The 130433-nt window shown below is 44.7% G+C and overlaps 6 protein-coding genes across 10 annotated transcripts in view; 1 reads left to right on the top strand and 5 right to left on the bottom strand.

The window, feature by feature from the left end:
* Positions 1-10031, bottom strand: part of INTS3 (integrator complex subunit 3) — an 81213-nt gene extending 71182 nt beyond the window's left edge. Inside the window, exon 1 of the mRNA XM_042439271.1 lies at positions 8647-10031. Coding sequence (XP_042295205.1) covers positions 8647-8802 — 156 coding nt within the window. The 5' untranslated portion in view covers positions 8803-10031. The remainder of the gene's footprint in view (positions 1-8646) is intronic.
* Positions 10032-17040: 7009 nt separating this feature from the next.
* Positions 17041-61502, bottom strand: NPR1 (natriuretic peptide receptor 1). 3 transcript variants are annotated; one of them, XM_042439269.1, is made up of 22 exons: positions 59089-61497; positions 45187-45386; positions 43805-43918; positions 41031-41166; positions 40353-40444; positions 38080-38215; positions 37158-37242; positions 35972-36092; positions 34640-34714; positions 32485-32562; positions 29386-29490; positions 26716-26787; positions 25574-25733; positions 23963-24118; positions 22932-23100; positions 22653-22799; positions 22341-22464; positions 20688-20756; positions 20337-20511; positions 19621-19719; positions 18516-18607; positions 17041-17574 (listed from the first exon to the last, which is right to left on the bottom strand). In XM_042439269.1, the coding sequence occupies exons 1-22, from the start codon at positions 59954-59956 to the stop codon at positions 17512-17514; spliced, it is 3336 nt and encodes a 1111-aa protein (XP_042295203.1). In that variant the 5' UTR covers positions 59957-61497; the 3' UTR covers positions 17041-17511. The 3 variants fall into 3 exon arrangements, 2 of the variants coding, with proteins under 2 accessions (XP_042295203.1, XP_042295204.1); XM_042439270.1 differs by lacking the exon at positions 59089-61497 and adding an exon at positions 47518-47622 and having other exon boundaries at positions 17042-17574; XR_006100676.1 differs by having other exon boundaries at positions 17540-17574; positions 19580-19719; positions 59089-61502.
* A 6171-nt stretch (positions 61503-67673) lies between these two features.
* Positions 67674-78618, top strand: ILF2 (interleukin enhancer binding factor 2). The gene is made up of 14 exons (XM_042441029.1): positions 67674-67696; positions 73069-73111; positions 73236-73340; positions 73517-73594; positions 73737-73839; positions 73929-73994; positions 74304-74420; positions 74637-74715; positions 75643-75730; positions 75914-75975; positions 76237-76351; positions 77471-77561; positions 77912-78080; positions 78480-78618. Exons 1-13 carry the CDS (start codon positions 67692-67694, stop codon positions 78070-78072), a joined length of 1113 nt encoding a protein of 370 aa, XP_042296963.1. The 5' UTR covers positions 67674-67691; the 3' UTR covers positions 78073-78080; positions 78480-78618.
* Positions 78619-78856: 238 nt separating this feature from the next.
* Positions 78857-82967, bottom strand: SNAPIN (SNAP associated protein). Its single transcript, XM_042440258.1, is given in 8 exon segments — positions 78857-79307; positions 80352-80411; positions 80414-80472; positions 81228-81244; positions 81246-81272; positions 82782-82806; positions 82809-82853; positions 82856-82967. Coding segments are annotated over 8 exon segments (450 nt in total). The 3' UTR covers positions 78857-79202.
* A 2635-nt stretch (positions 82968-85602) lies between these two features.
* LOC121915822 (chromatin target of PRMT1) lies at positions 85603-95766 on the bottom strand. 2 transcript variants are annotated; one of them, XM_042440363.1, is made up of 6 exons: positions 95497-95766; positions 93738-93818; positions 91129-91279; positions 88935-89121; positions 87980-88114; positions 85603-86681 (listed from the first exon to the last, which is right to left on the bottom strand). In XM_042440363.1, the coding sequence occupies exons 2-6, from the start codon at positions 93800-93802 to the stop codon at positions 86479-86481; spliced, it is 741 nt and encodes a 246-aa protein (XP_042296297.1). In that variant the 5' UTR covers positions 93803-93818; positions 95497-95766; the 3' UTR covers positions 85603-86478. The 2 variants fall into 2 exon arrangements, with proteins under 2 accessions (XP_042296297.1, XP_042296298.1); XM_042440364.1 differs by having other exon boundaries at positions 88935-89118; positions 95497-95765.
* A 1289-nt stretch (positions 95767-97055) lies between these two features.
* S100A1 (S100 calcium binding protein A1) lies at positions 97056-113004 on the bottom strand. 2 transcript variants are annotated; one of them, XM_042440304.1, is made up of 3 exons: positions 112887-113004; positions 101559-101739; positions 97056-97405 (listed from the first exon to the last, which is right to left on the bottom strand). In XM_042440304.1, exons 2-3 carry the CDS (start codon positions 101697-101699, stop codon positions 97262-97264), a joined length of 285 nt encoding a protein of 94 aa, XP_042296238.1. In that variant the 5' UTR covers positions 101700-101739; positions 112887-113004; the 3' UTR covers positions 97056-97261. The 2 variants fall into 2 exon arrangements, with proteins under 2 accessions (XP_042296238.1, XP_042296236.1); XM_042440302.1 differs by lacking the exon at positions 112887-113004 and adding an exon at positions 102438-102660.
* Between the last annotated feature and the right edge of the window lie 17429 nt (positions 113005-130433).

Raw genomic sequence — 130433 nt, 5'->3', positions numbered from 1 at the left:
CTCCCTACCGTCCCTGAACCAAAGATGCTCACCATGGTTGCTTCCAAAATATCATGTGTTTCAATGGTGGCAATGTTCAGAATTTACATATGACATATATGTAGTTTATATAATTAATATGAACATTATGTTAATTTTGCAGAGAAACACATGACTTAAGTTAACTGAAATCAACAATTTCATTTGGTATTTTAGCAGAATGTGAACATATTAATAGCTATTTCCTGACTGTCAATTGCACATGTCATACTGCTATTTTGCAATATGTCCCATATGACAATGTTCCCCATGACATTGTTGCAAACAAGCTTGGAAAATGTGGGCTAGATAAAGTAACTGTTACATATATTTGTAATTGGTTGACCAGCTGAACCCAAAGGGTGCTCAACGATGGCTCCTTTTCATCCTGGAAAGAAGTGACCAGTGGAGTCCCACAGGGCTCTGTCTTGGGCCCAGTACTGTTCAACATCTTTATCAATGACTTGGAGGACAGAATTGGGAGCATACTAATCAAATTTGCAGATGACACCAAATTAGGAGGAGTAGCTAATACTCCAGAGAAAGGATCAAAATTCAAGATGACCTGAATAGACTAGAAAGCTGGGACAAAGCTCTGTTTAAATATTTGAAGGGATGTCATACTGAAGAGGGAGCAAGCTTGTTTTCTGCTGCTCCAGAGGCTAGAACTGGAACAATGGATGCAAGCTCCAGGAAAAGAGATTCCAGCTCAACATTTGGAGGAACTTCCTAAGAGTAAGGGCTGTTTGACAATGGAACACACTTGAGTCTCCTTCCTCTGAGGTCTTTAAACAGAGGTCAGATGGCCATCTGTCGGGGATGCTTTGGTTGACAGTTCCTGCATGGCAGAAGGGGATTGGGCTGGATGGCCCTTGGGGTCTCTTCCAACTCTATGATTCTATGATTCTATATTGCTATTTTGAACACCTGACAATGCAGTGGGTCCTAGGTATCTGCTGAGATTTAGTTCCAAGACCTCCGTGGATAACAAAATCAATGGATGCTCAAGTCCCATTAACTACAATGGCACAGGAAAAGGGTGTCCCTGATATAAAATGTCAAAATGAAGTCTTGCCTTTTGGAATTTATACATTTTTAAAATATTTCCAAACTGCGGCTGTTCGAATCCATGGATTAAAATCCGTCGATACCGAGGGCTGACTGTATTAATGTATACATAGACATAGGGGATACTAAGGCTTGGGGCCTTACAGGGGCCAGAGGCCACACTTTTGCCACCCCGATATAAATACAATGGTGCCTCCACATTCACTGGATTTAGGGGTGAAGGAACCCCATAAATGTGGAAAGCCCACAAATAAAAAAACCCACTGTTCTTTTTACCTAAGAGAACACCGCTCTAGGAATTTCCAGGTCCTCCGGTGCAACTCTCTGGCCAACATCTGACAGACGCCGATCATAGAATCATGCTGGAGGACCTACCAATGCTTAGAGAAGTGTTCTAGATTCTCCAGCACAACTCTATGGTCAACTTCTGACAGAGTTGCACCGGAGGACCTAGAGATTCCTAGAGAGAACATACTAATGAAAACCTCAAATAATCAAATCTGTAAAAGTCAAAGTCGTAAATGTGGAGGGCCAACTGTAATGCCAAAATAAGACTTTACCTCTGTTCCATATATGATCAAACAAAGGTAATATGCACACAGAATTTACCATAATATGGTGTATCAAATATTCCTCTGTGGGCAGCCTAGCACTTAACTGGTGCCCAAAGGGAAGGCCCAGCATGAAAAAGAGAGGCTTCTGTTCTCCCTGAAATAGCCATGGCTTAGGTCTCCTTTGATCGCAGGGAGTTTGGCGGAAGGGGAAATTCCACAGAGACAGACATAACATCAGCCCCCTCCCTAACATGGAGTAGTTTATCTCTCTGCCCCTGAAATTCTCCTGGCCCCTGACCCAAGATCTATCAAGTTGTCTCCAAACATCTGGGTAACTTTCCACCCTGGTGGAAGGGAGGTTGTTCTGGCCTTGGACTGTCTCTGGAGTGGCACTGGTTGGCTATCTTGGCCCTGGGCTCACGTTTCCAGCCAGGCTTTTAGAACTTCAGAGGGATGGGGGGCCTTGAAATGTCACCAAGGAGGCACTCCTAGCTTGCAGTGGTGGGAAGATCTCCATGGGCTCTGCTGCGGCCTCCAGCTCTCCTGAGCCAGTTCAGCTGCTGAGTGCTGGGCTGATATAAAGAGGATGTTGAATTGAAGGTGTTCGATTGGGATTTAGCATTTGCATACAGTCGCAGTGGGGAAGGTGCAGCCCATGGTGACAATGCCACCATCACCACTACCTCCTTCTCCTTCCTTTTCAGCTCTTTCTCCTTCCTTTCACCCTTTCCCTCCTCTTCTTCCATCATCTTCTTCTTCCCTTCCCTTTCTCTTCCTCCTTCCTCATGGAGCATGTCCAGAGTGTGACCAAAATGGTGAAGGATCTGGAAACCATGCCTTACAAAGAGAGACTTAGGGAGCTGGGGATGTTTAGCCTGGAGAAGAGAAGGTTAAGAGGTGATATGATAGCCCTGCTTAGATATCTGAAGAGGTGCCACGTGTCATCCTTGGGCCTGGTATGAGGTACTGAGCCCATGGAGCAAGTTTGTTTTCTGCAGCTCCAGAGAATAGGACCTGGAGCAATGGGTGGAAGCTACCGGAAAAGAGATTTCACCTAAACATTAGGAGGAACTTCCTGACAGTAAGAGCTTTTCAACGGTGGAACACACTCCCTCGAAAAGTGGTAGAGTCTCCTTCTTTGGAGGTCTTTAAAGAAAGGCTGGATGGCCATCTGTCGGGGGGGTGCTTTGATTCTGTGTTCCTGCATGGCAAAATGGGTTCGGACTGGATGGCCCAGTGCGGATACACCCAAGATCTCAACACAACCCATCAAGATCTCAACACATCCCACTTATCAAGCTAGCTTGCTTGTGAATATAAACCAACCTTCCTGCTACTGTATATCTCAAAACACTTACTGGCACACAAAGCCCATCCGTTACAAGACAGCGACAACAGAGGCCCTGGCAACTGAAATGGTTCAAATTACATCAATTTCCATTTTTACGGTTCTTGTTTCTATTTCAGGAACAAAATGTGCTGTACTCTGGACTGGTTTTGCTTTCGTAATGTATGACAAACAATCTTCCCACTACAAATATTCTCAAAATACTTTTGTGGGAAGGGGGAAATCCTTAGACAACAATGCTTATACTTAACAACACAGTCATTTAAAAATTAAATCCCAATGAGAATTATTCTCAGGCCAACCTATATAAGATACCATGCTAAAACATTTGTCAGAGCCAGTATGACTAGAGGTTTGAGTGTTGGACTACGACTCTGGAGACCAGGGTTCAATCCCCTGCTCAGCCATGAAACCTGTTGGGTGACCTTCGACAAGTCACAGATTCTCAGCTTCAGGGGATCTCCTCTGAACAAACCTTGCCAAGAAAACTCCATGAAAGGCTCTCCATAGCTTGGAAACAACTTGAAGGCACACAACAACAAACATGAAGCTGGCCCTGTCTCCTGCAAATTACCAACATTGACGGTTGAAATGCCCAGTATTCTGACATGCTTCAGGTCTCTAATCTTCCCTTTCCACAGAGAAGGGTCTCTCTGCAATGGGGAGCTATTTGATCCAGAGATACAAGATCTAAGAAGATAAATATTAGGTTAGGAAATTCAATAGGAAATTGACAAAGGAAAAATGGTGGCTAGGAAGATGTATTTCTGTGAAGAAACGTGATAGAAAGAAAATCAATGCATAGCAATACCAAGAGCAAGAGTGGGAATCCAGTGGCCCTCCAGATGTTGTTGGACTGCAAGGCCCAGCTTCCTAACCAGTATGGTACATGCTGAGAAATACTGGAAAACACTGTCAAACACTATCTAAGCCAGCAGTTCTCAACCTGTGAGTCACAACCCCTTTGGAGGTTGAACGATCCTTTCACAGAGGTCGCCTAAGACCATCGGAAAACACATATTTCCGATGGTTTTAGGAACCGAGACACCACTCGGTTTTATAGTTGGGGGTCACCACAACATGAGGAACTGTATTAAAGGGTTGCGGCATTAGGAAGGTTGAGAACCACTAAGCCAGTGATGGCGAACCTATGGCACCTGTGCCAGAGGTGGCACACTCAGAGCCCTCTCTGTCGGCACATGTGCCGTTGCTCCGGCACAGAATTTGCCAGATTACTAGAAAGCCAGAGGGACATGGCACTTTGCAATAAATAAGTGGATTTTGAGTTGCAGGTTGGGCACTCGGCCTCTAAAAGGTTCACCATCACTGCACTAAGCCATGATTCCCACCTCTGACAGATATACTGCCTCCAGAAAGTTCTGGGACAGACCGGTCCAGCATTATGAATAGACAGAATTCATACTCCAGGGTTAAAGGGAGACAGGCAAGACTCTTTACCAATTGCGATTGTGTTTGAACTTAGAGATAACAGAAGTTGATGTAGAGCTGGGAAATGATATCTTCTATTTCAGAGGTAGGCAAATGGTGACTCATGGGCTGCATGTGGCCCTGGAGCCCAGTTTTGTGCCCCCGCAAAGCTGAGAACATCACAGACTTGCAACAACTACTAAGGAAGATCAAGAAGGAAAGTGCAAAGGCAGGCTTACTGTTGAACATAAAGAAAACAGAACTAATGACCATGGAGAATTTACACAGATTCCACCTAGATAATGAGGAAATAGTAAAAGATCTTTCATACCTGGGATCAAATATTGATCAGAGTGGGGACTGCAGTCAAGAAATCATAAGAAGGCTAAGAATGAGAGCTATGAGAGAACTAGAAAATATCCTAAAATGTAAAGACATGCAACTGAGCACAAAAGTTAGAATCATAGAATCATAGCATTAGAAGAGTCCACAAGGCCATGCAAGCCATTGTATTCCCTATTACTATGTATGGATGCAAGATCTGGACAGTTAAGAAAGCGGATAGGAAGGGAATAAATTCATTTGAGATGTGGTGCTGGAGAAGAGTGCTGAGGTTACCATGGACAGCCAAGAGGTCAAATAAATGGGGTCCTAGAGCAGATCAAGCCAGAAGTTTCTCTGGGAGCCAAGATGACCAAACTGAGGCTGTTGTACTTCGGACATATTATGAGAAGGGAGGACTCATTGGAGAAAACAATAATGCTAGGAAAGATGGAAGGACATAGGAAGTGAGGAAGACCACAGGCAAGATGGATGGACTCTATTAAGGAGGTCATGGGTATGAATTTGCAGGAGCAGTGGAGGACAGGGAGTCTTGGAGATATCTCATCTACAGGGTCGCCATGGGTCAAGATTGACTCAAGGCAGGATAACAAGAACAACAAAAAGGCCTACATCAGTCCCTCAAAGTCCCACAAGCCTACATTTTTAGAAAGCATTTCAGCCCCTTAAAAAGGGGGCACACTTTGTGCTCCTGAATCATGTAGGCAACCCCTGCAAAGATATCCCCACTCAACCCCACAAGTTCTCCAGAACCCCATATTACCTTGCCCAGGATCTTCATTTTCCTTTGTTGTCCTTTTCAGAATGAAAAGAAGAAGTGGCACAATTTTGCTTCCTGCAGTGGCATCACTAGAGTAGGTCTCGCCCAGTGCTCATGGTGTCCCATCCCTCACCACTGACCACTTCCTATACCACATTATACAGGACCCTCGGTAATGTTTTTTTTTTTTTGTACTAATGTTACTCTGGAGAAAGTCGGTAGAAAGAAATTAAACTCATTTGAGATGTGGTGTTGGAGAAGGGTGCCAAGGATACCATGGACGGACAAGAAGACAAACAGCTGGATCCTAGGAACAGATCAAGCCGGAACTCTCCCTGGAAGCCAAAAGGACTAAATTCAGGCGGTCATATTTTGGTCACATCATGAGAAGGCACAAATCATTAGAAAAGACAGTGATGCTAGGAAAGGTAGAAGGGTGTAGAAAGAGAGGAAGACAGTTGGCCAGATGGTTAGACTGAATGAAGGAGGCTATGGCTAGGAGCCTGAAGGAACTATGGGGAGTGGTTGAGGACAGGGGGTCTTGGCAATGTCACCATGAGCCGAGATCTTCCACAGTTCCACCAAAACCCAGCAGATACTAAGGGCCAGCAATAATAATAATACAATAATATACTCTATTGTATATAATGGGACTTGAGCATCCATGGATTTTGTTATCCATGGGGAGTCTGGGAACCAAAATCCAGCAGATACCAAGGGCCCACTGTGCATCCATCATAACTAGTTGCTAGCTACTGATAGTCAGTCAGTCTCCACTTGAGGTCTCTTCCAACGCTATGACTCTATGAATATCTCCTTGTCATGCCAACCAAGAAAGAGGCTACCACATGTGCAATGCTGAATTCCACAACGGTACAAAGCGAGGATTGTCCAAACCATGCTATTTCCAATCACCATGTACAGATGCGAGAGCTGAACCATTAAGAAAGCGGACAGAAAGAAAACCAACTCATTGGAGACGCCATGCTGGCGAAGAATGCTGAAGATACCGTGGACAACCAAAATGACAAACAAATGGGGCCTTGAACGGATCAAGCTAGAACTCTCATTATACGCCAAGATGACTAAACTGAGGCTGCCATACTTTGAGCACATCATGAGAAGGCATGAATACTTGCAAAAGACAATAATGCTAGGAAAGGTAGAAGACAGAAGAAAGAGAGGAAGACCACATGCCAGATGGCTAGACTCAAACAGGGAGGTCATGGGCTTGACCCTGTGATGGCACTCAGAGTCCTCTCTGTGGGCACATGTGCCATAATCCCAGCACAGAGTTTGTTACTAGAAAGCCAGAGGGACATGGCACTTTGCAATAAATAAGTGGGTTTTGGGTTGCAGTTTGGGCACTCGGCCTCTAAAAGGTTCACCATCACAGCTGTAGGATCTGAGAAGAGTGGCTGAAGATAGGGAGACTTGGAAATGTCTCATCCACAGGGTCGCCATGAGCAGAGGTCAACTCAGTGGCAGTTACCAACAACGTGAAGGTGTATCTCCAAAAGAAAGAATCCCATTTGCAAAATTCATGTTTAGCACTAGAATATAAGTGACCACCTTCAAGGCTGCCGTTCTTTCACTTCTGAGAGAAACACATCTTCCTGCATTTTCACTGGGCACTAAGGCACCGGGAGTCCAAGATGTTCCCATTCAGGACAGTCCTATGCTGCGCATTTGCCTGACCCAAGTTGTAAAATGAAAACCATACCCTCTTCTCTTGCCGAGGAGCAGTAAAGATTTGAAAACCGTCTGCTCATTTCCATTATTGTGAGCGCTGAATGAATTAATATTGCAAGCTGAGCCTTCCTTATCCGAAATGTTTGGGACCAGGAGTGTTTTGGATTTCGGATGTTTTTCAGATGTTGGAATACTTGCATATACGTAATGAGATATCGTGGAGATGGGACCCCCCCAAGTCTAACTATTAAATTATGTTTCATATATACATAGCCTGAAGGTAATTGAATACACAATTTATAAAGTATTTTGTGCGTGAAAACAAAGTTTGTGTACACTGAACCATCAGTCTGGGTCACCTTATGGAGGCCATAAGTCAGAAACGACTTGAAGGCACACAACCAGAACAACAAACTGGGACTCAAGGAGGCCTCCATGACCAAAACCATAAAGCACTTCAGGAGCAGCCCATTGAGAACATCCATTCTCCATACAACAAGTGCCACACTTGTCTCATGCGATCGTGTCTCGGTGGCTACACAGTTGGTAACTACGCAATGTTGCCTTTGCATAGCCGCAAGATGTCAGGGCTCCCACTCAGGTTATGCACAACGCACCACCACAACCTGTGGGGAACAAATGCAAACTTTCCAAGCCGCATGAAACAAAGCCACCAGGAAGCAAAAGTGTCACTACCTCAGCTATCCATGCAGACCATTTTGTATTTTGCAATGTTATGGAATTTTGGATAAGGGCAACCTGCAACCTGTATCATCATCACCACCATCATCACCAGGACTTATACCTTCTCTTTCCCCAAAACTAGGTAGCAAGCTGAGTAATGATAGAATTCATAGATATAGCTGAGTTACTCTGTAGAATAGTATGTAGAAGGATCTTGCAGAGCCTTTGAGATTAACTAACGAAAGAAGTTGGCAGCATGTTAGCCTTGTTTAAATATATGGAGGGGTGACACTGAGGATGGATCAAGCTTGTTTTCTGCTGCTCCAGAGAATAGGACATGGAGTTCCTCCTAATGTTGAGGTGGAATCTCTATTCCTGGAGCTGCATCCATTGCTCCATTGTGTCCCATTCTCTGGAGCAGCAGAAAACAAGCTTGCTCCTTCCTCAATATGACATCCCTTTAAATATTTAAACAGGGCTATCATATCACTTCTTAACCGTCTCTTCTCCAGGCTAAACATCCCCAGCTCCCTAAGATGTTCCTCATAGGGGATCTTGACCCATGCGTTGGCTATGCAATGTCGCCATTGCGTAGCCACCAGAGGTCAAAGGGCACCACCAAGACCTGTGGGGCCAAATGCGGACTTTCAGGAGGCCTTTGGCTGGTGATGGGCCATCGACGACGGCGACAAAGGAGGCCCACTTTTGTCAAAGCGCCTTCCATCCATTGGAGCCTCCACCACTGGACCTACCTCCTCTAACTCATCCTTGGCATCCAAGCTGGTGTAGATGAACAACTTCCCTCCTGAGCCGCTTCCTCCTCCACCTCCACCTCCACCGCCTCCTCCTCCTCCTCCTCCACCACTTGCTGCGGCTGCTGCACCCCCTTTCCCCTTCTGCATCTCCATGGCGGGCAGTTGGGGGTCCGGCGGGTGGGCCAGGGCACCCCTTCGCTCCCTCTTCCGCGACAACACGCCTCCTTGTTGTTGTCGTGGGGGGTGAGATCTATGGGGAAGCCCCACACTCACCCCCCTAAGCTCTCTTCAGGGGACTATGAGGAGGGGGTTTGTGGGGGGCAAAGGGGGAAGGTTTTGGGGGAGAAGGGGGATATTTAATACCTCCTAAGCCCCCTTCACCTTCCCTGAAATGGTTCCCCACACCTCACCCTCTTTATGGGGACCAGTTATGGGGAGGAGGAAAGTGAGGCCTCCCTCAAATAAAGGTAGGGGGATTTTGTCCCCACCAAATTAGTGAGAAGGTCCCTATTTCGGGGAGCAGGGGGATTTAGGAGGCAAGAAGACCCCTATTGTGGGGAGAATAGGGTTTTAGGGGGTGGGAAGGGCCCTATTTTGGGGTGGAGAGGGATTTGGGGGATGAGAAGAGACCTATTTGGGGGGGAGCAGAGGGATTTGGGGGTGAAAAGATCTCTATTGGGGGAGGGGGATTTAAGGGGTGAGGAGGCCCTTATTTTTTGGGGGGGGGGAGGGGTTTAGTTCCCTATTTTGGGGAGCAGAGAGATTTAGGAGGTGAGGATGTCTTATTTTTGGGTGGAGATGGATTAGGGATTGAGATCCCTATTTTGGGGGGGGAGAAGGATTTGAGGGAGAGGTAAGAAGATCCCTATTCTGGGGTAGGGATGGATGGGGGGGTTTCAGAAGGTCTCTATTTTGGGGGGCTCAAGGTTTTGGTGGTTCAGAAGATCCCTATTTTGGGGGTAGGGATGGATTGAGGGGTTGAGAAGCCCCCTATCTTGGGGGGCTAGAGGGATTTAAGGGGTCAGGATGCCCCTGTTTTGGGGGGCAGAGGTCCCAATTCCAGGGGTCCAATTCTGGGGCAGACTGTGCTTGACTGGGGAGGCTCTTGGGGGCGGGGCCTGAGGCGTGGGGGGCTCCTGGGGGCGTGGCTTCGTCCCCAGGGGGCGGGGCTTGGGCTCCTGAGGGCGGAGGCGTGCCTCTGAGCCCCTCCAAGGACCATTCGAGGGCCCCAGTGTGTGGACAGATGGGCCTCTGGGGCTCTAAGCCGGCGGGGCTAGCGAGGGGGCGCCTGCTTGGCCTCCTGGCCCCCCACCCGCCGCCCAGCCGCACAACACCGGAAGTGGGTGCTTGGGGATGAGCGAGTGTGCCAGGGAGGAGGCAGGACGGGCACCGGAAGCGGCCACGACCGGAAAAACCCACCTTTCCCAGCCCGTTTCCATTTCCATCAATCAGAATCCAGGGACGGCCATGAGTGACAGGGGGGAGGCGGGACTTTCTGTGGACCATAGATGTATGAAAAGTATAGAGTTTGGAAATGAGGCCTTTTCCTTCTCCTCTTCCTCTCGCCGTCGGAGCCCCGTTGTGCTTAATGTGAAACGAATCCCAGTTTTGACTCCGCTTTCACAGTCATGGCTCCACGCTGTGGCATTCTGGGAATGTAATTCCCTGCTATTCCCAGAATGCTATGACAAGGAAAGCGGGGTTAAATTGTATTCGTTGTACAGCAATGTTGCAGCCCTAGTTTTCCCTCCGTCCCTCCCAAGTTGAACTCAGCCCACAAAAAAAGAAGTTCTGGGCCTAAAATAGTGAGGGAAGGGCTAAGGAATGAACCCGGAAGTAGAGCTGGGTGAGAGGCGTCTTGACTTTTTCGTAGCTCTATGGCAGAAAGGGGCGGGGCGAAAGGCCACTTCAATCGAACGGCCGCGAGACTCGCGTGGAGGCCTGGCGCGCATGCGCTCTGCGAATTTTGAAGCTGGCCCTTTTGTGGGCACCTTTTTTAACCCATTCATTCCTTCCAAGGAAGAAGTCATAGACTTTAAATATCCCCCCTCTTTTTTAATGTTGTTTAAACTTTCCCAGACATATAAAAGCAACATAACAATAATATCTAATACTGTAGAGAAAGATATATAGAATAATATTCAGGGGTAGCTGTGTTGGCCATTTAACAAACACAAACAAAAACCCACCAGTGATACCTTTATTGACCAATCAAAATGCACAATATATATGCGTATATTGTGCATTTCGGTTGGTCGATAAAGGTATCACTGATGGGTTTTTGTTTGCATCGTTATATAAATCAATACAAATAAACCTGGCTTAGAAGGGAAGGGACCAACGTATCCTGAGGAGAAGAGGGTCAATCCAGTTTGATTTTAAGTCTCTACTGCAGAAATAATGCAGTTTGACACCGCTTTAACCGCCATGGCTCAATGTTACGTAATTAGGGGATTTGTAATTGGTTGGATTATGACTGGAGACCAGGGTTTGATAAAAATAATAATAATAATAATAATAATAATTTATGCCCTGCTCTTCAGCCAAAAGGCAATCGGAGCAGCTTACAAATTGTTAATTAGATATTAGACAATGTCCAATTAGACAATGAACAGATATAGGATATGGGGGACACCTGACTGAATGAGAGACTTATATGTGTGAAAGGGATCTAGGAGTCCGAGTAGACCATAAGCTGAACCTGATTTCACCGTTGTGATGCGGCAGCTAAAAAGGCCAATATAGCTTCAGGCTGCATGAATAGAGTTGGTGTCTAGATCAAGGGGAGTCATAGTTCCCACTCTATCTGCCTTTGGAATAACACTGTGTCCAGTTTTGGGCACCACAGCTCAAAAAGGCCTTGAGAAGCTGGAGCCATGTGTCCAAAGGGGTGACCAAAAGGTGAAGGTTCTAGAAACCATGCCCTATGAGGAGGACTTAGGGAGCTGGGATGTTAGCCTGTGAGAAGAGACGAAGGTAAGAGGTGATTGACGCCCTGTTTAAATAGTTAAAGGGATGCCATTTGAGGAGGGAGTGCTCCGAGAGAAAAGGCCCGGAACAATGGTTACAGCTCCAGGAAAGGCACTCCACCCAAACATTAGGAGGAACTTCCTGACAGTGGAACACACTTCTTCTCGGAGTGTAGTGGAATCTCCCTTCTTGGGAGTCTTTAAGCAGAGGCTGGATGGCCAACTGTCGGGGATGCTTTGACTGAGAGTTCCTGCATGGAGAACTGAGAAATGGGGATGGACTGGATGGCCTTGAGGGTATCTTCCAACTCTAGGTTCTTGCTTTCCTTGGCCGTGAAACCCAATGGTGACCTTGGTCAGTCACACTCTCTCAGCCTCACGGAAAGGCAATGGCAAACCTCCTCCGAACAAACCTTGCCGAGCAAACCCCATGACAGGCTTGCCTTCAGGATCCCCTTTGGCAGCTGAAAGGCATTTATATGGGAGGGAACGAACATTGAATTTACTTTATATTGCAATATATGCCAAAGCCCCTACCAAGAATCCTTATAGAATGAAGAAATTGAAACCCCATAATAAGATTTGAGAATGAGCTTGGCTTGCATCCATTTCGGTGGCTTCAAGAGTGTGTCCCTTGGGATCTATAGCCTGTCGCTAAGGATGCAGTTGGCCCTCTTATCCATGTGGATGTAATATTTCAAAGGGAGGCGGCGTGGCGGCAGTGGATTAGCATGGACTACGACTCTGGAGACCAGGGTTCGTTCCCAGCTCGGCCATTAAACCCATTGGGTGACCACTGTCCAACAGCCAATCTGCAAGGTGCATCCTTAACTATGTGTATCTGCCGTGCCTTCAAGTCACCTGTCCAACTTATGTGACCCTATTTGGGCAAGTCACCTCTCTCCGCCTCAGGGAAGGCATGACAAACCTCCTCCGAACCATCCTGCCAAGAACCCCAGGTGGTTCGCCGTAGGGTTGCCATAAATCAGAAATGACTTGAAATAAAACAACAACATAGTTCTTTGTGGGTTTTTCAGGCGATGTTGCCATGTTCTAAAAAGTTTTTCCTGGTTTCGCCAGCATCTGAGTGGCATCTTCAGAGGTGCTGGCATGGAAGTGAGTGGGGTATATAGACTGTGCCCTTCACTTCCATGCCACCATTCTCTGAAGATGCCAGCCACAGATGCTGGGAAACATCAGGAATAACTCTTCTAGAACATGGCCGCATCGCCCGGAAAAACCCACAAAAAACTTGGGTGCCGGCCATGAAAGCCTTCAACCTCACAACAACAACAGTGTCCCCTTTAGTATCCCTTGCCTAAGAAAACCTGTGAAATGCATGGTTGTCTGTGTATGTGTGTGCCTTCAATTCATTTCCGACTTATGGCAACCTAAAGTGAACCTTTCCTGGGGTTCTTGGCAATTGGTTCAGAAGAGGTTTGCCAAATGGCATTGCCTTCCCTGAGGCTGAGAGGTTGGTGACTTTCCCAAATAGGGCCACTATAAATTGACAGCTGACTGACACACAGTTGACGGATGATGCACCTGGCGGTTTGCCTCTCTCCGTTGCGTTTTTCCCATTTGATGCCTCTTCTAAGCCCTACGCATCCTTTCCATTTCCCTTTCAACTTTGTTCCAGTCCCTCCATTTTTACTTCTTGCAAGGCAGGGTTTGGAAGCAAAGACTTAAGCAGAATTGGCAAATGAGTGTTGACCAAATTAGCAAAATGTTGTGCTGCGCACTTAAATCCCTTAAAAAGCTTTAGTATGGTTGGCTTTTACTATTGTGTGTATGCGTTACATTTCATATTTTATATTATATTTTTACCTTTTTATGACTTATATTACATTTATATTCTTTTTACTCTTGTCTAGTGTATGTATCTTACTAATGTCATAGAGCATGTATGCATTTTTATATTCATCTGAATTGGGAATATGGTTATTTTGGGGGTATATTTTTTATTTTCCTTGTTGCCTTTACTTGTAATCTGCCTTGATTCCGCAAGGAAACGGCGGAATATAAATAAATCGTATTATTCTTATATTATTATTATTATATCATCATACATATATCATTTTGGTCATGGGCCGCAAATAAATGATTGATTGAATTGACAAATGCATCCTTTTCTTTTTAGCCTCATTTCAAGACAGATGACTTGTGATGTTTTTTAAAAGACCTGTTGGCATTTCGTTCGCTTATCTGCACAGACCTCTAGACGCTTTTGGGGAAGGCTCCAGGTCCCTCCCAATTAATTATTATTATTATTATTATTATTATAACACATTGAAGACATGATCTCTGAATCCCTTGAATCGCTTGCATCCCTTGAAAGTACAAGTATCCTATCGAGAAAGGAACGGATTGATTGAAAAACAACCGCCGGCTGCCGATTTGAAATGTGCCAAGAGCATCCTTTAAAAAGCCAAAGCACTGAGGCATGGAGACTCAAAGCAGCCCGTTAAATATAGAAGAGTCTGTTTTCTCTTGCAGCCCTCATTTGCGATTCATGATTCGAAGATGGCGTTTTTGAGTTTCTATCCCTCCCTCCTCCTCCTCCAAACGAGAGAAACAAATTTAATGCCGACGTACCAAGTAATACGAGTCGCAGGGCCCCAAGAAATGAAAGGCCAATCTGTTAATACCCTTCGCTTCGCATAGAAACGCCTCCGGCTTGTTGGAAATAATAGGCAGGAGTTAAAAGGAAGAGAAAAATGTCATTCTCTTCCCTTCCAGATCCACACAGGAGAGAGAGAGAGAGAGATACCACCATACCAAGCAACTGTTGACGCAAATAAGTGGTTCCTTGAACAATAAAATCACATTGACCGCTTAGCGCTTTATGAGAAAACAGCGTGGCGCAGTGGTTGGAGTGTTGGACTAACTATGACCCCGGCGACCAGGGTTGATCCCACCTTGGCCACAGAAACCTTAGGTGATCCTGGACAAGTCATCGATCATAGGAACTTTGTCACCGGGGGCAATCGGAACGGAAGCCATCTTTGAGTCTGAGAAAGTGGTCTTGCACAAAGTTTTAACTTGCTTATCCCAAGCTTTCTGGAACTTCTCCGCCCCACGTTTAGGAGAAAGCAGGTTGGCCTGCACTGCTGTTGATGAATGGAACCGACATCCTTGTAGATCCATCATGGTCATCCAGAGCCTATCCATAGATCTCTGTCCCTTCAAGAGAGTGATTTTCTGGCCTACAACCTAAGGAGGCCATAGACCCAAGAGCCAGGAGAAGAAGGCCTTCCAAAAGGGGGAAAGGGACAAGAATGAAATATTAACCAAAAACGTAAAGGAGAACAAGACGAGACAAAAGCAAGACCGACTCTGAAAACTCGCTCGGTGCAAAAGATTAGATTCTCAACAATGGTGGCAGGCCAAAAGGAAATTGATGCAAATAGGCAGGAAGGAGCCGCAAAGGCGCAGCATTACTGGAAGCAGGGCTACTGCCAAAAAGGACACGCACTCGAAAATGTTTCTTCGGATGCAGCTGCACGAGAGCAGGCTTGGACGCATGTCTGTGGTCACGAAAGAGACCACAAGGAAGAACCTGATCTACAATCTTGCCCATCTATCTTCCTTCTTGCCCATCTTAGTGGCATTGCCATTACAGGCAGTATTTTCCCCCCCAGTTCAAGCTGGGGAGATCTTTGGGAGTCCTAGTCTAAGTTTGATTCCCCCTCCATCATTCTTGTGACTGTTGCAGCTCATGCTGAAAAAATGGCACATGGATGGTTGGATGTTGCCCACCATTGGATTCAGATGGGCAAATGCTGAAGTCACAATTGCATTTCATAGAATCACAGGTTGGAAGAGACTCCAAGGGCCATCCAGTCCAACCCCATTCTGGCCATGCAGGAACTTTCAATCAAAGACAACAAAACAGATGGCCATCCAGCTGTTTAAACAACCTCCAAAGAAGTGAGGACTCCACCACTTTCCGAGGCAACTGTGTTGTCTCCATACCTGTCAGGAAACTTCTCCTAATGTTGAGGGGTGGAGGAATCTCTTTTCCTCTAGTTTTAATCCATAGTTCAGGATCCTATTCTTGTAGCTGCAGAAAAACAAGCTTGCTCCCTCCTCAATATAACACCCCTTCAAATCTTAAATGGATGTTAAACAAAGGCTATATTGTTTCACTCAGCCATGGAAACCCACAAGGGAACCAAATCACACTCTCTCGGCCTCATAGGAATGCAAGGGCAAACCCCCTCTGAACAAATCTTGCCAAGAAACCCCTGCGATAGGGTGTACCTTAGAGTCGCCATAAGTCAAAAATGACGTGAAGTCACCACAATGTTGTGTGTGGGGTGGGTTTGCCATATAGTGGTTGGGATCAAGGCATTTTCTAGGGGGATGCAGATGCACAGGTGGCACCTTAAAGGGAGAGTCTGATTGTGGTTGTGAAGTGTTACTATAAGCATCTTTGCAGTGACTGGGACTCCTGGGAGACTGAACAGTCCTGAGAAGGGCCCTATCCATGTGTCGCAAGCAGCAAGGTTGCCAGCTGGACCTTGTTGGCATGCTGCCATGAACTCTTGGGAGGACTCTCCCATTACTTTATGGTGCTTGGACCCCTTCAGGTACTGGGAGGTAAGACCAATAGACCAGAACAAGCCACGGACAACTGACAGTTCTCTTTGGGTAGACCACCAGCCAGTGGGTTCAAGTAGACTAGAGGACTTTCTCTTCCACAGCGGTCCTGTTCTATTCTGTGGGAACCCTTGACCTGGTGACTCCATGTCTAGGGGTGACAGCATGAGGGGTTGACATGCTCATGGGGGTGACACATTGAGTTGACATTGGGGTGACACTAACCCTATTGGTGCCACTGAGAGGTGTGCTGAGATTGCAACTCCAGACTTTGGAGGGTGCAGCAAGTCCAGATGAAGAAGCACTGGACACCCCTTTGCAGGATGAAGCTCCATCCTGGTTGGCCTTGCTGGTTGGGCATAAGGTCAGGGTAGGGCATCTTTGAACAAACATCCTTCTTTCTTACACACACGATTTCAGCCACAGATCAATGCCGAAGTCTGTGTTTACACACCTGGGTACATGAGGTGGCTGGAAAAGTGTCTTTGAACACATACAGAGGGACATCTCTCCACTGACAGAATAATTACAACAGATCGTACATTAATGTTGGATCAAAAGGATGAATGCCCAAGGCAGTGTGTGACTTCTTGGCTGTTACAGACAGCCAAATAAAGCTGCTTCGAGTCAAAGTGGGAAGATATGGTGTTTCAATGATGCATGCGTCCTAAGAGTTCCAGAACTCACACCAAAGCCATGCTCCAGCCTAAGGACTGGAGCATGGCTTTGGTGAGGCTTCTGGACTCTTAGGAGCCTGCATCATGTGAAAACCCATATCCATGTGACTCGAAGCAGCTTTATTTTTGCTGTCTGTACAGGCCTCTGTTTGAGATTCATGCAAAGCATCCGGTGATATTTCCATTTTATTATAAAATCTAAAATGTCCTGGGAACAAGAAGGGCGTGGGGTGTATGCACAGGAGATAACGGCGCGGTCCAAAGAGATGCTCAGTGTCTAAGCCATTTCTGATGCCCAGCCCTTAGCGGGACAATGAGAGTATGGCAGTCCAGAGTGCATTAGGTGCAGGTGAGAAGAATACCATAGTTCCCTTAAGTCTTTGGAGCTCGCAAAGTAGATCTGAGTCAGATTTTGAGGGGCATCTTGTGCTCAAAAATCCCATGGTAAAAACAGGGGGACCCAGAGCAGTGGTATCCTGGGGGCTCAGTCCGGGATTCCCCCCGAACCTCAGGCTGAGGCTTCATTGAAGAGAACCTCTGCTGGTACAGAAGATGCCCTTGAAGTCAGGAAGAGGACAAAGCCTCCTGCCTTCAAAGTGGAGGACCTTTTCTCCTCATCCCCGGGTGCTGCTGACCCGTTCGCCCACCAACCAGTAGGTCCGCAGTTTTCCCTTGCCCTGCAAGGAGGAAAAATCACAGCTGGTCAATCTAGACAAGGCAGAAAGTGCAGCCTGTAGCTCCTAGCCCTGCTTCTGAAGTCCCTCAAACCCTCCCAAGGTTGTCATAGATCAGTGGTGGCGAACCTATGGCACGCGTGCCAGAGGTGTCACTCGGAGCCCTTTCTGTGGGCACATCCACCATCGTCCCAACACAGAGTTCACTAGAAAATCCTTGTTTATCTCACAAGGATTACCGTTCAGTGAAGTGATAGACAAGAATGATGATTAAGCTTGGCCCCATACAGACAGACCAAAATAAAGCTGCTTTGGGTCACTTTGGAGGTACACTGTTTAAATGATGCATGCGTCCTAAGAGTCTGGAAGCTGCGCCAAAGCCACAATCCATTTCTAAGGACTGGAGCCCAGCTTCTGTATTCTTAGGACGCATGCATCATTTAAACAGCATACCTCCAAAGTGACCCAAAGCAGCTTTATTCTGGCCTGTCTGTTCAGACTCATAGAAAATATTACTAAGGATGGTGTGGCATGGGAGAAGGTCAGTGAGGGGGGTGACACCATGTTACTGCACTGCCAACCCTAGTGACACCACTGGGCACTATAATGCCAGGCAATAAATGTCTCTCTGCACTCGAGACATGAAACTTTTGCAGTCCTGATATTGTTGTGTTTCTATTAACACCACCTGCACTTTCCTCCTGTACTTCCGTTGTGTCAGATTGCAACACTTGGTGCTTTTTTCCCCCTGCATGGAAACTTGTGAGTATCTTGGTACATACTTTTTAAATGTCTTAAAGTGGAATTGCCTAAGATGATTTGAAGGAAACAGGGAGGCTTGTACAGAAAGTCCTTGAGATACTCCCATAGCATTCTAGCCTTGAATGATAAGGAGGCGAGCAGTTAACAGAAATGGTAAAACACTCCCTAGGTTCCCTGCTCACCTTCATCTCCACATCTCCTCGAAGCTCCAATTCGAAGCAGCCAAACTCTTCCAAAATGGATTTGGTGGCACAGGACAAGTGAATCTTCAGAGCTGGAATGTCCAAACAATCATTAGCGCCTTCGCATAATGGTTGATTTATTTCAAGCATTCTCAGCACATTCTTAGTTTAGCCCCAAAGGCTGCCAGATAAGACCTTATAAAGATCCGCACTAAAATGGTCCCTGACCCCAGGCTTCCCATCTAAAAGCCTTAAATACACCTTGACCCTTCTGCTTCCTTCTCCTAAGCCAGAACCAAACCAAAGAGCGGACAGTAAAACAGCAGAATTTCTAAAGGGTTCCACTGTAGGGTTAGTATTCCCTCTTGCCCTGTGGGTTTGCCATTTGACAATCCATGGGGAGAAGTGGGTAAAAAATAGAGGAAGATGATGATGGCAGTGGTGATGATTATGATCCCATAACTCTCATCAACGCATCCACTTATCCTTCAACCATAGATACACAACTGCTAGGGGTTGCAGCCCCATGGGACCTAGGAGAACTACACTGGCCTTCTGGGTTTTGCATTTTAATTTCCAACTTTCCTCCCAGAAATTCAAAACGTTCCCTCTCTTGGGCTTAAAACCCCGAGAGAAAGAGGGATGTTGCAAAACTACACTCTACACCTTCTAGGAGGGCAGGGGAGAAATGTTAGTACAAAACCTTAGTGAACTTATCCATGGGTCAATGTAAGCATTGTACTTTAACTGTACTGCTGGGATTTTGTAACTTCTCTGACATTGCTTTGCTTTCCTTTCCTTCATCCTTTAGATCCTTTGTTATATGACCCTAAGTTTTACCCTCAACTTAGCCATGGGTCATATTAAAATCCATAATTCAGACCCCAAAACTTGCCCTCAACTTATCCATGAGGTTAACTTCTAGTTGAGTATATACAGTAAATTTTAGAAGGGTTAGAGGACCTTGAAAATAGCCTTGTGGGGCTACAAGGGGTCCATGGGCTACATTTTCCCCACTCCTTCTCTAAGTGTTATATATATGTAGGAAATTCTCCTGTCAACACCTTCAGTCTTGGTCAAACTCCCTCCCGCAATATGTGCTGACCTTCTCCATTGGATTCCATGCGCGAGGCTGTGTTGACAGTGTCCCCAAAGAGGCAATAGCGAGGCATTTTTAGGCCCACAACCCCTGCACAGACTGGACCTGAACATAGTGGAAGAGAAAGACAGGTTATGGGGCCTGGCTAGGTACTTCTCAGCTCCTATCTTATTGCTTTGGCTGCCAGGATCATCAGGCCCTCTATATTCCCAAAATGAACGCACCCAGACCTAACAATAAAACAGGAATTGCTGTGGATTTGGCATGGGGCTCCCTCCCACGTTCATGACAGGCATCCACACAAGTAAATCTAACACCAATGCAGATCCCTAGGGTTGATCCAGGTGCGATGCCAAGGTTTGCTTTTTGCTAACTGTAGTTTAGGCTCCACGTTTGTATTCTAGATGGATAGGTAAAGCATCGTTTTGTGGATTTCTTTGCCTTCCCTGAAAATCCCTGGAATCTACATCAGCGGAGCAAAACCCTAAGCCACTCTTGGTCTGTATGGTTGCAACTGCCACACCTGGCTTGCCCAAACCACAGTTTGCAAACCACCTTGATTGTTCGCAAACCATGGTTTGTCAGATCATGATGTTGATCCAGGCACCACAGTAAATTGTGATTTGGTGTTCAGCCTGAATTGCATTTCTGAATGGCTCTAAAAGAGAACAACCTCTTTCCTCTTTGACACACTCCGGATGCAAGTTATCTTGATTTCTCACCACTGTGGATCCCGATCCGCAGTTTGAGCTGCTGATCGGGCCGGTGGCGGATCTTGAAGTTACGGACGGCCTCAAGGAGTGCTAGTGACATGCGGGAGACTTCGCGGGCATGCAGCCTGCCATTGCGAACTGGCAGGCCCGATACCACCATGTACGCATCTCCAATGGTCTCTACCTGGACAGAGAAGATAGGAAGAGATGCAGATGGCAAGGAGTTGCTGAGCACCATGCATGAACCTAACACCTTCCTTCCACTGATCAAACCCACCTATCCAACCTATCTTTTAATCCCACAGTCAAACCCACTACTGGCTTTTCACTCTTTAGACATCCAAGCCAAGAACCTCTCACCTTGTAGACGTCAAAGTTATCTATGATTGCATCGAAGCAGGTATACAAATCATTGAGCAGAGCCACCACCTAGGAAAGCAAAAACGAAAGGGAATCCTGTTGACATACTGGGCTGAATCAAGGAACTGAGATTCTGAGACAGAAATATTCCTTATTCTCTAAGTAGCACATATTATGCAAATTAAATATATTAAAGAATATAATTTTAATTAAGCTCAATTGCTCTTGCAGACTACATCCACTGTGGTTGATCTGGAGACTCACAAGAGGAATCCCGTTGCTGCTAAACATGCAGAGATTCACTTTGTATTTCCCTCGTTCCCTTCCAACCATACTCTTGTCACGTGACTGTAAATACTCATGTACTGTATAAGTCTAGAAATTTAGGTCAAAAAATTGACCAAAAAACCCTGAGCTGACTTATCCATGGGTCAATGTTAAGTATTGTATCTTAACTCTTATTTACAAGTAGGGACCATCTCCTGGTGAAAAGCAAGAGTATAATATGTAAAGCACCGAGCCCCTCTCATCCATCCAATCTTAAGAATAAACACAAAGAGTTATGTCTGCTGGAATTTTGTAAGCTCTTTGACATTGTTTTGCTTTGCTTTATCCTTTACATCCTTTGCTATATGCCCCTAATTTTTACTTACCCTCGACTTATCCACAGTTCATAGCAAAATCCATAATTTTGGCCCCCAAACTTGCCCTCAACTTATACATAAAGTAGATTTAAAGTCAAGCATATATAGTAAATACCATATACCTGTTCTTTATAAAATAAACAGACCAAATAGGACCGGAAATTCTTTGTAACTCATCAGTCCCAGACACACTTTGGCTGGCATGCCCTTTCTCTGATCATCCCAATTACAGTGGGCCCTTGGTATCCACTGCGGTTTGGTTCCAGGACCCCCCCATGGATACCAAAATCCATTGGATGCTCAAGTTCCATTAAATACAGTGGCATAGTAACATGGTCCCCCTAATATAAAATGGCAAAATCAAGGGGCCCATACAGACAGGCCAAAATAAAGCTGCTTCAGGTCACTTTGAAGGTATGCTGTTTAAATGATGCATGCGTTTTAAGATGCTGGTAGCTGTGCCAAAGCCACGCTCCATTCCGAAGGACTGGAGCGCGGCTTTGGTGCAGCTTCCAGTCTCTTAAAATGTGTGTGTCATTTAAACAGCATACCTCCAAATAGACCCAGAAGCAGCTTTATTTTGGTAGTCTGTAACAGGCCAAGGTTTGCTTCTGGGAATTTATATGTTTTTTGGAATATTTTCAAACCACAGATGCTTGACTCCATGGATAAAGAATCTGCAGATATGGAGAGCTAACTGTACTTGAAAGGTGTATATTTATGGCCATTGTTGATTCATGTATGAGACACTTGTTTCCTGTACTGAAAAATTTTCTGCACCTCTTACCTCACTTCTAGTATTTATATCAGAAGAAACACAGAAGCCAGGCAGCCAACATTGGCGCCTACTTTTTCACACACTTGGAACCCAAGTGGAAACCCTGCCAAACAGATCAACCCAAGAGGTTCTGGGTTCAAGGACCCAGTGTCCCTGGTAGGCTAGGACAGCAGGTCATGTACCTTCCTCTGGGCTTTGACATCCCAGCTGGCTCACCCCTAGTCCAGTTACCTGCATGGGGGTACTCTCCGCTGACAAGGCGGTGAACCCCACAATGTCACTGAAATAAATGGTGACGCTGTCAAATGCCTCCGCTTGCACTGTCTCCCCCCGTTTCAGCTGCTCTGCCACTGAGCTGTAAAGAAAGGAAAGCAAGTCCTTTTCACATAACCATAAATGAGAACAGACTGCTGTTATTGTTAACTAGAATCATAGAATCGAGGGTGCTTTGTAATTTCCTGCATGGCAGGTGGTTGGACTGGATGGCCCTTGGGGTCTCTTCCAACCCTATGATTCTATCATTCTAGGAAGGAACATACTCACTGGGGCAAAATCTGGTAAAGCAGGACCTCTGCCTTGCGCTTCTCCTCCAGGTAGGCTTGCGTCCGCTCTTCCACCAGTTCCTCCAGGTTGTTGGCATACTGCTCCATACGCGACAGCAACGAATCCAGGAGATTGCAGCTGTTTTCCCTGCCAGAGAGACATTCAACATGTTGGAGATACCAAAGCTATAGCTGCCTACCCTGCTAGGAAGCGTTGATTGAAAAGCGACTCCAACACCAAGCTCCTGGAAGTCATGCAAGGTTTGGGTTGGATGCATACCTGTCGAACTTCCGCAACATGGCCTTGATGTGATGGAAGTCGGGGCGCTCCTGGGGGTCTTCAGCCCAGCACCGCTGCATGAGGAGCACCACCTCCTCAAGGTTGGGGGGCAAGTTGACCGAAGGGCGGAAAGGCGGGTGCTCACCCCTCTTCACTCGCTCAATGATCTCTGAAAGCAACAAGAGGGCGGGCGGAAACATGGATCAAACTGTCAGAGCTAAGAAAATGTAGGCTTTGGGAATGATGGATCTTTTCATGGGGGTATGTGTGTTGTGCTTCTGTTTTTAAAGTTTTAAATGCATTCTTTGACACAGCTTTTAACCCGTCTTTTTTTAACCAACAGAAATTTGGTTTAACATTTGGATTACAGTCGGCCCTTCTTATACACTGATTTTTTATAGATGGATTCAAGCATTCACAGTTTTAAAATGTTCAAAAAAAGTACACATTTCAAATATCAAATCTTGGTTTTCCATTTTATATATGAGGCACCATTTTGCTATGTCATTATATTTAATGGGACTTGAGCATCCATGGATTTTGTTATCCAGGGGGATCTTGGAACCAAACCCCAGAGTATAACAAGGGTCCACTGTAATGGTTTTTGTTTTAGTTGTATTAGGTTTTTAAATGGTTGTAAGTCACCGCGACTCCTGCGCTGGGAAAAAGATGAAATATTAGAGAGACAGAAGCTCCCAGCCAGTTGTCAGCAGAAATGGGAGGGAGACAATATTAGAAACTCCACCACCAATATCTAAAATCAAGAGATGCTGTATCCATAAGATGTATGAGAAAGAAAAGCTTTAATAGCCACATCTTGATTTGACAGCTAGTGGCTAGTACCAAAATTGTATTTTTTTTCTTTATTTAGTCACACTAAACTATCTTGTTTGTTCATCTATATAGATTTGTCATTTGGGAAACATTTTAATTCTAATAACATTTTTAAAAATTGAGGGGGGGGGAATAGAAATGGGAAATGGTGCCCATCCCCTGTTTTTTCCTTGTTTCCCTCATACACTGCCTCTCACCTTTGGGGCTCAGGTCCATGCCGTCCACATAGAAGACGCTATTCCGCAGAGCAATCTCTTGCAGAATAATCCCAAAGCTATAGACATCACCTTTTTGGGTCCCTGCTGGGGGTGCCACCTCCATACGCAAGAGCTCAGGGGCCGTCCACAGTTTCTCTGGGAGGAATAGAGAAATGGGGGATTAGACTGTGCTGAAGAACCTGAAAACTGGAAGGGGCAGAAGGCCAAAGGAAGCCAAGGAGCAACAGGGTACCAAATAAGACAAATCTGGTGAGCACCCACGGAACACCATGGCATCGTGGCCCAACTCTGGTCAACTTGCTGACTACACACAAAGTATCTATGCTTATCACATTACCACTTTGGAAACCCAGCTTCCAGAAATTCCCTGATTCTTACTACAAGGGAATCAAAGTCCAAAGCCAGGAACCTTTCCAAGCTCAGATAAAGACTTTGCATGACATTTATTTGACAAACCTTATAACCGAGTCAGTCAATATCATTTAGCGGTCAGCGACTGGTTTTGGACTCCGAAGATAGTCGTCTTTCCACTACCATTGCTATCTACTGTATTTACTACCTACAGTTTCCACAACCTGTTTACTGTATTGCTGCAATCACGAATGTATTGACTATTGTCTATGGACATTTGGGAATAATATTTCGGGGAGAAATGTTGTGAAGACCTGAGAAAGCAAATTATACTTTCATCTTCTACCTATCTACCACTTGTGGAAATTGTTTTGCTGGAACATTTTGCCTGTGGAAATCCTCTTACTGGAACAGAGGTGGTTAGGACCAGAGGAAGCACAGTGGATACATATAGTTCTCTATAGCGCTTTGTATTGTGTATTCTGTGACTTGCAGTACTACTGCAATGCGGTTGCTTACATATAAATATATGAACGTTGTGTATATGGTAGAGTTGTGGTTTCATTCTTTTGGGGCATTGTTGTAACAGTTCATTACATTGTCAGTTTCTCCCTGCTCCTCTTTTTGTAAAACCCTCCCGTTGCGTGTTTTCTGGATTCTGGGTGTTGTCATTCAAAAAAAGTAACTTCCTCAAGTGATGGCCTCAGGGCCCCAAACTAGTGTTGTCAGAATAAAAACAAGTATCTTTAATGGTTGTGTAGAAGAAGGCATTTCAGCAGGTGCTATTTGTTGGGACACACAGCCGAGATAACAGAAATGTCCTTTTTCTACACAATCATGACAGGTGAAGCCCTCTCCATTTTCACTCTACCGCAAAATGATTATTTAGGCAGAAGAAGATCTACCACTACCATCATTTTGGCCTAAATATGCATGCACCCTACATTGTCTAGGAGTTGCCGGTAATGCAACCACAAGGTTGTGAGTTCGATTCCAGGGCTCCAAGGTTGACTCAGCCTTCCATCCTTTTGTATGTCAGTAAAATGAGTACCCAGCTTGTTGGGGGCAATCAACTTACAGATCGTAAACTGCTTAGAGAGTGCTGAGTTCACTATTAAGCAGTATAGACATGTAAATGCTATTGCTATTGTACTCCAAGGGAAATGACCAAACCCTGGACAAGCCACCACAATGAACAATATGAGCAGATACTACTTCTATCCCGGCGCCATCTCTCACTGGCAAAGAGGGCATGTGAGTCATCTGTTTCAGGGGCCTGGCGGAAGCTCGCCAGTCCGTAGTCTGTGATCTTCAGCACGAAGCGGCTGTCCACGACGCAATTGGAGGACTTCAGACTGCCATGAGAGCAGATAGCGCTGTTGTGGAGGAAGAGCATGCCCTGGTGGGAGGAGAAGGGAGACAGTTAGGAGGCATGGAAGAGAAGGGACAAAGGGCCATTGTGATGAGAATGGGCATCCTCTAGGCTAGGAACGGAACGTGAACCTTCCAAATCTGCTTGGTCTATAAATCCCATGGTTGGCTGTTCAGACTAGGGCTGGTGAAAACTCCCATCCAGCAACAAACAGGTAGTATGTCTTCCACAGCCCTGCACTAGTTCCATCCCAAAGAGAGTCGGGCAATGTCTGAGATTTAAGACTCTCCACGCTAGTCATGACCCACCAGGACCTATAAAACCTTAGCAAGTGAGCTGTCCCATTGATAAGTCACCTGTCTAGAAGGTGAAATGGTTCTGCACATGCCCTCATCGGAATGAATGCTGCCTTGTCAAAATTAGGTATATTTTTGTCCTGTTTTTCTTTCCGTAATCCCAAGGTGGGGTACAATACTCTCCTCCCCCCCCCCACTTTAGCCTTAACAACAATTTTGTAAGGCAGGCCAGATTGAGAAAAGGAAGAGTGGGCCAAGATCATTGGTCCTGAACCTCTCACACTTCCCAACCATTACACCACAATGGTTCTCCGTGGTCCCATCATCATAATGTCTTCACAACAACCCTGTTAGATGGATCAGGTTGGGGACATTTGTCTTGCCCAGGTCACCCAGTAAACATCATGGCTATGGGGAGACTTGAAGGTGGATCTCCAGAATCCCAAATCTAATACTCTAACCGCTACATCAGTCTGCTTTTTGCCCCTCCAATCTATTAGTGCTGCCTTGGGCCCTGACCTCCTGCTTTTGGTCCTCATCTGTGTGAATCTGTGGTCATGTTGGCTGCCCTTTATGAGACACCTAAATCCTTCCTATGGCTAGGCCTATATTTACTGGAGGCAATGGGATGTACACCTGTATGAAATGGGATCATGGACTAGATGACCCTTAGCACCTGGCTATAGCAAGGCTATTCTTCCATTCTTAGTTACCTTGACAATATCACTGGTGAGCGAATAGCGGAACATCCAATCTAAGGTGATGCTGTCATTCTCCAGGATATCCTGAAAGAAGGAGAGGATCAATCAATGAATCATTTTATTGTGGTCAGTGACCACATTCCCAAATTCACATGGGTACATAAAATACATACATATTATGAACATCAATAAGATACATACACCTACGCACATTATATGACTATAAATGTAAACATAAGTCATAAAGAATATAAAATACAGACATAAAATTTAATACACAAATAGAAAAGCTTGTTGCATCCTCAATGTGACATCTCTTCACATACTTATGGAATGATAATAGATGATCTCTTAACCATCTCTTTTCCATGCTAAACATACCCAGCTCCCTAAGTCTTTCCACATAAGCCATGGTTTCCAGGACCTTCACCATTTTGGTGGTCCTCCTTTGGACACGCTCCAGTTTCTCAATGTCCTTTTTAAATTGTGGAGCCCAGAACTGGACACACTATTCCAGGTGGGGCCTGACCAAAGCAGAATAGAGTGGCACTATTACTTCCCTTGATCTAGACACTATACTTCTATTGATGCAGCCAAAAATAGCATTGCAGGACATGTAAACGGTCACCCTGCATCACAACAGAGGGCTCAGGATCTTTGGGGAAGATCTGGAGCTAAAAGAGAATTTTTAAAATTTGCTATAAGAGGGATATGCCTTAGGTTTGGTGCTCAATGGACTAGAATCTCCTCTTCCCACTTTCCCTCTTTGATTTCAATTTAATTCAGTCCCTGAAAACTGAGCTTGAAGTACAAAAGGAGTTTGCACTCAACAAAGATGTGAAGAATCTTGCCCTTCCCAGTAGGCTCAGGCCAAAGCAAACTGCTGCAGCCCCATGTAGCTTGTGCATCCTTCCTCACTGAGAACTTTCTCCATTGTGACCACACACTGGTGTTGCTTGGCCACACGTGTCGTACTTTTTAATCTATGAAATGTTGGAGGGCATGCACCACACCACTGTGCACCATTTCCCTTGTTGGCATTGGATTCCACCCTAGTCAGCTGCATTGTCTGTCCATCCACCCTGGTTTTATTCTTTCTTTCTTTCCTTCCTTCCTCCCACTCCACCTCTCCCGCCTCCCCCTGTCTGTCTCTCATCTCTTTTATAAGAGGAAATGCTTATCTTCAGGAGGCAGCCAGGAATCTAGGGCTGTCGAAATTGCTGCTCTCTCCCCTGATCCCACTCGCTTGTCCTGCTATAAATCATCCCACTTGGAATTGGCTTCCTGGAGTTCTTCTCTCTTTGTGTGTGTGCGCAGAGAAAAACTGCAGTGCCCTGGCTGTCCTTTTAATTAAAAACTCTTGCCTGCCCCCACCACGAGCCTTTGCAGGACTGAAGTTGAGGCAAAGAGTCTTAAAAATTATATATATATATATGCATGCTTATTTTGACATCAGAGAGCTCTGGTGACACAACAAGCCATAGTGCCCTGGCTGTCCTTTTAATTCAAAACTCTTACCTGCTCCTGCCTTGGCCCTTTGAATGACTGCAGTTGAGGCAAAGAATCTTTAAAACTATACACACATAGACATACACACACCAATATGAACACATACAATGGGCCCTTCCCTTATGCAGGGGATCCCCCCACGTAAGGGAAATTCTGCATATGCTCACGCCCCATTGGAAACAATGGGGTGCGTGCTTGCGGTGCATGCACCATTTGTTTAATGGTTGCACGGCTTCAGTGTAAGCTTGAAGCCACGTGTGGTGAACCTGCATACGGCGCGGGCGCACTCTCTATATAAACAGAAATCCATCAGTGATACCTTTATTGGCTAACCACAATGCACAATATACTTGTTGCAAGCTTGTATTGTGCCAATAAAGGTATCGCTGATGGATTTTTGTTTGTATGTGTTAAATGGCTACCCCTGAATTATATATATATATGCTTGTTTTGGCATCAGAGAGCTCTGGTGCCACAACAAACCATAGTGCCCTGGCTGTCCTTTCAATTCAAAACTCTTGCATGCTCCCGCCTTGGCCCTTTACACGACTGTAGTTGAGGCAAAGAGTCTTAAATTTTTTAATACATACATACATACATACATATAATCATAGAACTATATATATACACGCACGCATATACGCAGATAGATGGATAGATAGATAGATAGATAGATAGATAGATAGATAGATAGATAGATAGAGATATAGTCCCAATAAAGGTGTGGTGTAATGTCTTGGAAAAGAAGGTCCCATCATCTGATTTCCAGTTCATAGATGAAAAGGCCATATAATATCTGGCATCATGTTGGTCCGTCACTAGAAGAGACCCATTCAATGCACTGTTGAATGGGGAGTCAATACTAAATGATAAATTCCTTTAGCCCATAGGTCTACTCTGATCAGGACTAACAACAAGACTTCAGCCACAGATTGCCACATGTGAAAGCCATAGCTGCACATGTAGCTGGCTGGCAAGTACAGGTGCCAGCAAGGTTTTGGTCCCTGCTTGGCAACACTAAAGGCTGCATTCACACTGCAGAATTTATGCAGTTTGACAGTGCTTTAACTGCCATGGCTCAATGCTATGGAATGCTGGGATCTGTCATTTGGTGAGATATTTGGCCTTCTCTTTGCAAAAGCTCTGGTGCACAACAAACTGCCCCATCGATACCTGGAGACTCCCACGAGTGCAGTACTCTGTCAGGATGCAAATATTTGGGGGATCGATGCAGGCTCCGATGAAACGCGTCAGGTGCTTGTTTTGAACGTCCCGCATCTGGAAAGGAGAGGAAGGTGCAAAGAAAGCACATATTTTGTCAAGATGCTGAAAGCGCAAGCGACAGCCTACATAACTCTGAAGATCAGAATAGCCACTTATCCATTACTCGCAAATATAATCTGCATTGTGGAAGGAGAGAGATGTTCTTGGCTGCCATTGAAGATAACAGTCTTCACCTATCTGATTGTTAAAGCACATAAAGTATTATGAATCCTAGAAGTGCATGGGAAGTCAGAAAGAGACGTCGGGACATTTTAAAAGCAGCTGGAAAAGTGGAACAATAGAGCATTAACTGCACTGTTCCTGATAAACTGACAATCGGAGGGTATGGTATGGCCGCAGAAGTTCGGGGAAGTAGTGTAAAATGGCAATGTGAAGTTGAAGGATTTCATAGCTGGCATCCATAGTTTTTTGTGGGTTTTTTGGGCGATGTGGCCATGTCTTAGAAGAGCTTATTCCTGACATTTCGCCAACATCTGTGGCTGCCATCTTCAGAGAATGCTGCCATGGAAGTGAACAGGGTATATATATTATGTGATCCCACTCTCTTCCATGCCAGCATCTGTGGCTGGCAATGTTTTCAAGCTTTGAGAAGGGTAGCTTTATTCTGATAAGGCTTGCCAGTGGCTATGCTGGCATGGGGATACTGGGCGCTTTAATCCAAACAAGTAACTTTCCCAAACTTTGAGTCTTATTAGGTTTTTAAAAGGCTGGGGAGAAGTTGGAGAAAGGAGGGTGACTAAAATGGTGAAGGGTCTGGAAACCATGCCCTAATATGGAGCGACGTAGGAAGCTGAGTATATTTAGCCTGGAGAAGATAAAGTTAAGGGGTGATAGGATAGCCCTGTTTAAGTATTTGAAGGGACATCATATTGAGGATGGAGCAAGCTTGTTTTCTGCTGCTCCAGTGAATAGGATCTGGAAGCTTCTTTTTGCAGCATTGGCATTGGGAGGATGGTGAAGGAAGACCGCAGATATTCAGTGTTGGATTGCAACAGTGTGTTTGCAGGATGCCAGTCACAGATGCTGGCAAAACGATATGATAGCCCTGATTGTATTTAATTGTATTTTATTGTGGATGGCTGGGTTTCGGAGGGTTGGGATATAATGATGATAACTGTTTTGTTGTGTTTTAGGGGTGTTTTATTATTGTTAGCTGCCTTGAACTGTTTGTAGAGGTGGGATACAAGGAAATTTTATTATTATTATTATTATTATTATTATTACAACAACAAAAGAGTCGCCTTAGGGTTGCCGTAAGTCGGAAACGACTCAAAGGCACAGTACAACAGCAAAAGGGTCGCCTTAGGGTTGTCATAAGTGGGAAACGACATGAACGCACACTACAATGACAACAACAAATCCAAAAGAGGCAACGTTTGCAGCGCACTAAACATCCGTCCCCTTTCTACCCACCGATGTCACAGTCCTGGCTCTTATCTGTGCTTGTTCAGGTGCCCCTTTTGAGATTCCTGCCCCTTGTTTATCTTCTGGCTTTGCTAGACACACACACACAGGGAGACACACACAGACGCAGCCGTTGTTAATCGCTCCGACTGTTAATTAAAAGGGGAGCAGATGGCCATCTCCCTGCCACTTCCTCGCTAATGAGTCATTAGCCCCTTGTGCCGCGCTGCCCAGGTGCCAGTCCATACTGGTCTGCCCTCTCTTGTCCTCTCCTTCCTCTCCGCTAATGAGGTCTCCTCTGCCTCTGCCAGGAAACACCCCAGTGATGTCTCACCCCCTGCTACTTCCCCATTAAGTCCTTCCAGAAAGAAAACTGAGGATCAGAAGGCACATGGCACCAAGTAGCCGGGTTTAGGAGCGGATTTTGTATCTAGAGAGGCTGCACCTGGCACATCTGGTTCACCCTGAGGTTGGTGACTCCTTGGCCTCATTCCCACTACCTTTTAAACCGGATTGTGATTCGGTTCGAATTGGGTTAAACGACCCTGGTTCCCACTTAATCCGAAACACTGAAGCACTTCCAAATGAGGGGCCATGCTCTAGACCCATTTAACCTGCGTCTTTTGGATGCTGTTTTTTCCCGCTTCTTTTCAACCAAATCAAATATGCGCAAGTGGAAACCAGAACCGAATCGGATTCGATTTCACAATTCGGTTTTAAATGAATCGCTTCAGTGCAAATGGGAACCGGATGCGGAACGGAATTGGTTTATTATGACATGCAGTAAAGCGGAAATGGATGTCCTGAGCAGGAACCAATTCTATTTAAACCTATTCATTTCCCAATGTAAACCACAAGTGGGTTATTTTGATTCGATTCCATGCCAGAAAATGTGATCGGGGCAAATGTAAAGGGAAACATGATCCAATGTCAAATCGATCCCAAATCGGAAAGCAATTTTTCTGTAAGTGGGAATAAGAGGCCCTTAAATTCTAGCACCGGGGGATTGGGGTTGCCATGGCCTTCCCCTGAGGCTGAGAGAGTGTGACTTGCCCAAGGTCGCACAGTGGGTTTTCATGGCCGAGTAACAACTATTGCTTCCTTGGCTAATTTTAAGGCCGAATTGCAGACAGTCTTGTTTAGAGAGGCATTCCAAATTATTGGTTGTTAGTCTGCTGCTTACTTTGTTTTTATTATATACTAATTAGTTTTATTTTAGCGATATTTTAATCATGTAATGTTGTTGTTTTACATTGTATGCCGCTTGGCAGGTTTTTATTCTGGTTTTTTTACCCTTACTATCCAAAGCGCTGTAAATAAATGATGATGATGATGATGATGATGATGATGATGATGATGATGAGTGGGGATCTGAACCCTGATTTCCAGAGTCATAGTCCAATGCTCAAACCACTATGCCACACTGACTCATGCAACCCTCTCATAACTTCTAATACTGCCCATGCTAGAAGCCTGCCACTGTCCCAGATGGGCCTGGGGAGCAGTGTAAGGTCTCCTCTGCCCCCATTGTACCCCTTGTTTGAAGGTGTGATGTGATAGGCAGGGTGCCACGTGGTCACTTACGTGTTTCAGCTCAAAGAGCACATTCCGTGTCAGATCAATGCGCTTCCGGCTCACGTGCTTGATGGCCACAAGGTTGCCCTGGAACGAGAGACATGGCAAACATGGATGTGCAGATAGAGAAAGGGGTGTTTGTTTAGATTGTGATGGAGAAAGGGATGGGGACACTTCACAGATGGTGCTATTTTGAGCAGGAGAGACCCACTCACAAGGGTCCATGGTCTCAGGTAGGGCTGGCCCAAGACTTTTGCAGCCTGAAGCAAGGACCCAAACACCAGAGGACACCCCTTCCCTTCCTTATCCAACAACACAGGGCACTTGGGACTGCAAAGTGTGCCTTTGGATAACCTCCCAAGCTTCCAGAATTGTTTCTTTTTAAATGCTAATTTGGGGAGTGCTTGCAAACCAGCCCAGTCAACCCAAAACCAGATGCAAATGTAGTTTACTCCCTACACACAAAAGCTAAAAGGTAAAGATTTCCCCATTGACAAGGTTGTCAAGTCGTGTCCAACTGTCAGAGGCAGAGCTCATCATTACTAAGCCAAAGAGCCAGCATTGTCAAAGAAAACTCTGTGATCATGTGGCTAGCATTGCTACGCAGAATGCTATTACCTTCCCACCGAAACGGTACCTGTTTATCTACTTGCACTATCTACTTGCAATCTTCAGAGTCAGCATCTTAACCACTGAGCCACCGTGCCCCATGGTCACCAAAGCTTCCCCCCCTTACAAAAATGTGCCAAAAATATGCTAAAAATCAGCCAAAATGATACTCAGAAGTGACGTTGCACCACTTTTGGCACAATTAAATGTGATGGTGCAACCAATAGAACGGGTATTCATAGAATCATAGGACCTTATCACATAATGCATTTACCATGCTGGAATTGTGGCCCAAATGCTTCAGAAGAGCGGAGGTGGGATTGCCGGTCATGCTTCTGAAGTGTTATTGAAGCATGTCCCGCTCTTCTCTCGTCGATGAATCATTCGCAGAGCAGCCATTTTTGTAATAACAGGATCTTCCATTATGCAAAAAATGGCTGCTCCACGAGCGCTTTGACAATGGAAGAACAGCAAAATGCTTCAATAACGTTTGAGAAGCGTGACCAGCAATCCCACCTCCACACTTCTGAAGCGTTTGGGCCACAATTCCAGTGCAGTAAGTACCTTGTGTGATAAGGTCCACAGAGTTGGAAAAGACCCCAAGGATCATCCAGTCCAACTTCATTCTGCCATGCAAGAAGACACTATCCAAGCCCTTCCTGGGACAGATGGCCATCCAACCTCTGTTTAAAAACCTCCAAAGAAGAAGACCCCACCACACTCCAAAGAGTGTGTTCCACTTTGGGGATGATTTCTACCTCCTCCTCAGTTGCTCACTCCTGATATAAAGAATGATCTGGACTGACAGTTCAATTGTGCTCCAGCACAACCAACAGGAAAGCGTTTCCAGATGCACCAGAAACATTAGGCTAGTTTAGCAGGCCCAGGGCAAGTGATGCGTTGGAAGGAATTCAATGTGAAGGTTGTCATTACTGTCTTTCCCCCTCACCTCACTCTTCCCAATGTTAAGGGTCAAACCAACCTTCAGCCTATTAAACTTTCTCTCCCTTTGGCTCATTTTTCCTACTGGAGATGAAGGGCTGGGGAGCAAGGATGGTCAGAGCCAACATCTATGGGGATTAACGTATAGTAGAAGAGAAGGTTCAATACTAGCTCCCAATATGTTCTGTCCAAAGCAAGACACAAGCACACACCATATTATGTATGAGCCGGGATGACAAACGCATCAGAGCTTGGTTATCCAAGGCATGACTGGTTTCTCCACCAGTCTTGGTGGTAAGAAATGGAGGACCTTGAAAGCATGGTGGCCACGTTCCTTGCCTCGAATGGCTTCGCAATTACTTTGTAAAGTGACTTACTTTGTAATACGCTGTCTTGGCGTCAACCCAGCCCACACCACATTATATATTGAGCCCGAATGACAAATACATCAGGGCTTGGTTATCCAAGGCATGACTGGCTTCTCCACCAGTGGTAAGAAATGGAGGTCCTTGAAGCATGGTGGCCACGTTCTTTGCTTCAAATGGCTTCTTCCCTAAACCCTGGTGCCTTTTTCACCCACCAATAAGGACTGAAATTACTCTCAGAGACTTACTTTGTAATACGCTGTCTTGGCGTAGACCTGGAACTGTCCTTCTGTGGTGAGCAGGGAGCCGTAGTTCGAACCTCTCTTAGGAAGGAAGGAGAACCAGTGAGGAGCAAACCCATCTCCAAGCTGCACCTCACATTTCAAACAAGTCCCCCTTCCAACCCTCAACCACCTCTGCAAGCACTGTGCTTGGATAAGTGACTTATTCAGGGCCACAATTCGGGGATTTCAGGGAACTGCAGTCACAAATAAGCAATTTTCCCAAACTCTGTGCTGGGGTCAGCAGAGGAAAAAGCAGCAAGAGACTGTCCCTTTTGCTTAAATCCAGGCCTAGGATTTGCCCCCTGCTGAAGAAATGAATTTCCAACCAGATGAACTATGCAACGGAGAATAAAGTGCCCAAGTTTCGCTTGAAATATTCCTACAGCCATATAGTAATTTAAAATGTCTCCACCATTGCGGCTGAGGTGCAAACAAAGTGGAATGGCACCAGTTCTGTGTATTGTGAGATTTACGTTACATATCATTTTTCAGGCCAATTGTTGCTGTCTTATATAATGGATGTATATTGCCAGATATTATTTTTTTTTGATATGATTGTGATCTGGTTATAACCTAATGTAATATTACATGAACACATATTTTCCTTAAATTGAATATCTGTTTCTGTTTAGTATTTTGTATTGTCATTAAGGGGTTTCGAGAGTTTTCCTTTCGGTATATTTTAAGCTTGCAAACCCACAAGCGGGAGCTGCCTTATTTCTGGTATTTGTCAGCTGCTCTGGGAGTTTATTCAGACCGAGGAGTAGAAATGGGTGTTAAATAAATAAATCCATTTTATTTCCACAGTCTGTAGAGGTTAAGAGCTTTAGTGGCTAAGAGACTGAGCTACAAATCAGAGCAGCTCGATTTTGAATCTCACTGCCGCTATAAATGAAGCAGCCTTTAAATCAGCCACTTTCTCTCTGCAATATAAGGATGGAGGTAGTGATAACAATAAGGCTCTTCCTACATCATGTTTTATCCTTATACTGTTGGAATCCGCTTTGATTCCTTGCAAAAAAAGTGGAATATAAATTAATTGTATTATTATTATTATTATTATTATTATTATTATTATAAGGTAACATATGTAGATGTCTGAATGCTCAAAAGTGCAATCCAAACATTGAGACTGACTGCAAAGTTCAGATTGGCTTGCTAGGCGAGTTAGTTCTTTAAGAAACAAAAATTGAACAAAAGTGTGTAATCTTGTGTGTGGAAGGGTTCAATAGTCATATGTACCTATGTGTTGGCCAGGTCAAAACAACAACAACAACATCAACAACGGATACACACCAGCGAGAGAGTGAGCTTGCTGCCCATGCTGCGCAAATTCTTCTCCAAGTTGCTCGACTGGACATCCTCCCAGTGGATGCGCCACAGCTCTGACGCCAGATCTTTCTCCAGTTTCATTTTCCTACGCAGGGAGAGGGCAACACAAGGACAGAAAAAATTACAAGATTTCTATAGTGTAGATGTACCCTAAGAGCCAACAGAGTGCAGCGGGTTTGAGTGTTGGACTAGAACTCTAGCAGACCAGGGTACAAAACCCCATTGAACTGGTTGACTTCAAGCAAGTCACCTTCTCTCAGCCTAAGTGGAAGGCAATGGCAAACCTTCTCTGAAGAAATCTTGCTGAGAAAAGTCTGTTTTAGAACCAGTGTAGTGTTGTGGTTTGAGTTCAGGACTACAACTCTGGGAGTCCAAAGTCATAGAATCATAGAGTTGGAAGAGACCACAAGGGCCATCCTGTCCAACCCTATTCTGCCATGCAAGAAATCACAATCAAAGCATCTCCACTGACAGATGGCTATCCAGCCTCTGCTTAAAGGCCTCCAAGGAAAGAGACTCCACTATCCTCCATTGAAGGAGTGTGTTCCACTGTCGAATAGCCCTTACTGTCAGAAAGTTCCTCCTAATGCTGAGGTGGAATCTCCTTTCCTGGAGCTTGTATCCATTGCTCCAGGTCCTAGTTTTTGGAGCAGCAGAAAACAAGCTTGCTCCCTCCTCAATATGACATCCCTTCAAATATTTAAACAGGGCTATCATATCACCTCTTAACCTTCTCTTCTCCAGGCTAAACATCCTCAGCTCCCTAAGTTGTTCCTCACAGGGCTTTATAGTTTCCAGACCCTTCGCCATTTTAGTCGCCCTCCTTTGGACATGCTCCAGTTTCTCCACATCCTTTTTGAATTGTGGTGCCCAGAACTGGACACAGTATTCTGGGTGTGGTATAACAAAAGCAGAATAGAGTGGCAATATTACTTCCCTTGATCTAGACACTATACTTGTCTATATTGATGCAGCCAAGTCCTGCTTGGCCATGGAAAGCCACTGGGTGACCTTGTGAAAGTCAAAGTCCTGCTTGGCCATGGAAAACCACTGGGTGAACTGAAGAAATCTAGCCAAGAAAACTCCATGGTTTTCAACAAATGCATCAACAGAACGCCCAAAATCTCCTGGTAGCCACCTGAGAACTCACCTGTAGACAAAGAAGGCAGCAATGATGATGATGGAAAGGAAGAGGGTCATCCCCAGGGACAGGATCTCCAGCAAGGAGAAGGAGGCTGTAGCAAGAAAAACCAAAATAGCATGGAAAGAGGAGCCAACCCCAATCCCTCAGGCAGTTCCCATTGTAAAGGGATCTTGGAGCACTTTTGAGACTGACTGAAAGAAAAAAGCTGGGAGCATGAGCTCTTGTAGACTTGAGTCTACTTCCTCAGATGCATGGATTTGAAATTGACTGAAAGGAAGGAGCTGGTAGAAGGAGCTTTCATAGACTTGAACCTTGGATGGCCATGGCTGCCTTGAGTTTGCAAGACCTGAGCCCAGTAGTTGAGGATCAAGGCTCTTGGAGGTCTCTCATTCATAGGCTTGTCCTAAATCAAAGTTGATTTGGCAGCAGATACAATGGGCCATTCATATCAATAATAATAATAATAATAATAATAATAATAATTTATTTTTATCCCACCTCTCCAACAGGATCGAGGCAGCTTACAACATTGATAAAATACAAGATAAAATACATCATATATCTACTGGGGTTTGGTTCCAGGAGCCTCAATAGATATCCAAAAATGTGGATGTTCAAATCTCAATGAATACAATGGATAGTACAATAGTGACTCTTATATAAAACAGCAAAATTGAGGTTTACTTTTTGGAATATACAGCACACCCACACCATACACAGGTGTGCCATACGCAGCTTTAACCTTGTGCATGCGGGAGTGCTCACTCATTAAAACAAATGGAGTTTGAGCGTACACATTTTTTCTTATACGCAGAGAGAAATTTTACCTTAGGTTTAAATCTGGAGTAGGGTCATTAGGCCACCAAATTGGGGGTTATAGAACTAAGAATGCCCAGCCATCTGAAGGTAACAGCTTCGTCCCCAATACCTTTATGACAAGCTGGATTGCTGTTCTCAAAACCGCAGAATGGCACATCTCTGGGAATGGAGTTTCCTGGCCAATGGATGCTCTTTCCGGAAACCATCTGAATTTTCTTGGTGGTCCCATTGTAATCAGCAACAATCTATGTAGAAAGCAGGGTGAGGGAAAAGAAGAGAAGGAGAAGGATATGACGACAGCCTAACGGTCATACTTTATGGCAGGGATGGACAATTGTCGGAGGGCAAGGAGTTGCGTCAGTCTCCAAGAGATGCCACAGAAGGGCACATCCCTCTGCCAAATAATTCTGCCCAAAATGCTCCAAAGGCCTTCAAAAGGGGGGCATTTCTCCACAGTTTTGCCCTCCCTGAGCCACTTAGGCACAGGATAGGCATTCTTCCAACAGAAAAAGGATCACTTACTGGGTTTTGTGTGGCTCAGAGAGAGCCAAAATGGGGCAGACCCACTTTGCCCACTCTTGTACTATGGTACAAGTAATAAACCTCAGACCTGGGACCCAAATCTGGCTATTAGATGGGAAATCATCATTCAGTTCTTCCCCAGCTTTTGGATGAATTTCCCCCCTATTCTAGAAATGTGGAATGCCTCTCCAAAAGTCCTGTTCTGATATCACTTTATTTGCGCAATTGCATGTGATACTCATTCGTGCAGTTACTCACCATTTCCGCTTCATTTGCAAGATGCTTTAAATATGCTTTAATCTCTCTTTAATGTTGAAATCAACCCCAGTGTGATGCACTAGAGTTGTACACTAAAATATGCGGGGAGTTTTAGCTCTACCCGTTTGGCTTTGACCTGGGAATGTGGTTCCTGCGAACCTCTCTGCAAATGGATTCAGTCCCCAGGTCAAAAAGAGTTCCTTAGTCTTGTTCCACATTTTACAGCCGATCACAAAGAAGTACACGGTCGCACAATGAGAAACTGACAGAAGCATCCCAGGACAGCTCCTTGTTTACATGACCCTATAAAAGGTTCAGACATCCATTGACCCAATACCTTTATGACAGCCGCGATTGCTGTTCTCAAAATCACAGAACTGTATATCTCTGGGAATTGAGGAGTCATTCACACTACGGAAGTAACCCAGTGTGAAACCAGGTTATTTCTGGGGCGTTCACACTGGCCTTGAATGGTTTGTTGGTGTGTAAATCCCACTTAACTGTGTGTATTTTGCACTGGGTACCTAACAGCATATTTTTTAGGTGGCAAAGCAATTCAAATCTTCAATAGTGCAAAAGTGCTACCAAATCGATCCGGATACGCTGGGTCCATTCCTGGCCATGAGGCGCTGCTATGATGGTGCAAAGTGGCTCCAGTGTGAATGACAGACCGGATTAAAATGTTAAAACATGGTAAACCTAGTGTGAACAATTTGGTATTGCATCGCCACGGAGATTTGCATCTCCTTGGTACAAAAACGTAAGTGAATTTCCTGACCAGTGGATGCTTTCCAGAAACCGTCTTGATTTTCTTGGTGGTTAAACAAGGGCTATTATTACCCATCATAACAAAGTGAAACCTCCATGTTGAGAGGCAGTGTACCCCAGAATATCAAGTTCTAGAAGTGGGGCGGTTTGGGGGTCATTTCATTCATGCTGGTTGGGCCACAGTAGAAAACAGGAGGCAGAACAGAACAGTGACTCTTTCTGATGGGTTATTACATTCTTATTCATTTTTTTCTAGCTACATTTATATTCTGCCCTTCCTGCAATGATTTCAATGCAGCATTCTTGATTTTAAAGGAGGGATCCCAAAAAGGTGAAGGGCCTGGGAACTATGCTTATGAGGGAAGACTTAGGGAGCTGGGTATGTTTAGCCTGGAGAAGAGACGGTTAAGGGGCGACTTGATAGCCCTGTTTAAGTATTTGAAGGGGTGTCGCATTGAGGAGGGAGCAAGCTTGTTTTCTGCTGCTCCAGAGAACAGGACACGGAGCAATGGATGCAAGCTACAGGAAAAGAGATTCCACCTCAACATTAGGAGGATCTTCCTGGCAGTAAGGGCTGTCTGACAGTGGAACACATTCCCTCAGAGTGTAATGGAGTCTCCTTCCTTAGAGGTCTTTAAATAGAGGCTGGATGGCCAGCTGTTGGGGATGCTTTGATTGTGAGTCCCTGCATGGCAGAATAGGGTTGGACTGGATGGCCTTTGTGGTCTCTTCCAACTCTATGATTCTATGAATGATTATCACAACAACAACCCTGTGAGATTGATCATGCCAAATGAAGGTACTTGGATTCCATTGCTCTTTTCCAGCACTGACCTCAAATTCCCCCGATTTAGGGTCCATGTCCCAGAGGGAATAGTCTGTTTCCCGGTCACCATTCTGATCGATCCTTAGGAGCCCAGTGACCCCTGCAAGATAGAAGTAGACAATACTCAGCACTGTTCAGTCAGATTTTTGACAGGGGTGTGCCTTCTCCTCCACAGCACTTACCTCTCCTTCACTGGGACTGTTCCTGCCAAACTGAGACAGTTGGAGAATGTGTTGTTGCTATGTGCCTTCATGTCAACTTCAACTTATGGTGATCCTCTCCTTATGGGAAATCTTTTTTTCCTTTGCAATTTTATTCAGAGGAGGGTTGCCACTGCCTTCCCCTGAGGCTGAGATAGTGTGACTTGCCCAAGGCTACCCAGTAGGTTTCCAAAACTGAGCCAGGATTCAAACCCTGGTCTCCCTAGTCCAACACTGTAACCACCCTGCCATGCTGTTGCCCATCCCAATTTACTCCAACCCAAAGTGGATCTCCAATGCTTCAGATAGAAAAGGGCCTTTCCTCATCACCAGCTGCTTTCAAAGTAGAAATTGCAGGAGCTGAACTTGGGCCCTTTTGCATGAAAGCAAGTGTGCAACCACTGCCTTCCCTGACAACTACAGAGTAACAACTTAAGTACACACACACAAACAGTCCAAAATCTGGAGCACCTGAGTGACACTGACCATAGAAAGTGCGGTTCCACATCTGATGGGTGATGACTGTGGCATTGGAAATGGAGCCCTCCAGTTGCAAAGTCTCGTTCGCAGCTTGGGCATAAAGCATTACTCCATCGTGGAAGGCAGCAGCAATGAAGTTTTTCTGGAAGGGGAAACAAAGACCAGGCAGGCATTACTAACAAGATGGATGTCTCCGTAGCGGAAGCACATTCCCAGCAAACGTTCCACTCATGATAGCCAGTGTTTGGAAAACTGGGGGATTTGGGGTACCCACACCCAGCATCCCCGACATTTGTGTCCCAAATTGTAAATGTTTCCAAACAGCAATAAAAACTAATAGTACAGGTTCAGTTTCTCTGATCTGATGTTGCAAAAATCCTCCAAAGTCCAAAATTGTCCACAAGGGTGGCTGAAAGAGTGACGAGTTTTTGTGCTTTCTGATGGTTTAGTGTACACAAACTTTGTTGCGTGTACAAAATTATCAGAAATGTTACATATAAATAGGTAGAGAGATCTTGTCGCACCTTTGAGACTAAGTGAAAGAAAGAAGTTGGCAGCATGAGCTTTCGGAGATTTCATTCTACTTCCTATATGCATCTAAAGAAATAGACTTTTAAGTCTATGGAGTTTATCACAATGGGACCAATTTGGACATTAAACAGAGATAAAAGCACATTTAAAGCATCCCGCAAATGAAGCGGAAATGGCATGTAATTGCGCGAATGGTTATCACACACAATTGCTCAAATAAAAGTGATACCAGAAATGCATTGTCACTGAAAGCCTGAAAGTAAAAAGATATGCATTAATGCTTCTTTGTGACCGCTTTAATGGCTGGTTTTGTGCGATGTCATGTCAAATTGTTTTGCGTAATTGTGCAATTTTTCCAGAATATTCATGGGATAAACTCCTAAGAAAGCTCATGCTGCCAACTTCTTTCTTTCACTTACTCTCTACAGACTAAGACAGCTAGGTGTATAAAGTGCATACAAAGAGTAAATGAATTTCATGTTTAAACTTGGGCCCCATCTCCAAAATAGCTCTCATTATATATACTGTATATGCAAATATTCCAAAATCCAACATAAATAAATAAATAATCCCAAATCCCAAACGTTTCTGTTCCCAAGCATTTCTGATAAGGAGGACTCCATCTGTATTTGTATACTGCAAATGGGCAGACTTCAAGCTTAGAGGGGCTGTTCTGGTTTTGTTTTAATTTTGAGACCCAACAAATGCAACCAAAAAGCCAAGGATAATTGGAACTTCAAGCAACGAATAGATATGATTGACTCAGATAAGTTAATATGTCATATAAATCAAAATTCAACTGAGAAAATTGACAAGGACTGGACTCCAGTGACAGATATTGTGAAACTATCTGGAAGGAGTAGCTGGTATAAGACAAGACGTAAAGAGTAAGAATAAGAGTCCATAGCACCGAACAATTGTAATATACTATAATATACTGTAGGGACATTAATAGGTTTACATATACATAGAGGTCAAAATAATATAAGGATCAAGTTCCAGAAAATCAGAGAAACTATAGGAAGGTTATTGTGCTGTGTTATTTGTATTAGTTTAGACTTGGGGTTTTTTATTTGTATGTATTTGATGTTATTATATGCTTGCCTGTGTGCATATCTTGTTATTTTATAATGTTATGTATTTCATGTGTTTGTATGTTATATACATGGGAAAAATAAAGAGAAACAGAAGCTGAAGCAAGATAAGAGCATGGAAAGTTACTGTGTAAAAATCATGTGTCTAGTTCTGTCCAGGAATATAAAAACAAAAATGGTTTATAAGCAGGACTATCACTCCCAGGGCTAAAATGTTGCTTGCAGTTGTGTGTAGTATATAAAACAGCGCCATGAGCCATTGGTCTGGAAGCTTCAGGGACGAAGACTGGAGTCCTCTGAGCCGTATGTGGCCCAAGGGCCATACTTTGCCCACCCACTTAAAAGACTACTAAATCAGTCACATTTGCAAAATGGCAACTCATGAGGTGGAGCCCAAAGCAGAATGGCAGCCCATGGGGTTGCGTTACACAGCGCACACAACTGCAAGCAAAACATTAGCCCTGGAAGTGGAGCCCAAAGCAAAATGGCAACTCATGGGTGTGGAGCCTGAAACAAAATGGCAGCCCATGAGGTGAAGCCCAAAACAAAATGGCAGCTCATGCATGTGGAGCCTGAAACAAAATGGCGTCCCATGAGATGGAGCCCAAAACAAAATGGCAGCTCATGGGTATGGCGCCTGAAACAAAATGGCAGCTCATGGGTATGGAGCCTGAAACAAAATGGCAGCTCATGCATATGGAGCCTGAAACAAAATGGTGGCCCATGAGATAGAGCCCAAAGCAAGATGGCAGCTCATGGGTGTGGAGCCTGAAGCAAAATGGCAGCCCATGGTGTGGAGCTTGAAGCAAAATGGCAGCTCATGGTGTGGAGCTTGAAGCAAAATGGCAGCCCATGGGGTTGCTTTAGATAGCAAACACAACTGCAAGCAAAGTATTTAGCCCCGGGCGTGAAGCCCAAAGCAAAATGGAAGATCGGGGTAGAGCATGCAGCAAATGGCAGCCCCATGAAACAGCCAATTGCCTACAGTATTCCAAGTGCGATGGGATACCTTCCAACAACTGACTTGCCCAGGTTTGTTTGATACTTGCAATACCCTAAGGAACTGGGTAGCTCCAAAGCCAAGCCTACAATATGTTCCTTTCATCCGGGTCAAACCGTCCTCCCAGTGTCGGCAGATGAATCCGAAATCCTTACCAGCTCCTCTTGCATGGTGAAGTTGTGCTGTTCCTGGGCTGCCTGCTTGATCTCCTCAAGGAACGGCCGGTATTCAGGATTTGTGGGTTCAGCGTATGTGATGATCATCACAGCCTGTGGAAGGTCAAGAGGGAAGGCAATGTAAAAGTAAAAGGCAGCCACTTCCAGCTGCCATTCTGGCCAATTTTTAGCCTTTTTTTTTTTGTTTGTTTGTTTGGGGGAGAAAACAGGGCAGGGGGTAGAAGATGTAAAATCCTACATTTGTGGCCATTCTGGGGATGGTATTGGGTTGGTTTGGGGGCAAAAACAGAGCAATTGGTCTGGAGACTTCATAGACGAACTTTGGGTCCCATGGGCCATATGAGCCATAATTTCCCCACCCACTTAAAAACCTACTAGATCCAGTGCCCTAGACCTCATATCTTGGGACAGGCGAACTCCAGTCGTCTTCCAGGCCAACATTTCCCCCCTCCCCAGCTATTCATTCTGGTTTTCGGCTCATTGGGGTTATTAATAGCTTCAACCAGCTGGCTATTCTGTCCGGGAGAATTATCTCGTTTCCTTCCTCGTCTTTGGTGGATGGAGAAAAGCAAAAGAAAGCTGAGCACAATGTAAGGGAACACCCCTTCCTCCACTTTCCCCAATGCCTCCTGCCCCTGCCTCCATCTGCTGCTGGATCTGAAGGCCCATTTGAATAAGCTCTGGGTAGCATTCAAATCCAGGGCCTCGTTCCCACTACTACCGGATCATGATTCGGTTCAAACCAGTTCAAATGACCCTGGTTCCCACTTAATCCGAATCGCTGGAGCGATTCCGAGAAGGGGGCCATGTGCCAGACCCATTTAACCCACATCTTTTTGACGCTGATTTTTCCCCCGCTTCTTTTTCGATAAATCAATTCAGCGCAAGTGTGAACCACAAGCAGGTTGGAATCGATTCAAATTTCCCCTTTGATTAGCTGGAACCAAATCATTTTGAATCAATTCATTCGTGAACAGGAACCACAAGTGGGTTGTTTGGAGCCAGAAAAGGACAGAAAATGTGACTGGGGCAAGTGTAGTGTGAACCACGCTCCAATGTCGGATCGATCCATCAATTCAGATCGTGCACCAATTTATCTATAAGTGGGAATGAGGCCCAAGACTTCACAAATAAAATGGCAAGGAAACGGGGCGGGAAGGGGGAGACCCTTGCCAATATTTTCTCATGAATATAAAGAGCAACCATTCTTTGTCCACTCCCACCCACAATCCCACCGAACGTCACTATGGTGGTTGTGGCAGAGTCGTTGTGCCATAATTGCAGAGGATGTCTGTGCATACATAAAGTGTGTGAACAAGGAATGTGTACCCAGAGACCCGACAATGCTCCAGCACACTTACCTTGTAAGCCTCGCGAGCGATGGCATCGTTCCCATCCCCACGCTGCCAAGGATGCCGCCGGTCAGGAAAATGGGAGCTCTGCAGGCTCTCCGCAAAGAGGTCGATGTAGAAGAAGGCATAGTCGCCCGTGGTGAGACCCTCGTGGTGGGCATGGACCATAAGCTCATGGAAAATCTCAGGGGAACAGCAGACGTACACAACTGAAAGGCAGAAGGGAAGGGCATCCGTCAGCAGAGTGGCCCCATTTGGATTGCAGAGCCATTTTTGTGGCAGGTGGGAAACTTGGAACGGCTGCGCTCCTCTTTGGGGTTCAAAAACAAAATAAGTACAGTGGGACCTTGTTATCCACTAGGGTTTGGTTCCAGGATCCCCTGCGGATAACAAAATCCATGGATGCTCAAGTCCCATTAAATATAATGGCAGAGCAAAATGGTGTCCCTGATATAAAATGGCAAAATCAAGGCTCACTATTCAAAATTTACCTTTAAATACAAGACTGGGAAAACTGTGGCCCTGTGAACATTTGACCTACAACTCCCAGGCAGCCTTGCCAACCACAGAAAAGTTTGTGGAAGTTGTAACCCAAACATTCCCCCCCCTCTGCGAAAACGCACCTTAACACCACAACAAAATCTGCTCATGGGTCATCATATATGGTCTAACCTTTCCTTATTTATTAAATTGGTACAGGTTAAGTCTATCATCCAGAATCTTGAAATATTCCAAAAACCAAAACTTTTTTCATGGGTTTGCTTTTTGATTTGTCAATGTATACAAACTTTGTTTCATGTGCAAAATTATATAAAGTTATCTTCAAGTTATATGTAGAAGGTGTACATGAAACACACATGAATTCTATGTTTAGACTTGTATCCCATCTCTCAAGATATCTCATTATATACACAAATATAGATATTTCAAAATCCAAACAAAAATAAAAAAGAATCCAAAATCCAAAACACCCCGGACCTAAGTATTTTGGATAGTTAAAGGAGACTCAACCAGTATAGCACTTCCACCCATCCCGAAACCATTTTAAAGTGGTAGAATTCAAAGATATAGCCATGTTAGTCTGTAGAATCAGTATGTAAAGAGATCTTGTAGCATTTCAGCCTTTGAAGGCGGTTTACAGTAAAACAAGTGCTGAATAATGTACAACAATCCAAGTAGGAAACACAGAGCCAGTGTGGCATAGTGGTTTAAGCGTTGAACTATGACTCTGTAGATGATTCTTCAACCAGTTTTCCAACCAATTAAGGAATCCTCTAACAGTGTCTCCATCTATTCCAACTATTCTAATTTAAATCTAGTTTAAATCTCATTTCTCAATGGGATTTCGCTAGTGCGATAAGGTCCCATGATAGGTTCACCTTTGGGTTGCCATAAGTCGGAAACAATTTGGAGGCAAAGAACAACAAGAAGAAGAGACTCGGTTGCTGCATCCTAGTGGCACGCCTGCATTTTCTGTAATGGCACCATTCGATAATTTTAGACTGAATGACTTCACCGCTGGGCATTTTTAATATGATTTTTGCAGCGACTTTGTTTACACAGCTAAGCCCTCCTGTTTCTTGTCCTGCTAAGGGGACACTGGGATTTACCCCTTGATAGCACCTCTGAGTTGGAGGAGAAGGAAGAGGCAACCTTGGCGAGCAACAGGAAAAGCCAAGACACGGCCTTTGACGGCAGCCAAGGGATACCGAGAAACTGCCCTCCGCGCCTGCCAAACGGGGCAAAGAGTGGAGCCATTATCACAACCCTGGAAGAAAAACACCCATCTATGACAGGGCAGGATGCCCCCTCCAGGAATGAGCAGGGCTACTCCTTCCACAACAAGACATCTGGAGGTTGCTATGTTCTTGACTTGGCACACTTTTGCTAAGCCTCGTGCTTTCCTGGAAAGAACGGCTCAGCATGTGTATCCTCCAAACCCAACTTTCTGTTCTCCTTGCCTTCCTCTTTCTTCATCTACCCCCCTGTAAATATAAAAACTGTAAAGTTTTATATTGGTAAGCGCACTAGGGAAGAGCGCTTTTTTGCAAATGGAAGCGGTGGCCACTTCTCGTTCCACTGGGTTTTCTTGTGTCCCAAAGATTTGACGACTGCGATTTTGGAGGTTGCACGGTTGCTAAAGAAGAAACAGATGCATGCAAACAGAGGCAAACCCAACCATGTTCTCCCGCTATCACGAGTTCAAATCTCCCCCGGGGTCTCTGCATACACTCTTCCCTAGATTCCTTCCTTGCTGAAATAGAAAGGGAAGAAGATGCAATCCTCCCTCCCGTCCCTTGTCTTTGCACACACACACACACCAAAGTTGGGCTTACACACCCAAGTCCGCCGCCAAATTCACTCTGCTGGGAACCATTAAGAGCACTGCTGGAAGGTTGCGAAACAGCCCTGGATGTTCGTGATCTGAGCCCAGCTCCAGCCCATTTCTTCGCAATTATAACCCAAACTGTCTCCTGTGACCCAGAATGAAGGAATCCAGGGCATCCTCTTCCTCCTTGCTGTTTGCCGGGACCAGGCGGACCCAAAGCAAACCCTGGAGGTTGGAGTCAAGCAAACAGAGACAGAAGGCCTAAGAACAACAGGTTAGGACAGGCCACTTGGATGGCAGATGCAAGGAACATCAATCCCATAGACATTCCCTTCTGTAAGGGACTCCCCTACACCCCCAAAATTGCATGGGAAGACACTGTCCTCTCATATACCATATACTTGACTATAAGTCGACCTCATGTATAATTCAAGGTGCTAAGTTTTAACTTAGCGGCATGTAACAAAGGATCTAAAGTAGTGGTGCTCAATGCCATGACCCTTTAATACAGTTCCTCATGTTGTGGTGACCCCCCAACCATAAAATTATTTTCATCCTGTTCCTAAGACCATCGGAAATATGTATTTTCCAGTGGTCTTAGACTATCCCTGTGAAAGAGTCGTTCGACCCACAGATTGAGAACTGCAAATCTAAAGGATGAAGCAAAGGAAAACAATGCCAATGAACTTACTAAGCTCCAGAAGACATAATTATTTGTGCTCACATTAAAGGTTGGATGGATGAGAGAGTAGAGGAAGGACAGTGCATCCAGGACAGATGATACTCTTGCCTTTCACCAGGGAATGGTTCCTTTTTAAAAAAAATAAGATTTAAAGTACCATACCTTCATTGACCCGTGGATAAGTCAGCTCATGTTTTTGGGGTCAATTGTTTGAATAGAATTTCTAGACTTATACATGAGTATATATACAGTAATCATAGAGTTGGAAGAGACTTCAAGAGCTATCCAGCCCAACCCCATTCTGCCATGCAGGAACTCACAACCAAAGCATCCTTAACAGATGGCCATCCAGCCTCTGTTTAAAGACATCCAAAGAAGGAGAGTCCACTACTCTTTAAGGGATTATGTTCCATTGTTGAGCAGCTCTTACTGCCAGGAGGTTCTTCCTAACATTGAGGTTGAGGTTGAATCTCTTTTCCTGTGGTTTGAATCCAGTGCTCTGGAGTAGCAGAAAACAAACTTGCTCCCTCCTCAATATGACATCCCTTCAAATATTTAAACAGGGCTATCATATCACCTCTTAACCTTCTCTTCTCCAGGCTAAACGTACGCATCTCCCTAAGCTGCTCCTGACTAACATTGCCAAACAAAATGGCTTCTTTTCATAGAATCATAGAGACACAGGTATCACTGTGACCCAAGACAGCAGGTCTTGGGGGTCTCCTTCCCTCAATAAAACTCTTTACTATATTCTCTGAGAGCCACCATGGGTTGAGGTTTGGACTAGGACTTTGGAGAGACCAGGATTCGAATCCAGGGTTGGCCATTGGAAAGCCATTGGGTGATCTTGGGCAAGTCACACTCTCTCAGGATCAGAGGACGGCAAAGGCAAACCCCCTCTGAACAAATCTTGCCAAGAAAAGCCTGACCCTTAGGCCACCACAAGTCAGAAATGAAGGCGCGCAACAATATTCCGCTCCTCTCTGAACCTTATTTAATCCTGTTACATTTGAGACATCTAAGCTTTCAGAATGAAATCTCCATCCTAACCCATCGTCCCCATCCAACGTGGCCAAGGACGATGGGATTTGTTGTCCTGCCAGCAGGACGAATTTGGCATAGGCCGTTCTGCAAAATGTGTTGCTCTTTAGTTTTCCCTTCTTCAGCCTCTTCTGGCAGCCAGCATTTCATCGCAATTCATGCCAGCTGATCCATCATTCATTAGACAGGAGATGCAGAAGCCAAGCTTGAAAATGTTACTTTTGGGGGCTACAACTCTATTGGAGGATTCTGGGGGGAAGATGGTGACCCCAAAAGTAACTTTTCCAAGCTCTACACAGAAGAATAGCCGACCTCTTAAGATGAGTCTGTCCCATTGTATCTCCGCTTGAGTTTTGGCTGAGCAATACAGCATCTTGTTTTGGGGTGCAAAAAGTCCCAAATTCAACACCCATCATCCCAAAATGGAAGGATCACATTGCACAGAATGGGAAATACTTCCATTAGAGACCTCAAAAGCTGCTGTGTGTCTTATTTCCAGATGCTTGGAAAAGGAAATTTGCCATCAAGGACCCACTTTTGGAGGTCTTTAAGCAGAGGCTGGATGGCCATCTGTCGATGATGCTTTGACTGAGAGTTCCTGCATGGCAGAATGGGTTGGACTGGATGGCCCTTGAGGTCTCTTCCAACTCTATCAGTCTACGATTCTCTCTTTCTTCCTTTTCTTTCCTCCTTTCACAAATGACAAATTGCTCAGGAAGATTATTTCCAAGGTGCGGCGAATTCCTTCTCTCAGGAGGTAGGAGAGAGTGACCTAGCGTGATAAAAACCTAGCAACCCACCCTTCCTTTCCTCCTCCTGGTCCAACAATGCAGATCCCTCTTGCGCTTGGCAAGAAAAAAGGGGCAGAAAGGAGAGTTTTGGCCCAGGCGGGTCATGCAATGAGCGGAGGAAACATCTGTCTCTGCAAAAGATGGACATCGGACAAGTTGCTCTTTTCTTTCAGCATTCTGCGCCTAGCAGAAGTTGCACCAAAAATACAAAAATGCATAAAATACATAAATACATATAGCTATGTGAAGTCACAATGGCTATGTAGAACCTCCAGATTCAGGAACAGTCTACCTCACAATGCCAACTTCCAATCTGGGTAGCAGAAAGCATGGGATGATGCTTTCTGACCTGGCTCTCCATGCTTTCTTGACATAAGTGAAGTTTCCAGACATAGGATGCTGAACTACACCAAATTTTGGGCCGTGATCTGGCAGATCTTCTTATGTCCCAAAGCTAAGCAAGTGGACCAGCAATCTTCTCCCAGGTACAGAGCAGCCCCATTCAAGACAACACAGTTGAGTTTCGGCTCATTGGACGTAGCGATCATATACCCTCCAACTGTCCCCAGTTTGGCAGGGACAGTCCCTATTAATCCTCTGCCGTCCCACTTTTTCAGCCGCTTTGGAAATGTCCCAGTTTCTCTCTCCTCCTCCCGCTTTCCCTCTTTGTCCCTGGTTTGCTTCAATGGCTGCAAACAGAGTACAAATGTAGTTTGTACTCAATTGAATCAGCAATGGGAAAAGAGGAGAGGGAAAGGCAGAAACTTAAAATAGATTATTATTATTATTATTATTATTATTATTATTGATTTCATTTCTATGCCACCTTCCTCCTAGAAAGGACCTACGACAGATCTTGTCCCTTCCCAGTAGGCGCCAGAAAAAGCAAACTGCTGCAGCCCCTGCTAGCTCAGTCTCACTTTTGGCGTCTCGATAATCCAACGTCCTGGTTTTCTATGAAATGTTTCAGAGCACGCAATGAACAATAGAGCCAGTGCAGTGTAGTGGTTTGAGCATTGGACTATGGCCCTGGAGACCAGGGTTCGATTCCCAGCTTGGCTGCGAAACCCAATGGGTCACCTTGGGCAAGTCACACACTCTCAACCTCAGGGGAAGGCAACAGCAAACCCCCTCTGAATCTTGCCAAAAAAAACCCATGATAGGTTCGCCTTAGGGTCCCCATAAGTTGGAAATGGCTTGAAGGCACACAGCAACAACAACAACAACTATAGCTGGAGTCATGCCGGAGTCTTTAACCCGTTCTGAGCAAATCTTGCCAAGGAAACCCCAGGATAGGTTCACCTTAGGGTCCCCATAAGTTGAAAATGGCTTGAAGGCACAGAGCGCATGCAGACACATACACATGCAATTAACAACAGAGCAGGTGCGGTTTGGTTTGAGCACTGGGATACAATTCTGGAGATCATGGTTCTATTCCTCGCTTGGTTACGGAGACCTTGGGCGGGTCACATACTCTCAGCCCCAGTAAACCCTGTGATAGGTTCTCTTTTTGTTGTTAGCTGCCTTCGAGTCGGTTCCGACTCATGGCGACCTGTGGATGAGACATCTCCAAGAATTCCTGTCCTCCGCTGCCTTGCTCAGATCCTGCAAGCCTTTGCCTATAATACCCCCCCCCCCCAGATTGAGTCTATCCATCTGGTTTGTAGTCTTCCTTTCTTTCTTCTGCCCTCCACCTTTCCTAGCATTATTGTTTTTGCTAATGAGCCATGCCTTCTCATGATGTGGCCAAAGTACAATAGTCTCAACTTGATCATCTTTGCTTCCAAGGAGAGCCTTGGTCTGCTCTGTTCAAGAACCCATTTGTTTGACTTTTTGGCTGTCCATGGGATCCTAAGTTCTCCAGCATCACATTTCATTTGATCCTAGATATGGGAATTCTTTAACGATTCCAATAGGGTCAACCATTAAGTCAGAAATGACTTGAAGGTATGCAACGAGAACAAAAATGCAATCAACAGGCACAGGAGCCCTACGATGGAAAAAGCTGGCAACGCGAGGCCTCACTCCAAGCAGGAATATTCGTTCCAGAGGTGTAAAGAGCCTCAGCTGGTTGTGTTCACTAAGTCACCCTTCGCCAGGCCTCCAGCCAAGAGATTTCCTGTTATTTTCCTGCAGAGCTGTCCTTCCCCCACCGGCAGCCGAGGTCAAGGGACGCCTTCTGTCCACTGGCTGGGATCATGGCATGCTTGGCCCCCCTGAGCCAGCATTTTTCCTGTTTTGCTGACTTGCTGTTTCCTCCTCCTCCTCCTTATCCTTTGACTGGAGGGAATTTCAGCTGGTGATTTATAGCACGGTCAGGGATGGCCCACCTTTGTTTGCAACAGAAACCTCCCAATGCTTCACCTTCACATAGAGACACAGCAACAGCCACAATCACCATAATCCCCATCCCACCCACCTGCTATTTCAAAATGCACACTCCCCTCTTTCTCTGTTGCATTCATTTATTCTCTGTTGCATTCATTTATTCCACTGTCACTCATGCCACCAAAAAAGCTAGAACACAGGTTCATCCATACTGAACATAGAGTTGGAAGAGACTGCAAGGGCCATCCAGTCCAACCCCCTGCCATACAGGAAATCACAACCAAAGCATCCCCGACAGACAATAGATCTGGAGGGGTGATGATGATGATGATGATGGTGATATTTATCACACGGAGGAGATCGAGAATTTATCCCGTGAATATCCTGCAAATATAATGTAACTCTGTGAAACGGTTTCACACGACGTCGCACCAAACCCGCTATTAAAGAAGCATTAATGCGCATCTTTTTACTTTCCGGATTTCAGCGACAATGCATTTCCAACATCACTTTATGCGCACCATTGTGTGCAATAACCATTTGCGCAATTACTCGCCATTTTCGCTTCATTTGCGGGATGCTTTAAATGCGCTTTAATCTCCTCTCTTCAATGCCAAAATCGGCCCCAGTGTGATAAATTCCTAGGATCCTTGGGGCAGAGATTGTGACTTTTCTTCCAGGTTATTTACTTGCTTTGTTGTCGTTGTGTGCCTTCGTTTCCGACTCATGGCGACCCTAAGGCAAACCTATCATGGGGTTTTCATGGCAAGTTTCTTCCGACGGGGTTTGCCATTGCCATCCTCTTAGGCTGAGAGAGTGGGACTCACCTAAGGTCACCCAGTGGGTCCTCATGTCCGAGCCAGGATTTGAACCCTGGTCTCTAGACACCATGCTAAGAAATGGCGTTTCCATCCCACCCAGTAACAAGATTCTTGTTAGCCTTTCCAAGCCGCCGCAAAAGGCTGAGCGAATGTGTTGAGCCTGTGCCCGCTGGCACAAGAGAAATAAATCAGAAAATGATTGATAAGGTTGGAGGCTCGATGACAGTATGAGAAACTCTGGGGAACATTCCTGGCCGGACCCAGAAATAACAGCCACCCAGACAACAACGACAACAAAACCCACGCCAGGCTGAGAAAACAATCCCAGGGAAACGGTGCAGAAAGGGATCTTGGAGCACCTTTGAGACTCGCCGAAAGAAAGAAGTTGGCAGCATGAGCTTTCCTAGACTTCAGTCTACTTCCTCGGATGCCTCCAATGCAACTGATGCATCTCAAATGCATCTGACCAAGTAGACTTTGGTCTACGAAAGCTCATGCTGCCAACTTCTTTCTTTCACAAGTCTCAAAGGTGCTCCAAGATCTCATTTTTTATATATATATGAGTTTTAATATGACATAAAAACAAGCAAACAATTAGTTTACTATCTGTAGAACATCTTTCTTTCTTAAACGTATTTTACATTCACTTCCTTTACAGCATGTAACCTTTATTCTAGCTTTTTATTTCAACTCTGATTTATTCCTAAATTCTATTCTATATCTTCATTGTATTCTTCATCTCCTATCTGGGCTAGACATAAGAACTCTATATTTGTTTCCTTTATTTTATTCTATAGTATATGTATAGTATATAGGACAGACAGACAGATAGTATAAAGTATAGCTAGATACTATAATATATATACTGTATTGGATTGGATGGCCCTTGTAGTCTCTTCCAAATCTATGAGTCTCTGAAATTACCACTTTTATGCAATGACGAATGTATCATTTCAAAAATAAGAACAATATTAATTAATCACTGTTTAATATTTCCATTTACGGGTGGCGGCAGCAATGTATTGGGAGAGAAAAACCCCTGGCACCCATTCTATGGCTGCATCCGCATTGCAGAAATAATCCAGTTTGATACCACTTTAACTGCCCTAGCTCAGTGCTGTGGAATTCTGGGAATTGTGGTTAGTTGTGGGACTAGGGTTCTCTGACAGAGGAGGCTAAATGTCTGACAAAACTATATTCCTCGGATTCCATAGCATTCAGTCACGGCAGTTAAACCGGATTATTTCTGCAGTGCAGATGCAGGCTCTACTGCCTAACATAAACTGCTTGAGTTTTTATAATGCCAGGTATGGGGGTAACGGCTGAAAAGAAAACCCAGCTGCCAGTCCAGTTGGATTTTGTCCATGGAAAGGAACAGGCTGCCATCTTGTCCTTTGCCTCAGGCGGCACAAACGCTTGGGCCAGAGTTCGCCACGAGACTTTGGTTGAGTGTTATTATTCACAAAGCCCCTCAAAAACTGCTAGGCAAAGGTTAAATCTCTCTCTGCAGCCTTGATATCTAAAGATGAGGAAAGGACACCTTGCAGGGGAGGAAGAGAAAGGAAAAGGTCAAAATCACAGCAGGTTTGCAGCTCAGATATTTAAATGGGGCAGAGACCTGTCTGGTTTCCCCCATAGAATGGCATTTCCAAGGCTGGCATTATAAAAATCGAAGCCCTGCTCGCTGGCATGCAGGGGTGGGCAAAGTGTGGCCCCTGGGTTAAGTCGTGGTCTTCATCCTTTCCAGATTCCCTGGACTCTTCTTCTACTGTCCCCCCCCAAAAAGGGGGGGAGTGAATTATCTCCTTGGAGACATCTCACCTTTTGTATAGGTTGCAACTGTGCCTGGCACATACGTCCAACGATCTCGGGGATCATTCACACTTTTTGTAACAAAGAGATCCGCATCTCTGCACCGATTGAGAATCGGTTCAGTGTTCCCACTACATTTCATGCTACAGAATCTCTCCAGGGCATTTAAACCCAGCCGCCATTCCCACTTGCCACCATTTCAGACCAAAATGGAGGTGCCTCCATATCCGGACCAGTGCCAGCGTGATCCGAATCAATCCGATAACTTACCTACGCTATCCGAGATGCGGATCATTGCAGTTCTTAAAAAAATAAAGAACCGGTAAGGGACCTGGTGTCAAATGCACCAGTTTAGGTGGGCTTTTCGGTCCCCGTCCCTCCAGCAAACTGCATCGGGTGCATAGTTTTTTGTGGGTTTTTCGGGCTATGAGGCCATGTTCTATAAGAGTTTATTCCTAATGTTTTGCCAGCATCTGCGGCTGGCATCTTCAGAGAAGATGATGAGTGCAGTTGGGGCAAGTGTGAACTTCACAGAAATAAACCAAAATATCAATTTGCCCTCCTTTGTGGTTCAGACAACTGTCCAGAAGAGCAAGAATGCGTTGTGCATCTCCCCAACCATTCTTGGCCAAATTTCTTGGACTTTGGTTCAAGGTTCCCCTCCGTCCCTCGGTCATCTTTGAGAGAAAGATTATCGGAGCCAAGCCCTTCCTCAAACACAGCCCTGTCCGAAACACCGAAGTCATTCCAAAATCCACACCCGGCTGCGGAGACGTCCCTATTCCTCTCCCAGCCGCTATCAGATGCAACACGGTTAACACCCATCCAAGGTCGGGACCCTGTTGGCCATTAAATCCCAACTTATTTAGCTGACTAAGGGAGGAAAGGCAGCAGGTCTCTGCCCCACGGAGTTCATCGTTTGTCGGTTCAGAGGCCGAACAGTCACCTGGGCCTTTATCAGACCTTGTATTCGATTTACCATAAACCAGGGTAGGAACCTGAGCCAGGACCAGGGCCAATTCCCTCTTTCGTTGCAAACTCCCAGTAGGCTGTACTGCCACGTTTTCCTAGAAATGTGGCATGAGATCATTTCCAGTTTCAACTCACTTCTGGCTATTTTGAAAGAGTTGGGAGTGTGAACAAAGCAAATGCTGCCAACTTCTTCCTTTCAGTGAGCCTCAAAGGTGCTACAAAATCTCTCTACATACTAAAACTGTACAGTGATTTTTCACTCCCCAATATCCACCAACCAAATAAAAACGACACCCAAACACAGCCTGGAGAAGAGACGGTTAAGAGGCGATATGATAGCCCTGTTTAAATATTTGAAGGGGTGTCATATTGGGAATGGAGCAAGCTTGTTTTCTGCTGCTCCAGAGAACAGGACCTGGAGCAATGGATGCAAACTAGAGGAAAAGAGATTCCACCTAAGCATTAGGAAGAAGCTCCTGACCGTAAGAGCTGTTCGAAGGTGGAAGACATTGCCTTGGAGTGTAGTGGAGTCTCCTTCTTTGGAAGTCTTTAAACAGAGGCTGGATGGCCATCTTTCAATGGGATTGTTTGATTGTGAGTTCCTGCAAGGCAGGGGGTGAGACTGGATGGCTCTTGGGGTCTCTTCCAATGCTATGATTCTATAAGTCAAGAGTTCTCTTCAGGCGCATAAAAACGACAGGCACACTATGGAACCCCTCTGTGGTGCTTGTAGGAAAGCATTGTTGCAGGTTTTTAGGGGTGCATGCAGCTGGGGAAAAGGGGAAATGAAAGGAGTTCCTACAATCCGGCCAGAAATTCAACGGGATTTCGCGGCCCCGAGGGCGGTTACCAAGGCAGAGAATGTGAAAGACTGCAGGTTTTGTTTGTTTTCCAGGGGAGCTGATCCAAGGAGAAATGCTTGATGGGGAGAGGAAGGAAGGAAGGGGCAGTTACAAGCGAGGAGGAAAGGAAAGCAGTTTCTGAACTGGAACCTGCTGAAAGTTGACCCTGGTCGGCAGTGTGCGATTGCACCGAAAGCTGATGTGGCCGCAGTTGCAAAGAACAGTGTATCTTTGCTCAGAGAAGTGTTGCACTTTGCAGGACTTCCCACAGACCAACAACTAGGAGAAGGTTTCAGGCTCAAATTAAAACCCAGGAAGGATGAACGTACAACGTTCCTTGGCCTTGTGCACAGTCACTGGGATGCAGATAATCTCCATAGTATACACCTGGCTCTATGGAGTTAGATGTACACTCTGCCTATGCTCAAGAGGGAGATGCATATATACCCCACTCTCTTCCATGCCAGCATTCTCTGGAGATGCCAGCCAGAACTGATGGGGAAACATCAGGAATAAACTAAATCCATAGCCTGAAAAAGCTACAAAAAACTATAGAAGGACATATGTTGGCCATAAGACAAATTCCCCCAAAATATCCACATTATGGGATTTATGTTTGTTTGTCCAGCTAGAAAGCTGCAGAAATACGTGCAAGTTTTCAAAGTCTCTAATTCTTTTTCTCAGAGGTTACCAAAAAATTAGAGAAAGGTAACGCAGGTTGAGAACTTTGTTGTTGTTGTGTGCAAGTCATTTCTGACTTACGGCAACCCTAAGGCAAACCTAGCATAGGTTTTTCTTGGTAGGATTTGTTGAGAGGAGGTTTGCCATAGCCTTCCCCGGAGGCTGAGAGCGTGTGACTTTCCCAAGGTGACCCATTGGGTTTCATGGCCAAGGTAAGAATCGAACCCTGGTCTCCAGAGTTGTAGTCCAACACTGAAACCACTGTGCCATGCTGGCTCTCTAGTGTGGAAAGATTTGATCTCTTTATACTGTCTGACCCAATGGCAAGATCTCAGTGGAGAGAAGGCTGGAGGGGATGGAAGCCAATCTATGGGGCCTGAGATCCTGTTAAAAGCCTGGGCTCATCCAAACAGCAAAATTGCATCGCCTCCACACAGATCAAAATGGGGACACATGTGGCTAAGCAATGTCAGACTGTGGTCAAGATGGTAAAAGTTATTAGAGAAGAAGATACAATCCAGGAGAAGTTGGAGTAGCTTGTTTTTGCCTGAGCCTATTGGGAAGGTATGGTCTCCTTCCCTTCCTGCTGAGTTAACTGGGTGCAAACTCTTTTTGCACTTTAAACTCGGTTTGTAGCAGTTAAGGAAAGTTGGAGAGAAAGGGGGGAAAGTGGGAGGAGGAGAGAGAAACTGGGACATTTCAAAAGCAGCTGGACAAGTGGGATGGCAGAGGATTAATCGGGATTGCCCCTGCCAAATTGGGACAGTTGGGAGGTATGAAATGGATCCGGATGATAGGGTCTCTGAGCATGTGGGAAGTGTTTCTGCACCACCACACATCTGAGGCTGAGCACCTGCAAAATATGCACAGTGGCCCCTTGGGGTTCACTAGGGTTTGGTTCTGGGTTCCCCAGTGGATACCAAAATGTGTGGATGCTCAAGTCCCATTAAATGCAATGGTATAGTGAAATGGTCTAGTCATAGACTCCTAGAGTTGGAAGAGACCTCAAGGGCCATCCAGCCCAACCCAATGCCATTCAGGGACTCACAATCAAAGCATCCCCAATAGATGGCCATCTATCCTCTGTTTAAAGACCTCCAAAGAAGGAGACTCCATCACTCTCTGAGGCAGTGTCTTCTATTGTCGATCAGCTCCTACTTTCAGGAAGTTCTTCCTAATGTTGAACTGCGATCTCTGTTCCTATAGTTCCCATCCATTGCTCTAGGTCCTGTTCCTTGGAGCAGCAGAAAACAAGCTTGCTCCATCTTCAAAGTAACACCCCTTCATATACTTAAACAGGGCTATCATATCACCTCTTAACCTTCTCTTCTCCGGGCAAAACATACCAAGCTCCCTAAGCTTCTCTTCATAGGGCTTTATGGTTTCCAGACCTTTCACCATTTTGGTTGTCCTCCTCTGGACACGCTCCAGATTCTCAACATCCTTTTTGCATTATTACCCAGACCTGGACTGAATCCATGGATAAAAAATGCATGGATACAGGAGGCCAACTGTATGTTGAGAAGCTGTCTTTTTTTGGAAAAAATAAGCAAAGGAGGAAAAACCAAACCCCAGAAGGTATGGGGATCTAGCCGAGGGAGACCAAACTTACTGCGGGCCTTTTGCTTGATGTCACGGATCAAGGCGGTGTAGTTTCTCTCCTGGAAAGGAAGGGCTTCCACGGTGATGTTCAAGGGTGGTAGTTTCACATACAGCCCCTCCATGGTGAAATAGCACCGACGGTCACCGACGTTGTTGTCCCAGTAGAGCAACATGGCCCGACTGGTCCAGTTGAAAAACCGGCTAAGGCGCATCCCAAATTCACCCAGTTTGTTGTGGCTGGGCCCGGTGCGGGTGGTCAAGGCATACTCCGCGTCTTTGCTTCCAAAACCAATGGCCTCGGCCGCGGCAGTCACCAAGGGCAGGCCCCAATGGCGGGTGAAGCGGGCCACAGGAGCCGAGGTGTAGACACAGCCAGGGCCCATGAAAACGTCTGGGTCGAGCCCCATTTTCATGTCCACTGCTGACAGCGGTGCAATGGAGTCAGAGCAGACCCCGTTGTGGTCCTCACTGGTGCCAAAAGCCAACTGGACGGTGTAGCCAGGGAGAAGGTCCGGCTGAGCGTTGACTTTCCGGATGGCCAACTTGATGGCTGGACCAACCCGGGGCCAAGCCCACGGATAGGTCGTGTTGTGCTCAGGCAGCACCACCGCAATGGTCAAGTTGGCTGCGGCCGCTATGTCCAGCTGGGAAAGGGACACCAGGAGCCACCACAGGACTTGGCCAATGGCGCATGGCCAACATGGCGGCATCTCCCAACAGGGTCGCAACTCACCAACTTCTGCACCTCCTTGAAGGGCCCCGGGCCTCAATCCCCGAAGCGGGTCCAAATGTTGCCCCCTCACCTCTCCTTTGGGAATTCCTTTGGCTTCTGTTGCCTCAGGAGGACCCAGAAATGGGGGCACCGTCCTGCCCCCCATGGGCCACCTGCCAAGAAACGGCCCAAATCTGGCCCTCACCTTTCTGAAATCTTCACTAGCAAAAGCAAGGCTCCCCCAAAACTTCAAGAAATCTGGACTGCTCCCCACTTGCTCGGCTATCCCCCCTGCATTGTATCTTTTGGGAAAACTCAACCACTTCTCCCTTCCTGCCCCCTTTCCCCCCTCCTCAGCAACCTCTCAGCCCCACCAGAGTTTTCCTCTGGCCCAGGCACCGCTGGCACTTCATAAACCCTGCCAAGGCTGGTCCTAAGTCCCTCCAGGTTGAATCCTAGCCTCAGGTCTAGCCCTGCCCTATGGTGCCCCCCCACATCCAACCCAACTCTGCTGTCATCCAGATCTAACCAAGTTTACCAATCTCCATATCTGGCTATACCAATACTGTACCCGCAGATCTAACCCTGTTCTATTGATCCTCAGATGTAGCCCTGCCTTGGTGTTTCCCTGAGATCCAATCCTGCTCCACTGTTCCTTAGATCTACCCCTGCCTTGTTATTAGCCCCAGATCTAACCCTGATCCCTAGATCTAACTCTGCCCTCCTGTTCCGTCAGACATAATCCTGCTCCACTGATCCCTAAATCTAACCTTGCCTCGATGTCCCCTCCAGATCCAACCCTGATGTACTCCTGTCCTGCTGTTCCCCCAGATCCCACCCTGATCCACTGATCTCTAGATCTAATCCTACCTTATTGCCCCCCAGATCCCACCTTGCTCCCCTGATCCTAGATCTAACCCTGTCCTCCTATTCCTCCCAGACCCAACTCTTTCCCACTGATCCCTAGATGTAACCCTGTTTTGCAATTCCCCCAGATCCCACCCTGACCCTCAGATCTCTAGATCTAACTCTGCCTTATTGTTTCCCCAGATCCTATCTTGATCCCAATTCCTAGATCTAACCTTGCCCTCCTATTTCCCCCAGATCCAACTGTTTCCCACTGATCCCTAGATCTAACCTTGCAATTCTCCTAGATCCCACCTTGCTCCCCTGATCCCTAGAGCTAACCCTGTCCCCTTGTTCCCTCCAGATACAATGCTTTCCTATAGATCTAACCGAGATCCCACCCTGACCCACAGATCCCTAGATCTCTGCCCTCCTGTTTCCTTCTAGACCTATGAGTACCCAGGTAGATCTTTGCCCAGGTAGCCACCAACTTGGCCAGTCTTTCTTTCTTTCTTTCTTTCTTTCTTTCTTTCTTTCTTTCTTTTCTTTTCCAGAGGCAGAAGTGAAGCGGAGGCGAAGGAGGTTTATCTCTCTCTGCCTGGGCTGAGTTGCTTTTTCCTTCTCCTGATTCAATGACACAAAAAGGGGCTGCGATCATCGCCTGGGCTTAACCCATTCCTGCCTGGAGGAGTTGGGGGCAGGCAAAGTGGGGCAGGGATCTTCCCCCCAAAAGTGTCCCAAAAGGATGGACTGAGGACTGGAAGCTCAGCAAGGGGCACCTGGAGAGGTTGGCACTTGCCTGCTCTTGGTGGACCTGCTGCACCAAGGAATAGTAATAATCAACGATTAAATAATAATAATAATAATAATAATAAGGAGGAGGAGGAGGAGGAAGAGGAGTTATTTCCCTAGCTTTTCTGTTATTGCAAGCCCCCAATCAGTTGCCCTGAACATCATCGCTGCAAGCCAAGTACAACCCAAACCCGCAAAAGCAAAATGCATGTTGCAATTTGGTTGGCCCAAGATATACTGTAAATACTCATGTATAAGTCTAGAATTTTAGGTCCAAAAACTGACCCAAAAAACCTGAGTCGACTTATCCATGGCTCAATGTAAGTATCTTAATTCTTATTTAAAAGAAAAGCAAGAGTATAATCTATCTTGGAAGCACTGACCCCCTCTTCTCTCTCATCCATCCAGCCTTAAGAGTAAGACAAAGAGCCATGTCTTGCTGGATTTTGTACATTTTTTGACATTGTTTTGCTTTGCTTCATCCTTTATATCCTTTGCTATATGCCCCTAAGTTTAACCCTCGACTTATCCACGGGTCATATCAAAATCCATCATTTTGTCCCCAAAACTTGCTCTCGACTTATAGATGAGGTCGACTTATAGTTGAGTATAAACCTGTCCTCCTGTTTGGTGGATTTGGGATGTTTGCGCTTTCCGATATGAGAAGGCCAACGCATCCGATGGTCCTGATGAGGAATCCGTACTCAGGACAAGAGGCTTCTGTTGGAACCGAATGTGGAGAAACAGAATGGTTCCCAATTGGCAAAGCGGGCAAAGAAGGCGGCATCCTTTCCCCCTCTGTGTTCAACTTGAACGCAGAACATATCATACTAAGAGCAGGCTTGGGCACAGAAGGAGGAGGAATGAAGACAGGAGGAAAGAATATCAATGATTTAATATATGCAGACGACACCGTAATACTAGCGGAAAGCATCATAGGCCTAGAACGACTACTAAGGAAGATCAAGGAAGAAAATGCAAAGGCAGGTTTACGGTTGAACATGAAACAAGAATATTGATGACGGAGAAGCTACACAAATTCAACCTCGACAATGAGGAAAGCGTCAAAATTGTCCCCATATTGATCAATATCAAACATTGATCAGAATGGAGACTGCAGTCAAGAAACCGGAAGAAAACTCGAAATGGAGAGGGCAGCTAGAAAAGAACCGGAAGAGATCCTAAAATGTAAAGATATACAACGCGTCCAAGCCGCAGGACGCACACGGGGAGGAAGGGGCGGCGCGTCCCATTCAATTGAATGGGCGCCGCCGCGCCTCCACGGCACCGTGTTACCAATGGGGCTTGAACATAGGCGGAATTCACCTTATGCGGAGGGATCCGGAACGGATCCCCGCGTAAGGCGAGGGCCCACTGTACAACTAAGCACTGAAATTAGAATCATACAAGCCATTGTTTTCCCTATTGGCAAGTACAGATGTGAAAGCTGGACAGTTAAGAAACTGGATAGGAAGAAAACCAACTCATTGGAGATGCGGCGCTGGAGAAAAGCGCTAAGGGTCCCATGGAAAGCCAAAAGGACAAACCAATGGGTCCTAGAGCGGATCAACCCAGAAATCTCCCTGGAAGCCAAGATGACCAAACTGAGGCTGTCATATTTTGAACACATCATGAGAAGGGAGGACTCATTGGAAAAGACAATAACGCTAGGAAAGGTGGAAGGTGGCAAAAAGAGAGGAAGGCCACATGCCAAATGGATGGAGTCTATTAAGGAAGTCATGGGTATGAATTTGCAGGACTTGAGCAGAGCATTGGCACATAGGGAGTCTTGGAGATGTCTCACCTACTGGGTCTCCGTACGTTGAGGTCAACTTGAAGGTGGTTCACAACAAGAATATGGCCAACAGGGTATGATCGCTAAAAGTGGTATCATTAGAATGATCAATAACAAGGAATCGCTCGAAGGAATTTTGGTTCTACACATCATAGAATCATAAAACAGAGGCTGGATGACCATCTGTTCGGGGCGCATGGATTGTGAGTTCCTGCATGGCATGAGGTTGGGCTGCATGGCCTTTAAGGTCTCTTCTAACTCCAAGTAGTTTATCACACTGATTTAGACATTAAGGAGAGATAAAAGTGCATTTAAAGCACCCTGCAAATGAAGCGGAAATGGCAAGTAATTGCATGAATGATGATCATGCATCATTCTCTTTATCACACCAGGCCTGATGTCAACTATTAATATCGCTGACCGATTATTTTCTCCATAGCTGCCTTGAGTCCCACTCATGGGATATAGATAAAAGGATTGATTGATTTGCTTTGAGTCCCACTCATGGAATGTAAATAAAGGAATTGATCGATTAACTGATTAATTGATTTGCTTTGAGTTCCACTCATGGCATATAAATAAAGGGATAGATTGATTTGCATTTAATTCCATTCATGGAATATAAATAAATGGATTGATTGATTGATTGATTGATTTATCTGCTTTGAGTCCCACTCATGGAATATAAATAAAGGAATTGATTGATTGATTGATTTGCTTTGAGTTCCATTCATGGAATATAAGTAAAGGGATTGATTGATTGATTGATTGGTCTGCTTTGAGTCCCACTCATGGAATATAAATAAAGGGATTGATTGATTGATTGATTTGCTGAGTCCCACTCATGGAATGTATATAAAGAGACTGATTGATTGATTGATTGATTGCTAACATGGGGATTTAATGATTTCATCAGAGCTAAGGGGCCTTTTTGGATGTTTTGGCAGAGTCCTCCAATTCCGTTGTTCCATCCATGCGCATGGCAAGGAATTAAATGCATTGTGGTAGTAACCCATCTGTTGGGGATGCTTTGATTTGGATTTCCTGCATGGCAGGGGGTTGGACTGGATGGCCCTTGTGGTCTCTTCCAACTCTATGATTCTATGATTCTAAATCCGTATGTGCAAATTTGATAGGTCCCCTAGGAGTAAATCCAAGTCAGTTGACATGGCGCAGTCCTCAACAGAATCTGAATCGAACCCAGAATTCCATGTAGTTAACTTCCCCAGAGACTGTGAAATCAATGATAATAGAAGTAATGGTAATAATAGCTATAATAATCAATTGTTACTTAACCAAATGTTGAATGATGAATGACATAAAGCCATAGATGTACCCACAGCTGTCTTTTCACTGTCATGGCTCCTGGGATTTGTAGTTGGTTGTGGCCCCATAGCATGGAGCTATGACAGTTCAAGCGGTGCCAAACTGGATTATTTCTGCAATGCGGATGCACCCAATGTGCACATCGTTTGCAGGATGCTTTAAATGCGCTTTAATCTCTCTTTAATGTTGGAATAAGCCCCAGTGTGATAAACTCCACTTATCTATCCCCTTTGCCTACAGGCCAGCTTCCGAGGCCAAACTGGGCTTGCCCCTTGCATTTCCATACACAAAGGATTTTGAATTCGAATTCACAGCCTCACTAATGGCATATATATATATATATATATATATATAAGTCTGTCCCTGGCTTTCCACTCCACCAAATGCATCTGAGGAAGTAGACTTAGGTCTAGGAAGGCTCCTGCTGCCAACTTCTTTCTTTCAATGAGTCTCAAAGGTGCTGCAAGACTTCTCTCTATAGGGATGCAACAAGTGGTCCAACAAGAGAAGAACAACACTGCCACCTAAAGGCCAAAACGAGGCATTGCCATTGCCATTCAATTCCTAGAAAAAGCTCCCGTCTGGTTTGGGAAGCTAAGCAGGGTCAGCCCTGGTGCAGATCTGGATGGGAGACCGACAATTAATCCAAAGAGGCCAAGGTTCTTCTTTTTCCCTGATGAAGAAGCCAGTGGAGCTTCAAAAGCTTGCAATATGAATTGTGTGCCAATAAAGGGGTCCTTGCTGCGGTTTCCGGATGCTATTGACATGTATATTATAATCGTAATAATCTTATATTAAATAGCAATCACACACCACACACACACACACCACACACACACAATATAGATATTAAATCCACATCCTGCTTCTAACAGAATAGCATCCAAAATCTACAAAATAGCATACACAACACACACAATATATATTTATATATATTATAACATATAAATTACATTATATAAGACACAACAAAATAGCATCCAAATATATTTATCATATTAATATTACAATATATAATAATTAAAAAATAGTATATATATATCATATATATATAAGAAAATATCATCCAATAAGAATATATATTATATAATTAAGTATATATATAATACATATCATTTATAAGAAATATCATCCATATATATATATACAATATCTATATATATTAATACGCTATCTTTTTTATATTATATATATAATAGTATATCCACTATGTATTTATATCATAGACAAACACCCCAATAGCGTAGATTATAATAAAGACATATATATAATATATATAAGAAGAAAGATCCCCCAAATATAATATATATATATATAGATACATACCAAAGAAATATATAATTAAATACATCCCAAAATATTTGGCATTATATATTATATGAGATATATATAGATATATATATATATATAGATATATATATATTATATAGCACCACAATATATACATATATATATATATATATATTAGCATCCAAATAAATACAATATACATATATATATTACAAGCCAAATATATTCATCGTGTTTCCATATATCACAAACATAACAGAAAAGAGTTTTATCGGATTTATTAATTTGTTTTGTTGTATTTTGAGATGGCCCAAGGCTATCAATAAACATTGTTGAGACTAGTTTATAATTTATTATTATTTGTATTATTATTATTATTGTTTATCATCCATCGATTATATATAGATTATTTATAATATTTGGATGCTTTGTGCTGTTTGGTTGCTTGCGTGAAGCAGGATTGGACTATGAAGCAACAATGAATTGACTCACGATAGGACATATACACACACACACACAATATAGTATAACTATACTGTAACTGGTATAATGTATATACGTATTTTTTTTTCTTTCTTTCTCTTTGGCCTTTTGTTTCCTTATTATGTTGATATGTTCTTAAATATTTTTTAAACTCATCTAATTATTATTTTCCTTTTTAAGGATAAAAAAAAATCTCAGCTAGCAGAGGATGGTTTCGATCCATCGACCCTGGGTTATGGGCCCAGCACGCTTCCGCTGCGCCACTCTGCTGCGGCAAACGTGGTCACCTAAAACTATAAAATGCAGTCATATCCTACACATGCGCAGATATTGATGCTGTTTCAGTCTTCCTTTCAAGTCTCCCTCTAGGGGGCATCATTTCTCGCTCGCGCCGCGCATTGTAGACCTACGTAGCCCCGCCCTTTCTCCTTTTCCCATTGGTTACACATTCCGAGCACGACTATTGGCTAATGCCTTGGGGGGGGAAAGGAGGCTGGTCCGAGTGATAGGCAGTTAGAACAACCAATGAAACTAGGAGTCTAACACAGCGTGGGCAAAGGTGGAATATGAGAACGCTGATTGGGTGAAACTCAAGTCTAAACGCTGAGGGGGAGAAGGCTAGATATGCATCCAGAAGAAGAGTCGTAGTGATAGGCGTGAGCACACCCAATGAAATCACAGATTTCTAAGAGGGTGTTGAAGTGAAATACGAGACGCGATTGGGTGAAAGTACAGGTTAAGTGCCTGGCAAGTAGGGGTCCATGAGAAAAGTCGTAGTGATAGGCAGTGACCACAACCAATGAAATCACACCATTCCAACAGAGGGCGGGAAAATGTTGATTCCGAGACGGTATTGGGTGAAAGTCGGTGGATGAAGGCGAGGATGGGCGTACAGGAGAACTGTCCCCGTGATTGGCAGTCATAGGACCCAGTAAATTACAAGGTAACTAACTGGGAGGTGGGGGAAAGGTGGAACGCGAAGCGGTGATTGGTAAAAGTCGAGGCTAATGCCTTGGGGGAATGAAGGCTAGGATTGGCGTACAGGAGAACGGTCCTAATGATGGGCAGCGGGTAGCCCAATGAAATCACAGAGTTCAACTGAGGGCGGGAAAGGTAGAATACAAGACGTTGATTGGGTGAAACGGGCCTAATGATTGGCAGCGAGAACACCCAATAAAATTACAAAAGGGTGGAGAAAGTTAGAATGCAAGGCTCGATTGGTAACGTTCGGGGAACCTATGAGGGCGAGGTTTACTCTCTGCAGGGAACCAATCGCGGCGTCCGCTTCTTGCGAGGCGAACCAAAGCGGCGGGCGCAAGGCCGGCTATTCTTTTCCCTTCGGAGCGGTTGACGATAAGTGGAGGGCGCCATGAGGTAAGAACCGGGACCGAGAGCGGAAAGGAGCGGAAAAGTTTAGCAATGACATTAAATAACAAAGCTGGGGCCACGAAGGCTGCATTTCCCGCATCCCCTTCCAGGGGGGGCTAAAGCGGCCTCGAAGCGGGTCGTTTCTGCAAGTGTGGCTTGGGCCACGGTTGTGATGGCCCTGTTTTGGGGAGGAGGGAATAGATGGGCATTCATGATGTGTTTGCGTTGGGTTTTTATCGTATTGTAACCGCCTTCGATCCTGAGGGAAAGGCGGGGTAATAAAAATTATCATTATTACTATGGATATGGTTAAATTATAATGTCTTATCAAATATGATGGTAATAATGAGTAGTAATAATAATGATATTGCTAATAATAATAGTATTAATTTGTAAGAATGTTTTTATTGTTAGAAATTTTATAACGCTTTAATAGATTAACAACAGTATTATTAATAATATTATTAAACAATATTAAATTAATTTCTATATTTAATATATAAATATTTATTAATAATAATATTTGTAATATAGTAACAATATGTTAACAATATTAATATTAGTAGTATGAGTATATAACGTAGTATGATATCTATATATATATGTATAATACTACTATATATTGTAGTCCTTGCTAATATTAATATTTGATATAAATTTTATTAATATTGTTTTATTAATATATTATATAAAATTTATATTTAATATTAATTTTAATAATATTTTTTTGTTGCCATTAATAATGTAATAGTACCCTGATTTTATTATTAAATTCATCCTTATTATATTATTATTATTAGTTGTCATTAAGAATAGATTATTAAATAATAACAATATAGTATTATTCTCTAATCTTTTAATAGCCAACCAGACAGAAAAGCCATTGCACAGTGATTTTTTAAAAAAAATAAAATATATTTTAAAAATAAGGGAAAACAGCTGTTCTCAGTGAAGGAAATAAATAATAATAAATAATAAATAATAACAATTTTATTCATTCATTTATGTTTTTTATATTTTTATATTTATCTTTTTATTTTATTTTATCAGTAACAAATTCGGGGGGAATTGTTTCTCTTCTTCTAATTCTCTATTTTTTATATAAATTCCGAAACGACAGCAACAACAATATACTATTAATTTTGTTTGTTTGTGGATTGTTGTTGTTGTGAGTATCTGTGAACATCAAAGCCACAAACAAGGGGCTCCCTTTTAATAAAATAAAAAAATATAATAATAAATATTTATTTCTATATATCGCTTTTCCTGGGAGATCAAAGCGGTTTCCAAGTTCAAAAGGACAGTATACATTTTAAACATGTTGCAATATAATATACAGTCAAGGATACTGTGTCTTCAGGCCAGCCTCTTCTCTCCCCACAGGCCCAGGATGACAGTTTGATATTTTAACGTTTATAATATTTATCTTTTATTATTTATTTTTATTGTACGGTATTATACCTCACTCTTAAACCCTAAGGGTTTTCAGAGCGGCTTACTATTTATTATTATTATTATGAGTATCCATGAACAATCAGCTGTAAAGGGCTGACTGTATTAGCAGTTATAATATTTTTTTATTATTTATTTTATTTTATTTATTTACAGTATTTATACCCCCTCGGCAGACCAAAGGTTCCAGAGCGGCTTACAATTATTATTATTATTATTATTTTATTATTTTGTTTTGTTTGTTGACATGCATGCAATCAAATTAAAGATCTGACTGTATCCATTTATAAATTTTAATAGTTATTATTTATTTAATAATTTCATTTACAGTATTATACCCATTCTTCAGCCCTAAAGGCTCTCAGAGCGGCTACAAATAATAATAATAATTATTAGTAGTAGAGTAGTAGTAGTATCCAGACCAATCAACTGTAAAGGGCTGAAGGTATTAAACATTATAATAATAATAATAATTATTATTATGATATATTTTAATTTATTTAGGACATTTATACTCCGCTCTTCACCCTAAAGGCTCTCAGTCAGGGTACCTATAATTATAATTATTATGTTTATTATTATATAATTAGACGGTTCCTGCCCTCAGGCTGACAACCTAAAAATCTAATATTACGTTATTATGTTACATTTCAATATTACAACGTCAGCCTCCTATCCACTGATATTTCTATCCACAGATTCAAGCATCCTTGGCTTGAAAACATTCCCAAAAAGTATAAATTCCAAATAGCAAGCCTTGGTTTTCCATCTTTATAGGGAGGCCGTTTTGCCTCCATTATACTTAATAGGACTTGACGTCCACGGAGCTTGTTATCACAGGGGATCCTGCAACCAAACCCCAGTGGATTATACCAAGGACCCACTGTAATATAGATTTATCGGATGTTGTAATTCGAAAGACATAGCCGTGTTAGTCTGGGAAATCAGTATCTGCAGCGCCTTGAGAAGAAAGAAGTTGCCGCGCAGGAGCTTTCCCTAGACTTGAGCCTAAAGTGGTCCTTCACATTCGCTGGGTTCGAGGTGAAACCGCATTAAAAACTTATTCTTTAAACCTCGCAGAACACCTCTCTAGGAATCCCAGGTCCTCCAGTGCAACTCTATGGTCAGCATCTGCCAGACGTTGACCACAGAGTCGGGGGAGGACCTACAGATGCCTAAGAAGTCTTTCTCTAGGAATCTCTATGTCCTCCAGTGCAACGTTTGATGGAAGTGGACCATAAGGCTGGCGCTGGAGGACTTACAAATGCTTAGGGCAATTTTTTTCTCTAGAACGTCTGGGTTTCCCAGCACAACTCTATGGTCAATGTCTGGAAGCGTTGCACCGGGGGGCCTAGAGATTCAGAGAGAACATATAACTCAGAAGCTCAAAAACCAAAGTCGAAAGCCGCAGTTGGAGGGTCAGCTGTACTTCCTATTCCCTGAGGTCACAATGTTTGGCGCCAAGCAGAGGTTGCCCAGCCCGTAAGTATCAGAATGAATGGGGCATGGAGAAAATGGAGGCAACAGCGCATCATGGTCCCTGCTTACGCTTACTCCTCTCTCCTCTCTTCGTTGGCTTCCTTCAGGGGCGACAGAGGCGTGGTCGGCGGGGCGCTTTGGCGCTGGGGAGGTCCTGGCGCGGGGTAAGTCCCACGCAGAGGTAGGAGTTTGGCAGTCCTAGGGGTTGTAGAATCAAAGAAGAGACCGCAAGGGCCATCCAGTCCAACCCCTCTGCCATGCAGGAATTCTCAATCAAAGCATCCCGATTGACAGATGGCCATCCAGCCTCTGTTAAAGACTCCAAGGAAGGAGACTCCACACTCCCCCTCCTTTGGAGACTGTTTAAAGTCCTTACTGTCAGGAAGTTCCTCCTAAGTTGAGCTGGAACTCTTTTCCCTGGAGCTTGCATCCATTGTTCCATGTCCATTCTCTGGAGCAGCAGAAAACAGCTTGCTCCCGCCCAAATGACATCCTTCAAATATTAAACAGGGCTACAATCACCTCTTAACTCTCTTTCCAGGCTAACATCCCCAGCTCCTGCGAGTTTAATATACGCAGCTGAAACCATAAAAGGCCCGCCGTGTTCTGGGCGGTCGACGCTGGGCTTTTCAAAGAGGCTCACATTTCGGGGATGTTTTACATCAAAGGGGACTTTACTCCCACAACTTGAAGCAGTTGACCTAACTGTTATGCATCCGCCCCCGTCTTTAGGTGCGTGTGGTTTTTCGGACTAGGTGGCGTTCTAGAGGGGTTGTGTTCCGACGTTTTGCCAGAATAACTCTTCTAGAACATGGCCACATAAGTCCGAGAAACGCCGCAAAAACTATGGATGCCGGCCATGAAGGCTTTGATTTCCCTTTTTTTTTCCTGTCTGTCGCTTGGCTGTTGTTGAGCATGTTCTCTTCAGCTTGTCAGGAACAGAGTAGAAGCCTGGTCATAGATTTTGTTGCCTTAGCTGCTTCCCTGCCTGAGGGGCTTAGTCTGATTTGCAGAAGGAGCTTCTAATCTAGAGGTTACCTCTTTGCTCTATTTCTAGTTTTCAGCCTCCTCTGGCCGGTTTAATACCTCCCACTCTGCTCTCATTTCATGTGGCAAAAGGGCTTGTCTCCTCATAAAAATGGGAGTAGGACCGTACGGGGTGTGATGCTGGCATCAACACATTTCTTCATCTTTATTACCTTTATAGCTAATATACATGGCTCTGTGCAAGGATTCTCTGCCCTCTGTTTTCCTTGATCCTTTGACTTTCTTCCTCAGTTCCCACACCTAAATGGAAGAAATTGATTGAAATGGTTGGTTTTAATCCACGATGAACCACAGCTACTTGATTGAAAGGATGTTTCTTTACAGGGTTTGGAACTCTAGATGTTGGACTACAGTTCCCAGGAGCCCTCATTATTTCATATGTTGTCTGGGGATGTTGGGGACTGCTGCCCAATGCCATCTGGAGAAACACATATTTCGCACCCTTTTACAGTACGATGTTGCTATTTCCTCCTAGGTCAATTTTGACTTATGGCAACCCTGTGAATGAAACCAGCAAGAGACAATATGGAATAGCAGGGTATTAAGATAGAATGGTAGAGTTGGAAGAAACCCCAAGGGCCATCCAGTCCAACCCCATTCTGCCATGCAGGAACTCTCAATGAATGAAAGGAACCTTTTCTAAACACCTTTGTTCTTAGGAATTACCCATATTTCAAGAGCTGTTTTGGCTTTGTTTTTCAGTGTGTGGGTAGCGGAGTTGGAAAGAGTTAAACAGCAAAAATGTGGACTCCTGCCCATTCTAATCCTATTCATACCATTGGCATCTGATGCCAGTAGACTACTTCTCCCATTGTCATGACTTTTGGTCTTGCTGGCTGAGAATAATAGGAGTTGGTAGCTTACTACCATTGGGAGAGCCATAGGCTCAGTAAGTAAAAGCTATCTCTTCTCTTAGGTGCAGCTAGTTCAGGGAGGCATTGGCTTCATCTAGAAATGGGAGTGAATGGCTGAACTGGTCATAATGGCAATGTACTGGCTTTGGATGTACAGCCTACTCCTAACCAAGGTTACTTGGCTCAAAGTTGTTGCTTTCTACAAACTTGGAAGCAATCCCTAGTAAATCTGCAGGGGTTTGTGAAAGAGTAAAATATGTCCAAGTCAGGATCAGATGCTTCCTAGCTATAAAAATCTCATGTAAGTCGGCGTTCTTTGCATCAACGACTCTCACCCTTTGTTCGTCCAGACCATTTGGACCTCAAGAATCCCTAAGCATTGGCCATGCTGGTTAGGGTTTCTGGAAGTTGACATTCAAAACATCTGGAAGGCCAAAGGTAGAGATTTGCATCACATTATTTCAGCAGCTTGTGAGGTAGGCCATTGGTTGGGATTTCATTGGGACTGAAATCTAAAGGCTCTCCTCTTTGTTAACTGTGTTTCAGGTTCCGGCCCTTTGTGCCTCACATCCCTTTTGACTTCTATGTGGTAAGTTGTCTTGAGTTAAACAGGGTAGATTTCAGTTGAATATTAAAGTGGTTTCCACTGAAAATTAATGTCATGGGATCTGTATGTCGGAAGGTCTTTAATGTAGTTGTTCTCTTGTGTTCAGTGTGAGATGGCTTTCCCTCGGGTGAAGCCAGCTCCAGATGAGACTGCCTTCAGCGAAGCCTTGCTGAAGAGAAACCAGGACCTTGCACCAACTTCTGCTGAACAGGTACAGCCTACATTACTATTACTGTTGCAGTGTGTATGTTTTAATAGTTAATAGTTTTAATTTGATGTTTTAGGAGAGTATGGGGACATGGGGTTTTGTACGTATCTTTTAATCTGTAAGCCGGGCTATAAATGAAAGGGCACAGTCATCTAATGGTCCGCTTTTTCTTTTCCTAGGCTTCTATCCTCTCTCTGGTGACCAAGATTAACAATGTGATTGACAATTTGATCGTGGCGCCAGGAACATTTGAAGTGGTGAGTCCTCTGCCCTCAGGTCCCTGGGGTTATACACTTACTTGTTAAAAGTAGCAGAGTTACTAAAGCCTCAAAGTTACTAATCCTTGCTCATATATCCATCCACTTTCGTTCATACCTTTTCTCCCTCTCGCCTGACCAGCAAATTGAAGAGGTTCGCCAGGTGGGGTCCTACAAGAAAGGCACCATGATGACAGGCCATAATGTGGCAGATTTAGTTGTGATCCTGAAAATCTTGCCCACTTGTAAGTGTCCCTTTTCATTCCAGGGGAAAATGGGGTGAGTTTACACTAAGTATTCTTGGATGGGTTTTGACTTCAGTTTCCTTCCGCAGTGGAAGCCGTTGCTGCCTTGGGAAACAAAGTGGTGGAGAGCCTGAGGACACAGGATCCTGCTGAAGGTTGGTTCTGCAGCATCTTCTAATATTTTCTTTAGCGCATGAGCCATTTAGTGCTTCCTTCGAAAAAAAATGGTCCAGGGGAAAGACATACTTGTTAAATAGCTAGGAATCAGTGGGACACTTAGATTTAAGGAGGAGCCAGACTTTCAGCTCCAATTACAGCCGATTGAATCATACACTCAAAATGAAGCCCAGGGACTTGTGTAAAATACAACACTAAGAGGAATACCAAGTATTAAGATCTGTAGTGGTTTTAAATAACTTTTTGTTTCTCTTCCTGGTTCACCCCTCTTGGTTTTTCTCCCCTAGTACTGACTATGCTCACCAACGAAACTGGTTTTGAGATTAGCTCTGCTGATGCGACAGTGAAGATCCTGATCACCACTGTGCCCCCCAATCTCCGCAAACTGGACCCAGAGTTGCACTGTAAGGAAACCTGGCTGTTGTCTTTTCTTGGGGACAAGTAAGGAGTGAGATGGGAAGAAGTTGAGACTTGGGCTCAGGTTATCGAATAGAAAACAGCGATTGGGCTAAAACAACATTACATGTTGCTTGTGGTGGGCTGAGATATCGCTGGACTAGCAGGTGGGACCTGGGCCCTTACTTTCCTTCTTCTCTTCCTCTACCCTATTCTCCAACTAGTGGACATTAAAGTCCTGCAGAGTGCCCTGGCTGCCATCCGACATGCCCGCTGGTTTGAGGAAAACGCCTCCCAGTCCACGTAAGTCTCCATTTCTCTTGTGTTCGGGTAGGTGTTTTTATCCCTGAGTTTGGAGTTGTGTGGCCCTTGTTCTAGATCAGCTGCAGGAGGGGCAGCCAGGCGGGCCAAACCATTATGGTTTTATATGACACCCCTGGCTTCCATTTTGTCTGATATTTGGAGGTTTTTTGTGGGAGGGGGGGATAAACTTGTCTTTTGTGGCAGGGTAAATGTTTCTGGTTTTCTAGTAAAAATGTGGTTGAAAACTTGGGGTTTGGAGAGCTTCAGGGGCTTCACTTTGTGGTTCCCAGGCCTATATGCAACCTATGGGCCACACTTTTCCCATCCCATTCTAGATGATGTTGGACTACAACTCCCAATAGACCTAGCTAGTGGTCAGGAATGCTGGTAGTTACAGTTCAACACAACTGGAGTAACATCTGGAGTTTCCACCTCTGCTTTATTCCATTGTGTGAGAAAAGGAGAAAGGCTTGTGCCCTGCCTTGTTTGGGCTGTGTTACATTCTGAACCATTGTTCAATGTCTTGCAGCAGGAAATATTACCATTATCTTACCCTGACTAGCATTTTCTTTTGACTATTCATTCTGATGTTCTGGATCCAGGTCCTGCTCTTGTCAAAACTTATATCTTGGGGGTATAAGCACTGGCAGATAGATCCTACTGGTACTTAAAATACCAGTCTGCCTGTGCTTTTAAGATCTCTGTTATGGAGGCTCCATGTAACTGTCTTAGCTGCCTTTCCTCTTTCGTGAGTTTGCCTAATCCACCAGTGTGGACTGGTTCCATTTTGTGAAGAAGTACTTCCTCGAGCTAGGTCTGAATTTACAGCTGTCCAAGTTCTTTTGTGGAGGAGAGGCAACCCACAGCCTAGTGTTATAGAATAGCTGCCATGTAACGTTCTGGGATGACACTGCTTTCTTTTTTCAGGGTGAAGGTCTTAATCCGTCTGTTAAAGGACCTTAGGATGCGGTTCCCAGGCTTTGAGCCCCTCACACCTTGGATTCTTGACCTGCTTGTACGTGGAAGGATTGGGGATTGTGGGGGAACTGGCTCTCCAGCTGGGGTTTAGTCTTTCATATTGGCTGCATCTTTTCACATCGTTCCTTTGGGTTGCGCTGTAAAGTAACTCATGTATGTGGTTCAGAGGGCATGGCCTTCCCTTACTTGAGAGTCCTAACCAGCTTATCTCTTCTTTCAGGGGCATTATGCGGTGATGAACAACCCAACCCGGCAGCCTTTGGCTCTCAACGTTGCCTACAGGTATGGCTGAAAGCAGCATCATATTCCTGAAAGTTCACACAAGAGGGGAAACGAATCTATTGACTGAAAAGTAGGGATTAGAATTGCATGGTGTCACACTGCAACTCTCAGCATCCTTCACCATTAGTGAAGACGGCAACTCTTCACCATCTTCACCCATGTCATACTCACACGTATATTCATTGGATTGTTTAGTCTGAACTAGCAGGCAAGGAGAGACCGAGTGCTCCCTGAGATCCTAATGTTGTCGCTTTTTCATAGGCGCTGCCTTCAGATCTTGGCAGCAGGGCTCTTCCTTCCTGGATCTGTCGGCATCACTGATCCCTGTGAGAGTGGGAACTTCCGAGTCCACACAGTCATGACCCTGGAACAGCAGGTAATCTTTTTCTTGTTACAAGGGGCAATGATGAAGATTGGTCTGGTGGCTGAGAAGCCTACAAATTAGCCCATTGGAACAAAACACTCCTGCTAGTATTGTTCTTAGTGAAAACTTCCTACAACATCCCGCCATCCCCCAAAACACAAACGGCTCCATGAGTTTGGGCTCTGCTTATTAAGGAAGATCGAGAAAAGCAGCAACAATTAAATGGAACTTGCGGGAGTTGCAAAACAGAATTGCAGTAATCATAAAATATTCATTACTTTAAAGCAGTGGTCACCAAACTGTGCTCTTTAAGGGATTTTGGACTTCAGCTCCCAGAATCCCAGACTATTGGCCAACATGGCTGAGGCTTCCGGGAGCTGGAGTCCAGTATCTCTTAAAGGGCACAGTTTGGGGACCACTGCTTTAAAGGAATGCTTACCTGATTTTATTGCAGTTTTGAAACCAATTGTTTCATACTGGGCTTCTCTTAAGACATTTTTGGAGGAATTTTCACATTTTATGGTGGATTTTATTTTTTTTAGTGTAATTTGTTTTCTATTTTATTGTTGCTGGTTGTTTAGGGATTGCTTATACTGAGGTTTCTATCTTATTTTTTAGCTGAATTTCAGCATGGCTATTTCTATTAACAGTCCATACGTATTCAACAAAGTTCAAATTGAAACTGCTTTGCTGACAGAAGAAAAATGCATTTCATACTTGTGTGCTTTTAAACTATTTGAGAGCATTCTTGCAATGCGATCTATAATAATAATTTTTTGAATGATAGTCATGGAAATGGAAAATAACAATTTTGGTGGCAACCCTGTCCTAGCACTCAGGACTAAAATATGTTGCATGTAATAGCAAGGATTGTATATTAAACATAAACCCCTATGTTTAATATACACTGTCCTTGTTGGGGCTTCTGAACATTAGAAAAGCAGAAGGTAGAGCCAGTATGAGAGGCAAATACATCTTTATGCATACTGTTAAAAACAAGCATGCCATTGAGATGGGCTCACTTCTCAGAAAGTACTGATCATACTAGTGAGGCAAGGGAAAGTCTTGAAGGTACAAATGCTGTGATATTAATGACGTTAATCCCTCTGCCTTTCTTTCTACACCTGCTAGGACATGGTTTGCTACACGGCTCAAACTCTTGTCCGCATTCTCTCTCACGGCGGGTACCGGAAGATCCTCGGTCAAGAAGGCGATGCCAACTGTAAGTGGGGAGCCTTGGATGCTGGCAGTAGGAAGGTAGCGGTGTTGGGCATGTGTGTATAGGCACTGGGATGTACATAAATACAGAGTATGAAATACTCATAAATTAGCAAAATCAAAGAGGCTTCTTAGAGTTCAAGACCTTATAGCACCTTTGCAACAGAACTAAACATTCAAAAAGTTGTAACATTGGGGTTTGGCAGTGTAATGGCTCTCCAGATTTGGGACTTGAATAGCCTAGCCAGCATATAGCCAATACTGAAGGGATCGTGGGAGTTGCAGTGTGATAGTGCAGACATGGTTTGAAATCCCTAAAGGGTGTCCCACCACCTTTGTGGGTTTGCTTCACAGATTTGGCGACTGAAATGTCCACCTGGGATGGAGTGATTGTAACCCCATCGGAGAAGGCGTATGAGAAGCCACCTGAAAAGAAGGAAGGGGAAGAGGAGGAGGAGAACCAGGAAGAGACTGCCACTGCAGAGGAGGAGGAGAACATGGAAACTCAGGACTGACCTCCCAGGTATGAGTAACAGTGTGATAAAGGCAGGAGGGAACACTGGAAGGGCCCTTTGGAGTCTTTCATCCCTGCAGATGGAACTACAACTCATCCAACACATGCAAATGGCTGCTCATGGTCAACATTTCTCTTCTTGTGGTAGTCAGGCTGTTTTATCTGTTACCCAGCCACTCGTCTCTTATTCTGTTACATGTAATGTCATGATAGCTGCCAAGTTCATGTGAACGTCAGAAGGAGTTGGATGTTAGAAAGACTGCTGTCGTGTTTCTCAAGGCTGGGGTGTCTGAAGATTTACTCTGCCCTTTCAATTACTGGGAAGCATACATGCAAATTTGTGTTTTTGTATACTAATGGGGCGGACACTGAGCATGTATACAAAGACTCTTTGCTTCTCTTTTTCAGGGGAATTCTCCCTGCCCCAATTACCCGATGGACAAAACACCCGATGAAGTTGTAGGTCAGGACCAAGCCTGCGTCCGCCTCTTGTGTTATTTCTATTTGTTTTTATAGTTCTTGCCATTAAAATGGTGTTTTCCTTTAAGTCGTTGGTGGTTTGTCAGTGTTGGATCTCAAGTTCTGTAAGTAATGTTGCCCATCTTTCCCCAAAATGGCAGTTTCCTCTTGTGAAGGATAGCTCCTGACCCATTCCTAGCAGGTAGGGGAAGTTGAGTCCCTGTACTGGGAGGAATGGGGGGTATAAATAAACACAATAATAATAGAGGAAGATCTCTGGGCTCTTGCTATTATTTTGCCTCATTAAGAGAGAAAAAAGGTCCACATTAGTTAGCAGTTAATTTTATTGCACCAATAGGCAGCAGTATCCTTGCCCATCTTGTGTTACTCAAGAACCTTAGGCAGACTCTAATTGCACCAACTCTGTGTTAAAGAGTATCTCCGGGAAGCGTTTCAGGGATTTTCAGTGACCAAGGACATCCCAACCCCAGGCAAGCTAAGAAGGGTCCCATGTGTAGCACTTTCCTTCTACAACCGGGCTTTCCTTGCACCATGCGATCCAGTTCGATTCCCTCCAGGCTGTGTCCACACAGCAGCAGTACCTGCGAATAAAAACGCTGCGGCGGCAGGAACAGCACATTACTCCAGTGTCCATTTCCCTAGGCATCTTCCTCACTTGCTAGGAGAGCCCTGGGGATAGGTGCCGCTCGCTTCAAGCATGGCCTTCCGGCGGGCAGTTTCCTTCCCCACATTGTGGTTGAGCCTTCTCAGCCGTTCCTGTAAAGACGAATTCAGGAAAAGTTTCACCATAAGATTAGGCCAGACATCGGTTACAGTTGAAGTTTGTAATCCTTTTGAGGAAAGCCTTCTAGATTAGGTGAAGCAGGCATTCCAAAGTGTATTCCCAACCCTCCCAATTCATTTTGTATCTTTGGGGAATTCCCCCCCACACATCCAAAAGGTAACACAATCATAAAATGAAATCAGGTGTTGTCATATCCCTTCTGGTTTTGTTTCTGAAGCACTCTTGTGTCTGCTAAGCCCCCCGATGTAAAGCTTCATTCTGTCTTCCCTTCTCTAAAGTCCTTGCATGAGTTGTTCTCTCATGACTCTCACCATCTTCAAAGAATGAGGACAGTGGCGAGGAGAAAAGTCTCTCCAGAGATTAAAACAAATAATGTGTGAGACAGCAACATGTGTTGTAGGGTTTAGGTACAGGGAAGAAGGACTGACTTAGTTCAATCAGATAGGACACAATCCAGTGGTGTATTTTGGTATCTAAGGCCCCATACAGACAGGACAAAATAAAGCTGCTTCGGGTCACTTTGGAGGTATGCTGTTTAAAGGATGCATGCATCCTAAGAGGATGGAAGCTGTGCCAAAGCCACACTCAAGTCCTAAGGAGTGAAACACTGTTTTAGCGCAGCTTCTGGCCTCTTAAGATGTGTGTATCATTTAAACAGCATACCTCCAAAGTGACCAAAGCAGCTTTATTTTGGCCTGTCTGTATGGGGCCTTTAGCGACTAGAATTTGGACACACACTGTTCACAAAACCTGGATGACTTTCCCAACCATTTGGGTTAGGTTTTTAGGGTGCACTAAGGGTTGCAGGAAAAACAGATTCTAGACACAGCCGTTTGCTCCAGCTGAAGAGCCTCACTATACCTTATCCATTAGAAGTGTAAATATCTTGGACCTTAGCTCTGACTTTTGCATGCAAGAGTAACAAATGGTACAGATTCCCAATGTATGCCTGTAGTGACAGGTGTGGAAAAGCTCATTTCTGACGCTACTAAAGCGAGGCCCTCCCTCCAACACACCGGGGCGTTCTGCAGTATGTTGTTCACAAGGACGACCCTGCGCCGGGCGTTGAGCAGTTTTGTTCTTCACGTAAGTCTAAATCAAGGGCGACTTTCTGGTCCTCATTGATTCGGCAGAGTTCTGGGGGAAAGAGAATGGATCAGGAACATCTTCAGCTAAAGCATCAGGTTCCAGACCTTTGGCAAGATCTAAATTATCCTCTCCTCCCCTAGAGCAAAAGGGGAAACTTTGATCATACAGATGTTTTGGAGGAGCATACTGGGTTGTATTTTGAAACAGGGCAACAGGTTGCTATCTGTGACCCACAGCACAGAGATCTCCCTGGTAATTGGGATGAGCATCATACGCACAAATGAGTTTCATACACACAAAGTTCATACACACAAGAGTTTGATATAGAATGAGCTACTAGCTTAACAATCACACTGCCAGTTCCTTGTGCCAGGCAAAGGACCAATACAGGCCAGGGAAGCATGGGGGGGGAGCAGAATAGGATTGTTTGTTGGGGTTAGGGGCACAGGACCCCCGTGAAAGTGGAAAAACCACAAATTGGAAAACACCTTTTAACTGAGAGAACACCTCTAGGAACATCGAGGTCCTCCAGAGCAACTCTGTGGCCAACATCTGCCAGACATTGACCACAGAATTGGAGGAGTGTTCTCTCTAGGCATCTCTAGGTCCTTCAGTGCAACGTTTGGTTGAAGTTGACCATATTGAATGGCATCTGTCAGGGATGCTTCGATTGTGAGTTCCTGCATGGCAGAAGGTTGGACTGGGATGGCCCTTGGGGGTCTCTCCAACTCTTGCATTATATTAGGATTATGTATGTATTATGTATGCAACGAGGCAAAATCCCTCCCTCCCCAGTAACTTACCTGTGGCCAAGCTGTCAATGTTCGCGCAGCTCCACTTGACTCTCCCTGCCAAAGGGAAACAGGGATTTAATAGCTTTGTCGACACTTAATTTTACAGCACTTATGTCCCTCTCCACGCAGGAAGGGTCTCACAATGGGTTACTTACCCATTGAAACAGTCAGTTCCTCCTTGGGATTCATCCATAAACACAGTTGTTCAGCAATGGATTGAACAGGACAGTGGCTTCCTGGCACACTGCACGTTTCCACACATCTTGACCTGTCCTCCTATATTCCCCTATTCTCCCCACCTGAAGATAGCTTCCAATCCCAAACTGGTCTTCCACCTCTCTTCCATATCCAAAGGGCTAGTTCTTTGCCCAGAAATGACATCCTTAAAACGGAGTTGCTGCTTTGTTTCCACTCCAAAGGATTGTGAATCTGAATTGACATCCTCACATACCAATGGCGTGTGTGTGTGTGTGTGGTGTGTGTGTATGTCCCTGGCTTCCATCCTCTCATTGCATCTGAAGAAATAGATTGAAGTCTCCAAAAGCTCCTGCTGCCCAACTTCTTCTTTCAGTGAGTCTCAAAAGTACTATAGGAGCTACCGTAAGAAAAAAATTACTACCAAGCACCTCTCTACATTATTATATACTACTACTTGCTGTCACCGCTATGATTTTGGAATAGGGGTATAATAAAAACAAATTATTACTACTATTATTATCCAAATGCATGTGAGAAGTTGGCTGAAGTCAAGGAAAGCTCGCTGCCAACTCCTTTCATTCAGTGAGTCTCAAAGGTCCTACAAGACCTCTGTATGTTGACTTTACAGAATTATTACATAATAATATAATAATAATAATAATAATAATAATAATAATAATAATATGCATCCAGGAAGCAGACTGAAGCCTAGAAAGCTCCTTCTGCCAATTCCTTTCTTCATTGAGTCTCAAAGTGCGTGCAAGAGCTCCTAAAATACTGATTCTACAGACAAGGTCCAAAACACACACATACAAACTCTCACACTATATCTATCTATCGACTATCTTCTATATATAAATTATATATTATTTCTATTGTTATTATATATTATTATGTATAATATAAATTATAATATATAATAATATTACATTATCATTACTATATATATATACATGTGTGTGTACATAATATGTATATGTAATAATATATTATCTTTTTATTTTATTATTATAATAATTTGGTTATCTAATTTATCTTATGTTTATACTTTTAAATATATATTTATCGTATATTATAATGGTTTTAAATTATTATTATTTTTATTTATTATAGTTTATTTTTCTAACTTTAATGTCTATTTTTTTATAAGCTGTTTACATAATAATAATATGCTTAACTATGATATTAAGATCTCTAGCATTTAAGCCCTGCCAGTTGCTCGGGCGCCTGTCTGAACGGTGTGGGATCTGGGGTTGGGGACTCATTCTGGACTCTGTCTGGGACCATGACCAAAGCCCAAATCCCCGGATGCTAGAGCCCTGGCGCAAGGCATTCTGGGCCAATTCCCTCCTCCTCCTCTCTCACCTGACGGCGTGGACGTGGCTGTCCGATGCCTGACGGCCGGGCGCAGGAACCCAGCACCTTCGGCGAAGAGGCGCGAGCCCCAGGACCCGACGCCCCCGCCGGACTCACCGGCACCGAGACAGCGGCGGCGGCGGAGGCAGCAGCAGGAGCTGTAGACGCTGGAGCAGCAGAAGCCGCCGACGCCATTTTGTCCTTGGCCTCTGGTCTGGCCACAGCGGGGGCCGCAAAGGCTGACGGGAAAATAGGAAGGAAGGAAGAAAAGACAGAGCGGCACAGGCGAATACGGCCGGAGATCTCGCGAGAATTCCTGAGGGAACGCGCTCACCCGCGGCGCAAAGGATGGTGGGAAATGAAGTCCCTGAAGGGGAAAGGGCTGTGCACGCACACCAGTGTTGCCAACACGCCTCGAAGTTGTTAATGGTGTGTGCGCGTGTGTGTGTGTGTGTGTGTGTGTATATATATATATATATATATATATATATATATATAATGTATACATTTATATAATTGTATATAATTATATATGTATAATGTATGTGTGTGTATATATATATACTGTACACAAATTGTATTGCTTTATGTATATTGTATATATATATGTGTGTGTATATATAATTGTAGTTTTTAATGCTGTATAGATATTATATATGCATGTTGCGTGTTATAGTTTAATGTGTGTTACACATATATGTTGTGTTCATATTAGTTTATATAATTGTATTGTTAATATTGTATGTTACATATGTGTATATGTGTGTATACATACATATTACTAGTTTTTAATGTTGTATGTTCTATATGTATGTTGTGTGTGTATGTTTTACTGATATTTATAATATAGTTTTACTTATATTATTAATGTTGTATGTGTGTGTGTATATACATATATGTTATATATGTATAATATGTGTGTGTGCATTTTTGATAGTGTGGGAAGAGGAGAGCAATAGCCTTGTTGGTTTGTTGCCACAAAATCCACCATGAAAAAGAGCCCTGTGGTAAACACTACCAAAATGTATCTCATGGTTGCCAAACCCTTCAAAGTGCCTCCACTTTTTAGGGTCTTTTTTTGGCAACTCTGAAGGCCCATAGTTGCTCATTTATCTCCCCTTGGGGCTGTGAGAATCCATTGGTTTCCTATCCACCCCACAAACCTGAGTTTGAGTCCCCACATGTCTGGAGAATACACGTTTCCAAAGACTAGATGGGAAGGTGTGGAGTCTTGGAATTTGTTATTACCGTTTGTACTTGACTATAGGTCAACCTTGTGCATGTGACTAAAATTTCTAAACTTATACATGCGCATACGCAGTATTTGTATGTCATTTCATGGGGGGAAATGTTCAAACAGCCACCAGCTTGGCAAAGCGACAGAGGCCAGACTAGGCTTTACCACGAGTCTCCTTCCTTAATGTCCACCTGCACCAGAAACTTCTTTTGGCCTGTTTGGGCCCTAAAATGTCCAAAATACATTAGTAGATCATCCCAGGGCCTTAAGAGCTTTCCAACCAACACAAACAGAGAAGGAGGTGAGGGTGCGCGTCCCTTAGTAGTGAAGGCTGTACCTCTGAGCAAGCGCAAAGTACATCTGGCTGCATTTCTCTAGGTTAAGGAGGAAAGTGATAGTTGGGTTCTTTATCCCAAACTCTGTATGGACTTCTTGGTTGCCCCCAGATGCCAACTTATCATTTAGCTACACATCCCTACAAGGGAGGTTAGGCAGAGATGGGGATAAGGAACAACCCCAATGTATCTTCCTCCCACCTGAAAGTCCAGGAAGATTTGTTGTAACTCTACACCACTTTAGAGCCCAACTAATACTACCTTCCTTGCTCAGGGGTGCAGGGATACTGCTTTCATGTTAATGTACTGTGTTGTATTATACTTATTGTATTTTTATCGACTGTACTTGTATGTATTTTATCAGGTTGTAAACCCACTCAATCTGCAGGGAGAGGCGGGGAAATATAAATTGTTATTATCAATGCATCTGCACATGTGTATCTGTACTCCATCTGCTTCCTCTGGGCACAATAGACACACTACAATAACCTGACGCAACACCTCATGTATCGGAAGAAGGAATTATCCATGCCACCCTATTAAATTTAAATCTTTCAAGGTTCCACATAACTTTGGTGGTGCTGATGCAACGGACTAACAAAGGTACTCTTCTGGAGATGGTTAGAATTGAAAGACACAGCCGTGTTAGTCTGGAAAATCAATATGCAAAGGGATCTTGTAGCACTGTTGAGACTAACTGGAAGAAAGAAGATGGCAGCATGAGCTTTCGTAGACTTATGTCTCCCTCCTCAGATGCATGGGTCATCTGAACTAGGTGAAGTATAATAGCTGACTGCTCACTGCAGCTTAAGGAAGGCTTTCTTTACATTTTTCCTTGCCCTTTGGCAGTCTTGAAAAACAAGAACTAAGGCCTGTTACAGACTGCAAAAATAAAGCTGCTTTGGGTCTCTTTGGAGGTATGCTATTTAAATGATGCATGGGTCCTAAGAGTCCGGAGGTCGCGCCAAAGCCACACTCCATTCCTAAGCACTGGAGTGCAGCTTTGGTGCAGCTTCCGGATTCTTCGGATGCATGCATCATTTAAACAGCATACCTCCAAAGAGACCCCAAGCAGCTTTATTTTGGCAGTCTGTAACAGGCCTAAAAGAACAAGCTGAATTTAGAGGGGGTTGGAATTGAAGACCCAAGGACCATGTGAAAGAGTAGTGATAGTGTCTTCATAAATACATATATTAGTAGCCATCTGTTCATCCTAAGCAGTCAAGTCTTGAGGTGTAGGTTTCCACCGATAAATAAGCACACACGCATAGCCACGTTTTTTTTCTCTTCCCTGCATTTGTTTCTTACAGTAAAACAGAAAATACAAGATGCCATTCAAAACTAGAACCGAACAGCTGAACTCACAAAACTCCAGTTGGCGAAGAGGCAAAGCAGGTGCCTCCTTGGTGTTTTAAACATGGGGAAAACTCAACCAGCATGAACATCGAAACTAAGGAGTCTGAAGCAGGCCTTTTCAAAATGAAAATATCACAATCGTTTTCAGCCACATCAGGTTTTTGTCCAATTAAATTCACCGAGACCAATTTGGTTTTCTGGGAATACCATCTAAGATTCATACACTGACTGTAGGGCAGGGAAATCCCTTACCCACCAGAAAGGAACTGGGATTTAGCAACAAGACGGCAGGAGCAGCTACCTTGAAACATAACTGTTGCAGCAGCTGTAACTGCTACCTCTCACAGCTCATAAGCACCAGAGACCTTCTATGTACAGTAAGGCCCAATTCTAAGAGAAGTGGGAGATCGCGCATGCAATGTTTTCCCACTTAAGAGAGAAGGGGGTCAACCTGCCTGCTCCACTAATAAGATGGATGCCATCTCTCAATAGCCCACCTGTCAAATTCAGTTTCAGAGTCATTTAAGAAATGTGTACATATATGTATAAAAACACACACGCCCGGTTTCATACAACACAAAGAGTATCAAAATGTAAAAGGAACACATTAACGTTGTCATCCCCTTCCCCGACCCACATGTCAAGTCTGCAGATCATACCCCCCCCCCCCGCACTATCAGCATTTGCTGGTCTTGGCTTACAGGAGGGGGAAAGACCAGCATGTGCGCACACACTCACACACACAGCGTGCCTCAGCAAGTGTCTACAAGAAAATGTGTCAGTCATTGGTTTCAGGGTCTGTCTGGGCCATGTAAGCATCCAGCTCAGCATCCAGGTGTCCTTTTGTTTTTGACATGTACGCATCAAGCTGGTTGTCCAACTGTTCCTTGGTCAGCGCTGGGCGGGTGGCACCTCTGCCGCGTCCTCTGCCTCTCCCCCGGCCACCAAAGCCGCCTCGTCCACGGCCTGCCATGCCACGACCTGCCCATGAAGGGGAATAAGTAGGGAGTTAGCTGCAACTCTTTAACTTTCATCTGCCCCTTCTCCTTGAACAAAATCTACAGGGCAGAGATCCCACTTCTGCTACTAGAGACCTCAGGCCCCAGGAGGAGTGGCTCAGGGAGCTGCATGTGTTTAGCCTGTGGAAAGAGAAGGTTAAGAGGAGACTTGATAAATATGTTTAAATATATGAAAGGATGCCACACTGAGAAAGGAGCAAGCTTGGTTTTTTGCTACTCTGCGGACTAGGCATAGAAAAATGGATGCAAGCTACAGAAAAAGAGATTCAACCTCAACATTAGGAAAAGCTTCCTGAGGGTAAGAGCTGTTCCACAGTGGAAGATGCTGTCTTGAGAGTGACATTGTCTCCTTCTTTGGAGATATTTAAACAGAGGCTGGACTGCCATCTGTCAGGAGTGCCTTGCTTGTGTGTTTCTGCATAGCAGAATGGCTATGGGGGTCTTTTCCAACTCTGATACTATAAATGTAATTCCCTCAGAACTCTGGGCTCAGGATGAGGCAGTGTAGTATGCACATATGCATACATCAGCCTTTAAATTATGGTACTACCTGCTTGTAATGGCAATCTGAATGTAACTTTTTGCTAACAGTTTCCTGCAGACAAGGGGAATGTCACGTACATTAAGATGTCATCTTTTTTTTCCTTTTCCAGAGTAGCCCTTCAGGTAGAACACTTAAGGCCAGGAGGCCAGCAAGCACCCTCAACTGTAGCCCCAGCCTGGATTATCTTGACAAAGTCACTCCTCCAGGCTTTAAAAAACAAGAAAACAGGCTGAAGGTAGTGGCAACACTGAATTGGGGGTACAGGGCTCTAGGAAAGGCTTGCCTTACCAAAGACACCAATTGGAGACCTACAATTTACAGAGGTGTGTGAGCATCTTAAAAAAGATTACTCTGGGCAACAGTGTGACATAAAGATTAGAGTATAATGGCTTGGATTTGGGAGAACTGTACTTCTGTCCCACTTGGTGTCTGGGTCAGTTGCCCATCCACCTTCCCCCTCCATTTGTCCCATCAGAGTTGAGATGATAAAGTGGAGAGGAGATGAACCATGTCCACCACCTCAACTCAGTGGAGCAAAGGCAGAATATAAATGCACACCTCCCCCAAAATATCTAGTCTTGTACTCCCTTCTCCTTAGCCATGATGGATTGGAAAAAAGAATGAATTAACTGGACTTCACTGTTTTTTGTAAAATAAATGAAACATGCAAATGCTATTAATATGACATGCAAAAGCAAATGCATCATCTCACTCACCTCGGCCACCAATTCCACCGCGCCCCATGGCGCCTCTGCTAAGCCCGCCTCTGCCAGGCCCACCTCGGCCTCTAAGGCCTCTTCTCAGGCCCATCCGAGGGGCTAAGCCACGGCCTCCCCGAAGTAAGCCCTGTCCTTTAATAGAGGGGGAAATTTGTTAAAAGGTTACCCGACAATACAACTTCACTAGAAAACAGAGGTTATCTCTAGATTGCTTATCACTACATTAGCTACTTAAATCCCTGCATCTCTAAGTGACACAACAGATTCACAAGGATTGGGGCATGTTAAATCTTTCCTGGGATTTTTCATCCCCTTCACTGACCAAGGGCTCCCCTCCAACTAATACAGCAAATGGCCTTTGGAGTACTAGCCCAAAATTCCCGTATCTAAGCTACCTAGAGAATGTGTAGCCTGCTTGATAGTGTTAGACTCCAACATCCATCAGCCCTAGCTAGAATGGCCAACAGCAAAAGCAAATGAAAGCGGAAGTCTAACATCAACCTAAAGGTTATGCACTTCCCACACGTGCCCCAGAAACCAAAAAAAATAAAATAATAATAGCCAAATGTACTCCCAAATGCCCAATTTTGCATTTATTAGCTCATGACACATGCTAAGAAGACCTAGGAGCTCTGCCAAAAGTGTTTCGTTTGCTGAGGTTAATCTTATTTGTGCCTCCCCACCTTCTCTATCTATACCTACTTTTTCCACCTTAGATTTTCTCCTCCCTTCCCTATTTGCATTATACATTTCTGAAGTCACTGATAATACATTACAGCATCAGAACTATCTATATTAGCACCTGGACTGCATTGAGGGCGCAAGTAAAGAGAACAAATGTTTGTGGAAGAGGTTACTGCCCCAAAAGCGTATTGCTCAGAAACCAAAGCATCAAGCTGGTGTATCTCAAGTGTTATTTGGCAAATCTCACCTTGACCAAGCCAGCACTAACCTCTCAGGGGAATTCCTCCTCGTAGCAAGGCTCTTGTTCCGCGCCCGCCACGCATCGCTCCTCGGGGCAAGCCTCGCTGACCCATGGGCAAGCCTCGCCCCCCTAATGTCCCACGAGCCAAGGGTCCTGCTGGCCGGCCCAAGCGTGCCTGGATGTTACTCTTCCCCAGGCGCTGTTTCAGGCTCTTCTGGGAGAAGAGAGTGTTAAACAGGGAAAGGCTGTACACAAACAAGCAACAGGCACAGAGGGAGGAGCGCAAACTGATGGGAGAAACTACACAAGAAGTTGTACACTGTCAGGAAGTTCATAAAGAGCTGGGAAGAAAAGAGTGAAGTCAAACATTTGCTGCTGGAGAACTAGAAGATGGAAATACTGCAATGCTGACTTGTTACATAACCTGTGAAATAGCATTTCCTACATTAATAGCATCAAGGATACTTGCTAGATTTACAATATTAAGCATGGGATCCCAGCTTTCATACGATAATCAGCTCAGGAAACCCAGTTTAGGGAGCAAACGATAACCCAATGATACCAAAAAACAAGTGTTTAGGTTTTACATTAACATTTGCCTCTAAGAGGTTGTGAAGCTTTCAGGCAGGATGTATGGCAGATGTATTCGGTAAGGGCCACATGCACCAATGACGCTGTATGACAACAATAATTTAGAAGATCTGACAGTCCTGTGTAGCTACTCTGGAGAATATAATAGAGTTTAGCCTAATGTTGCTTTTGCTTTTTCCGCTGAACTCCTTGAGACTGGCAGACAGAAAATAAAGGAGCCAGAAGCTATACGAACTAAGGTCCAATTTCCACTTCCAGTTGTCTAAAAGATTTCTTCCAAATACTTCCTTCAGGCAGCTGTCTGTTAGGGTGGCCTCTTATACAACATCTATTTTGAGCACAACTGCAGAGTGTTTCTGAAAGAGCAACCCCTCAAGGGATGTTCTGGGAGAAGAGATCTAAAAGGTCTGAGAGATCAAGCACCGCTGAAAGTCCGAAAGTGCCAGGACAAACCCTAGCTAGGCAGGAAAGCTCTTGAGGGCTTTTTCATGCCACATGCCAAGGGTTTAGGGCAAGGGTGCTATATTTAACCATCACCCTTCCATTTTAAAACAACAGGCAGCCAGATATGTAGCGCTCCAGAGCATGGTTTAGCAATCCACAGTGGGAGCATTCTCTCGCTCTATGATGAGTGCAGGCATTTTGAGGTGGAACACAGCCATCTTTCATGAAGAGAGATGGCTCTTTCGTACAAGAGCTGTGCTTCGTTTTATTTCATGGTGCTTTGGCTATGAAGATATGACATGGGGAACACCTGATAAAGCTTCAGAACCCTGTAAAGAACAGAGTACGACTGCCACCCTGGAAAAATTAATTTTTGACTACAGTAGCACAGCATTTCTAGCTTTTTAAGCACAAGTTACATACTTCTAGCTCTTTGGGATATCTGTCTAGTTTTGAGACTGTTATGCTACGGTCTCTTCTTCTACCCTGAAATGGAGTGACTAGCTGCATCCTTATGGGATCCAGAATAAACTTGTGACAAGTGCCTTTTTTGCTTTTAAATCACCTTTTACTAATATAAATATATATACACCTATAAATGCATGGGATACATGTGTATTGGTACAAATGTATAAAAGCATTTGCACATATGTACACTCATCCCTCCATATTTGTGGCTTTGATATTTGCAGATTTGATTGTTTACGAGTTTGATTGTGTTCTCTCTAGGAATATCTGGGTCCTCCAGTGCAACTCTATGGTCAACTTTAACTAAAAATTGCCCTGAAAGATCTAGAGAATCCTAAAGAGAATTCTCCAATAGGCCTTTGTACTCCTTCATTGCAGTTCTATAGTCAGTGTCTGTCGGACATTGACCACAGAGTTGCACTGGAGGACCTAGAGATTCCTAGAGGTGTCCTCTCAGGTAAAAACGTGGTGTTTTTGTTATTTGTGGTTTTTCCATATTCGCAGGGGCCTTGTGCCCCTAACCCTAGCGAATATGGAGGGACAAGTGTATTTATATAAAAGGGATATACACTGAGATTTCCTGCAGGGCAGAGGGTTGGACTGGATGGCCCTTGTGGTCTCTTCCAACTCTGTGATTCTACGAATCAATCAAATAATAAAATGTGATGTTTAATGGGGAGATCTCTCCAAAATGCCCACCCTTCTGCATCGGTCTCACCTGCTTGAGTTTTAAGGCGGCCTGGACAGAAGGTCTATTCTCCATCTGCTGGGCCAGCCTCCTGTTTCGGGCGCTGGCTAGCTGTTGCTGCTGCATGGTGGCGCGAATGTTCACGGGGATCGGCTGTTTGTTCTTCAGCATATTAGTAAAGCTTCAAGGTCGAACAAAATGGGTGTTTAAATAAAGTTTCACAACAAAAAGCATTTCAACCGGCATTTCACAGCCCCTTAAGAGCAGGGCAGCTGCATCCCATGAACTTTTATGCAACAACGTGGTACACACTTAAGATGTCACACGTTAGCGAGTTACAGATTTGTTTTCTCTGTTTTTTTTTTCTCTCTCTCTCTCCAGAAAATGTGCAAGGACAGAACATTCAAAAGGTGTGGATTAGTGCAGTATATTAAAACCAGATGCGGAAATCTTTTAGAAAGTGTCTGTGGTTTCAAAAATAATAAAAGTAAAGATGAAGACACACAAAGCAGTAAGCAGAGATGGTGACAAGAATGGGGAGAGGAGGAAAAGCAATGCCAACGTAAACCAGACTGGCGGCAGCCAAGAAAAGGAGCCTAAGAGAGGGTTGCCAAACCAAACCCTGCTGAGCCACTAGTTAAACCTGCTATCTTCCATTCGCTACTCTGGCAGACTGGGCTACAAGATTTCTCTAGTCAGCTGTATTTCTGGCCTCCACAGAACTACAATCCCAGCTTTCTAAGAATACACCTGAGAAATCATTGATACTCCCATTTTTTATTTTTTATTTTTTGTTAACAGTGGCCTGATACAGACAGGCCAAAATAAAGCTGCTTCGAGTCACTTTGGAGGTATGCTGTTTAAATGATACATGCGTCCTAAGAGTCCAGAAGTCACATTGAAGCCACACTCCAGTCCTAAGGGCTGGAGTGCAGCTTTGGTGAAGCTTCCAGACTCTTAGGACGCATGTATCGTTGAAACACCATACCTCCAAAGTGATCTGACACAGCTTTATTTTGGTCTGTCTGTATAGGGCCAGTGTAAACTTTTTGACATCTGAAGGTTATTCAGTTGTGACTAGACCGTTGCTCTTAATGGGCACAAATGGCAAAAGAAGCTCAATGGCACCAGTTAGTTATCATCATGTAAGCTTTCCCTAAATTCCACAAGTCTGCTCAAATAAGACAAACCTTTTCCTATGAGTCATTATCAGTTATTAGCCGCAATGGTGAGCATAGAAACATTTCCTTCTGCAAGCTACTTTGCCACATTCAGTCTGAAACTAAAAGGTCCAGAAGGATACCTAGATATTGCTATGTAAGAGGTTCCTCAGTCTCAAACAATTGTGTCACAATAGTGTAATGTCAGACTAGGAATCATGGCCTTTTGCCTGATCAAGGCTTGGCCAGCTCTAGAAATAAATTATTCAGATCTATAAAGACGACAGTCAATGGCTAGTTAGTCCTGCTACCTTGAGTATCGGAAATGGTATGTATCTGTATACTAGATACCAGGGAATGTGAGAAGAGGGCTATTACTCTCATGCCTGCTTGGGGACATTCATCTAACCACTGCAAAGACAAAATGAACAAACTACTTGGGCCTTTGGTTCAAACCAGCACAACCCTTACATTATGCTAAAGCCCAGTGGTTATCAACCTTTGGCTCCTCAAATGTTTTGGACTTCAACTCCCAGAGGTCCCAGGAAGCTTGTCCAAATGATCAGGGATTCTGGGAGCTAAAGTCTAAAATGCCCGGAGGACCCAAGGTTGAGAACAACTGTGCTAGTCCTACTGCCCCATCGGCCCAAGAATGTTTGAATATTTAGTGCTGGAGGAAAGTTCAAATGCTCCAAAATACCTGGGAATTTGTTCTTTACGGGTATAAGCCCCATTACCTCCCCCTCCAGGCCTTCTCTTTTGGAACGAGCTCTGAGTGTTTGCTGAAGAAGAAGTTTAATTTAAGTTTAAGGATAACGCTTTATCTAGGAAGGGAATTTAGCAAAGGAAGTCAGTGCAGTGTAAACCTCACCCATTAGTTGGACACAAGAGATATAGAAAGGCGCCAAAGAGGAGAGGGAGAAGGAGGCATGCGGAGGAAAGGAAGGAGGCGATGGATGGAGCAGCAGAGCACTTGCCTCTTACAAGGTCCAAGGGCAATACCAAGGAGCCTTTGGGCTGATCAGAGCGGCCAGCTGCCTGCCTCTTACAGGCCAGACCACACAGGTCTGTGTGTCTGCCTTGGACAGCGCAGCAAGCCTCCTGCAGCGTAGGTCACATGCTACCGCACTGCAGGGTCACCTATATATATATATAAATATATAAAACGTGAACACATGTGGAAGAAAAAGGAGGGTACGAGGTTTCCTTAAAACACATCCCACCATATCAACGCTTTCAGCTTATCATCAGACAGACATTTTGTGTTTCGCCCTTTCAACCTCGTGTACCACTCTCTGCTGTGGGATTTAAGGCAGAAGTGAGCTGCCCCTTCTTTGTTCGGATAGACTAAAGGCAGGGCAAAGACCATGTTGGTTCTGGATACTGTACACAGAGACAATTAAGCAAAAAAAAAAAAGTTTGTTTTTTAAAAAAAAAATAAAAATCTTATGAGCTGAAGTTGGCCGTTGTGTTCCTCACCGCTCGTTGAGGGACATCTTGGTGGTGCTCTTAAGCACGACTTTCGGTGCTGACTGTGCAGCCATCTCAGGTCCCCAGAATCTATAAAAGAGAGAGAAGAGAGGGGCAGGTTCAAAATGGAGCAATCCAGGTCACGTTTTGTATTTTCAAGGAGCTCAGGACCACTAAGGGGGACGTTTAGCCTGGAGAAGAGAAGGTTAAGAGGTGATAGGATAGCCCTGGTTAAATACTTGAAGGGATGTCATATTGAAGAGGGAGCAAGCTTGTTTTCTGCTGCTCCAGAGAAAAGGACCCGGAACAACGGATGCAACTACAGGAAAAGAGATTCCAACTCAACATTAAGAGGAACGTCTTGGCAGTAAGAGATATTCAAGAATGGAACACGCTCCCTCAGAGTTTGGTGGAGTCTCCTTCTTTGGATGTCTTTATACAGAGGCTGGATGGGGTGCTTTGATTGTGAGTTCCTGCATGGCAGAAGGGAGTTGAACTGGATGGCCCTTGGGGTGTCTTCCAACTCTATGAAGCCCTATGATGAACAACTTAAGGAGCTGGGGATGTTTAGCCTGGAGAAGAGAAGGTTAAGAGGTGATATGAGAGCCCTGTTTAAATATTTGAAGGGATGCCATATTGAGGAGGGAGCAAGCTTGTTTTCTGCTGCTCCAGAGAATAGGACCCCAAACAATGGATGCAAGCTCCAGGAGAAGAGATTCCAGCTCAACATTAGGAGGAGCTTCCTGACAGTAAGGGCTGTTTGACAGAGGAACAAACTCCTTCCTGGGAGTGTAGTCTCCTTCCTTAGAGGTGTTTAAACAGAGGTTGGATGGCCATCTGTCACAAGGGGTGCTTTGATGGTGAGTTCCTGCATGGCAGAATAGGGTTGGACTGGATGGCCCTTGGGATCTCTTCCAACTCTATGGGCCCATAGCGACAGGCCAAAATAAAGCTGCTTTGGATCACTTTGGAGGTATGTTGTTTAAATGACACACGCATATTAAGAGTCCGGAAACTGTGCTCATCTTTAGGACTTGAGCGGTGGCTTTGGTGTGGCTTCTGGACTCTTAGGACATATGCATCATTTAAACAGCATACCTCCAAAGTGATGCAAAGCGGCTTCGTTTTGGCCTGTCTGTATGGGGCCTAAGTTAAGCTTTCACAGAGTTGGAAGAAACCCCAAGAGCCCCTCCAGTCCAACCCGCTTCCGCCAGCAGTTCCTGCATGGCAAAATGGAGTTGGACTGGATGGCCCTTGGGGTCTTTCTCAATTCTAGGATTCAATGTTATTCCAAGATCCTATAATTCTAGTATTCTAGGATTAGGACTCTATGATTCTAGTACTCTATGATTCTAGGATCCTATAGACCAACGGTTTCCAACCTTTGAGTCCTCCAGGTGCTTTGGACTTCAACTCCCAGAGGCCCCAGCCAGTTTAGCCAGTAGCAAGGCATTATGGGAGATGAAGTCCAAAATGTATGGAGACCCAAAAGGTTGGGGACCACTGCTATAGACCCTAGGATTTCATAACTCTAGGATTCTAGTACTGTAGTATTCTATCACTCTGGGATTCCACAGACTCTATGATCCGAGGCTCCTATGGACTCTAGCATTCATAGCTCTATGATCCGGGTCCCTGGCTGCCAGCGTTCCAAGCGGGTCACGTGGTTCCCTCCAACGGCCGCGAAGGCCACGCCCCCTCCCCTCCTCCTCCGGCGCCTCACAGACAAGGCTTTCCCTCTCTTTCCATTCGCGGCTTGAATCCTCACCGTCGGGGTCGGGGCTCGCTCTGCGGCTCCGTTGGCGGCTGCGTCTTTGGCGGCGGGAGGCTCCGGTCAGGCTTAGCCCGGCCTCCCCCGTCAGGTGCCCCGAAGGAAAAGATGGTGGCGGTGGCAGCGGCTCCTTTCCCTCACAGACTGCCTCCTCTTTCCTTTCCCGCGCTTCTGCCCCAGCGGCTGACTCTCGCTCGCCTCTAGAGTCTCTCCCGGCAAAATGGCGCCCGGCTCGTCCCGCCCTCGCCGGGTTTTGCTCTTTTTTCGGCCCCGCCTTTTGTAAGCGTCTGCGCATGCGCCGAGGGAGAGACGCCATACCGCCGCGCAGGCGCACAATTGCTTCCCCATTAGGGCGGAGCTCTGGCTGAGAGGAAAGGGGGCGGGGTTCAGCGTGTGGCGGAAGGTGATTGGCTGGTTCTCTTGGAGGCGAGAAGGGGTTGGGCCTCAAAGACAAAAGGGGCGGGGCTACGTCAGGACATTAAAAAAACCCGAAAGGGGAAGGATTTGATGAATGGCTGGAAAGAAGAGGCCCATGCTTGAGGGGGCGTGGCTTCCGTGTGGGGTGTGGCTTGGAAGTTTGATTGACAGCTTTGCTCATATTCTGTCTCGGCTGGGGAGAGGGGGCGGGGTTCAGCGTGTGGCGGGAAAAGGATTGGCTAGGAGGCGAGAAGGGGCGGGGCCACATCGGAACATAATGAAGATTGGAAAGAAGTCGAGGTTCGAGGGGGCGGGGATTATCTTTGGGGCGGGGCTTGGCGGCTTGATTGACAGCTCTGCTTTTATGTTGTGAATGAAACTGCATTTAACTGAAAATATATATATATATATATTAAACAAGAAAGCAATATATATTGGTAAACAAACAGTGCTGGATTTATTTATTTATTAATGCATTTATTAATCGCCTCCTTATTAATTATTATTGATCATTAATAATGTGCAAATGACAGCAGTGTGATGCTGCAGCTAACAAGGCCAATGTGATTCTAGGCTGCATCAATAGAAGTATAGTGTCTAGACCAAGGGAAGTCAAAGTGCCACTCTATTCTCCTTTGGACATAATAGAATAAAAATCATAAAATGGCGAAGGGCCTGGAAACTACAATCCGCAAAGGCTTAGGGAGCTGGGTATGTTTAGCCTGGAGAAGAGAAGGTTAAGAGGTGATATGATAACCCTGCTTAAATACTTGAAGGGATGTCATATTGAGGAGGGAGCAAGCTTGTTTTCTGCTGCTCCAGAGAATAAAACATGGAGCAATGGATGTAAGCTGCAGCAAAAGAGATTCCACCTCAACATTAGGAGGAACCTTCTGACAGTAAGGGCTGTTCGACAGTGGAACACACTCCTTCCTTGGAGTGTAGTGGAGTCTCCTCCTTCGGAGGTCTTTAAACAGAGGCTGGATGGCCATCTGTCGGGGATACATTGATTGAGAGTTCCTGCATGGCAGAATGGGGTTGGACTGGATGGCCCTTGGGGTCTCTTCCAACTCTATGATTCTATAGGATTGCTTCCCTTGGAGTAACTCCTCTCCCCTTGAAGAGAAAAGACCAGACCATTAGCAAGATGGATGGCTTTAATAAGCAGTGCTGTCTCAGTATAGTAACACATGGCACCGAGGGGTGCTCTTTTCCCTCCAAGATGGAGGGAAAAGCACAAGACTTAGGAAGGGGAGGCCTGGGAGAAGACGGCAGGAGAGGGACTCTGAGCTCAGCAAAGCAGCATCAGCAGCAGGGACGGCTTCCTTGGCCTCATTCGAGCAGCTCAGGTGTTCTCCCAGAAGAAGTTGTTGCAAGCCACGGTCAGGGCCGCCACCAGGACCACGAACTCCTGGAAATCGACTTCGCCGTCGCCGTTCTCGTCCAAGTCGTGCATGACTTTGTCCACCGCCTCCGTGTCCTTCTGGGTCTGGAACGCAAGGGCACAGGCGGTCAACAGTTTGGGGTGGGATACACAGCATTTATCAATATTACTACTACTACTAATAATTATTATTATTATTTGTATCCCACTTCTACAGAAGATTAAATACAAATAATCAATTGCTGCCATTGTATTCCAAACCCTCCCTACGATAAAATACAACCAAAATACATTTAATAGCCATAGCCTTTGCATTTCTGTACCGCTTCATAGCGAACCCAGCACTTTGTAAATACTTTACAATCTAGTTTTTTGTGGGTGTTTTGGGCACACAGCATGTGTGTATGTGTGTGTATACAGTATATAAACACACACACACACATATATCCCACTCTCTTCCATGCCAGTGTTCTCCGAAGATGCCAGCCACAGATGCTGGCGAAACATCAGGAATAAACTCTTCTAGAACATGGCCACAGAGCCTGAAAAACCCACAAAAAGCTATGGATGCCAGCCATGTGAAAGCCTTCGACTTCACTTTACAATCTGTAAGCCGATTTCCCCCAACAAGCTGAGGACTCATTTTACCGACCAACTAAAGGATGGAAGGCTGAGTTGAGCTTGGAGCCTTGGGTTCGAACTCACAACCTTGTGGCTGCAGGACCGGCATTTGACCACAGCGCCACCAGGGCTCTTAAAATACTAACAAAAGGCATGGAAAACCTCTGGCCCTGATACGGATCCACTCCTATGTAGTCCCCAAACTGTGCCCTTTAAGGGATTTTGGACTCCGGCTCCCAGAATCCCAGACTATTGCCAACATGGCTGAGGCTTCTAGGAACTGAAGTCCAACATACTTTAAAGAGTACAGTTTGGGGTCCACTGATCTGCACTGTAGAAATAATGCAAGCGTGGCACCACTTTCAGTGCTGCACCGCCATCCTATAGAATCCAGAGATTTGTCCTTTGTGCAGAGCCCTTGAATCTTCTCTGCCCAAAAGTGCTGGTGCCTCCCCAAACTACAAATCCCAGGATTCTGCATCATGGAGCCATGGCTCCACCAAACAATGCACTCTCAATGTCATTGAAGATTTGGAAGCCTCCATGGACTGAACCTGTTTTGTGGCTGGTGTTGAGCGCCTTGGATAGCGCTTTTAAAATCCATACCAGAGCCCAAATTCGACACACTGCCCTCCTGACATAGAAGCCCCCAGGAGCCCCTGCCTGGGTCCAAACCTGGCCTTCTGGCCTTTCCCAGGAGGCCATGCTCCACAACACCATCATTTGGTGGTTTCCCACTAAATGTTCCATTTTTATAATATATTTTAAAGATCGGCGTAATTCTCCTAAGGCAGTGATGGCGAACCTATGGCACGCATGCCAGAGGTGGCACTCAGAGTCCTCTCTGTGGGCACATGTGCCGTCGCCCCAGCACAGCGTTTGCTAGAGTTTGTTACTAGAAAGCCAGAGGGACATAGCACTTTGCAATAAATAAGTCGGTTTTGGGTTACAGTTTGGGCACTTGGCCTCTAAAAGGTTCACCATCACTGTCCTAAGGCTTGCTTCCTTGCAGATAGAACTAAAAGGAAAACTATGGTGGCACTATGGCTTCAACCCTTTTGCCTATGGACCAACCCATCACTGGAATCCCCCCCAAAAAACTATCTCTGACGTTGAGATCCCCGTTGAAAACGGCTCCCCATATTTGCCCTGAAAGTTGTTTGCAAATCTTTTTGAATCAGGGATGTGCAAAGCGAAGCCCATGAGATACACAGCAACACTCACTTGGGCTGCATCTGCCTGAACATCGCTCTTCACACTTTAACTGCCCAATGCTATGGAATCCCAGGCGCCATTCCCTCTGGATTATAACGTGGGTCACGAACCAAGCCAGCTCCGCATCGTTCCCATTTGAGCACAGATGCACCACTCTTCACAGAAGGATACTTCTCACAGTCAGGTGCACAAGGGTGACAGTCCTAAATCACCACAACAACCTCAACCTCAACAACAGCAACCTTCTCAATACTAGGACCAGCCAAGAGACAAGGACATTAGGAGATGCTTTTCCTGTTGAAGTGTTAAATTGTAGTTTGCAGATCTAATCCGTCAAACCGGATTATTTCTGCAAACTACGATTTTCAGAACCCTATAGCACTGAGCCAAAGCGGTGTCAAGCCAGATTATTCCTGCAGTGCGGACGCAGCCTTGGTCTTTGCTCAAGCGGTTCCTGTTTGAGGACCAACTCCATCCATGTCAGAATATGAGCAAGAAGAACCTCTTTAGAGTTGAGATTTGAAGAAATAGCTGCAATACTGTTTCTGGCCTGCAGCGTTGGTGGCGCCAAAGCACAGAGGAAAGAGCTGGCTAGCCATTCAATTCTGTGATAATAAATGCTGCTTTTTCCAACCTGATCTCAAGAGGTTTTGGATTAGATCAATGCCCATCTCCACCACTGACAACAACAAAAAGGTATTGCATCTAATGTGGTTTCGACCAGGATGAAAAAAAAAGGAGTTAGGTATTTGTAAAAAGTAATACGAACTATGACAAGGGTTTCGAAAATGTGTGCCTAATATTCAAATTGCAATAAAACAATCCTATGCAATAAACACTAATCTTTCCATAGAAACATAAAATGCATGCAATAGACCTCTGTTTCCACTGAATATATTTCTATTGCATGCTTTTTAGGTTTTAAAGGAACTATTTGTAAATTGTTTTTGTATTTTATTGTTGTGTTTTGTATATTTTGTCGGGTTGTGATCCCACCTCGATCCATCTGGGAGAGGCGGGAAAATATTATTATTATTATTATTATTATTATTATTGCATAATTATCATTCTATGCATTGCAATATAAATATTGCGTATACCTCTTAATATGTGTACTTTATGCATCTTACCCATATTAAGATGCATAAAGTACACTATAACTGGAGCCACGAGGAGAGATGAGTAAGAACATTATTATTATTGTTGTTGTTGTTGTTGTTATATGTTTCTATTGCATGCATTTTATGTTCCTATGGAAAGTTCAGTTTTCGTGTTATAGGACTGTTTTATTGCAATCTGAATATTAGATATACATTTCCGATATCCGTGTGGTTTGTATTACATTTTACAAATACCTAACTCCTTTTTTTAACCCCATCGCCATCAACGGCATTAGCTAGGAATGATCAAAATTCATAGACCGGAAAAGACCTCAAGGGCCACCAAGTCTAACCCTCTGCCAGTTCAGTTCTGTAGATCCCAGACTGGGAAAGGTTATACTACTAATAGACAAGGATATCTGCCAAGCTGCATCTATGTTTCATAGCACCGTGGTTCTCTAGCCTTGGTTCTCCCGGCATTTTGGACTTTAACTCGCAGAAGCCCCAGCCAACTTGTCCAATGGTCATGAAGTCCAAACCATCTTGAGGACCAATGCCATAGAAGTAGACAGCTCATTGCTCTCCAGATGTTTGAAACCATAACTCGTCCACATTGGTCATGCTGGTTGAGGCTGATGGGGGTTGTAGTAGTTGGTGTTTATTTTATATCCCCTGTCTATAAAAAAGCAGAAGGAGTCCAAGAAGGCCAGATATGATCATAGAGTCATAGAATCATAGAGTTGGAAGAGACCACAAGGGCCATCCAGTCCAACCCCATTCTGCCATGCAGGAACTCCCAGTCAAAGCATGCCCAACAACTGTCCATCCAGCCTCTGTTTAAAGACCTCCAAAGAAGGAGACTCCATCACTCTCCAAGTGTGTGAGTTCCACTGTCGAACAGCCCTTACTGTCAAGAAATTCCTCCTAATGTTAAGGTGGAATCTCTTTTCCTATAGTTTGCATCCATTGCTTTGTGTGCTATTCCCTGGAGCAGCAGAAAACAAGCTTGCTCCCTCATCCATATGACATCCCTTCAAATATTTAAACAGGGCTATCATATCACCTCTTAACCTTCTCTTTTCCAGGCTAAACATCCCACGCTCCCTAAGATGTTCCTCATAGGACAGGTTTTCCAGACCCTTCACCATTTTAGTCGTCCTCCTTTGGACATGTTCCATTTTCTCAACATCCTTTTTGAATTGTGGTGCCCAGAACTGGACACAATATTATTCCAGGTGGGGCCCGACCAAAGCAGAATAGAGCGGCACTATTTGGGGCTTGTGCAGTGCGAGGAAAGGAAAGGCAAGTGTGGAACTGTGTACCTCGAGGAAACATCCGAGCTCATTCTGCAGCAGGTCCTTCAACTCCTTTTTGCTCAGCTTGTACTTATCCCCTTCCTTGCCGGAATAGCTGTGGAAGACGGAAATCAGGGTGTCCATAGCGCTCTCCAGTTGCGAAGCCATCGCTGGGGAGGAAGAGAGTGGCCCACCGGAGGCAATGAGCCTGCGAAGAAAGGCAGGTTACTACCCAAGGTTATTAAAACACATGCAAGAATTCATATTACAGTGGGACTTTGTTATCCGCTGGAGTTTGGTTCCAGGATCCCTCGTGGATAACAAAATCCTTGGATGCTCAAGTTCAGGAAGAGTTTATTCCTGATGTTTCACCAGCGTCTGTGGCTGGCATCTTCAGAAAACGCTGGCATGGAAGAGAGTAGGGTCACATAATATATATACCCTGCTCTCTTCCATGCCAGCGTTTTCTGAAGATGCCAGCCACAGATGCTGGCGAAACGTCGGGAATAAACTCTTCCAGGACACGGCCACAGAGCCCTAAAAACCCACAAGAAACTAATAATAATAATTGTAATAATAAATTTTGCAGGACTGTGGTGAAGCTAAAATGAGATGGGAAGCCATGGACAATACTTTGAGCCAAAAGTGGAGATGGCTTGATTGTTATTGTAGGTTTATTTATTTACTTTATTTAATAATAATAATAATAATAAACGCAAGGGAGTCGAATAAATAAAATGGTGCAAGCCCCCCATCCCTTCGGACGCATCCGTTTCAGTTGTGCGGCCTCCAGCCCTTTTGCAAAAAGAGACCAGAATGGATTCACCTGTTTACAACATCTTCTGGATCTCTTACCCACACTAGCCTCCATAGTAACTGCATCTCCCATCCTTCTCTCTTTCTCACCTGTTCTGCCCCCTGAAAGCACCACTCTCCAAGCCTGTGACTCTTGGTTGGCTTTGATCCTCTTCTCGCACCCACCTCTCCGGCAAAGTGAGTCCAAAATCGCCGGACACTCGGTGGCTTTAAATACGATGGAAGCACCTTCCCTTCCCCCAGGAGAACCCGATACCGGCAACTGGACAGCCTGGCTTGTTGTGTCCGAATTTAAAGAGACCGAGAGAGGCTGGAATGGGCCGGGGGATTTTTCAGCCCCGGGAGTTAAGCCCTGTGCTTAACGCCTGTGCACACAGTGGAAAATTCATCGCCTTGGAAAAACAACACCCTCCTTGCTCAAATGCGCAGGGCTCGGAAAAGTTGAGGTTCGGATTACGAATCCCAGGATCCCCCCAAACCGGGAGCCGCAATCCAAATAGGAGTTTTTCCAAATGCTGCAGAAGCGGCGGCCTTTTGTGGCATTCACTCTTCCCGATAATGATTGTGCTTGCAAGGCCAAACTGTTCAAGGATTCATACTATAAAGTATCCGATGCACAACTAATACATATTTACTGTATAGACTCATGTATAAGTCTGGACATTTTAGTCAAAAATATTGATCCCAAAAGCCTAGGTCGAATTATCCATGGGTCAAATGTAAATATTACACTTTAACTCTTATTAAAAAGGGGACTACTGTATCTCTTGGTGAAAGGCAAGAATACAATCTGTCCTGGAAGCACTGACCTCCCTCTCCTCTCTCTTCCATAATTTTGTAGGTTCTTTGGCATTGTTTTCCTTTGCTTCATCCTTTGTTACATGCCCTTGACTTATCCATGGGTCAGATCAAAATCCCTAATTTTGCCCACAAAACCTGCCCTCGACTTATACATTAGGTCAATTTATAGTCGAGTATATACGGTATGCCTTCTTTGGCTTCATTTTTCGAGAGAAATTTCCTCTCTTGACAAGGCATAAGTGCTCAGCGGATGAAGTGTTCTACCGCACATAAAATCATCCTTGATTTCCCCCTCTTTCTGTCTTCAGTTCAGCTCTCCCTTGGGATTGCTACATTTATGATTTTTGATGTGGGAACAAGCCACTTGGATATACATAGACAGACCTTGTGGCACCTTTGAGACTCACTGAAAGAAAGAAGTTGGCAGCATGAGCTTTCCTAGACTCAAGTCTACTTCCTCAGGTGCATGATGGTCCTCCTGCCAACTTCTTTCTTTCAGTGAGTCCCAAAGGTGCTCCAAGATCTCTCTACGTACTGATTCCACAGACTAACATGGCTATATCTTTGAATCCTTAGTCTCAAATGTGCCACAAGATCTCTCTACGTACTGATTCTACAGACGAACATGGCTATATCTTTGAATTCATAGTCTCAAAGGTGTTCCAAGTTCTCTCTGCATACTGATTCTGCAGACGAACATAGCTATAGCTTTGAATTCTACCACTTGGATATAGTTATACAATGGCGGGCAAAATGAGGGTATTGCCCCCCTAATAAAAATATTTCTCTTCCCATGTGATTTTCCTTCACTCTCCAATTTCTAGGCTTGATACTACAGTGTATTCATCCAAAGAAAAAGGGCAGGCAAAGGGACCAAGGGCAGGCAAACATAGTAAACAGAAGCATTCTAGATGGGAACAGTTTTCAATAACTTGGTTTCTGCAATGCAATGCTGGAACTTTGGAGGTTTAAGGAAACTTTCATGGGGGTATTCTTATCAGGAAAGCAATGCTTTCACACCCTCGCACACCCTTGAAAGTGCTTCTGGAAAAACACCAAAGCCAATTTGTGGACGGTCCCGTCTTCCACAACCAGAAAAGCTGGCTTTCTCTGTGACCGCATTGATACAAGGCAAACAGAAGGCATGGATATAGTTCCTCTCTTAGGCCTGGTTCCCATAAAAGGCCCACTGTATTGTTTCAGATTCGTAAGCCACAAAAGGGATTCTGGGAGTCGTCATCCAAGGCTGCATCCGCACTGCAGAAATATTTTGGTTTGGCACCACTTTAACTGCCACGGCTCAGTGCTATGCAACTCTGTGGATGGTAGTTGGTTGTGACAGTATATTATTATTATTATTATTATTATTATTATTATTATTATTATTTATATCCCACTTCTCAAACGATCGAAGTGGCGTACGCTAGAGCTTTATAGTTTTGTGAGCTATTAGGAAACCTCAGCCAGAAAGCTTTAGTGCCTTCCCAAACTACACATCCCAGGATTCCGTACAATGTGGCCACAGCAGTCAAAAATGCCACCTTGAATCCCATTTTGGGAGAAGGGCAGGATATAAATCCAATAAATCAATAAGGAAGGAATCATAGTGCTATAAGTGAGTGGTGTGAAAGGGAAGGAGCAGTTCTGTCCAAATCAGTTATCTCTCTACCTATAGATAGGGATGCAAAGAATATTCTCCATTGATTTTTGCGGGTTTTTCGGGCGATGTGGCTCTGTTCTAGAAGAGTTTCTTCCTGACATTTCGCTGGCATCTGTGGCTGGCATCTTCAGAGAATGTGTTTTCTCTTTCCCCATCAATCCTTTACCCATCAATCCACGGTTGGTTCGTGGCCTTTGTAGAGTTCCCAGTAAGATCTAGCCATTCATACCAACAGGTTTCATACAGCAGCAGCATCTTAGCGGCTTTGAAGAGAGAGGAGGAAGGTGGGAGGAGGAGAGAGAAGCTGGGACATTTTAAAAGTGGATGAGAAAGTGGGATGGCAGAGGATTAATCAGGACTGTCCCTGCCAAAATATCATAGAATCATAGAATCATAGAATGGTAGAGTTGGAAGAGACCCCAAGGGCCATCCAGTCCAACCCCATTCTGCCATGCAGGAAGTCCCAGTCAAAGCATCTCCGACAGATGGCCAGACAGCCTCTGTTTGAAGACCTCCAAGGAAGGAGACTCCACTACACTCCAAGGGAGTGTGTTCCACTATTGAACAGTTCTACTGTTAGGACGTTCCTCCTAATGTTGAAGAGGAATTTCTTTTCCTGGCTCTTGCATCCATTGCTTCGTGTGCTATTCTCTGGAGCAGCAGAAGACAAGCTTGCTCCCTCCTCAGTATGACACCCCTTCAAGTATTTAAACAGGGCTATCATATCACCTCTTAACCTTCTCTTCTCCAGGCTAAACATACCCAGCTCCCTAAGTCGTTTCTCATAGGACATGGTTTCCAGGTCCTTCACCATTTTAGTCGCCCTCAATGTCCTTTCTGAATAGTGGTGCCCAGAACTGGACACAGTATTCCAGGTGGGGCCTGACCAGAGCAGAATAGAGTGGCACTATTACTTCCCTATACTTTTATTAATGCAGCCTAAAATTGCATTGGCCTTTCCAGCTGCCGCATCACACTGTTGACTCATGTTCACCTTGTGGTCCACTTGGACTCCTAGATCCCTTTCACACATATAAGTCTCCTTAAGCCAGGTGTCCCGCATCCTATATCTATGCATTTCATTTTTCTGCCCTAAGCGCAGTACCTTACATTTTTCTAGAGAATTAGAAGGCATGTTGGGTGGCTCAGGAATTCACCAAGGGCCATAACATCCGGTACTCTCTCTGCCAAAGGGAGATTTTGGCCGACCAGACTTGGAAACCATTTTTGCGAAATCTCAGCAGGCTTCTGGCCGGGAACTGTTCCCGGAGGTTTTGTCCACATCGGGGTTATTAATACGGCGAGTATGATTTCTGCCATATCGGTGGCATTGTCGGAGAACCTGTAACCCATACTCCCCGATAAGGACTCGGGGATCAGGTGTCCCTCCCGGCTCCTATCGGACAATGGGTGCTGTCAGACGCGTCGACTCGGGTGACGGATCAGAGGCCCACTTGACTCGGGGATGAACAAGGGGCCTTGTTGAATGAAAACATCCCGCCTTTGCAGAAACAGAGGGGCAGCGAAACCAGATTCCAGGCTTGGAGCCCGGACAAGCAAAGCCCGATAAAACCACCTCGGGTCTCATTACAGGCCCCGGAGCTGGTGGGAAGAATAAACCATCCGGACATGAATGATGCAAAGGAAGGTCATTAATGATGGATTGGGTTTCTGTGCTTCCCTCCTGGGGTTGGCATCGTTGGCATCGGGCATGTAAGTCACCCTCTTCGTGCCCTCCAAGGTGCACAGGCTCCTGACCCCCTGGATTCATCCCATGCCAGGGGCAGCAATGCCTTCCAGCCTTCCCTGTGCCGCAAGCGTTGTCCTTCCAAGGTGTGGCATGCCTTTGGCTTGGCAGCGGACCCTTAAACATATCGCCAAGACACATGTGGCCAAGCAGCACCAGAGAGCGGTTGAGATGGCAAACGTTATTAAGGAAGAAGAGCACACAAGTTAGGAAACGTTGCAGCAGTTTGCTTTTGCCTGAGCCTACTGGGAAGAGAGACGGTATGGCATAGTGTTGGACTATGGACCCCATATGTGTCCAGTGTTTAAGTGTTGGACCATGACTCTAGAGTCCAGGGTTCGATTTCCAGCTCGGCCATGAAACCCACTGGTTTCCTTGGGCAAGTCACAAGCTAAGAAAAGCTGTAGCAGTTTGCTTTTGCCTGAGCCTACTGGGAAGAGAGCCAATGTGGCATAGTGTTGGACTATGGACCCCATATGTGTCCAGTGTTTAAGTGTTGGGCTATGACTCTGGAGTCCAGGGTTCGATTTCCAGCTTGGCCATGAAACTCATTGATTTCCTTGAGCAAGTGCCATGCTCTCAGCCTCAGGAGAAAGCAATGGCAATCCTCCTCTGAACAAGTGATTTCCCCACTTGACCATAGAAACCCAATGGGTGATCGTAGTGGAGTCACACACTCTCAGCCCCAGATAACCGGATTTCAAGTCGGAAAGACCTGAAAGCACACATACACAAACAACAACTACCTACCTGCCTGAGACTTTGCTCTTATTAGCTCAACAAAGTACATGGCTCTCCTACTTCCTACCTTTTTCCTCATGACAACCCTGTGAGGTAGGCTGGGCCAAGAGGGCAACTGGCCCAAGGCCCAGCCAGTGACTTTCTTGGCTCATGGGGGACTCGAACCCAGATCTCCCAAGACCCTTAACATCGCACCGGCTGCACTGCCAAGGAACCAATTTGTAAGAACTGGGAGTCAGAAAGCCTAGCAAAGCTACTGAAAAACCATCTGGCCATCTGCCCGGAAAACCCAATATAACCAGGGCCTCTCCTGACATTCTTATGAGATACGTTCAGAAAGTCAGTGCCAAGCCTGGGTGAATCACTAGGTTGCGATGCATAAGTCAGCCGCCTTGTGATTTGAAATATGACTTGGAGCAAAGACTGAGTTATGAATGGCCTGGGGAATAATGCTTGAAGTTTTGATCCATAATGCTTGCTGCATTATGATACGCAGGTGGATTTCCAAACTTGTCCCTTTCCAAAAATACATTTTACTCCTTTATATATGTCTGACCAAGCCGGGGGAGAGATATTGATCCAATACAGCCTACATTTCAGGCTTCTATCCAGGAGGAATTTCAAAACGTCCTTCATTCTGAGCATGACTAAGAAGCATGAATTTACATGTATATGAGTGTTTTTAGCTCTCATTTTGCAATGCCCTACATTTTTCTTGCATTGCCTATGTTGTGCAGTACCTTGCCCTCCTTTGCAGTTCGGACATTTGGTCACCTTGTACTGACTGGATGAACAGTGTTGGCATATGACACAATATCATTTATTTGCAGCTTCCTATGTGCTGGAGGTAGTGTATTTTAATAATAATAATAATAATAATAATAATAATAATAATAATAACAACAACAATAATAGCAGTAATAACAACCGCTACCACCATCGCTGTCACTCCATTATCAACAACACTATCACAGTTACAAGAAGGGACACTGCTTGGAACATGCCACATTATCTGGATTTCTGGATTGAATCTGAATCATTGATGCCTCTGAACTCTAGTCCATTGCACCTTGCAAAACTGAAATAATAAGTGGTACCTCGGGATACGAAATACCCAGGTTACGAAATTTTCGGGATACGAAAAAATCCCATAGGGAATCATTGTTCCGGGTTACGAATGTTTTTTCGGGTTACGAAAAAACTTTTGGTGCTTTTTTCGGCTTTTTCGCACAGAATCGCGGCTTTTCCCCATTAGCGCCTATGGCAATTCGGCTTACGAAGGCTTTTCGGGTTACGAAAGCGGCCGCGTTACGAATTAATTTCGTAACCCGAGGCACCACTGTACATTAATATTATTGGTATTGTGTCGGTATTCTGCAAAGTGAGCCAGCGTGGGGTAGTGGTTTGTGTGTTGGACTAGGATTCTGGAGACCAGGGTTCGATTCTCCACTCGGCCATGAAACCCACTGGATGGCCCTTGTCAAGTCACACTCTCTCAGCCTGAGAGGAAGGCAATGACAACCCTCCTCTGAACAAATCTTGCCAAGAAAATTCCATAATAGGTTTGCCTTAGAGAAACAACTTTGTAAGATGTCAGGGGGTGGGGGGCAGTTATAATCAGGCCTGAAAAAGTTATAATCTTATATAGAATCATAGAGTTGGAAGAGACCCCAAGGGCCATCCAGTCCAACCCCATTCTGCCATGCAGGAACTCTCAAACAAAGCACCTCCGACAGATGGCCATCCAGCCTCTGTTTAAAGATTTCCAAGGAGGGAGACTCCTATATATTGATTATACATATACATATACGTGTGTGTGTGTGTGTTAGTTATAATCAGGCCTGAAAAAGCAAATTATCTCAGCATTTTGCAAATCCTCCTGCAATATTTTGGATCTACGCGGCAGTACCATGCATCTGCCACTAGCCGGGGATGCGTCCCTTTCTCCTTCATGATCCCCACCCCATAGAGGAGAGGATTTCAACAGATTTTGCAAGAGGCAGGACTCTGCAGTCCTTGCTGGAGCCATTCCTGCATTCCATCTCTCTGATTCCCACCAAAATTTTGCAAGTTCTTTGGCTTGGGCAACTGTGCCACAGTGTGACAGGCCTAGCATTTTTCCAGGATGGGAGAGCGTTGTGGAATGCCTCCCTGTTTCCACCCAACCTTACTCAGGATGACCCTTTGGTTTCTTGCATTTGCGAAATGAAATCTTAAAACTGTGTAGGGCTCGGGTTAGTGAGACACAGAGGCTCGGCGAAGGCTTGGGATTCCTAAAGTCCCTCGTATTGTTCTGTCTTGAACTATAGTTTAGCTCTTAACCAGCATTATCTTCCTATAGTTTAGCTGTTAAGCAGCAGTACATTCTCTGAAGATGCCAGCCACAGATGCTGGCGAAACATCAGGAATAACCTCTTCTAGAAAATGGCCACATGGCCCAAAAAACCCACAAACAACAATACCTTCCTGAGCTTTAAATAGCCTGTTATCTCTTATCATTGCTCAGTGTTCAGAGATAACAAGGGAGGAACTAGTGGGCCGGATGAGGAATCCCTTTAGAGCACATATAGCCTATCCTTCAGAGATTCCTTAGCATCACAGAATTGGAAGCGACCCCAAAGGCCATCCAATCCAACCCCATTCTGCCATGCAGGAATACACAATCAAAACACTCCCAGCAGATGACCGTCCAACCGCCGTTTAAAAACCTCCAAAGAAGGAGAATCCGCCACTGTCCAAGGCAGTGTATTCCACTGTCGAACATCTCTTACATTCAAGAATTCAAAGATGTAGCCCTGTTAGTCTGTAGAACCAGTATGCAGAGAGATCTTGTCACGCTGTTGAGACTCACTGGAACAAAGAAGTTGGCATCATGAGCTTTCATGGACTAACATCTGCTTCCTCCGACAGCTTTCATAGAGTGAAGTCTACGAAAGCTCATGCTGCCAACATCTTTATTTCGGTTAGCCTCAAAGGTGCTACAAGATCTCTTAAGGCCATGTAGCAAAGGATCTAAAGCAAAGATGCCCAAACTCTGGTCTTATAGGCATTTTGGACTTCAGCTCCCAGAATCCCAGATGATAGGACAAGACGGCTGAGGCTTTTGGTAGCTGAAGTCCAAAACAGCTGGCGGACCAGAGTTTGGGCATCACTGATCTAAAGGATGAGGCAAAGGAAACAATGCCAAAGAACTTGTAAAATTACAAGAGGCATAACTGTTTGCATTCACACGGATGGATGGATGGATGGATGGATGGATGGATGGATGAGGGAGGAGAGGAAGGTCAGTGCTTCCAGAACAGATTATACTCTTGCATTTCACCAAGGGATGTTTTCTATTTTTATGAGAGTTAAGCTACAGGATTTACATTGACCCATGGATAAGTCGCCTCAGATTTTTGGGGCCAATGTTTTAACTAAAATTTCTAGACTTATACATGAGTATATACACTCATCCCTCCATATTTGCAGATTTGGTTATTCACGGATTTAATTACTACGTTCTCTCTAGGAATATCTAGGTCCTCCAGTGCATCTCTGTGGTCAACATTAACACTGACCATAGAACTAACTGCACTGGAGGAGCTACAAATGCCTAGTGGAGTATTCTCTCTAGGAATATCTAGGTCCTCCAGTGCAACTCTATGGTCAAATTTAGCTAAAAGTTGCACTGAAAGACCTAGAGATCCCTAGAGAGAAGACTCTACTAGGCCTTTGTAGCTCCTCCAGCACAGTCCTATGGTCAGTGTCTGTCGGATGTTGGGCACAGAGTTGCGCCGGAGGACCTAGAGATTCCTAGAGAGGTGTCCACTCAGGTCAAAACATGATGTTTTTGTTGTTTGCAGATTTTCCATATTCACAGGGTTCTTGTGCCCCTAACGCTAGCGAATATGGAGGGACAAGTGTACCGTATATGTTCTTCTATCCCAATAGTTAAACTCCCTTTCCTCCTGATGCTTGAACAGGGAGTGTGTGGGAGGGAAAAAAATCTGTTTACAGCCGATGTCCCACAAGACAGAGACCTCATTCATTTCCGTGTCCAATGATGAAAATGATGTTGAGCCTTGCCTCTCACCCCACGGGATTTTGGAAAGGGGTGTGCGTATGTGGAGAGATGGGGGGAAAGGCAGTGGAAAGACTGAGTGGGTTTCGAGAAACGTACAAGACAACCAACATACTGTCTTCAATCCAGGGCTGGATTTAGCAGCAGGTAACCAACCACTGCTAACCAACCCTTGGTCAAGTCACACCAAGTCAATAAATCAGGATGACACCCACCTTCCCATCACTCTCACCATGTACATTATTGTTGTTGTTGTTGTTGTTGTTGTTGTTGTTATTATTATTATTTCTCTGCCTCTTTGATCGAGGCGGGGAACAACAACATTTAACAGAAGTTAAAGACATGGAGGGATAGGAAAGAAGGGAGTCTTACTAAGGGGGGAAATACTATTGAGTTTGGCCCCACAAATTCAGTCTTCAGGTTTCTAGCATTGAAACAGCTTAATACGTCTGCTGAGCATTTAGAACTACAGTGCCCAGAATCCCCCAGCCAGCAAGGCTACTGGATGGTGATTCTGTGAGTTGTGATCCAAAAAAAGAAGTTCAAGGTTTGGTTTGCAAGTTGCCCACCTGGCAAGCAAAATGCACTCTGCATATGCTCAGAAGGTTCCTTATCTACACCCGCCAATTAAAGCTGTGGTTTTTTTGAATGCACCGTGGAGTTGATCTGCTATCCCCAAAGAACCAAGTCTTTGCTAAAGGTTGTTACCTACTTTCTGATTGTATGGTATCTGTGCTGTGAGCATCCAGAGGCAAAGGGGCAGGCAAAGGAACCAAAGGAAAGAGACCCAGTGTGGTGTAGTGGTTTGAGTGTGTTGGACTATAGAACAGGGTTCGAATCCCCGCTAGACTTGGGAAACCCACTGGGTGACCTTAGGCAAGTCACACTCTCTCTGCCTCCGAGGATGGCAATGGCAAACCCTCTCTGAAGAAACATGCCCCAAAACCCCTGTGATATGTTCGCTGTAAGGTCCCCATAAATCAGAACTACCACTGCGGAGAACAGCGTTTGAATCCCTGCTAGACTCTGGAAACCCACTTGGGCATGTCACAGTCTCTCAGCCTCTGAGGATGCCAATGGCAAACCATCTCTAACAACTGATTCCAAGAAAACCCCATGACTTGAAAGTCGGACGTGACTTGAAAGCAAACAACGTACACAGAAATGAACCAAAGGAAGAAGAACACAGAAAATCAAAGAGTTCCAGATATTGATAATGACCAGTACCTGGCTCTCTGCAAAAATGCTAGAAATTTGAGAATTGAAGGACAATTTCAAAGGGGGGCAGCATTCTTATTTTGGCAGGCAATACATCATTTGGTCCCCCCAGTAGCAACACCCCTGCATCGTGCCACCTGTGCCACCCTTGGCACCCTTGTTCTCATCCCTCTTAGATCATAGATTATAGAATAGAATCGTAGGGTTGAAAGAGACCACAAGGGCCATCCAGTCCAACCCCCTGCCATGCAGGAACTCTCAATATAGAATCATAGATCATAGAATCATAGAAGCATCAAATGTACTTACTGGAACGATGCAAGGAGCGTGTGGGCCAACCAGACCAGAAGGGTGGGAGCCTTGCAGGAGAACCTGGCCTTGTATTACGGTCTGGATCCTCCCCCAGACCCTCCCCACCTTGGAGCACCAATGAAGGGAGGTTGGCAACTGAACAGAAAAGACAGGAGTCCCTTTGTCTTGCCCGAAACTGGCTGGCAGGGCCAGCTGTGGGCACCACAAAGGATGCTGTTATGCCCCGGTCTCCAAAGGCATCTGGCGCACACACCCCTTCCTCTCAATTCAGGCTTCATAAAACAAGGTTGGGACCAAAAGAAAAATGCTGGCTAGGAGAACGAGAACCCAGTGTTCGGCTGCCTTGGTTGAACGGAGAATGCAAGAAGTCAGAATGGCATAAAAAGGGAAAACATTGTGTTCATGGCCACTCCTGTTCCTATATATATGATGCTAGCATTGCCCTGCAACCATGTTGTGTGACTTGTGTCTGTGTAGTACCATTTCTTGTTATGTGCCTTCAGCTTGTTTCTGAGGACAGACTAGGGGAATTTCAGCACAGAAAAAGTAAAGAGATAGTGCAGGAATACCTGGTTAACCTAAATGAATGTAAGTCTCCAGGACCAGATGAACTACATCCAAGAGTATTAAAAGAACTGGCAAATGTAATATCGGAGCCATTGGCAGTAATCTTTGAGAACTCCTGGAGAACAGGAGAAGTCCCAGCAGACTGCAGCTTGCATCCATTGTTCTGTGTCCTATTCTCTGGAGCAGCAGAAAAGAAGCTTGCTTCCTTCTCAATATGACATCCCTTCAAATACTTAAACAGGGCTATCATATCACCTCTTAACCTTCTCTTATCCAGGCTAAACATCCCCTGCTCTCTAAGGCGTTCCTCATAGGGCATGATTTCCAGATCCTTCACCATTTTGGTCACCCTCCTTTGGACATGCTCCCAGTCTGCCAATGGCCAGCGCAGGAACCTGGCTCTCTCATTCGATTTAGGCCCATGATCATTTCTTCTAGGTTGGGTTGCCTGTTTTTCCAAACCATCCAAATGCTAAAAAGCGACTGGGTTTTTACAAAATGCCTCCCCCTTCCATCTCATTGTTCCCTCCACAACCCACAACAAGAGCACGAGGCAGTGGCACAAGGAACAGCACACGCCGGTGCTTTCACCATGTGATATTCCTCCTCCATCATCCGGCGCAGCCTCCCTCTCCATTCATTACCAGCATTCAGAAGTTCAAGTTGCACTGTCAAAAAGACCCAAAACCTTCTATACTAAGGGAAGATGGACACAAATGGTTCCTAAACGTTTTAGTTTTCCGGGTAATTTTGGAATTCAGTTCCCAGAAGCCCCAGCCAGGTTTGCCCAATGATCAGGAATTCTGGAAGCAGAAGTCCAAAAGACCTGGACGACCAACATTTGGGAACCACTGATCTGCAGTATTAGAAGTAATGAGTTTAAGACCTCTTTAAGTTCTGTCGCTCCATCCTATGGAATCCTGGGATTTGTTGGTCTTGAGCTGCCTCTGCCTCACCAGACTACAAGTCCCAGGATTCTGTAGGATGGAGCCTTGGCAGTTAAAGTGGGGTCAAACTGCATTATTTCTACAGTGTAAATGCATTCTCAGTTACACTCATAATGTACCTTAGAGGCAATGGCAATAGCAAGTACATTTCTATACCGCTTACCAAAGTACTAAAGGGTTTACAAAATGTAAGCTAATGGCCCCCAACAAACTGGATACTCATTTTAGCAACTGAGGAGTTTATCACACGGAGAAGATCGTGAGTTTATCCCATGCATATCCCGGAAAAATGGCGTAATTACGCAAAATGATTTCACACGACGTCGCACAAAACCCGCCATTAAAGTGGTCACAAAGAAGCATTAACGCGCATCTTTTTACTTTCAACATTTCAGTGACAATGAATTTCCAGTATCACTTGCGCAATTGCGGGCGATAATCGTTCGCGCAATGACTCGCCATTTCCACTTTACTTGTGGGATGCTTTAAATGCCCTTTAATCACTCTTTAATGCCGAAATTAGCCCCAGTGTGATAAACTCCTCCCTAGTTGCAGCTACAATAAGTACGGTTAGATCCATGAGAAGATGACAATAACGTAAGGAGAGCTGCATTGGAGCCAACCAGTATTTGAAGGGATGTCATGTTGAGGAGGGAGCAAGCTTGTTTTCTGCTGCTCCAGGGACTAGGACCCAGAGCAATGGATGCAAGCTCCAGGAAAAGAGATTCCAGCTCAACATTAGGAGGAACTTCCTGACAGTAAGGACTGTTAAACAGTGGAGCAAACTCCCTGAGAGTGTAGTGGAGTCTCCTTTCTTAGAGGTCTTCAAGCAGAGGCTGGATGGCCATCTGTCAATGGGGATGCTTTGATTGTGATTTCCTGCATGGCAGAATGGGGTTGGACTGGATGACCCTTCTGATCACTTCCAACTCTACGATTCTATGAACCAAAATCTAGAACGTATCAAAGTTCCTTTATTGGAGCACAACTCCCACAATCTCATGGCCATGCCAGTTGGGGGATTCTGGGAGTTGTAATCCCAAAATGAACTTTTACAAGCTCCTGAAGTAGTCCAGCATCATTTTGTTTTCCATGTGTGTGAACCAGATGCCTTCAAGAAGTCTACATATCCCAATTCTTTCCTGTTCTTGCTCCCAACAGTTGATACCGATGGGTACATTACCTTCCTAAGAGCTATTCGGCACGGAGGGTAGTCATATTTCTGTTAGCAGATCAGCCATTTCCCATTTGAATGGGCTAAGAAGTCTCCGTTCTGTGCTTTCCAGGCTTGCTAAATTATTAATTTGTCAATTAGTCCTGGAACGTCATCCCTTGTCACCCCTGTTTGACTTGGTTCTCTGGATGCCCTTCGTGAAAAGGATGGGAGGAAAAACCAGCCATGAAGAAGTGGCTGCAGGTACGACTCTTTCCATCGTGAAGATTAGTGCGAAAAAAATCACTTGTCCCTTTGCGTCCCGTGTGATAAACTAAGTGTTTAATGGTACTGTAAGCAGTTTGGAGTCCGAATTTGGGGAGGGGGAAGCAGGGTACAAATAAATACAAGAAAAACAGGAAAAAGGGGAAACCACATCACCAAATTAGGGGGAATAGCTAATACCCCAGAGGACAGGATCAAAATTCAAAATGACCTTAATAGATTAGAAAGCTGGGCCAAAGCTAACAAAATGAACTTCAACGTGGAGAAATGTAAGGGACTGCATTAAGGGCAGAAAAATGAAATGCACAGATATAGGATGGGGGACACCTGGCTTAAAGAGACTACATGTGAAAGGGATCTGGGAGTCCAAGTAGACCACAAACTGAACCTGAGTCAACAGTGCGACGCAGCAGCTACAAAGGCCAATGCAATTTTAGGCTGCATCAATAGAAGTATAGTGTCCAGATCAAGGGAAATAATAGTGCCACTCATTCTGCTCTGGTCAGGCCTCACCTGGAATATTGGGTCCAGTTCTCGCAACCACAATTAATAAAGGATGTTTGGAGCGTGTCCAAAGGAGGGTGACCAAAATGGTGAAGGGTCTGGAAACCATGCCCTATGAGGAAAGGCTTAGGGAGCTGGGGATGTTTAGCCTGGAGAAGAGAAGGTTAAGAGGTGATATGATAGCCCTGTTTAAACACTTGAAGGGATGTCATATTGATGAGGGAGGAAGCTTGTTTTCTGCTGCTCCAGAGAACAGGACCTGGAGCAGTGGATGAAAGCTACAGGAAGAGATTCCACCTCAACATTAAGAGGAACCTCCTGACAGTAAGGGCTGCTCAACAGAGGAACACTCTTCCTTGGAGTGTAGTGGAGTCTCCTTCTTTGGAGGTCTTTAAACAGAGGCTGGATGGCCATCAATTGGGGATGCTTTGACTGGGACTTCCTGCATGGCAGAATAGGGTTGGACTGGATGGCCCTTGGGGTCTCTTCCAACTCTACAATTCTATGATTCTATGACATGTGGATTGATTAAATGGAGGAAGAAGCCACAACAAGACCTGAGCAGGGCTGCTAATAACAGGATTTCTGGGAGGTCTCTCTTATTCCTAGAGTCCCCATAAATCAAAGCCGGCTTGATGGTTTAACAGCCGCCGCCACTGTACCTTGTCCTTGCTTTGGAACTGGTTTCAAACCGGTTTCCATTTGCATGCCATGAGAACAGAGAAACCCGAACAAAGGCACGTGGGCAAGAATAACTGATCAAAGGAAGACACACATAAACTCACTGTAAAACTTTTCAACACCTAATTTGTTTCGAATCCTTGTAAAATATCCTTCCGTCAATCAGGTGGCTGGGAATATTTTGCTATCTGCAGATGATAGCTTGGTGGATTTGCCAAAGATATCCCCAATGATATAACTAGCCCTTGAGTTCCAGACTGATCTGTGAAGTTGATCTAGGTCCCTAATAATAATAGTAGTAGTAGTAGTAGTAGTAGCTGGGACATGTTTTGAAGTCATTATCTCCATCGCTGATGGGTCAGAATAAGAAAATAGTAAAGTCTTCATTAAAGAACCAACATGGTGAAGTGGTTTGAGCGTTGGATTACAATGTTCGAGAACTGGGTTCGAATCCTTACTTGCCGACGGAAGCCCACTGAATGGCACTTGGTTTATTTATTAGAAGATACTGTACTTTAAAAAGCGTAACGGAAGCCATTGCAAAGGTCCTTTTCTCTGCTGCTGTGACTCATAACATTATGACTCAGACACATAGGTAACATTTGGGGTTTGTTTCCTTGGGCAAGTTGCATTCTCCCAGTCTCCTGAAATTCCCTTTAAAGAGCCACAGCATTTAAAGTGGTGTCAAACTGGATCATTTCTGCAGTGCGGATGCAGCCTGTGCTAGTTATCGACAGTGTTATTGCAGTCTTTTTATGTCAAGGAAAGCGGTGGTGGGGATATACACAATCGACTGATCGATTGATCCAAATACGATTTGGATTGTATCCCAAATAAAGATACAATCGATCTTTATTGTACAGTCACAGACCATTAAAACACAATAAATCCTTCATGATTAAAAAGCTAAGCAGTCTAAAAGAGACAGAGTAATGCTAAGAATTGAGTTTTAAAATGAATTTTTAAAAACCCAACCAAACAGAACATTTAGTACATTTGGTATCATTTGGCCCAACTGAAAAGAAACAAACCCCAAATATTACAGAGTTTTAGCAATAGAGAAAAGGAACTTTGCAATGGCTTCCATTACGCTTTTTAAAGCATCTTCTAATAAATAAGCCAAGCACCATTCAGAGGGTTTTCTAGGGGAATTTACTTATGAGGAGCATATGTGAGATTTTTGTAGACCTATCCAGGCAGTTTTTAGTCACAGATTTTAAACATGAATTTTATATTTCATTATTGTCCTACGGATTGTAATATAAATATTGCATAGAGATGCAGCTTAATATGTGTACTTTGTGTCATGACTGTGTTTTAACTACACTCATCACTCCATATTTGCAGATTTGCTTATTCACGGATTTGATTAATATGTTCTCTCTAAGAATATCTAGGTCCTCCAGTGCAACTCTATGGTCAACTTTAATTAAACGTTGCCCTAAAGGGCCTAGAGATTCCTAGAGAGAATGCTCTAATAGGCATTTGTAGCTCCTCCAGTGCAACTCTGTGGTTAATGTCTGTTGGACGTTGACCATAGAGTTGCGCTGGAGGACCTAGAGATTCCTAGAGAGGTGTTCTCTTAAGTAAAAACATGGTGTTTTTGTTATTTGCGGTTTTTCCATATTCACGGGGGTCTTGTGCCCCTAACCCTAGCGAATATAGAGGGACAAGTGTATCTTGTAACCCACCTCGAGCCACAAAGAGAGGCAGGTAAAAAATAAAATTATTATTATTATTATTATTATTATTATTTGTATGTACTTGGATAACTTGTCTGGCTTCGGATCATGGTTCTCCAGAGGTTTCAGACTTCTAAATCCCGGAAACCTCATTTAATACAATCAAGATTTAGGAACGATGGGAATTATAGTCCTATGGGAGACAGTGACCTGACCTGGTTGTTTCATTCCAGATGTGCATGTTGTTTAGTATCGAGTAAAACATTTATTGAATTGTGTTCAGCTGGTCTTGTTTTTTGTGGTATAGGAACCTATCGGAGAGCCAGTGTGGCATAAAGCTTTAAGCTTTGGAGACCAGAGTTCAAATCCCTGCTCATAATGGAAACCCACTGGATGACCGTAGGCAAGGCACACTCTCTCAGCCTCAGAGGAAAGGAAAGTCAAACCTCCTCTGAACAAATTTTGCCAAGATACTCAATACTAAACAATATGCTCATCTGGAATGAAGGTTCTTCTTAGGTCAGTGTTAAGTCAGAAATGACTTGAAGGCACACACTGACGACAACAACACACATCATCCAAAATACCCAAAGATTCTCTACTTTTTGTGGACGTGCAACAGAGCTTCTGGAGGGTTTCCATTGCAGCAGAGCTCTGGTGCCACAACCAACTGCGATTCCAATAATAATAATAATAATAATAATAATAATAATAATATCCCATTCTTCAGCCCTAAAGGCTATCAGATGCCAGGACTTTGAGCCATGGCAGCTCATGGCATGTTCAAGTGGTGTCAAACCGCATTATTTCTGCAGTGCGGATGCCCCTGAAGTAAAGTGACATGCACATAGAGGAGCAACCCGCTGGTCATCCATTGACCATGAAAGCTTTAAAGGGGCAGAAAAGTGATCTTGACAACATCTGTTCCTGGTGCATCCCAAGGCTGTCTCATCCCTGCCAAGTTAGCATTGGCAAAGGGCCATGCATTTATTGCCCGTGCCAAGAGCCAGCAGGCCCTTCTTGTCAGCATTCTTTCTGCGGAGTCACCACCACTGAAGATTGCAAACTCATTGCAAAAACATACACAACACACAAACACACACACCAGCCTCAGTCCTTGATGCCATGGAAGGAATGCCAAGATCTGTAAAACTAATGGGTCAGACATCTGAACAGTACACAGAGAGAGAGAGAGCGAGCAAGCGAGAGAGAAGACACTTGCCTCATTCATTCTCCTGGGAATCATGGAAAATCCTTGGGGATGATTTAACATGGCTCCTCTTTTTGCTTTGGCCAGTGGCGCAAGGAAGCATGCTTGTGGGTGGATGGGTGCCATTATATTCAGTGATGTATGGGAATTACAATTTATGAGTAACATTAGTACCAAAAATATTACTAAGGTTTCAGTATGGTGCTGTATGGAAGGAGGTCAAGGGATGGGTCACACCATGAGTTAGTGCCCTGGGTGACACCAACCCTAGCGATGTCAGTGTTTGGGAGAAAGCTGTTGTTATGGCATTTATCACATGAAGGAGATTGGGAGTTTATTCCATGACTATCCCGGGAAAACCGAGTAATTATGCGTAACGATTTTGCGCAACATCACACAAAACCCGCCGTTAAAGTAAGTCACATAGAAGCATTAACGGGCATCTTTTTGCTTTCAGGATTTCAGCGACAATGCAGTTCCAATATCACTTTATTTGCGCAATTGTGTGTGGTAATCATTTGTGCAATTACTCGCCAGTTCTGCTTCATTTGCAGGATGCTTGAAATGCGCTTTAATCTCTCTTTAATGCAGAAATCGGATGATGGATGGATGGATGGATGGATGGATGGATGGATAGATAGATAGACAGATAGACAGACAGACAGATAGGCAGGACTGGATAACAATATATATGTTGCGTCTCCCTTATCCAAAATGCTTGTGTTTTGGAGTTTGGAATGTCTGCATTTACATATACATCCATAATGAGCTTTCTTAGAGATGGGACCCAAGTCTAAACACAAAATTCATGCATGTTTCATATACACCTGATACACATTGCCTGAAGGCAATTTTATACCATATTTCAAATACTTTTGTGCATGAAGCAAAGTGTGCGTCCGTTGAACCATCAGAACGCAAAGGTGTCACTGTCTCAACCGCCCATGAAAACAGTTTTGGGTTTCGGAGTGGTTCGGATTTCAGAACCCCGGATAAGAGAGACTGAAGAAATATACCAAGCCTCCATTTGAACCCATCCTCATTGCCGAATTCAGTTGTATTCAATCCAATTGTATTCAGCTCAACTGCTCGAGGGAGGAATCAGGGATCATTTTTCTTTCTAAAGCACAATGCACACAGTTGGGACTATATTATTATTATTATTATTATTATTATTATTATTATTATTAATAGGAGTGTGGTGGAGTTTCCTGTGTCGGAGGTCTTTAAACAGAGGGTGGATGGCCATCTGTTGGGGATGCTTTGATTTTGAGTTCCTGTATGTCAAAATGGGGTTAGACTGGTGGCCCTTGGGGTCTCTTCCAACCCTATGACTCTAATAATAATAATAATAATAATAAACACCATGATATTATAGGTTGCAAAAGTGGGTGCCATTAGGATCACGCCACACATTCCTAAAGCAATACTGGGATGCGGCCAGAGCTACGTAGATAGTCTCTGACGTTCCTTGAGGTTTTGCGACCTCAAAGTCGGGGAGCGGTTTCGGCACCCTTCTCCTGCCAGCAAAATGTGAGGCCTTTTCTCCTTAGGGTTTGTGGGTGAAACTCCTCGGGGTTCACGCAGGTGCATCGAATGGTTGGCATGCCTTTGTCGGAGAGGTCATATCATTCTTTTCCAGATAGCTCACCGACTCCCCTTTGGTTTGGCTTTGGGAATTGGGGGGGACACCCTGCCCCATTCCAATGGTCGGGTGTAACTCATTGGTTCAGCAAGTGATTCACACAAAAGCTCACGTTTCAGGTCCGTCTGGTGGTTGGCCTTTTGTTTCATCAGCCAACAACAGTGGTTCCTTCAGGCTGGCGGTATTGATAGGAGGATCCCGTCTCTCCCAGTTTGCCGGAAGCATTATTATTATCCGCCCTTGGCGATGGCATGGAGCTCAACTGGCCGGACGCATTGGGAGTCGAAGAAGGAATTAGCATACGAATAAAGGAGCTTGGTATTTCTGTGTGGGCACATAAACAAGCTTGGCCTGTGTGGTCAGGCGCATTCCCAAAGTCCCAGGTCATCCGAACATGTCAGGGCTCTGGGATAAAGGCGGCTGCTTGCAACACACCTTCCCACTGTTATTACTAGCCACTACAGAAGGCACAAGCGCATTTCAATACATCAGGATGGGTTGTGTTGTTGCCTGCAGGCGGTTGCTGATCGCCATATAGGACCATGGCCGAAAAAGAAAACAACAACAAGGCACGCAAAAGAGTTTATCACACAGGGGAAATCCCGTGCAAAACTGGGAGTTTAAACTGGGAAAAACCTGCAAAAGCGGGTTGATTTTCACATGACGTTTTTGTTAAGCTAATGTTAACCCGAATGGAAAGCAGAGGAAAAGTAGACAATCCCAAAAGTAAAAAGGAGCAACTCATGGCGCAGTATGTACTGCCCTGAAAAGATTGCCTGGAGACGTCTGTTTTAACTTCAGAGGTACACCACAGCAGGCAAACTGTGCGGTGTCCATCTGGAGTAAAAAGAACCAGGTAAAACCCAGGGTTTTTTTAAGGCACCGGGTGCACATCACCAGTGCGCCATGGGCACGCCGGTGATGTAAGTGACGCACAGCAATGTCTATATGCTGCACATCACTTATGTCAAGATGGCGGCCCCCATATGGACAGGAGGCCGCCATTAGGCTGCCGCTGCACCGTGCTAGGGTTCCAAAGTGTGTGGTTGCTGTGCGCTCAGCACCGGGTATGCCGCTTTTGGCCTGTCTGTCTCGGGCCTTTTATAGAATCATAGAATCATAGAGTTGGAAGAGACCGCAAGGGCCACCCAGTCCAACCCCATTCTGCCATGCAGGAACTCTCAATCAAATCATTCCTGACAGATGGCCATCCAGCCTCTGCTTAAAGACCTCCAAAGAAGGCGATTCCACCACTTTCTTTACTTTTTGTTTGGGTTGACCTTAGTTTGAATACAGCGTCGGGTGAAAAACGGCCCACTTTTGTGGGTTTTTGCTAGCTTTTCAATCCCGTTTTTGCATGGGATTTCACCCCCGTGATCAACTCCAAAGAGGTGAGAAAGTCATCCCAATGACAGTTGACATGTTGTTGTTGTTTTCTTTCGCCAAATCTAAAAGCGACATGGATTTCTCCTCTTGGAAGCAAGCGACTAACCAAGACAAAGCTGCCTCTGAACATGGGCAGAGCGGCTGTTGGAAAAGTTACTTTTCTGGTGTACCGCTTCCCAGATCCATTGTTGCTTCGCAATTGCAAATGCAATGTACGGTGCTGAAATAATGCAGCTTGACAACATTTTGAAGTGCTGTGGCTCCATCGTGGGGTTTGTAGTTTTGCAATCCTTCTCTGCCAAAGAGTGCTGGGACTTCACAAAACTACAAATCCCAGGATTCTATGATATGGAGCATGGCAGTCAAACTGCATTATTTCTCCAGTGCACCCCTATTTATGACAAAGAGGATAAAATAATAAGCAGAATTAATTCCATTTTTGGAGTAAATGACTCCCATAACTCCCCATGGTTCATGATGGATGGGGGATTCTGGGAGTAATACTGTAGTCTGTAAAAGAAACATTCCCAGGTTTTGCTGCACCTCTCCCACAGTTTGGGGCTCTAGGCAGCTTCCCAGTTTCGATACTTAAAGCAAATCAAGGTAAAAATTAGAAGCACATACAAGTCAAAAAGCAATTAAGCCATCTTTATAGACGTTGTTCAATAAAGACCCAAGACCGAAGGCATCTTAAAACGAATGCAGTACAGATAAAAAGTGAGATTAAGGAAGCTGAGATTAAGGAAGAGGGGTTCTAAGGCTATGGACATGTCTTTTTAAGTGAAACAACTACGCTTTAATTGACTTAATGGGAAGGTTAAATCAACTAAATCGAAGAGGGAGGGAGTTAAGGGCATATTTTTAAAACAGCTTGTTCGGGTGTGTTCGGGTAAAAGTGAATTAAAAGCAAGAACATGCTGTTTATCTGTCTTAAGAAAAAGTAAAGGAAAAAGAGTTTGTAATTAAACCGTGGTTATAGGGCTGGCCTTGTGTCTGAAGAGGCCCAGAACCTGAAATTATCACGTTGGAAAAAATATGTGATTCGTGCAAGTAACACCTTCTTTGATTCCTCTATGGGAGGCAGTGTGGTGTAGTGGTTTGAGCATTGGACTCAGTTCTGGAGATCAAGGTTCGATTCCCTGCTGGGCCACGAAAACCCATCGGGCAACCTGTGATAGGGTGGCTTTAGGGCAATGATGGTGAACCTTTTAGAGGCCGAGTGTCCAAACTGCAACCCAAAACCCACTTATTTACTGCAAAGTGCCATGTCCCTCTGGCTTTCTAGTAACAAACTCTGGCAGTCTCTGTGCTGGGGCAATGGCACATGTGCCCACAGAGAGGGCTCTGAGTGCCACCTCTGGCACGCGTGCCATAGGTTCGCCATCTCTGCTTTAGGGTCTCCATAAGTCATAAGAGAGGCAAACGACAACAAGTCCTATGTGATACTTTTAACACGGTATTGGAAATGTGTCTATGGAGTTTATCACACGATGGAGATCGGAAGTTTATCCTGTGAATATCCCGGGGAAATCGCAAAATTATGCGTAACTGTGGGGCTCTCCAGACCGCCCCAAAAGGGCAAGCTGGAGGCGCCCAGTTTTGCTGCACCACCCAAACTGCACGGCATCCCTCTCGACCAAAAAGACCCTGGAAAACCACGTTCTTCTTGGCACACGCGGGTGATGTCATCAGTGCACCATTGGCGCACTGTGACACATCCATGACGCAAGCGAGGCACCCAAAGGTGCAGACACGCACCGCATGTAGGCAGGGCCATGCAGTCATGGTACTGCTGGCATGAACTAGGGTTCCGGAGCATGTGGTTGCTCCGCACTCCAGAACCCTAGCATTGGCGCCGGCACGTCGCTTCTCGCCCGTCTGTCTCTGGCAAGTGTGGCAGGTTCAGATGTTACCAAAAAAACTCTCCAGGGTTTGCCCATGTTTAAGACTCAGGACTTGTTCGAGTCAAAAGATGACATTTCTCTGTGGGATCTTCTCATACAGCTCAGAAAGCATCTTTCTGGTAATTCTCGTCTAACTACCTCTCCTGCATTCCAGCACTATCTCTCCGTGGGTCTAAGAAGCAAAACAGAGTTTATTACTATTGTCGTTGGCAAAGAACTTCCCAGCTCTCAGAGCATTGCTTTTTGCTGAGTCAGACAGTTGTTCCATCTTGTCTGAGATTTTCAACATCATCCGTCATCCATGCAAAGGCTTCCAGATGCATTGGACTTCAGTTCCTATCATCCCCAGCCAGCATGGCAAAGGACTTGGAACTTCAGGAATCCAAAACATCTGGAGAACATCGAGCTGGTTTGGGTAGTGGTCTTAGCCCAGCGGTTCCCCAACTTTGTTATGTACTTCAGCTCCCAGACTCTGTGACTCTTGGACTTCAGAGTCCAGATGTTGTGGACTTCAGCTCCCAGACTCTGTGACTCTTGGACTTGAGAGTCCAGATATTGTGGACTTCAGCTCCCAGAACCGGGACTCTTGGACTTCAGAGTCCAGATGTTGTGGATGTCAGCTCCCAGAATTGGGACTCTTGGACTTCAAAGTCCAGATGTTCTGGACTTCAGCTCCCAGAAATGGGACTCTTGGACTTCAAAGTCCAGATGTTGTGGACTTTAGCTCCCAGACTCTGTGACTCTTGGACTTCAGAGTCCAGATGTTGCAGACTTCAGCTCCCAGAATCGGGACTCTTGGACTTCAGAGTCCAGATGTTGTGAACTTCAGCTCCCAGAATCCAGACTCTTGGACTTCAGAGTCCAGATGTTGTGGACTCCAGCTCCCAGACACTGTGACTCTTGGACTTTGGAGTCCAGGTGTTGTGGACTTCAGTTCCTAGACTCTGGACTCTTGTACTTCAGAGTCCAGATGTTGTGGATTCCAGCTCCCAGACACTGTGACTCTTGGACTTCAGAGTCCAAATGTTGTGGACTCCAGCTCCCAGACACTGTGACTCTTGGACTTCAGAGTCCAAATGTTGTGGACTTCAGCTCCCATAATCTGGACTCTTGGACTTCAGAGTCCAGATGTTGTGGACTCCAGCTCCCAGACACTGTGACTATTGGACTTCAGAATCCAGATGTTGTGGACTTCAGCTCCCAGAATCCGGACGCTTGGCCAAGTTGAGTGAGACTTCTGGGAGTTGAAGTCCAAAATGCCTGGAGGACCAAAGTTTGGGAACCACTGTCTTAGACAACTGGCCACAACACTAAAGAGAAAACTTTTATTTTATGGTCATAAGTTCCCTATATTTGGGGGTATCTCTTCTCTTGAATATGGAGGTTCCACCATGATTCAGCTACTACAGGCGCATAGAATGGGCCTCAGAACTAGAGTTATATATAAAAGACCCCTTGAAATTCTCTGTTCTATCAGTGGATAGAGAAAAGGGAGAGGAAGTTAGGTGAATTTTTTAAAAATCTGGAAATCTTTAGTTCTCATCAATAACGTAAATATAGTTTGGGTCTCCCTTATCTGAAATTCTTCGGACCAGAAGTGTTTTGTATTTCAGTCTCCCCCCCCCCCCCAGATTTTTGCAAATACATGATGAGATACCTTGGTGAGGGGACCGAAGTCTGTACATGAAATTCATTTATGTTTCGTATACAGCCAGCTTGGTGTAGTGGTTTGAGCGTTGGACTATAGAGACTATATTCAGCCACGGAAACCCACTGTATGACCTTGGGTCAGTCACACACTCTCAGCCCCAGAAAACCTTGTGATAGGTTTGCCTTAGGTTCACCGTAAATTGGTGAAAGCATACAACAACAAATGCACCTTCTGCACATAATTTTATACATAATATTTTAAAGAATTTTGTGCATGAAACCAAGCTTATTTTACTTACAGTGGGCCCTCCACATTTGCTGGGGTTAGGCACGCAAGGGCCCCGTGAAAGTGGAAAATCCGCAAATAAAAAAACCACTATTTTAAGAGGTCTTCCAGGGCAAATCTATGGTCAACCTCGTATTTCGGATTTCAGAATCCCCAATAAGGGCGGCTCAACTTGGACTCCATCTTGCGCATGCATGCTGTTATGTTGGCTACAAAACCACGGAGGGCACATGACACTAGAGCATCGCTCAGTGTTCAGAGCTGAAGCAATTTTGTTTAAACACTGCTCCATTTTTTTTAAGCCTCAATGCAAAACCAGTTATATCACCATTATCTTTACTAAGCCTGCAAAGACTGGGGGTTGCAGAGTTGGATGGAGGAATGCCCAGCCGTATCTTTTTTTCTGCTCTTCTTCCTATCCTCTTTTTATCTTTAATGTCCTAAAGTGCCCATCTGGAGCTGAAGCTTCCCCTTGGCTTTTATTCTCTAAACTCATAATCTCTTTCCAACCCAACAAAGACAATGACAATCGGTTTCAATCCAATTGAAAGCACCCGCTTCAAGTACGGGTGAAAACGGGGAGCAGAGCTCCAGTACAATCCAGTCTGACCAGTGCAGCCATCATTCTCTTCCATAAAACCAGGACAAAAGTATGCAAGGATTGGGGTGGTTTATCTACATCCGCACCTATAAAAAGCCTCACACACCATATTTTGATATTTAACATTGCATACAGTCAGCCCCCCACATCGATTGATCGATTCAACCAGCCATGGCTTCAAAATATTCCAAAAAGCTAATGTTGATTTAACTATTTTATATAAGGGACACCATTTGACTATGCAAGTCTATGGCCCGATACAGACGGGCACTTTGTGGTGTGGCAGCTGCGAAACTAGGGTTAGGGACCATGCACCAACCGCATGGTCCCTAACCCTAGTACGGAGTGGCGGCGTACTAATGGCGGTGTCCTGTGTACACAGGTGCCACCATTGTGACGTAATCACAGCGCTGCACATCGCTCACATTGCGAGTGCACAAGTGGCACACTTGCAACCTCACTCCAACGCCGTAAAAAGAACCTGAAACTACCAGGTTCTTTTTACTCTGGAGAGAAGCCACGCTGTTTAGCGGCTGTGGCTTCCCTCCAGAAGGAAATAGGCCACCGGCAGGCGACCGTTTTTCGGCGGTATGTACCAGGCCAATGTAATGGGACCTGAGCATCCACGGATTTTGGTATCCAAGGGGGGTCCTGGCACCAAACCCCAGTGGATACACCAAGGTCCCGCTGTATTTCAAGTTGTTGCTTATTTATATATTGCCATCAATTTACATTCTGGGATTTGTAGTTTGTTACTGGCAGAGACATTGTTCAAACCCTTCAATCTGGGATTTTCCTGGTTTTCCGGGACAAATGGTAAACCTAAGTCAGACCCATTAGTGTTGTTTCGCTGGTGCAGGAATGCAGAAAGATCAAAGGAAACACCATTTTCATACCTTCCTACAGACTAAGGCCTGGTACAGACTGGCAGGGAGTGGCGTATCCATGCCGATTCTAGGTTTTCGGAGCGTGCACCAACCGCACACTCCGGAACCCTAGTCTGTCATCATGGCGGCCTCCTATCCACATGGCAGCTGTCATGATGACATCGCCACCACAGGAAGTGACGTCATGGTGGCACCCTTTCCCCTTTACAGCGCAGCAAAAAAGAAGCTGCTTAGAGAGACTTCATTTTGGCAGTGTATCGGTGCTGCACGGTGCAGCTGCTGAGGCACCGACAAGAAGGAAAGGCAGGTGGCACAGAGCCTCCCGTCTATACCACACCTGAGTCTCCCTTATCTAAGGGGCTCGACAGACGGGCAGCTCCATGCCGCCCATCTTTGCCCCGCATCATTGCCACAGCTACCAAACGGCATGACAACAATGCGCTGCCAAAGTGAAGGTGCCTAGAGCAGCTTCTTTTTTGTGGTGCCATAAACAGGAGAGGGTGCTGACATGATGCCACTTCCTGCGAGCGACGTCTGCTTGCTGCGTAGCATGTGCGTCATCATGGTGGTTCCCATGTGAACGGGGCCAAGCCATGATGGTGCCAGCGCCATGTGCTAGTGTGCGGAGACTCAGCACTCCCGAGCCCTAATTTTGGCCCCAGGGCACCACAAAGCACCCGTCTGTACCGGGCCTAAATTTCCAAAATCCAAAATATTCCAAACTTTGTTCATGTGTGGCTGAGATAGTGACACCTTTGCTTTCTGATGATTCGATCTACACAAACTTGGTTTCATTCACTAAATGATTTTAAAATATCATATAACATTATCTTCAGGCAACGTGTATATGAACCTTAAATGAATTCTGAGCCATGAGAAAACAACAACAGAAAACATGACAGGAATGCATTACTGAATGTTCACTCCTGGAAATACATTTGTTTAAATGAACTTAGAGCTAGATATTTTTTTTTATTAAACCCTCGATGCAAAACCAGTTATACCTCCATTATCTTTACCGAACCATTCTCTTAATTCCCTAAAGCAATCATTTGAAGGCATAGATTTCCCCCCTGCTTTTATGGCCTAAGCTCGTAATCCCTTTCCTAAAAAATTGCGCACAATCGGCTTCAATCCGATTTAAAGCATCCTTTTCAATTTGTTCGAAAACGGCAAGTACAGCTCCTACTTGATCCTAAGTCTGACCCCATCATTTGGCAGAGGGTTCTCCGGTGTGCAGCGTGGTGGAAACGGTGGCTTCGCTCACGAAGGACTAATACGCAAAGGTAACACTTTTCTTGCATTTTCATATTGCTGTCAGTTTCGTTCCACTCAATCTTACGCATGTTTACTCAAAAGGACTGTGGCACCTTCTGTGTGGGGCAGTGGTCTTTTTCACACTGTTCCACTGGTTTTCCAACTTTGGTCTTCCAAATGTTTTGGACTTCAGCTCCATGAACTTTAGCCAAGAGGGCTAGGACTTCTAGGAGCTGAAGTCTAAAAAACCAAGAGGAACAAAGTTTAAGAACTACTGCGCACAATTTACTGCACTTTATATTATATTTTTATTGAGTTTTAATGTAACATAAAATCAAAAGCATACTGTATGTTCAAACATCATCTATACTATCTCTAGTTCATACATATCTATGTTTCCCTTCCATTTTAACTCTTATTCAAAACTTATCCTACTGAGCAGTCAGTTGTTTTCCATATTGTATATGTCTATATATGTAAACATATTTATTCTATAATTTTGAAACTTCCTTCCATTTCCCCTAATAGCATTGAGTGGTTTTCCCGATATTTATTGCACTTTGATAGCCCTTCAATGGCCACATCTGCATTCTATGGCATCCTGGGATTTGTAGTTCTGAGAAATATGTCGCATTCTTGGCCAGAGAGCAGTAGAGTTTTGCCATTCTACAAATCCCAGGATGCCCAATGACACAGCCATTGTAGTGCAAGCGGTATTAAACTGGTATAGTTCATGATGTGGGGGGAAAACCCTGCGTTTAAAACCAGCTTAGAAACTCTGAAGATGCCAGCCACAGATACCGGCGAAGCATCTTCAGAAAATGCATTCTAAAGCCTTCTTCCTCAGATGCAAAGAATGCACTCTCCGAAGATGCCAGCCATAGATGCTGACGAAACAT

Source organism: Sceloporus undulatus, chromosome 9 (assembly GCF_019175285.1).
Source record: "Sceloporus undulatus isolate JIND9_A2432 ecotype Alabama chromosome 9, SceUnd_v1.1, whole genome shotgun sequence".
Lineage (NCBI taxonomy): Eukaryota > Metazoa > Chordata > Lepidosauria > Squamata > Phrynosomatidae > Sceloporus > Sceloporus undulatus.
Note: the sequence above shows the minus strand (reverse complement) of the source record. Positions and strands in the feature narration are given on the sequence as shown.

Bases quoted from the DNA above. Each gene is read 5' to 3' on its own strand.
- LOC121915822 (XM_042440363.1), bottom strand. From the start codon at position 93,802: ATGGCTGCACAGTCAGCACCGAAAGTCGTGCTTAAGAGCACCACCAAG. The intron at 91,280-93,737 runs GTGAGGAACACA...TCGACCTTGAAG, and splicing joins AAGATGTCCCTCAACGAGCG to CTTTACTAATATGCTGAAGA. The intron at 88,115-88,934 runs GTTAGTGCTGGC...CCTCTATTAAAG, and splicing joins AGGAGGAATTCCCCTGAGAG to GACAGGGCTTACTTCGGGGA.
- S100A1 (XM_042440304.1), bottom strand. From the start codon at position 101,699: ATGGCTTCGCAACTGGAGAGCGCTATGGACACCCTGATTTCCGTCTTC. The intron at 97,406-101,558 runs GTACACAGTTCC...CTTGCGTTCCAG, and splicing joins AGCTCGGATGTTTCCTCGAG to ACCCAGAAGGACACGGAGGC.
- NPR1 (XM_042439269.1), bottom strand. From the start codon at position 59,956: ATGGGGGGCAGGACGGTGCCCCCATTTCTGGGTCCTCCTGAGGCAACA. The intron at 20,757-22,340 runs GTAACTGGACTA...TTGCTTTCCTAG, and splicing joins CGGAGAGTACCCCCATGCAG to GTGGTGGCTCTGCTCAATGA. The intron at 20,512-20,687 runs GTGAGAGGTTCT...TTCTCTGTCCAG, and splicing joins ATAACTTTGACGTCTACAAG to GTAGAGACCATTGGAGATGC.
- ILF2 (XM_042441029.1), top strand. The intron at 73,840-73,928 runs GTAAGTGTCCCT...TTCCTTCCGCAG, and splicing joins CCTGAAAATCTTGCCCACTT to TGGAAGCCGTTGCTGCCTTG. The intron at 73,995-74,303 runs GTTGGTTCTGCA...TTTCTCCCCTAG, and splicing joins GACACAGGATCCTGCTGAAG to TACTGACTATGCTCACCAAC.